Below are 107681 nucleotides of genomic sequence, written 5' to 3' on the forward strand. Positions count from 1 at the left end.
CAAGAGCCCATCAAGGACCAAGTCTTTCTTTGGAATGTGCAGGATTTGAGTTACCCATGCTCACTGGATTAACCCTTTATCCTGATGGCAGAAAATTTAACCTAATCCTATTCTCAGTTACTTCAGGTTTTGTTTCCATTTTGGTTTTGGTCATCATTTTGGATTTTAAATCCATCAATATAATATTCATTTACCTTTCTGTCTAGGGCCATTTTGAAGATCGAAGAGTTTAATAGGGCCAGGGCATATGTGGGAAAGACAGTGGATCTAGGACATCTGTTCATGATGGCATACACAGAATGTGCCTTGCTTGCATTGGTCCTTGACTGCTGAGACCGCCTTCGGTCCCTGCACAAGGCATCCTTATGCTAACAACGAGGTCACAAGTTATCCGAACCTCTCAGCTACTATGCAAGGTGCCGAAATCTTTTCCTTATTCCTCTGTAGCTATAGAAGATTAGGTAAAGGGGGCTGTCTCACATCTTCCTTGCCTAGACATGTATCATAACCTCGAAGAATACTACTCAAAAATGATTTTGTTAAAGTCTCCTGGGAGACTGGAATTTCTATTCATTACTACCATGGAAGGGGTACGCATGAGAGATCCTCACTGGCCTCAAATATTCACGCTCTCCTTGCAGAGCCCTTTCTCTTCTAGCAGAGACAGATATTACCCCCCTCTCTCAGAGGGATGGTAGGGGTGGTGTTGGTGCAGTTTAGAAAATCGCAAGCCATCCAGTTAGGCTGGAGCTTAGAGTAGATATGGGCCAGCTGTAGGAGCAGGCCGGGAGATCAGGTAGGGCTGAAATTATGGAGAGCCTTGGATGAAGAAGGGAGTCAGAGCCATTATAGAACAAGAGTGGGAGATAGATGAGAGCGATAATTAAGGAAGAATCATCTGTCATAGTGTGGATCCCTGTGAAATGTTTTTGCAACGCACTTGGGAAGACAATACCTAGGTAAGAAAAGCACACGATAAAAACAGTTAAAACAATAAATCCCTTTTCTCGAATTAGAAAGACCAGAAACCATATATAGTTGAACAAAGTGAAACATGTGATGGTTTTAACTACATGAGACTAGGAAGCCTAAGAATATGGAAAATAATTTTCTCTAAAACTGATTATCCATGATGATTTAAGAAACTAAACTAGGGGGTTGTTATCAAATTGTGTGGAATTCTCCAAAAACAAACTTCCACAATTTACCCTCATTTTTTCCTTCTGCACCACCATCACCAAAGGGAATAAAAGGCACTTGTCTTTAGTCTGCTTGAATCCTGTATACCATCTCTATAATGAACTATTAGCATATTAAATCATTAATTTATAAAGCAGAATCTGCTTTCCTAGGATATAAAGATTTGCAAGGTGCACCTACAAAAAGATGGGGTACAGAATGAGTACTGGGGAAAGAATGATGAACTTCATCTGGGGTGGTTTAGGGAGACAATTGGTAAGTCTGATTTTTAGGGAAAAGCATTCCAAAACAAAGGGAACAGCATGTGCAAAGCAGGGAGGTATTAAAATTGCTGTTATGCCCAAGTTTTCTCGTCTGAGAGACCACCAAGGAGCCAACACCGATGTAATCACACGAGGGTTTATTTGACAAGCTTAAGCTTGGGCCCAAGTATACCCGACACAGCGGAGTAGGGACTTGGACCCCGAGGTGACATGCTTAAGCTTGGGCCCAAGTATACCCGATGCAGCGGAGTAGGGACTTGGACCCCAAGCTTAGTTAAGGCAGGGGTATTTATGGGTTCCTGTTACTAAAGCAGGGTGGGGCTTCCTAGAACCAAAGCAGGGTGGGGGGGTCTCTGGAACCAAAGCAGGGTGGGGATCTCTGGAACCAAAGCAAGGTGGGGCTTACTAAAGCAAGGTGGGGGAAAGTTCAGCCCTTGGGCACAGGGATCTGAGATGGCTGCCAGAGCTAAGATGGCTGTACCTACGCTAAGGCTAAACCTTGATTTTGATGGCCTTGATTTTTCTCAGCCTCCACAGCTGGTGCATAAAGTATGAGAGTAGAGGGAGTTTCAACTTGAGAGGTATAGGATGGAAGAGGGATGAAATCATAGAGGGATGATAGGTGGGTTAAGAAATTTGAGATGGCCCCTATTTTCCTAAGGGTGGTCCTGGACCAACCAGATCATAGTCACCAGATGCTTCTAAAATTGGAATATGGGGGGGGGGGCGCCTGGGTGGCTCAGTGGGTTAAAGCCTCTGCCTTCCTGGGATTGAGCCCCACATCGGGCTCTCTGCTCAGCGGGGAGCCTGCTTCCTCTTCTCTCTCTGCCTGCTTCTCTGCCTACTTGTGATCTCTGCCTGTTAAATAAATAAATAAATAAAAATCTTAAAAAAAATAAAATTGGAATATGGGGATGAGCCGAAGAACCTGCTTTTAAGTAAGCTTGCCAGGTGATTCGTATGCAAACTAAGGTTTAAGTAACTACCACCATACAAAATAAATAGAAAGCCCTTGAAGGTCATTAAGAAGAACTTCACTCTTGGAGGCCTATGGTGATTGGATTTAGGATTTGTTTGGGAAAGAGGCTAGTGGAAAAGGTTAAGGAGAGTCAAGTTGCTCACCCTCATGCGATTTTTTTCTCCCAGGTTCCTTCCAACTTTAACAAGATCTTCTGACCCTATCCCACTTTCCTCAATGATCCAGCACTATTTCATTTGTACTTAAAATGGCACTCACATACAATTTTTTTACATGTGTGTACAAAAGTTTGTCCCCCCCGTCCTTTTCTATACTTCAAGCTCCGTAAAAAATAATTTTTTTTTTTAGTCTCCACTCCCAGTATGGGGCTTGAACTTACAACCTTAAGATCAAGAGTCCCATGTTCTACTGACGGAGCCAGACTGGCACCCCAAATTTGGCCACTTTTTGAGTGAAAATGTGTGTCCCTTCTGTGTAAGTCTGTGTTTTGGGGGGCCGGATGAAAAAATTTTGAAGGAATTACTTGGACTTCAGTACTGAGATTTATTTTTATTTCTCCAATTGATGCCACATTCATATAATAAAGACAGTTTCAAACAATCTTTATATATTTGTTTCTTGGAGAAAGAACCATTTTTATTCATTTGAAAAGCAAATCACTGACTTTAAAAATTAATTTCACCCTTTTCACTGGGGGGAATCCTTTAAAAATTTCCGAGTTTGCAAGAGAACCTCCACCCTTATTCCTCATGTTCCCTCATTTCATAATGGAGAAGAGTGAATTCAGGTGGCACATCCATGCTGCCACCACAGCATCTTTCTCACACAACATTTCTCCATTTATAAAATTCTTCCCTTGTTTGCTCTTCACAATCTCTACTTCGTCATCCTTTAACCCTCCCACCATATTTACTCTTCCTACAGGACCCGGGTCTTTCGGCAGTAAAACGAGACTTTTCGGAGCAGTTACTTAATTAACCGCGTTGAGTGCGCACGGTGGAGCTCCGCCCCATAGGAGGGGCTAACACTGGCGGACCGAATTAGTCGGTCTGTCATTAACAAATGATCCCTTAATCTTTTCAGAGGAGCGAAACACACACAAAGGCCCAATCAGAAGCCGCGGCTCTAGGAGTTCGGTGAGGGCGGGGCTGGGCAAGCGCCTTCCCACCTCCCAGCCTCCCGCCGCGGCCGTCGGAGCCTCGCGGGCTCGGGCAGGCCCCGCCCCCTGGCCAGGCGCGGCGGCTATTGGGCGGCGCGTTCCCTGCCGTCGCCTCAGTTGCTGGGAGAGGGTGGGTGGGGGCGGGGCTTGAGGTGGGCCGGGGGCCCAGGGAGAAAGGCGGGGAGACGAGGGCGGGCTGGGCGGGTTCGACGAGCGCCGCGGCGGTTGGCGAAGCGGACGGGGCGCAGCCTTCCCGGTGCGAGGAACGGTTCCCGCTGACAGATCCTCTTCTTCCGGCCGCGCCACCCGGGAGGCGGATCCCCGGGGCCTGAGGAGGCTTCCTCGGCCCGGCCCGCCCTCCCTCCCTCTCCCGCGGGTCACCCAAGCGGCCTGTGAGGAGGAGGCGGAGGAGGTCGTCGGGGGCGGCGGCAGGCGGAGACCGCGCTCCCCCTTTCCCGGCGGCGGCGGGGGCAGGACAATGGAGGTGGCTGTGGAGAAGGCGGCGACGGCGGCCGCGGCGGCTTCGGCGGCGGCCGCCGGGGGGCCCTCGGCGGCGCCAAGCGGGGAGAACGAGGCCGAGAGTCGGCAGGGCCCCGACTCGGAGCGCGGAGGCGAGGCGGCCCGGCTCAACCTGTTGGACACTTGCGCCGTGTGCCACCAGAACATCCAGAGCCGGGCGCCCAAGCTGCTGCCCTGCCTGCACTCGTTCTGCCAGCGCTGCCTGCCCGCGCCCCAGCGCTACCTCATGCTGCCCGCGCCCATGCTGGGCTCGGCCGAGACCCCGCCGCCCGTCCCCGCCCCCGGCTCGCCGGTCAGCGGCTCCTCGCCGTTCGCCACCCAAGGTGAGAGCCGGCCGTGGGCGCGGGGGAGCCCGGGGAGGGGTTCGGGGAGGCGAGCGCCCTTGTGCGGCGCGACCCGCTGTCATGTCGCCGCCGCCCGGGGTGCGCGGCGGGGGAGGGGCGAGGAGGAGGGTCTGTGTTGGCGGCGGTGACATGGAGGGCCCGCGCGCTCTGCGGCGTGCCGCGCGCCCCGCGAGCAACTTCCACGGGTGCTGAGGACTTGGCGGCGCCGCTGCCGCTCCTTCTGCTGCTCGGCGTTCTCCTCCAGGGTTGGGTGGCCCGGGCGACCCGCACTTTTGAAAACCTCTGTTGGAGTGGGCTCTAGTGGGTATCTCGGATTCTTTGCCGATTGCATCTTGTTAACTGCTACCCTCTGCCTCCCCAAAGCTTTGTCCGGGTCCATATGATCCTAATCATCTCGTGTATACCCACGTTATTTGAGCTGGAGGGGGGAAGGGAGGGATGAAGATGAAGTGATGGTGACTTTCTTCGGTGATTGATTACAGATCGGATGCCGTCTGTTTACGATCTTGCCTGTTTCAGGTTCTTTACCTTAACGAGTCAACGAGTCCCCGATTTTACTCCCTTCTGCTAGGGACAAAGGAACCAAAAGAAACGGCATTTTGTTGTCTTTTCTCATTGGAAGATTTTCTTTTGAAACGGTAAAGGGTAAAGAGAAATAGAACAAAGTGACTTGGGGTGCAGGCTTTTCTTGTATTTCGTAGAGGACAGCTAGAAATGTTGAAGTTACTGTTCTCTTTGTGGTATTTGTTACTGTATAATGAGAGTTTTGACAGGTAGTTCCCTTTGCTAACGTTAACAGGTTTGAAACATTTAAAGTTAGTCGAAGTAAGTACAGTAGTTATTCTGGAAGAATGCTTGAGGATTTTAAATTGTAATAGTGCAAATATTGGAGCACCTCTTTTTTAAAAATAGAAAGTAACTGGAAAAGGGGGAATATTCATTTTTAATACATACTTTCTGTTAGAGGGTCTAGTTGATTCGAGATAAAACGCTAAATAATTGAAGCTGGGTCAAGGGGTATATATAAAATTGATGCATAAATAGTGGTTTTAGACTCTTCATTTGATTATATGTTACAAACAGTACCTAGTTGAGGGAGCCAATTTTCCATGGGTCGCTCAGTTTCTGCAGGTCGTGCCAGGGAGGTACTGACTGCCCTTTGTTTCTATTTTTAGAAGATGTTTCTATAAGGATCAGCCTTGGAAAATAGAGATAGTGTCTTCCACCAGAGCAAAGATCAGGCATGCACATGGTCCAGTTAATGTCTACTGGAGTGAAAGGCCGGCATGCTTACTGCCCATGATAAAAGATTGGGCTTCTCTAAGCTTAGGTTTCCTCCTGTGTAACACAGCCCACTCCTGTGCAGGTGTCAGCTGGCCCTTTTCACCTTGTCTGGTGGGAAATGGAATTCTGGAAACCAGCGCAAAAATGTTGATGCTTTGGCTTATGTTATTGTGAGTAACTAATAAACCGCCCCTTGTCTCATCCCTGAGTCTTTGTATCTTGTACCAAATGGTAAGCTAGCTTGCAAGTAGGCTGAAGGCTCAGATCTTTCACAGTGTTTTCTCAGATGTGGCCCACCTGTGGAAATTTAGTATAAGTGAAACTTCAATCTTAGTTCTTAATTTTTAGACACATTTTAAGGTTTCTTTTATTTATATTTTAATTGGTCAAGCAGGCTGGTAGCCAATTAGGATCTGGGTTTTGCATAATTCTAGAATTAAGATTTATCATGTTCCTGGCCATGATGCTTAGACCTGAATGAATGAGAACATGGATAATAAAAACTCTGAAACTAAACTCTGAAGACATGTTTTCAATTTCAGATTTCTCAAAATGTTCTGTGTAATTCTAGTCTCTCAATGTATTTTATCTTGGTGTTTGTATTATCAGCAAGAGTTCCAAGAAAGCATTTAAATTAGAAGGTAATGTTTTTGTTTTTATACTAAGAAAGACAAAGTCTCTAACAATGATATTTTAAATACAGTACAAGAAAAGTTAGGGTTATGTTAAAAAAATTAAAGATACTATCTATCCTGAATCTTACCGACTTGAATATATTCTCCCTTCTCTCCTTGCAAACTTATTTTAATACTAGCTGAAGTAAAACTTGAGCCAGTACATTTCATAAATATATAGGGTTCATTTGATCACCTGTACTGCATTCTCCTAATGAAACTGTGGATAGTCATTGTGGGTCAGACTTTAATAGCTGCAGGAGCTATTAGGAATGAGGGGGGAGGGAAAGGGAGAGGAAGCAAACTAAGCTCCAGCAGGTTGTCATGCAAGTCGTGCAAGAGAGGGGAGGACCAGTATTAAAGGATATATATATATATATATATATATATGTATATAATTTCTCTTAATGAGAAGTCTGAAGCCCGGATTTCTGTGAGAGCTTTCTCTAGTATTAGATATTGGCAAGTAAATAAAAAAAAATAAACATGCACACAGGCCCATTCTATAGGTCAAACAAAACAAGTTTTGTGGAGGTCACAATCATGTTGTAGTTACAATCTTCCCTTTTAGATTTAGATAGTGGTTTTCAAATTTATAGCTGTACTAGAGTCACTGGTATGTTTATTAAAAATTTAGATTTCTAGATGTGCCTGGGTGGCTCAATTGGTTAAGTGTCTCCCTTCAGGCCAGGTCATGATCTCAGGATCCTGGGATCCTAGCCCTTACCGGGTAGTGGACTCTGCTCAGCAGTGAGCCTGCATCTGCCTCTTCCTCTGCCCCTCCTCCCTGCTTTTTCACACATACTCTCTCTCTGAAATAAATAAAAATCTTTAAAAATTTTAGATTTCTAGGCCCACCCTCCAGAGAGCCCTGCTTGGTGTATTTTTAGAATTCTAGAATATAGTATTAAACCCTAGTGTTTCTTTAGTTCAAGCAGTATTATATTCCAAAATAAAATTGATCATAAGGGGATTCTTTAGAAAATTAAGACCAAAATTCAAGGTATAGAATAATAGTTTTCAGCACTATCAAGCCAAATTTTTCTATTTAGTAATTTTTGGTGCTCCCTTTAATCCTAAATGAAATTCATAGAAAATAAATCCTTCTAAAATATTTTTTTGTGAAAAAGAAATAAGGCTAACTTGTAATAACAAAAAGATATATATTATAATTTATAAATGCTCAGACACAATTACGCTAGTTCCCAACACTTCATTGAGAACATGGGTTGGAACTGTCCTTTGTAGGGCTGCCAGTTGGAAGGAATGAGGTTGAGCGACCACATGCTAAAGTTGGATGACTACCTCAGGTGTGACTGTCATTTTCTTAGTGTGAGGTTATATCCAGGAAAGAGGGAAGAGCTTAGAAAATAGATTTTCTTTAGGTACATTATAGGTACCTGAAGTCAGAAGACGAACTGATTTTAAAGAAGTGTTACAACATTGTGCAATATTTTGTGGCGTTCATGTAGTGTTCAGTAAGAGTTGCAAGCTCTAAGCTATTTTTTTCTTTTTAATTTTTTGTTTATATTAAATTAGCCAACATATAGTACATCATTAGTTTCAGATGTAGTGTTCAATAATTTATCGGTTGCCTATTACTCCCAGTGGTCATCACATCATGTGCCCTCCTTAATGCCCATCACCCAGTTACCCCATTCCCTCACGCTAAGCTATTTTTACAAGAATACTGGACATACTCTTGAAAAGGGTCACATTATTTGTCCAGGGAGAGTAAAAAATAAGAATCCATCAGGGGTTTTTGTTTTGTTTTGTTTTTAAGATTTTATTTATTTATTTGACAGAGATCACAAGCAGGCAGAGGCAGGCAGAGAGAGAGGAGGAAGCAGGCTCCCCGCAGAGCAGAGAGCCAATGCAGGGCTCCATCCCAGGACCCTGGGATCATGACCTGAGCCGAAAGCAGAGGCTTTAATCCACTGAGCCACCCAGGTGCCCCGGAATCCATCAGTTTTCTTACACTTCTTTACTAACTGGTAGTCTATAACATGTAACTGTCAATTCTGGGATATAATTTCTTTGGGTTCTTGGTGAGAAGTATAAATCACCTTGTGAGTACAAGATACAGTGTCAGAGAAATAATAGTATTTAAGACAGATCCATATTGCCTGCCAGTTTTGTACATAAACAGTTCTATATATGGTATTCACCTGTTAATGGAAATTATACTATTGTTTTGAATTGGGGGCTATTATGAATAAAACTGTTACAAATATTTGTAGACAAGTCTTTATGTGGTTGTTTTCATTTCCTTGAGTCAATACTTAGAATTGGAATTTCTTGTTTGCATCATAAATGTGTATTTACACTGGTTGTACTGTTTTGCATTCCTTCCAGCAACGTATGAGAGTTCCAGTTGGTTCATATCCTCGCCAGTTTGGGTGTTAGTCTTTAATTTTACTCATTCTAGTATGTGCAAAGGGGGGAGTCTCATGGTTTTAATTTTCATTTCCCTGATGAATAATGATGAGCATCTTTTCCTGTGCTTATTAGTTATTACAGCTTTTTGGTAGAATTTCAGTTTGTCTTTTGCAGAATTTTAAAATTATGTAATTGGTTACATTATTGAAAAGTAAATATTCTTGATATACATTCTGTATCCTGGTCCTTTGTTAGACACATGTATTGCACATATATACTCCTGTAGCTTGCCTGTTCACTTTCTTAATAGTGTCTTTTGAAGAGCTGAAGTTTTAAATTTTACTTAAATCTGATTTGTCATTTTTTTTCTTTTATAGTTAATTCTTTGCCTACTCTAAGTTTACTAAGACTTTGTCCTTTCAGCACTTTTATAGTTTTGGTTTTTATATTTAGATGTATCCTCTATTTTGAGCAATTTTTATATGAGGCATAAGAGTTGAGGTTCATGTTTTCAACAATATGTTAAAGTACCATTTATTGAAAAGGGTACTTTTCCCATTGTATCACTTTGGAATTTTTGTTAAAAATCAGTTGAACATATATGTATGGTTCTATTTTTATACACTTTTCTGTTCTTTTGAGCTATCCAGTCAATAATAAGTGGGTTGTTTTTTTTTTTTTAATTGCTGTAGCTTCTTCTTTCTTTCTTTCTTTTTTTTTTAAGATTTTATTTATTTATATGAGAGCACCAGAGAGCACACGGGAGCATGAGCAGAGGGAGGGGCAGATGGAGAGGGAGAAGCAGAAATAGACTTCCTGCTGGGCGGGGAGCTTGGTGTGTGGCTCCAGCCCAGGACCCTCGGATGGTGATCTAAGCCGAAGGCAGCTGCTTAACCGACTGAGCCACCCAGAGGCCCCTGTTGCCATAGCTTTTAAAGTAAATTCTCAGTTGGACAATTTTGTTCTTTTTCAAAAATTGTTTTGTTCTTTGAAGTCATTTACATTTCTTCATAAATTTTAGAATCATCTTGTTAATTTCTACACAGAAGCCTGCTACGATTTTGATTAGAATTGCATTAAATCCAGATACTACTTTGGGAGAATGATCTAACAACATTGAGTATTCCTATCTATAAACATGTTTTATCTCCTATTTAGATCTTTAATTGCTTTCAACACTATTTTATCATAGTAGTCTTTCACGGTATTTTAGTTTATTCCAAAAATATTTTATGATGTTGCTTAATGATATTGGTATTTTTAGGAAATACCATTTCCAATTGTTGATAGCTAAAATACAATTTACTTTTGTATATTGATTGTATCCCATTATCTTTCTAAATTCGATGATTAAAGCTTAGTAGTTTTTATTTTAAAAATCATAGTTTTTTTTTTGTCTATTAAGATTTTCTTCTTAGACTATCCTGTTGCTCACAGGTAGATAGTTTTACTTCTTTCTTTCCTAGTTTCTGTTATCTTCTTCCCTTATTGCACTAAATAGGACCTCCAGTTCAATATTGAATAGAAGTTTAATTTCATGGGGTTATGGATATTGGGGAGGGTATGTGCTATGGTGAGTGCTGTGAAGTGTGTAAACCTGGCGATTTGCAGACCTGTACCCCTGGGGATAAAAATATATGTTTATAAAAAATAAAATTAAAAAAAAAAAGAAGTTTAATTTCACTGTTAAATGAGAGGTGACATCCTTGCCTTATTCCTCATCTTAGGAGGATAACGTTAGTTGTTCATCATTAATATGTTAGAACTATTAGCTTTTTACAGTTGCCTATTATCAAAATTAAGAAGCTCCCTTCTGTTCATAGTGTGCTGCGGATTTTAATTGTGTTGGATGATGAATTTTGTTAAATGCAATTTCTGCATCTGTTAAAATGATCTGGATTTTCACCTTTTTTCTGTTAATGTGGTGAAGATGTTAAACCTATCTTGCATTCTTGGGATATGCTGTGCTTGGTCACCATGTATTATCCCGTTTGTGTACTTCTGGATTTGATTTGTTAATATTTTAAGGACTTTTTTTATGTTCTTGGGGAATATTGGTGATAGAGTTTTCTTGTACCTTTATCTGATTTTGGTATCAGGGTAGTAACTGGCCTCAAAAAGTATATAAAGTGTTCCATGTCTAGTTTTCTGAATAAGGTTTTATAAAATTACTAGTAATTCTTTAAATATTTGACAGAAATCATTGAATCCATTTGGGTTTAGAGTTTTGTTTATGAGAAAGTTTTTGATGAGGAATTCAGTGTCTTGATAAAGGGCTGTTCAGATGTTTTATTTCTTCACGAATCCATTTAGATAAATTGAAAATTTTCTGTTTCATCTAATTGGTACATTTTTAGCATATATTTGTTCACACATTCCCTTTCCCTTTTAATGTTTTCAGGGCATGAACAATGTCCCTGACCTCCTTTGTTTCTATTTGTAGTGTTTGCTCTTTTTCTTGCTTGCTATTCCTAAGGGCTTATCAACTAACTTTTGGCTTTGTTAATTTTTTGTCTCTGCTTTAAAGGTAGAGTTTTCTCTCTAAGCACACACGTTCACCACCTCAAACAAATTTTGTGTTTTTAACATTCTATTAAAATATTTAAAATTTTTTCTTGTGATTTCTTCTGTGACTGATGGATTGCTCAGAAATGTGTTAAAGTTATTTGGAGGCAGGGCGGGGGTGTGGGTTGCACCTGGGTGGCTCAGTGGGTTAAAGCCCCTGCCTTCAGCTCAGGTCATGATCCCAGAGTCCTGGGATTGAGCCCCTGCATGGGGCTCTCTGCTCAGCGGGGAGCCTGCTTCTTCCTCTCTCTCTGCCTGCCTCTCTGCCTACTTGTGATCTCTGTCTGTCAAATAAATAAATAGATAGATAGATAGATAGATAGATAAATAAATAAAATCTTAAGAAGAATTTAAAGTTATTTGGGGATTTTCTGTATCACTTATTCCATTGTAGCAAGAAAAAAATACTCTATTTTTTTGTTAAGTCTGTAAGACTTAACTCTTTTGAAGTTATTGAGACATTTGATTTCCTAATATATTCTCTTTCTTGGTGAATGGTCTCTGTATTTGAAAAGAATTTAAATTATATCCACAGTTATTTGGTGTAGTTCTATAAATGTCAGTTAGGTCAAGTTGTTTGATAGTGTTGTGAAAATCTTTGTTTTGGTTTGGTTTTCTTTTTGGGGGGGTTCTAATTGTTCTATCTGTAATGGAGAGAAGAATGTTAAAATCTCATGGTTGTTGACCTTTTATTCCTTTAATCCTGATTTTTGCTGCAAGTATTTTGAAGCTTTATCTGATTGATTGTCTGCCTTTTGAACACTATGAAATGTTCTTTCTCTCATACTACTTTTTCATGAAGTCTCCATTGTCTTAGGTTAATAAAACTATACCAGTTTTCTACCTCTGTTTGAATGGTGTATTTTTCCATTCTTTTACTTTTAACCTTTCTATTTAAAGTAGGTCTCTTGTACATAGTGAATAGTAGTGTCTTGCTTTTTTAATCCAACTTATAAATTTTTGCTTTTAATTGTTTAACCATTTACATTTTAAGTAATTATTAGTATAGTCAAGTTTAAGACTACTTTTTAAGAATTTGTTTTCTCTTTGTTCCTCCTGGGCCTCTCTAGTATCTTTGTTTTTCTCAATCCCTTAGCTACCGTTCTCGCGTAAGCTTCGCAAAGTCTTGCTGTGCACATGCATGGTATCCTTCAGCCAAGGACTTGGAGAACCCTGGAGAGACAGCGGGCACCCTCACTCTTTGGGGCTCTCCTCTCTTTGGTGTTTAATTTGTTTCAAGCCCCAGATCTTTCTCAGGCTTCTTAAGCTATGTTCTACTTAGGCTTTTGCTGCCTACATTATGGTTGGGAAATAGTTCCCAGGCAGAGAATCAGGACATCTTAGAGTTCACCTCCTGAATTTCCCCTTTTTCAGGGATCACAGTCCTCATTGCCTATTGTCCAATGCCGGAAGACAGTCGCCTCATGTATTCTTCCCAGTTACATACAGTTGTTTATGGTAGGCAAACTTGTCTTGTTACTGGTTACGCTGTTCTGGTGGAAAGTTGATGTCAAAATACCATTTTTAGATTGCATTGCTCCTTTTTAATATACTTACATGTGGGTAATTTGGTTCTTGTGTCTCCAGGTCTCACCAAGTTAAACTATCATCCTAAATGCATGAGCCCTACATTTCTTCTTATAACCTTGACCCCTTTCTCAAATTTACATCTGCATTTTCAAGTACATACCAGACCAGTAGTCTCCAGAATGGGATGTGTGTCACACATTATGAGGTAACATAATTCATTGAGTTGAAGGAAAACATTAGAACTTTTTTAAGTTAAGCTTTAAAGTACTTGATAAGTGGAATGTCGTGGTCACATGAATAAGCATGTCCTATGGCTACATTTCGCCTATAGCATACAGAGTATTCTAAGGGGGAGGAATGAGGGCTGCTGCAAGTCCAAAAGGTATCTTTGACAGAGTTGGGAATACGTGTCCTCTTGGCATATGTAGCACCAACAACTACATGGCATAGGAAGTGGAATGCATATTAATCTTCATTTGCCCTCTTTAATTAACTAGTCCCTTGTGCTGTACAACCAAACTATACACAGCTGCTCTGGAGGTAGTAGGATTTCTATACTGCAGACCTTATTGTGATCCCCACTCCACCCCTAGCACACACAGACATGTATTGTAACACAATTTACATGTTCTTGGATAAGTTGGCTTATGGGTTGTGGCCTCTGTTTTTAACTAAAATGACTGACAAAAATTGAAGATCATGATAGGCCCTTACCAGGACCTTGACATGAAAAACCCTGTAATCTCAGTTTCTGGGAAATTCCTATATGGAGGCCACTTTAAAAAGCCCCTCAGTTTCAGCAACCTGGAGAATCCCTAAGTTGTAGGATGTAGGGCACATGTGTAATGGCAATAAAAACTATCCCCAACTTCAATTAATAGGACAGAGAGATACATTTAAGTCTGTCATCAAGGTTGGATGCTGCTAACTTGGCTCCTCTCCAGTTTAGGAAAATACAGAAAGCTGCTCAGGGCTTCCCATATTTGATGACTTCTTTAGTGTTATGTACAGGGATATAGGTATTTGTCATTTCCTGGCACCTGAATATGGAGTCAGTGGTGGTTTAGCCAGCAAGGAAATCTGTGTTCTATAGAAAGCTGTAATTGTTGCTGCTCCATTTTGTTTTTCATTTTATCAGGTGTATAGACTTGATGGGAGTCGTGATTTTCCAGCAGCCCTAAATTATCTGAATCTTTGAAGTCTCATTTTCAGCTATGATAAAGATAATACTAATTTGTAAGTATGAAAGCATTGCAGTGGAAGAACTGATAACTTCATAGGTTCTTTATCAGTCTTACTGTGAGGTTAACAGAAGTGATTTTCTAACCATCTAATAATTGGGCCTAAAAGTTTCGGGAATTATTGCGAAGACTCTTTGAAAATAACTGACATCCTCTATATTAATGGCAAACTGTGCCTAAGTGTGTGTTGTATCTTGGACCATTAGAAAATAGTGGTATGAAGCTATCATGATTAGCAAGGTATTTAAAAATATTTAACCCGATTTTAGTCTTTCAAAATGTCTTGTTTGTGTGATATATTATATATGGGATATACTAGTTCTGTAGTATATATACATTATATATATATATATATATAGGTGCATGTTCAAATACTTGTTTTTTTGTTTTTTTTTTGTTTTTTTTAAGATTTTTATTTATTTATTTGACAGAGAGAGATCACAAGTAGATGGAGAGGCAGGCAGAGAGAGAGAGGGAAGCAGGCTCCCTGCTGAGCAGAGAGCCCGATGCGGGCCTCGATGCCAGGACCCTGAGATCATGACCTGAGCCGAAGGCAGCGGCTTAACCCACTGAGCCACCCAGGCGCCCCAAATACTTGTTTTTAAGACAACATGTGAATATAGCTATCAGCTGAATTGCCTCAGTGTTTTTCTCTGTTTACCTCATCTTTAAAAATGGTTTTCAGATCCTCTTCTAAGTTGTAAAAATAGAGGATTCCTAAGAAAACTTTGTTCTGATTTCTTCTAAAATAACATAGTCCATAGGTACTCTTGTCATGATACAATAAATTTAAAAGAAAACTGTCATTTATAGTAATTGGGAATCCTAACTACCAGACGGTCTCTATTTTTACCTTGATTATGAATAAATAGTCTTTCTGGGATCTCTTGACTGTCTATATTCAGCATTAAGGATAACCAGGAGGAGAGCCTCTAGCACATGACAATCCTAGTATCTGTCTCTTTGTACTGGTACATGTTGATCTCTGTTTCTTCTGGTCCTCATCAGTCTTCTATACTTGACTTGTGTGTTGTGTGCAAGTTAGCTTTTACTAATTTTCTCAGCTCACTTTCTCACCTATCTTTTGGTATTAAGATTTCCTCCCACTTCTTCGACCCTTCGTTTTTGGTCTTCTTTTGTCCTCTGTTCCTTTCCCTTCTTCTCTGGAGATTAGAGTGAGGAGATTACCTAGGACAAGACTTTAGGAAATCAAACATGTAATGGGTATGTAGGATGGAAACCTAGAAAGGAGACTGAGAAGAGGTACAAGAAAACCAGGAAGATACAGTGTCATGGAAGGCAAGGAAGGAAAGGTAGTGGTGCTTCACAGTGTAGTGTTCCTGAAAGGTCAAGTAAGAGAGGCCAAAAACATTTTGAGTGTTAGAAACATGGCAGTCATGCAAAAGCATATTTTGGTGGAGAAGTAGAAGGGGATACTCTAATGGGTAGGTTATATAATGGGTGGGCAGTTAAGACAATTCTGGAGAAATTTAAAAGGATAAGGAAATATGGGGGGGGGGGAGAAAAATGGGAGATAAGGAGGGTTTCTTGTTTATTGCCTAAATAGGAAAGGCTTAATCATGTTTATGTGAAAGTGGAAAAGTTCAGTCAAGTGAGCTATTGAACATATCAAAGAAGGGATTTGTAAGTGAGTGTGTGAGGGTTCTGAGAAGGCAGGATAGGAATGATCTAAGGCATAGGTGGAGAGGTTGGTGACTTTAGATAGGAGAGAGATTTTGTTACCAACAGGAGAGAAGGCAAGAATAGGTGTATATATAGAAGGTTTGTCTGTGTGTTCAGAGTGGAATGCATTTCCCAGTAAAATGTAGCATGATTGCAGATCTCGTTGAGGCCCACTTGCTTCTAGAGATCATACATTTATAGTGATACCTATCTGCCTTCTTCTAGAGCTACCCAGCACCTCTCTAAAAAAGCAGAGTATTTTAGGGCAGTGCTATTCAAAGTGTGGTCCACAAACTGCTAATAGGGTCTGAAATGAGAGACCGTTTGCTGCCCAAAAGTACAAGGGAGGCCAGGACAGCCTGGTTCCTGAGATGAGATTCTTAGAAATATTCAAAGAACAGAGCCCCACACTGAGAAGAAACTGCTGCAAATAAACAAAAGTTGATGAGAGTAGGAATTTAGAGGCAAAGAAGAGAAAAGGCTCAGATACCTGTGGCAAGGGGGCATGGAGGAGGCAGATCTTAGAAAATCTTAGGGAAGTAGTTACACTAAAGTACCATAGATTTGAATGCTTTGTGGTAACAGCATAAGAGGAAACCTTACAAACTCAATCTAGGAAAGCTAGATTTACAGATCATGTATAGGAAAACCCCTTCTACTTTAATATGATTTATAGAGAGTACTATAATTTAATTGGAAGATAGTATAAGAAAAAAAATGAAAGTCCTCTGAATAACAGATCTGAGGAAATGAAGGTAGCAGGATACTTTGGTCTCAAAGCAGAGATATAATGAAACCGATTTCTAAAAAATGAGCTGGGAAAATTAAACAGTATGGTAGGAAAAAAATATAAATTGAATTAGAAAGTTTAGAAATAAGCTCCTATGCTATAGAAGGTCATGAAAAGAAAAAGTGACAGACGTAGTTGTAATTAGAAATTTTTCAGAAATGAAGATGAATCAGAAAAGTTCTTGAATGAGTAGACTCTCTAGAAAGTACCATAAAAGAAAGAAATGATGGAGAAGAACAGGTGAAAACAAATCAAGTAAAGAGATAAAAGAAATTCATGAAGTGACAAGAAGATCTTATATGCATATGCACGTATATATATGGACATTAATAATCGCACCTGGAGACTGTTTGGAAAAAAACAAGAAAATGTTAAAAGATGAACATCTGTATTATAAGGGTTCACTGTGTGCTTAGAATAAGCTGAAACAACAGCCACCACTGAAACATGTTCCAGGGCTTTAAAATTTTAAAAAAAGTAATACTTTGGGCATATACACAAAAAGACTACATTAGTTAGTTGGAAAGAATGCCAAATTATCTAGATTCTCCAACATTAGTACTTGAATCTGGAAGACGGTGGAGTAAAGGTTTTTAAAATTTTCACAGAAAAAAAATGTGAATTGAGACACATACCCAGCCAACTGATGTTTAAGCATAAAGAACATATGTAAGAACTTCGAAACTACTGTTCCTGTGAGCCCTTTCTAAGGATACTAGATTTTGCTGCATTTTATGTATTTCTCACTTCAGTATACTTGGTGTTATTTTTTTCTGATTTATATGGGAGCAGGTTGTAGACATGAACCTTGAGCCCCAAATATCTCAATGTATCTCTGAAGTACAGATTCTGTTTTTTAAAAGTTTTGTGTTGTTGTGTTTTTTGTGTTTTTTTTGGTTTTTTTTTTTTTTTTTAGCTTTACTGAGAAAAGATTAACATACAGTGAGCTGCACGTATTTAAAATGTACAAGTTGGGGCACCTGGGTGACTCAGTGGGTTAAAGCCTCTGCTTTCGGCTCAGGTCATGATCCCAGGGTCCTGTGATAGAGCCCCGCATCCGGCTCTCTGCTCAGCGGGGAGCCTGCTTCCTCCTCTCTCTCTACCTGCTTCTCTGCTTACTTGTGATCTCTGTCAAATAAATAAATAAAATCTTTAAAAGAAAATAAATAAAATGTACAAGTTCATGAGTTTTTAGATATGCAAGGATAATCCTCCTAACCACAGTAGAATTACCAAATTCAGATTATTTGACAGTAATACAATGCTATTATCTAATAAATAATCTATATTCAAATTTTGCCAGTCGTCACAATAATGTCCTCACAGCCTCCTTTCTTCCCCTGTTGATAGTGGGAGAAATCCAGGACACAGATTGCCAGCATGTACCATAGCATAGATTTGTGGACAAGTTCCAGAGGGTGAATTCCTGCAAATCCCAGGGATACAGCACCAAAGTGTGGACGATGGGTGTTATCTTTTCTAACAAGGTCTCTTACCAGCTCTGAAGGGAAAGTTCTTCCTTGGGCACTGTGTTCTAGCCTTAGAGGTGGTGGCTATTATATATCATATTTATGATATCGGCTATTGTACTTAACATTCTTGAGCATTGTCTCCACTTCTTACTAGCCAGTCTTTGTTATCCCAGTTCCTTGATGTAGTTAATAATTATTTATGTCAAACGTTTTTTCAAACCTAATGTTTGTTTTCTCTCCTTATTGTACCTAGCCTGATTCATCATTTTTGGCAAAAGTAATGTGTCCCCTCAGGTGCTTTACATTAGGAAACCATGATGTCATTCTGTCCCATTGTTGGTGTTTGGCTTCGATCGCTAGTTTGAATAGCTAGATTTCTCCACTTTACAGATATTTTTCCCCCTTTGTAATTAATAAGTAACCTCTTGCAAGATACTTTGGGGCCTGTGTGACTGTTCTGTTTCCAAAAACCATAGCTAGTATCCACTGTTGATTCTTCCCCTTTATCATTTATTATCGTGTTGTTGCAAAAATGGTGATTTTTCCACCATTATTTTTCCACTTATTAGTTGATATTCTACTGTATGGATAAGATTTTCCTTTTCCATTTACTTATTATAAACCATTCCTTTCATTATTTATTTTGATAACCACATTGTTCCAGTTTGGGCAATAGAAATCCCTTCAAGTTGAAATCTTAATCCTTTGACATGCCCCTGTTGACTTTTGAGTACTTCTTTCTTTCTGCCAAACCAGAGAGGTTCTAGGTTCATCTTTTACTTTTCTGTACCAGCCTTGGTTGTTTTTCCAAGGAGCTCCAATTCCTTATTTTAGTGAAGTCCAATTTATCTTTTATGAATTTTTCTTTTGTTTGGTATCTAAGAAATCTTTATCTAACATAAATGTTTTCTCCTTGGGCTTATAGTTTTAAGTTTAGATCTGTGATCCATTTTGAGTTAATTTTTATATGAGATATGAGGTATGAATCCAAGTTCAGTTTACATGGAGATACTTAATTTTTTCACCACTGCTAGTGAAAAAGCCATCCTTTCTCCTACTGCATTGTCTTTGTCAGTTATCAGTTGCTCATGTGTGTCTGGGTTTATTTTTCAGCTCTCTGTTCTGTGGATCAGTTTGTTTTTATACTGATAACCATGCTGTTGAGTCTTTATATTAATGCCAAGAGATCTTTTAGTAGGAAAACAATAGACAAGATGTTCAGAGAATTTTTTTTAAGTTTTTAATTCCAGTATAGTTAATATACCATGTTATATTAATTTCAAGGTATACAATATAGTGATTATTTCTGTACATTGTACAGTGCTCATCATGGTAAGTATACTCTTTGATCTCCATCACCTATTTCACCCATCCCCCTACCCAGTTCTCTGTTGGTAACCATTAGTTCTCTTTAGTTAAGAGTGTATTTTTTAGATTGTCTCCTTTTTTCTTTGCTCATTTGTTTACTTAATTTTCACATATGAGTGAAATCATATGGTATTTGTCTTCCTCTGACTAACTTCTTTCACTTAGTGTTATACCCTCCAGATTCATCCATGTTATTGCAGATGGCAAGATTTCATTCTTTTTTATGGCTGAGTAATTTTCCAGTGTGTGTATGTGTGTGTACCTTTTCTTTATCCATTTATCCATTGATGGAAACTGGGGCTGCTTCTGTAATTTGGCTATTGTAAATAGTGCTGCAGTAAACATAGGGTTTGATGTATCTTTTCAAATTAGTGTTTTTGTATTGTGTGGGTAAACACTGAGTAGTAGAATTACTGAATCATAGGGTAATTCTGTTTTTAAATTTTCAGAGACAGTCCATACTGTGTTCCACAGTGGCTGTACCAATTTACATTACCACCAACAGAACACAAATGTTCCTTTCGCTCTACATCCTTGCCAACACTTGTGTTTTTTATTTTAGCCATTCTGACAGGCATGAAGTGATATCTTATTGTGGTTTTGATTTGCATTTCCCCAATGATGAGTGATGTTGAGCATCTTTTCATGTGTCTGTTGGTCATCTGTATGTCTTCTTCAGAGAAATGTCTGTTCATCTCTTCTGCCCATTTTTTGAATATTGGGTTTTCTAAGTTCTTTTATTTTGGATACTAACCCTCTATCAGTTATGTTGTTTACAAATACCTTCTCCCATTCTGTATGTTGCCTTTTGGTTTTGTTGATTGTTTGCTTTGCTCTACAGAAGCTTTTTATTTTGATTAGTCCCAACAATTTATTTTTGCTTTTGTTTTCATTGCCTCAGGAGACATAATCTAAGAAAAATGTTGATATGGCTGATGTCAGAGAAATTACTGCCTGAGCTCTCTTCTAGGATTTTTATGGTTTCTAGTCTCACATTTAGGTCTTTCATCCATTTTGAGTTTATTTTTGTATATGGTGTAAAAAGTGGGCCAGTTTCATTCTTTTACATGAAGCAGTCTAGTTTTCCCAGCACTCTGTGCGAGGAGTGTTAATTATGAGGCATCTTATGAGCGGAACGTCAGTGAGGCTTATTTTACGATGACGTGTTACTATGATGAATATTCTGATGCACCTGTTTATGTGCCCTTTTTCCAAAACCAAGCAGTGGTGAAGAGAGAACATGCAAAGCAGTTCAGAGTAAAATCTGCCTTCCGGTGACTAAGAGCCCTGACGTAGAGTATTGGGGAACTGACCTGCCAGCTATCGAGCTGAAGAGCTTGGCTTCTAAGAATACTGAAACTGATCTCTTAGAATTCCTGAAAAAGTTCTTGAGTAAACAGAAAAGTAACATAAGGTATCTGCAATACCAGCATAGCTATTAGGAGGAATTAGGAAGGCCAACTGGGAAGGAAGGCACACCTGAACGGTTTGTGGAAACATGGGGCTAAGAGGCTTCATCATCTGCAGGCTACACAGCAAGTCTTCCATTGCAGTAGTTCTTGAAGGCAGCTACTTAAGAATCTTTTTTTTTTTTTTTTTTTTTTTTTTTAGAGAGAGATTACAAGTAGACGGAGAGGCAGGCAGAGAGAGAGGGAAGCAGGCTCCCCGCTGAGCAGAGAGCCCGATGCGGGACTCGATCCCAGTACCCTGAGATCATGACCTGAGCCGAAGGCAGCTGCTTAACCCACTGAGCCACCCAGGCGCCCCTATTTAAGAATCTTGATCTCTGTTTGACAGAAGACTGCTTTCCTTTTTTTCTAGTATCCCAATCTTCGCTGTTATGCATGGAAATAAATTTGATTTTGCATTACCAAAAAAGAAAAGACAGTTGTTGAAGAGACAGTCTTTTTGCTCCAGATATTCTTTCTTGCTTTGTTGAACATTAACCATGTCGTTGTAGGTTTATTTCTGGGTTTTCTATTCTGTTCCATTGATCTTTGTGTCTATTTTTGTGCCAGTACCATACTTGGTTGTTTACTACAGCTTTGTAGTGCTACCTCCAATTTTGCTTTTCATTTTCAAGATGGCTTTGGCTATTTGGGGTCTTTTGTGGTTCCATACAAGTTTTAGGATTTCTTGTTCTAGCTTTGTGGAAAATACTGGTATTTTTGGTATTTTGGTAGGGATTGCATTAAATCTGTAGATTGCTTTTGGTAGTGTAGACATTTAACAGTATTTGTTTTTCCAGCCCATGAGCATAGAATGCCTTTCCATTTCTTTGTGTTATCTTTGATTTCTTTCATCAGTGTTTTGTAGTTTCCAGAGTGCAGATGTTTCACCTCTTCAATTAAATTTATGCCCAGGTATTGTTTTTAGTGCAATTGTAAATGGGATTGTTTTTGTAATTTCACTTTCTCTGCTGTTTCATTTTTACTGTATAGAAATGCAGCAGATTTCTGTACACTGATTTTGTGTCCCATGACCTTACTGAATTCAGTTCTCATAGTTTTTTGGTGGAATCTTTAGGGTTTTCTATATATAGTATCATGTCATCTGCAAATAGTGAAAGTTTGACTTCTCCCTCACCAGTTTGGATGCCTTTTATTTCTTTCTGTTGTCTGATTGCTGTGGCTAGGACTTCCAGTACTATGTTGAATAAAAATAGTTAGAGCGGACATCATGGTCTTGTTTCCAACTTTAGCGGAAAAGCTTTCAGTTTCTCCCCCATTGAGTATGATATTCTCTGTGGGTTTTTCATTTAAGGCCTTTTATTATGGTGAAGTAAGTTCCCTCTAGACATAATTTGTTGAGGGTTTTTATGGAGAATGGATTTTATACTTTGTAAAGTGCTTTTTCTGAATCTGTTGAAATGATCAGATGGTTTTTATCCTTTCTCTTAGTGATGTGATGTATCACATTGATTGATGTATCATGTTGCGAATATTGAATATTACTGGTTGCATCCCAGGAATAAGTCCCACTTGATTGAGGTGAATGATTTTTTTAAGTATTGTTGGATTCAGCGTGCTAATACTTTGTGGAGGATTTTTGCATCTAGTTCATCAGAGATACTGGCCTGTACTTCTCTTTTATTTTGTGGTATCTTTATCTGGTTTTACTCTCGGTAATACTGGCCTCATAGAATGAATTTGAAAGGTTTCCTTCCTCTTCTATTTTTTGGACTAGTTTGAGAAGAATAAGTGCTAACTTTTTATTTATTTATTTGTTTGTCTGTAAAAAAGAAACAAACAGAGACCACAAGTAGGCAGAGAGGCAGGCTCCGGGCTGAGCAGCTCAATCCCAGGACCCTGGGTTCATGACCTGAGCCAACTGCAGAGGCTTTAACCCACTAAGCCACCAGGCGCCCCAAGTGTTAACTCTTTCAGTGATTGCTAGAATTCACCTGTGACGCCATCTCTTCCTAGACTTTTGTTGGTTGGGGGTTTTCTGATTACTGAGTTAATTTCATTGCTATTTATTAGTCTGTTCATTTTCTTTTTATTTTTTTTTTTTCTATTTAGTTTTGGTAATTTCTGTTCCTAGGAATTGATCAACTCCTTCCAGTTTATCCAATTTGTTGGCATATAACGTCTTATAATGTTCTCCTATAATTGTATTTTTGTGATGTTGGTTGTTATTTCTCCTCTCTCATTTGTGATCTTATTTATTTGGGTTCTTTCTCTTTTTGATAAGTCTGGCTAGAGGTTGATCGATTGTATTAATTTTTTCAAAGAACCAGCTCCTGGTTTTATTGATTATTTGCTGTTTAGCTGTCCTGTCCATTGATGTAAGTGGGATGTTAAAGTCCCCTACTATTATTGTATTATTATCAGTGAGTTCCTTTATGTTTGTTGTTTTATATATTTGGGTGCTCTTGTGTTCAATGCATAAATATTTGTGATGGTTTCATCTTCTTGTTGGATTATTCCCTTTATTATTATATAGTGCTCTTCTTTGTCTCTTGTTACAGTCTTTGTTTTGTTTTGTTTTTAAAGATTTTATTCATTTATTTGATAGACAGAGATCACAAATAGGCTGAGAGACAGGCAGAGAGAGAGAGGAGGAAGCAGGCTCCCTGCTGAGCAGAGAGCCCGATTCGGGGCTCAATCCCAGGAGCCTGGGATCATGACCTGAGCCGAAGGCAGAGGCTTTAACCCACTGAGCCACCCAGGCACCCCAGAGTCTTTGTTTTAAAGTCTAGTTTGCCCCATATAAGTATTGCTGCTACTGCTTTCTTTTGATATCATTTACATGGTAAATGTTTCTACATCTCCTCACTTTCAATCTGCAGGTGTCTTTACGTCTTAAAGAGTTTCTTGTAGGCAGCATGTAGATGGGTCTTGTTTTTTTTAAATCCATTCTGTCACTCTGTGTCTTTTTAAAGATTTCTTTATTTGGGAGGGAGGCAGGAATGGAGTACAGGAAGAGGGAGAGAGGAGCTCAAGGAGACTGTGTGCTAAGCATGGAGCCCAACATGAGGCTCAGTCTCACAACCCATGAGATCATGAATTGAGCCGAAACCAGGATTCACTCACATAATCAACCATCTGTGCCACCAAGTTGCCCCACCCTATGTCTTTTGATTGGAGTGTTTACTCCATTTACATTCAAAGTAATTATTGACAGATGTACATTTAGTGCCATTTTATTACTTGTTTTGTAGTTTCTGGAGATTTTCTTGGATTCTTTCTTGTCTTTCTTCCTTGTGTTGCAGATTTTCTTTAGTGATATATTTGGAATTCTTTTTATTCTCTACATGTTTATTAATTAATATTAATATGAGTGCCATTAGGTCTATATATATAGCATCTTCTAAACACAGCAATCTATATTAAATTGGTGGTTGTTCCAGTTTTAACCCATTCTTCTCTCCACCCCATGTTTTAAGTATATGTTATATTTTATATCCTTTTTTTGGGTGAATTCCTTGACTGATTTTTACAGAAATATTCATTGTTACTGGTTTTGTGTTTCCTGCCCTTATACTGTTACTTTTGGTCTTTCCTTTCCACTGGCAGAATCCCCTTCAATTATTTCTTGCAGTGCTGAGTTACGGTCACAAACTGCTTTAAGTTTGTTTGTCTAGGAAACGCTTTATCTCTCCTATTTTGAATGATTTCCTTGCTGGATAGAGAATATTCTTGGCTACAGATTATTCCCACTCAGCACTTGGAATATATCATGCCACTCTCTTCAGGCTTGCCAAGTTTCTGTTGAGAAATCTCCAGCTAGCCTTATGGGTCTTCCCTTGTAAGTTAAGGACTTCTTTGGTCTTGCTGCTTTTGAGATTTTTTTTTTCTTTGTCACTGTATTTTGCAGTTTCAATTTCAGTATGTCTTGGTGTTGGCCTGATGGAACTTTCTTTTTTTTTTTTTTTTTTTAATTTATTTATTTGACAGACAGAGATTACAAGTAGGCAGAGAGGCAGGCAGAGGGAGAGAGAGGAGAAAGCAGGCTCCCTGCTGAGCAGAGAGCCCAATGCGGGGCTCGATCCCAGGACCCTGGGATCATGACCTGAGCCGAAGGCAGAGGCTTTAACCCACTGAGCCACCCAGGCGCCCCCTGATGGAACTTTCGATGGAAGTTCTCTGTGCTTCTAGAATCTGGATGTCTATTTCCTTCTTCAGATTAGGGAAGTTTTCAGCTCTTATTTCTTCAGATTAATTTTCTGCCCCCTTTTCTCTCTCTTCCTCTTCTAGGATTCCTATAATACGAATATTATTAACCTTCAATGGAGTCATTGAGCTCCCTCACTCTGTTCTCATGTTCCATATTTCTTTCTCTTTTGTTCAGCTTGATTAATTTCCATTACTTTGTCTTCTAGGTCATTCATTCATTCCTCTGCTTCTTACAGCCTGCTGTTCATTGCATTAAGCATGTTTCTTCTGACCTTGCTTATTGCCGTCTGTCTGATTGATTCTTTTTTAACTCTTTTATCTCTGTGGCAAAGTTCTCACTGATGTCTTCCATTCTTTTTTCAAGCTCAGTGAGTATCTTTATGATCACTAATTTAAATCCTTTATCAGGCATGTTACTTTTATCTATTTCGCTCTGATCTCAGGGCCTGGCCTTATCTTATTCTCTTACTTGGGATAAATTCCTCTGTTCTCTGTGCCCTTCTCTGTGTTAGAAAAGCCAGTTATTTCTCCTGCTTCTGAAAGTAATGGCCTTATGAGGAAGGTAGCATGTAGTACCCAGGGCCTGGTGCTGCAGAAAGTGTCTCTGGTGTGTGCTGCATGTGCTCTGCTATTGTCTTCTGGCTGCTCTACCCATCAGATGCATTGTCTGTAGAGGCTCTCTTTGCCTGCTATGGGCAGTATTTGGTTCCTGGCCTGAGTGTGCCGAGGTTTAACTAGGTGTACTTTGGTCTGCTTGTGAAATGAGTCCTGTTACCACCTCCACCAGAATGGAAGTCCTGCAAAACTCTCTTGTCAGGAGGGGTGGCACGGGCTGGGGTTTGTGCTGGTCTTCTGAGGGAGGGGCCAGCCATGCTGGGACTGAGGCAATTGTGACTGAGAAGAGCACTTCCACCAGGGGTTGATGCTTGGTCTAAGCAACTTAGGCAACCAGTGTTGGCACTTTGTTGCTTTCCCACATGTGACTGTGTTTATTTGGGGGTGGAGCAGGGTGGGAGGAAGGAAATGAAACCAGTCACTCCTTTGTTATTTGAGAGATGTCTCTGTGAACTCTGCCTCTCAGGGACCCTCTCTGAGAGAGAGGAACAAATAGACTTCCCCTCCTGTGTGCCCTAGGTGCTCTTACGATTGATCACTTTTTCCACACTGTGTGCTCCTGGGTAGTTTGCCTGCCTTCTCTCTGGGAGCAGCACAGTGCCCCCTGGGGCTCTATCATAGCAAGCCACTGACCTTTAAAACTCCAAGTTTTAGGCCCCACTGGTTACAAAAACTCATGAAATTCAGCCCTTGTTTTCTAAGCCATTGGCTTGGTGGAAATGTTCTCTCTGTATATTCCCTGTGTGTGTTCCACTCTCTCTCCCTCTGCTTCTCCCTCTCCCTCTCTAATTCTCTCATCCTTCTCTGTCACCATGGCTCCCTCCCCTCTGCAGCAGCCATAATGTTTCTCCTCTAAATCACATCTCCACACTTCTGCCTGCCTTCTTCATTGTGGCCTCTTCTCTCCCTTTAGTTGTGGAGTTTGTTCTGTCAGTGTAAAAGTCATATGCTGGGGTATTTAGGATGATTTGGTAGTTAACAAGTTGTGTTCATGGTACAAGGTGAGCCTTGGGTCCTCCTACTACACTGCCATCTTCTCCTTTTCTGTGATTTTCCTTTTTTATACTACTCTGATGAGCTTTTTTTGTAGAGTTATATGAGCTTCATAAAAATGAATTGAAGAGTGCTAGTTTTTCAGTTCTCTGAAAGAGTTTGTGTAAGGTTGGAATTATTTCTTTCTTGAATATATAACAGCATTCAGGGCTTGTGTTTTTCTTTGTGGGAAGATTTTTTACTGGATTCAGGTTTATAAGACTCTTCAAGTTTTGTTTCACTTGAGAAACTGGTAGTTAACTGATTTTCTTGTCATTTACTTGGGTTTACTATACTATGCCTTACCAATTCTTCAAGTATTTCTCTTATTGTGGCAAAATATACATAATGTAAAGTTTACCATGTTAACTTTGTTGTTGTTGTTGTTGTTTAGAGAGAGAGAGAGAGAGCGAGCAAGCGCATGGGGTGGAAAGGGAGAAGGAAAATCTTAAACAGGCTCCATCCCCAGCTTGGAGTCTGACTCAGGGCTTAATCTCACAACCCTGAGATCATGACCTGAACTAAAATCAAGAGTCACACATATAAGCTACTGAGCCATCCAGGTGCCCCCCATTTTAATCATTTTCAAGCCTGTAATTTCATGGCATTAGGTACAATTATTATGTTGTGTAACCATCACCACCATTCCCAGAACATTTTTCATCATCCTAAGTAGAAATTCTGTACTTATTAAGCAATAACTCATTTCACCCTCCCTGTCCTTGGTAACCTCTGTTTCACTTTCTGTCTTTCTGAATTTGCCTGTTGTAGATACCTCATATAAGTAGAATTATGTATCATTTCCCCTTGTTTGCCTGGTTTATTTTATTTAGTATTTTAAAGGATTATCAGTGTTGTGGCATATATCAGAATTTCATTTCTTTTAATGGTCAGATAATACTCTATTTTACAGATAAAAAACATTTTGTTTATTCCTTCATCTGTGATGGACGCAGCCACCACTCCACTGTTGTGAATAATGCTGATGTGGACAGTGGTGTACAAATACATGTTTGAGTCCTGTTTTCAGTTCTTTTGGGCATATACCTAGGACTGGAATTTCTAGATCATATAATTATTCTATGTTTAACTCTTTGAGAACTGCCAAACTCTTTTTTGCTATGGCAGAATTTTATCTGCTGTATGCCACCTGCAATGTATGAGGGTCTGGTTTCTCCACATCCTCCATCCTCTGCAACACTTACGTTCCTTTTTTGTGTAATAGTCATTCTTGTGGTGTGAAGTGGTATCTTGTTGTGGTTTTGAGGTACATTTCCCTAATAACTAATGATGAGAATCATTTCATATGCTTACTTGTCGTTTGTGTATCTTTTCTGAAGATGTGTCTATTCCAAATCCTTTGCCTGGTATGGAATTTTTGTTGTTGAGGTGTGGGGTTTCTTTATATATTGTGGATATTAAAGTCTTATTAAATATGTGATTTGCAAATGTTTTTCTCCTGTGTATTGTCTTTTCACCCTCTAGATAGTGCTGTTTGATGTACAATAGTTTTAAATTCTAATTAAGTCAAAGTGCCATCATGCATAATAACACAGTAGGACTTCGTAGGGGTCGTTCTTTTCAATGAAACAACCAATAAACTGGAGAAAATGACTAGAGTCAACTATTTTAAACTCTGGACCTTGGTCAGACTCTTAAAGGAATCAGGAGAGAGTTTGGTTGAAGGGAGGGGGTGTTGCTCTTTGGTGGAGGGCTCCAAAAACTTGGGGTTGTGTGTTTTTTTTTTTTTTTTTAAAGATTTTATTTATTTATTTGTCAGAGAGAGAGAGGGAGAGAGAGCAAGCACAGGCAGACAGAATGGCAGGCAGAGGCAGAGGGAGAAGCAGGCTCCCCGATGAGCAAGGAGCCCGATGTGGGACTCGATCCCAGGACGCTGGGATCATGACCTGAGCCGAAGGCAGCTGCTTAACCAACTAAGCCACCCAGGCGTCCCAAGGGGTTGTGTGTTTTGATTGGTCTAACAGATTCCTGAGGACTGAACATTGATGTTTGCTGGAATTTAAAATGTCAGTACCTTCTTTACCTTTTGGAGCTAGATATTTAAGGAAATCTCTGTCAGGTTACTGGCTGGCCACCAGACAGCATTGAACAGAAACTTCAGTGACTACATTCAACAAGGAATATATACATACTTTGCAAAATAGTTTGGAAAAGTCACAAATGAACTATTTCCTCCATCAACAAGGAAAAATCAGCAATCCATGAAGAGTGGGACCATCAGAGTTCCCCCCCACTCAACTTCCCTGCTTCTTAGATTCTTTAATGTCTTTCATTACATTTAGGAGGTTTTCATCCATTATTTTTTCAGATTATCCCCACAGATCCCTCAGGTTCTGTTCAACTTTCTTCATCATTATTTTCATTCTACTCTTCATACTAGATTGCTGATTATTTCTTCTACCTGTTCATACCTGCCATTTCTGTCAAATTCTTGTTTCCTATGAGTGAATTATATTTCTTGGTTTCTTTAAATGCTTTCTAATTTGCCGAAAAGTGGACTTTTCAAGTAGCATGTTGTGGTAACTCTGGAAACCAGGTTCTCTTCAGGAATTGATTTTGTTGCTTGTTGAGGTCTTCAGTTGTCTGTTTGTATAGTGACTTTTCTAAACTGTTTTTGTAAAGCCTTCCTTGTGCTTATTACTAACCTGTTACCTTGGCACTCAGCCTGTGACATCTCAGAGGTTTTTTGTTTTTTGTGTGTCTGTCTGTGTCTGTGTGTCTCTGTGTGTGTGTGTGTTTTAAGTGTTTATGCCTCTCTAGGTGTTCCAGTAGATGCCACCAAAGAAGCTGCTGTTTCCTGGGGATGCTAAATAAAGCCAGGCATCCTAGCTGACCCTCAAGGAACGTTATACTACCCAAACCACACAACTCTAGAATTTTAGAGTACAGGATCTTTACTGTCCACCATGAAACCAGCCAGCCACTTGAGGAATGCAGGCTGCTGTCCCTTACATTGCAGCAAGATTAAGAAAAGATGCATGGTCATTGGTTTACCCAAGCAGCTCTTTTACCAAAAGTTAGTAGCCTCTGTCCATTAAGCATTTCTCTCAATTTCTATAAATGTCTGAGTAAGCTCCAGAGTTCTGAAGTAGTGCAGATAGTGTTTTTCCAGCTTAATGTTTGTTTTAGTGGACAGACCAACCCCAGAAGATGCCATGTTTTGGACATCCTTTGCCATTTTTACTGCTGTTTTTAATTTTATATATATATATATATTTGAGAGAGAGAGAGAGAGAGAGAGCATGAGCAGGGAGAGTGAGAGATGGAGAAGCAGGCTCACTAAGCAGGGAGCCCAATGTGAGGCTCTATCCCAGGACCCTGAGATCATAACCTGAGCTGAAAGCAGATGCTTAACTGACTGAGCCACTTAGGTGCCCCATTTTTACTGCTATTTAAAAGTAAATCACAGATTTCATTTGGCATTTCATCCTTAAATACCTTCACTTGAATTTCCCAAAATAAGAACAATCACCCGGATAATCCCATTCATTATCATGGGTAACTAAAATAGCTATTATTTCTAATATTCTAAGACAAGTGGGATTTCACGTTTGCCTTCTTGTACTCAAAATGCCCTTTCTGGCTATTTTGTTCAAACCAGAATGCACTCAAGGATTGACCACATTTAGTTACTATGTTTCTTTCTCTTTTTTTTTAAGATTGTTTATTTATTTGACAGATCACAAGTAGGCAGGCAGAGAGAAAGGGAGAAGCAGGCTCCCCACTGAGCAGAGAGCCTACTATGGAGCTCGATCTCAGAACCCTGAGATCATGACCTGAGCCAAAGACAGATGCGTAACCTACTGAGCCACCCAGATACCCCAGTCATTGTGTTTCTTAAGTCTTTCTTGATATAGAAGAGTTCCTTCTCCTATCCCTGTTTCTATTATTTGGACTTGGTGGAAAAAACAGGTCAGTTGGAGTGATAAAATACTTTGCATTCTGGGTTTCTGTGGTGTTTCTTTATATGCTCTTTAAGTTATTCCTCTCAACTAAAAGTTTAGGTGATTAATATTCCATAGAAGATGCTATATTCTTCATATTGCATCACATCAGGAAGCACAGAATGTCAGTAAAGATTTGCTAGTAGGATAGTATTGAGGTTGATTGGCCAAATTATATATTATAAAGTTATTTATCTCTCATGTAGTGCATCATAATTGATCTTTAAAGATATTTCTGCTGGGTTTAGAGGTCTGGCGAGGCAATTACTTTTGTATTTAACACTTGGAAAGATGTCTTTCTACTGTCTTCTGATTTCCATTGTTGCTGATGAGAATTAGGTGATTAGTCTTACTTTCATCCTGTTTGATGATAATCCATTTTTTTTCTTTGCTTTTAAGATTTTTTCTCTCGGTGGGATTTATCGCATCTACAAAATTCTTAGCTGTATTTGTTCGAAGTCCTTTCTGAGATGAGTAAATACTTGTTTTATATTCTATATGTATATGTCTATTTCTGGAGTCCATTCTGTTCCATTGTTTGTATTTCTGTTCTTAGATAAATACCATCCTGTCTTGATTACTGTAGCTCTATAGTAAGTCCTGAAATCAGATCACATAAGTCCTCCAAATTTGTTACTTTTCGAATTGTTTTTGCTATTCTCGGTCCTTCTGCATGTTCATATAAATTTTAGCATCAGTTTGTCAGTTTCTACAAAAAGCCTGCTAGGATTTTAATTGGGATTGCACTGAATCTTTAGCTCAGTTTGGAGAGAAGGAGCATCCTACCCATATTGAATGTTCCAATCTAGGGACAAGTTTAATGTCTCTTTTAAGGGTGATCATTAATTTTTGTTTCTTAGTTTTCATTATACAAGTCTTCATATAGTTTGTTAAAAGTATATCTAAGTATTTCATGTGTTGTTTTGTTTTGTTTTGTTTTTATGTGTGTATGCTTTACAATTTTTTACATAGATGATTATGTTTCCTGTAACTTAAAACAATTTTACTTCTCCCTTCCAACCTGTTTATCCTCTATTTCTTTGTCTTGATTTATTTTGTACTAACTAAAACAGCTTGGAATAGAAATTGTGAGTGGAAGTCATTTGCTTTCTTCTGAGTCACACAGTAAAGCATTTACTGTTTCATCATTAAATATGTTTAAGAGTTTCATACATTACTTTTGTCAGGTTGAGGAAGTTTCCTTCTGTTTCTAGTGTGCTTAAAGTTTTTATGTTATATGGATGCTCAATTTTTCAAGGATAATCATTTAACTTTTTCTCCTTTATTTTGTTAATATAATGAATTAGTTTAATTAATTTGAATGCTCAACCAGCCTTGTATTTCTGTAATAAACTTAACCCCATGGTGTGTTATCCTTTTTATATATTTCTGAACTTGGTATTCTGATATTCTGTTAATGATTTTTGTTCATCTTTGTTCATGAGACATACTGATCTCTACTTTTCTGTCCTAGTATTGACTGCAACTGATTTTAGTATCAGGGCATTAGAGGCCTTATAAAATGAGATGAGAAGTGTGTTCTTTCTCTGTTTTCTAAGAGTTGTGTAGAGTTGATATTCTCTTCATTAAATGTTTGTTGAATTTACCAGTGGATCCTTCTAGAGATAGGCTTTTTTCTGTGGAAAGTTTTTAAGTACAAAATCAGTTTCTTTGATACAGGGCAATTCCATTTTTCTGTATTTTTAAGATTTTAGATAATTGTGTCTTTCAGAAAATTAATACATTTAATCAAGTTGATCACAATAATCCTGTACTACTTTTTTAAGGTCCACACTATCTGTACAGTGACCTCTATTTTTCTTATTATTTTTTTGATCAGTCTAGCTAGAATATTAATTTTAACAACCCTCTCTCCCTCCCGACCTGACTTCAGTTTCATTGCCTTGTTTTCCTTTATTCCCATTTTCTTTTCTTCTCCCCCCACCCCAGTAGTTTCTACTCATTATTTGCTTCATTCTACTTTCTTTGGGATTAATTCGCAATTCTTTTTCTAAATTCTTGACATGGAAGCTTCCTAGATCATTGATTTTTTTTTTTTTAAATGCCTTTCTTCATTAACATGATAATCAGTTGTTTAGTTTCCACAGATTTGGGGATTTTCCAGTTCTGTTTCTAATTTCCAAGTTTATCTCATTGTGGTCATGGAATGGATTGTGTGTATATTTAGTTCTTTTAATTTATTCATATTTGTTTTGTTGCCCAGCATATGGTATATCTTGGTAAATATTCCAATCACACTTGAAGGATATATATTCTGCTAATGTTGGGTATTCTTTAAACATCAATTATATCAAGTTATTTGATTCTTTTGTTCAGGTCTTTTATATCTTTCTAAGTCTGTGTCTTACTGATTTCTCAGAGGAAAGTTGAAACCTCTATCATGTGGATTTGTCTGTTTTTCTTTTCAGCTGTATCAGTTTTTACATTGTGTTATGAACCTCTGTTAATTAAATGCCTGTGCATTTAGGATTTATACTGTCTTTGTAAGGAATTGACCTGTGTATTATTACACATTGTCCCCAGATTATATCTGTTAATGGTTCTTGTTCTGTTGTGTACTCTGATATTATTATAAAGTCCTCCAGATTTTATAGGCTTATTGTTGAATGTGTATCTGTTTCTGTCCTCTGATTTTTTTTTTAAAATTATGTATGTATTTAATTGGGTTTCTTGTAGGTAGTATTTAATAAGGACTTTTGTTATATACATGTGTATGTAGGCTTAAGTAGGAAGCCATCGGTGGTATTGATAGCACCATGGACAGAGCATTATTTTGTACTGTATAGATCCTCTACTTTTTTTTTTTTTTTTTTATAGATTTTTATTTAGGGGCACCTGGGTGGCTTAGTGGGTTGGGCCTCTGCCTTCGGCTCAGGTCATGATCCCAGGGTCCTGGGATTGAGCTCCGCATCGGGCTCTCTGCTCAGCGGGGAGCCTGCTTCTTCCCTTCCTCTCTCTCTGCCTGCCTCTCTGCCTACTTGTGATCTGTGTCTGTCAAATAAATAAATAAAATCTTAAAAAAAAAAGTTTAAAAAAATAGATTTTTATTTATTCGTCAGGGAGAGAGAGAGAGCACAAGCGGGCAAAGTGGCAAGAAGAGGCAGAGAGAGAAGCACGCTCCTCACTGAGTAAGGAGCCGGATATGGGACTCGATCTCAGGACCCTGGCATCATGACCTGAGCCGAAGGCAGCGGCTTAACTGACTGAGCCACCCAGGCGTCCCTAATCCTCTACTTTTTAGAACTCCAGTGGATGTTGAACTATAGATTCCTGATTGGTGGTGATCCATTGCATGGTCCTAGCATTCAACTCACTTTTGTCTCTGATCCACAGTGTTTAATAAGAGACTTTAAATCCACATATGTCTCTTTTGTGGAGATGAGTAGTCAGAGTTGCCAATCATTCTTGGTACTTAATGTCAAAACAGAAACTCTGCATTATGCTTAGGTTTAGAAACTAAAACTTCACAAAAAGGAGATAGCAGATAATACTCATATCTCAGAACCCAAAAGCTGTAAACATTTAATTTGTAGAAAAAAGAATAAGACCATTAGGTTCATTTTAATTCTACGTGCTTTTATAAGTGTATAATTCTACGTGCTTTTATAAGTGTATAATTTCATAAGTGTATAATCCTGTGACTCCTGTTTTATAACCTTATCCATGTTTCATGATTTCATTTAGCAAACATAGAAATTTACATTTAGACAGATAATGAACATATAACTCCAATAGTCCTTTTCCTTTAAAATGCAGAAAAATATAATACTGAAGTATCATTTCAATAAATAGATGATTTCCTTGTTTAGCTTCTTCCCAGGACATTCTCCATATTCTTACTTTTAGTATCAGTTAAGAGAAGCAATTTATAGCATTTATGAGATCCATTTGTTTTACTCTTTCTTTTAATTATAAAGTTGACTTCCTGCTTGTCTTTTGGATTTCAACTTTTCCCATTCCAAAAATGGGAGTTGAATTGTTTTCACATTATTCCCAGTCTTCCCAGAATAGTGTGTCAAAGGAATCACTTCCTTCATATAGGTGTCAGCTGTTTACTGTATGATATGCAATGTCTGGTTTTTCTTATTCTCATAAATCGTGAGCTTAAAATGAAGTTTGGGTAGAGACACAAATTTAAGATACACTTGACATTTAGTCCCCATTGTTACTTTTATTCATGTATTTGTTTTCCTGTTGTTACTTTTAGGTAGAGGTGCATTTATGGCTCTGAAATCATATATAGCATTAGTAGAGCATAGTTTGAGGGAATCAGACAAATTAGGTCATACTGATCCTTTCAGAAGGTATCCCTTAGTACCTGATTTTAGTTGGAAGGTACAAAGTTTGTAATGCACAGGTTTATCAGCCTGACATCAGTAGGCCCTTTTAATACATTTATTCATATAATCCTTATTACAGTCCTGCCTCATATTTGTTCTAATGAGTGTGAAGCATTTAGCACAGTAACTGGAACACAGCAGACTCTCAATATGGTCACCATTATCATTTACTGTTGTTTTACAGAAGAGGAAATAGAAGCTCAAAAGGATTTAAGGGTTATAGAGCAATCAATAAAAGGAACAACCTTGTTCTATATTGTTTTAAACTCCATATTCTCTCTCTTTTTATTTAAATGAGTTCCTTGTAGAATGTGTACAAGATGTGTCATTAGGCAGGATTCAAATCCCACATTTGCCACTTAGTAGTTTTATGACCCTGGGCAAGTGATGGTGGCCAGTTTTCTGATCTGTAAGATGGAGATAATATTTATTGATTTGCTAGAACTGGTTTGCTCTGAGGATTACTAGACATCTAGTAACTAGTCTAGAGTTAGAAGAGAGCTCTGACAAAAGCCAGCAGGTCTTTCACTGGGCCTCTGGTCTCATTTGCACCCATTCATCTCCCCTTGCTTTTAGGCCTTGGAAAACAGTTTAGTTCAGGAACAATGGATGGTTTGAAGTCAGTACTGGAGAGGAGCTGCTGCTGCTTTCCTCTTTCCTCTAGCCACTCTCCAACTTGTGTGCTAATCATTCCCTTGGCTTTTCTTTATAGTTAATTATCTATGTATGCTTTCCTATTTAATATTTTATTTGGATTGTATTTGGATTTTTGAACTTAAATGGTCAATATTCTTCTAGCACTCCCTTTCTTCACTCAACATAATATTTTTTGGGACTCAGTCATGTCGATATCTGTAGGTTAAGTGGATTGATTTCATTGCTGTAAAGTATTGTATTATTCAAATATATCACAGTATTTTGTTTCTACTGTTGATGGACATTTGGATTGTTTCCAGTTGTGAGCTTTTATAAGAAATGCTGTGATGAACATTCTTGAACATACCTTCTCATGCTGAAGTATAAGAGTTTCTCAGTGTTGGAATTGTGAATCATATGGTATGTGTATTATTAAAGGAGTTTATCACTTACCAAATACTTACTGAGCACTATGCCAGGGATTAATTCATGGACTAATATCCTATCTATCAAAATGACATGATCTTTTAACCCGTGGTTTTCTAAACGTATTTCTAACGTGTAGCAGTACAGAGCCTGCACTTGGGTCAGTCAGCCAAGGGTTCAAATCATAATTCCAATACTGTGTGACCTTGATCAGATTACCTGGAGTTTCTGATCTGTTTCCTCATCTTTATGAGGATAATGCAGTGCATATAGGGAGAACACTGAAGAAATGTTAGTTCATTTTAGGGTGTTTTGTTCTGTTTTTTTTTACTTTATATTTTGAAATAAATAAAAATAGATTGATGGGAATTTACAGAGAGATCTAAGATACCCAGTTTTTCCCAATGATTACATCTTCTGTATCTAGTACAAATCAAAACAAGAAAATTAGCACTGATAAAATAGTGCCTATAGTTCTTTGCCATTTTATCACATGTGTAGATTCATATATCCATCATCACAATCAAGACACTAGCGTTCTTGTTTTATTCCTTCATTACCAAAGCTCTCTTTGTAGTCATATCTACCCTTTCCTTTCCCCATACTCCATCCCTAAATTCAGGCAAAGCACTAATTATTTTCCATCTCTACAATCTTATTTTGAGAATGTTATGTAAATGGAATCATTCATAAGTGGCCTTTTGAAATTAGCTTTTTTACTCAGAATGATAATCTTCATGTGTTTTGCCCATTTTCTAATGGATGTCTGTTGTTTTCATTGTTGAGGTTTGAGGGTTCTTTATATATGGTGAATCATTTCTCAGATCTGTGCTCTTCTAGTTCCTTTCCTTTTCCACATAAATATTGGAATAACATTGTCTATACTTAAAAAGTGTATACTTACTTGCTTAGGATTTTGATAGGAATATACTGGTCTGTAGGTCAGTTTGGAGAGAATTGACATCTTTACTGCAGTGAATCTTCCAATCCATGAACACAGTATATCTCTCATCAGCATTTTGTACTTTGAGTGCTAAGATGCTTTTACACATCTGTCAAAAATGAATTGGCCCTACTTGTGTGGATCTATTTCAGTTGTCCTGTTTTATTCATCTTTGTCTATCTCTTGATCAGTAACAGACATTCTTGATTATAGGAGCTATGTAATATCTTGAAATTAGATAGAATAGTTCCTCTTTCTTGTTTTCAGTATTGACTTAGCTACTATTATACATTTGCTTTTCTATATAAATTTAAAAATCTTGTCTATATCTACAAAAAAATGTTGCTGGGATATTAGGAATTGTGTAAAAACCACAGCTCACATTAAGGAGAATTGGCATCTTTACTACACTAATTACCCCTATCCATGAATGCTGTGTGTCTCTCCATTTATTTAGATGATTTTTGTTTGTTCTCATCAGCATTTTATAGTTTTCGGCATATAAGTTCAATACATGTTTTGCCAGGTTTCACCGAAGTGTTTCAGTTTGTTCAGAGCCAATTTCCAAATGGCTTTTCAAATTCTTTCATCCTGGGTAAATCATGGTAGTTTGTATTTTTGAGTAATTTGTTTTACTTACATTGTTAAATTTCTGTGACTAGTGTTAGTATTCCTCTATTATCCTTTTGATACCTGCATCATCTGTAGTGCTATTCCCTTTTTTTATTCTTTGGTAAATTGTGTCTTCTCCTTTGCCATCTTCAGTCTTGCTAAAGGTGTGTTAACTTTATTGGCCTTTTCAAATAACCAGCTTTTTGTTTGATTGACTTTAGTTATCAATTCCATTAGTCTCTGCTCTTATATTTATTATTTTCTGTCTTCTGTAAGATTGAAATTGAATAGTCCATGTTTCTTATGCTGCCTCCCTTAACATCTGGAAGAGGAGGGCCTCCTCCTTACTACTGGTGGATGGGGTTGAAGTCTCTTGTTACATTTTGATACCTCTCTTGGTAATGGGGGGGGGCATGGGTGTCTGTTCAACACTTCCCATTGTTCTTCATTGACCTATGTAAGGAGTGGGGACAGAAGTTACTGGTAGGCAGTAGTAAAAGTTCTGAGTATCCACTAGTCTTTTTCTAACGCCAACCCAGCACAGAGGTAGAGGAGTACCGCATTACTGTCCTGGAGGGGCAAAATTCAGGCTTTCCCCATGATCTCCACTAATACTGCAGGGGGCCAAATTAGCGCCCAGTAAGGATGAAAGCCACAGCTCCCTACCAGTCTTCTCTGACAGATACAGCAGTGTGTGGTTGGGGGTACTTGGTTTCTACTTGGCCAGGGTGGAAGTCTAGGCTTCCCACTGGACCTTTGCTGGTGGGAAAAAGAGCACAATTTTATCTGTTGTGTTTGGCTGGAGTAGAGCAGTTATTGTCTAAAAGTTTTGTCTTGGTGAGCTGCCCATTTCCTGGTCCTTTGGATAAAGAGAGCAGGTTTCTGTGGGATTTTTTTGTTTGTTTATACCTGTTGATGTACATAGGATGGTGATTTCATGACTGCCTACTTTGGAATATATGAGGCTAAAAGAAAATCCAGTGAACTCATTACTGTGTGGCCCCTCGGGTCCTGAGGACTCTAGCTAGTCTGCTGCCTTCCCTCTCTCTTTCAGTCTTCTTATGATTGTTTTGTATAGAACACCTAGAGGTTTTAGCTGTATTATTCTAGAGGAATAAGGAAAAATATGTTTATTCAATCTTACTCTTTCGTGAAATGCTTTGTCACATACTTTGCAGATTGTTGTTATTAATTCATTGTTAGTAGCACATATTAGGTATATCTTTCCCAGGTTGGGCATTGTCTTGTCACTTTCTTCATGGTAATCTTTTGACTAGCTGTAGTTCTGATCGTAAATGAAATCAAATTCATTAATCTTGCCCTTAATCTCTTGGTTTCTGTTTCTTTAGAAATTTATTCCCGCTCTAAGGTTACACAGATGTTCTCTTATATTTCTTTGGAAAGTTACAATGTTCTTAATCTTTTGAAAGAACTGTTGTTTTTAATTGGGTAACGATCTAATTCATCCCCCTCCCACGTTGGAGAACTATAGCACCCTGAAAAGTTCATCCCTTTTCGCATTGATCCCTAGTGCCACATCTATCCTGTATAAAATGTACTTAAATATGAGCCTATTTCTGGTATTGTGTATGTGTATTCTGTTCTACTTTTTTTATCCTTACATAAATTTTACACCATTTTAATTACCATAGCTTTAGAATAAGTCCTTCACTTGGTAGGCATATCCCCCAGCTTGTTGAAATTCCTGTTAGGATAATTAAAATTGCATTGAATCTGTAGATGCATTTGGGGAGAATTGGTATCTTTTACCATCGTGAACATGGTTTTTCTTTACTTAGATATATTTTAATATTTCTAAATACAACTTTTTCTCCACAGTGACCTTATATATTTAAAACAATTATTTCCGAGTACTTGGTATATTTTTGTTATTGTTGTAAAATGGGTTCTTTAATTTAAAAAATTTGTTTTTTGCTTGTATATACAAATGAAATTGACCTTTGGATTACTTTATATTCATTCTTATGCATTTCATTTTACAAAAAAATGTACCTGGGCACTTTATCACAGTCTCCTTGGTAGAAATTATAGCATCGAGTGAATATTAGATTTTTAAAATTTTAATCAATTTAGATTTTAATTCATTAATTAGTTTTTACTTACTGTTTTACCAAGCACTATGAAAGATTATTCTCCCCACCCCAAGACACATATTTGCCCTTGTTAAAGGAAACACAATAGTGTTTCTTAATCTCACATGGAGATTTTAGGCAAAACAAGTAGGTTTGTACTCCCCTTTCAGAAATCCTAATTCTGTAGGTCCAAAGAAAACTGGAAGTCCCTTTTTAAAAACTCCACACAAGATTTTGAAAACCACTGCCAAGGGGAGTTGCTAACTGATAAAAGAGCAGCCCATGGGGTTATTAGAGAGGCAACTCATTTAAAATAATGAACTTTTATTCATTATTAAATAAACTAGGTGTGGGATATATCTGTATGTGTACATACATGCATACATATAATCCACGTATATATATAAACTGGATTGCTTGGTGTTAGGTAATAATAGAAAGGACTTTGAAAAAAGTGGGCATTGTAAAAAAAACCCAGTTACAGTTTGAATGAGATGTGCTTGTTTGGTGTTTAGCGTATTTGTATTAAAACTTGGGATGAGAGCTCATGGATATAGAGAACAAATTGGTGGTTGCCTGAGGTGTAAAGGGTCATGGGGGGTGAAAGAATGAAGAGGGTCAAAAGGTACAGATTTCCAGTTATAAAATGAGTAAATCATTGGGTTGTAATGCACAGCCTGGTCACTGTACTTTATGCTGTATTGCATATTTGAAAGTAACTAGAAGAGTGGATCTTGAAAATTCTTACCACAAGAAGAAAACTTTTGTAACTGTGCATGGTGACAGATGTTAACGAAACTTAGTGTGGTGGTCATGTTGCAGTTATATACAATCAATCAAATCATTATGCTACGCAAACCAAAAAAACTTAGAACGCAATTTTGTTTTCCCCAGTTGGAGTCATTCGATGTCCAGTTTGCAGCCAAGAATGTGCAGAGAGACACATCATAGATAATTTTTTTGTGAAGGACACTACTGAGGTTCCCAGCAGTACAGTAGAAAAGTCTAATCAGGTAAGTGTACTAATTAAGTCTTAAACATTTTGCTTCCTCTTAATGAGGTGGCCTGGATTGTTGAAGGACTCTAAAATAAAAGGTGTCTGACATTGACCATTATGTCTGTCAAATTATGTAATATTTTAAAAGGGAATAGAGTAATGAATAATTCATCTTAATGAATAAAACAGTGCCAATTCAGAAGCCTTGTGTGTACCCCCACCTTCCCTATCCCTTCAGAGAGAAAACTATTATTCTATATTTGACAATATCTTTTTTTTGTAACTTTACTGTGTATTGACAGTTAGATTTTTTTTATTTCAAGCCCCACCTTTTTCATTTTTTTCTGTTTTAATGATGAACTCTATAATGATACATATGAAAAATTCCATGTCTGTGATCAGTATGGTTTCTACATTTTAAGAATGTCTTCTTTTCTGCGTGGTATTTCTTTGAAAGGCTCATTTGGTAATATTGTCCAGGGTGTTGGATTTAGAGGCTCAATGGTGCCCACCCTGCCCCGGCATTTCCATAACCCACATGTAGAACATTTCTATTGCCCTTTAAATCTAAATGTCCAGTCACTGGTGGGTGAATTATAGTACTCTGGTGGAGGTGAGCTATGATTTAATTCTGTAGTGTAAACTAAAGTGTAGTGTATTAGTGTACTTTTGAATCATGATTCATTGATGATTTTTCTAGGCATTTCCTTAAAGTTGGAACATAGTATCTGTGAAGGAACAGAATCTGACAATGGAAAAAAATGTTTATTAACCTAACATGTAAAAATCAAAAAGGTAATGTTTAGGACACTTCAGGAATCACATAGCTAAGTTTCTGTACTTTTCATTTTCAACTTTTTGTTTCATGAGGGAAATGAGGGATTTAGGGTTCCCTTAAAATGAATATAGCCATTACTAACTAAAATATCCCTTTTGGGGGGCACCTTGGTAGCTCAGCTGGTTAGGCAGCCATCTCTTTCTTATGACTTGGGTCATGATCTCAGGGTTGTATGATTGAGGCCAGTCTGGGCAGGGAGGCTGCTTGGGATTCTCTCTCTTTCCCTCTCCATCTGCCCTTACCCCCTTCCATTATGCACACATGGGTTTGCTTGCTCTCTCCCTCAAAAAAAAAAAAAATTTTTTTTAAATACTGCTTTTGTTTCAAAAATATCCATAGTTCATCAGAGGTCAAAACAGGGTTTGGTGCAGGGAATAAACTTTCTAGTTGTGAAACTGGTTTTAAAGCATGAAAATGTAATTATTTATGTGAGCTACAGTGTCAAGTACTTAATACCTCTGAAAGTTCCCCTGTGAATACCAGTGATTTTTTTTTGTCTTCTAGAGTGTCAGGTCACTTTGCTTCATATGTGATTATATTTATACTAGATATACTTTGTTAGTCATATCACTCACTCATTATGCTTCATCAGATGAACTCTAGCAGTGCATCTGAATGCTCAATCCAGAAAATTCAAAAGCAAAGCAACATAAATCATTAACAGGATGGAGTTAAAATCCTATATGAATTGATGGTGATAAGAGATGAGTATTGAAGGGATTCTAAGCTAAAGGACAAATTTAAGAGGCTGCTTTATGCCTCTGCATAATCAGTTTTGGTAAGTTTACTCAGTTTTTTCCACAAAACAATAGGAAGAAGTTATAAATTAAACTAGAGATAGTCCAAATTGACATCTTCATTTTAGGTAAGTGAGGATAGTAAGGTTGTTAAACATGGTTCAGGAATAGGGTACTTGGAGGTATATTTGGGAATGAAGACAAGAGAGGTGATAATGGGGGATGAAGGAAGCACTAGGCAAGAGGTAATGAGAGGGGCGCCTGGGTAGCTCAGTGGGTTAAGCCTCTGCCTTCTTCTCGGGTCATGATCTCAAGGTCTTAGGATCGAGCCCCGGCTCTCTGTTCGGCAGAGAGCCTGTTTCCCTCTCTCTCTCTGCCTGCCTACTCTCTGCCTAACTCTCTCTCTCTCTGTCAGATAAATAGATAAAATCTTTAAAAAAAAAAAAAAAGAGAGAGAGAGACACGTACTGAGAGTTGAGTTGAACTAGCCTGGTAGCAATAAGGAGAGGGGAGGGTTTGATATACGTGCTTGGGTGTGGAGGTGAGAGGGACCTCACTAACAGGATGTTGGTGCTTTTCACAGAGAGAAAGGAGGTAGCAAAGTAGATAGAGAATTGGTTTTGAATATGATTGAGTTTACCTATAAGATTAAAGTAATGTCACCTATATTCAAACTGGAACTCAGGATAGTTTATAGCTGAAGATAAAGTTTTAAAAACTTCTCATTACAGATAAGTTTAAGCATTACAAGAGAAGGGATGGTTTCACATAATGGACTCCCATATACGTTACCTCGCTTAATAGTCGTAAACTCGTTTTATGTTTAACCTGACACTCCCTTCCCCCCGACAGACACACACTATATTAAGTTGAAGTTATTCCCAGGCATTATATCATCTAATCCATAAATCTTTCAGTACTTCTATAGGAAAATATTTTTTAATAAACATAACCACCGTATTTTCATATGTAAAAGAAATTCACAGTAATTCCTTAATATCATCAAACATCCAGTGATAATGCTCTAATTATGGTTTCTTTTTTTAAAACAGTGGTTTGTTTTTGTAAGGATCCAGTAAGGCCTACACAGTGCATTTGGTTGATTTGTCTCAACCCTGTCTTTTTTTTTTTTTTTCTTTTTAAAAGATTTTTTTTATTTATTAATTTGACAGACAGAGATCACAAGTAGGCAGAGAGGCAGGCAGCGAGAGAGAGAGAGGGGGAAGCAGGCTCCCCGCTGAGCAGAGAGCCCGATGCGGGGCTAGATCCAAGGACCCTGGGATCATGACCTGAGCCGAAGGCAGAGGCTTAACCCACTGAGCCACCCAGGTGCCCCTCAACCCTGTCTTTTAATTAATCTCAAATTATCCCTTTACTTCACTGGCTTTCTTTTTCCTCCCTTTTCAACATAATTGATAGATAAACTGGGTGTTAATCCTATACAGTTAGCCTTATTCTGCCTTTTGCAGGATATCTTCGTAAAGTCATTTAACATACTTCTCTGTCTCCTGTATTTTGTGTACATTGGCAGTAAAAATGTAGAGGCTGGTTTAGTTTCAGGTTCCATTGCGCGAGAGAATACTTTGATCCATATGTCTGTGTGGAGGCATAGGAGTTTGGTTGTCTTTCTTTTTTCTGATGTCAGTGGCCATTAATGGCCATTGCCATGCTCCCATATTACATTACAGCCTTGGAAAATTATGACAGTCTCATTCTGTCATGCCCCTATATTTCTTAACTGGAAGAGAAACAGAAGGCTTCCTTCATTATTCTTTGTTATAAAGGAAAGGTAGGTTAAACACTTGATTCTTTTCCTTTAGTTGCTAATTTTTAGAGTAGTAACTTAGTTTCTTAGCATTCTTCCAAGGTTGACTAATGAGTGGTGTGTGTGTCATGAATTCATGGATTTTTTTTTTTTTTTTGGCAGAGAGGCAGGCAGAGAGAGAGGAGGAAGCAGGCTCCCTGCCGAGCAGAGAGCCTGATGCGGGGCTCGAGCCCTGAGATCATATCCTGAGCTAAAGGCAGAGGCTTAACCCACTGAGCCACCGAGGCGCCCCAAATTCATGGATTTTTAACATAAAATGTGTTATAGTAATTGTTGTTATTGATGCTCCACTTGTGCCATCTTGGCAACAGGAGCCTCACATTGATTCCCGAGTCATTCTGATACAATCGCAATCATCACTGCTGTTCCCCTGCTTTCTGTTTTGACGTATTGTTAGATGCTTTGGTTCCTTTTGGTCGGATATGATATCTGGAGACTGCAGTATACGTGTGGGGATACTTATCACCATTGGGCTGGTCATTTTTCTAGGCCTTGCAGGAGAATGATTTAGCAAACACTTTTTATTGATAAAAGAGAGTGACTATACTTACTGTGTTGAACACTGCGTGATATATAGAATTTTCAAATCCTAAAATTATACACCTGAAACTAATATAACACTATGTTAATTACACTCGAATAAAAAAGAATAAACAAGTCCATCTGTCTTGATCTTGAATTTAGGCCACATAGTATCTCTTGGGGCTCAGGCAAGATTCCTCTCTAAGGCATCTTTTTATTAAGAAGCTCATCAGCCAGGTGTCTGGGTGGCTCAGTTGGTTAAGCAACTGCCTTCAGCTCAGGTCATGATCCCAGAGTCTTGGGATCGAGTCCTATATTGGGCTACCCCTATTCTGCGGGGACCCTGCATTTCCCTCTCCCTCTGCCTGCCACTCCCTCTGCTTGAGCACGCTCTCTCTGTCTTTCTCTCTCTTTGTGTCAAATAAGTAAAATCTTTAAAAAAAAAAAAAAAGAAGCAGCTCATCAACCTCAAACACGTGGAATTATTATTATAATAGAATCTCTGGAATCTTTATTAAGTGTCAGGGAAAAGGATAAACAGAATACAAGGTGATAGAAAACTATTAACCTTAGTAAGGAAACTAGTGTTTTTAAGAAGGCTAGGATTTTAGAAAAGTAATGGGTGCAGATTTTTAACAGAAAAGCAACCTAGTTTAGTATTAATGGTCAAAATGTATTTACCAAGTGAACAAATTTCTGGAGCAAAAAATGTAAGAAATGATCCCAAAAGCTCAGGCAGCAAATGGCTATTCTCTACACCAAAAAACCCTGAAACTGCATCCCCCTAGTGCCAGAACCACCAGATGATAGCGTAAAAATTCAGTGTATAGATATTTGTTCTATATGATACCAAATGTCTGTCATGTTTTGTTCCTGTTATATTTCCACCAAACAGATAATAATTTGACCTGGTATGCTACAGAGTATGTGAGAAATTAGGGTTGTAGCCATGCCTTCTGGGCCATCCCATAAGATGACCAGGATCATCTCCAGTGCAGCAAGTCTTTGAGGCTCTATCTTGACCCTGCTGAGGATCACAGAAGGCTCCCCTTTTCCCTTCCCTTCCCTTCCCTGACTGTCATTTGAACAGCACCGAAGAAGACTGATAACCCGCTCAGTTATCAGGAGAGTTGTGGATCTGCTGAAAATTCAAATTCAGCAGAGGGGATCAAATCTGTGATTACTAAATATGGATGTGTTCCCACCCCTAAGCAAACTGAAAGCCTGACTGGATGCTCATGAGAAGTTACTGAGGGAGGATATAACATCTATTTCTAAGATTCCAGTAGCTAGAAGACCTTAAGAAGAGAAATAGATTTCATTTGGCTCAATAGTGCACTCTTCAAAGTTAAAATATGCTTCTGTATGAGGTAATGGGTGCCTAATTGTTGATAATATACAAGCAGCAACTGTCTAGGAAGGAAAAAGCAAATACACCACAAGTATATATTGATATTTATAAGTCCAATTTAGATTTGTAGATCTTACTTTTTTAATTTGATGTTTATCTCACTTGTCTGACATTGGAAATCTTAGTTCTCAATTACATTGACATAATTATTTATTTTCTTCAAATATATATAATTACGTTATAGGGTATATCATCAGTTTTGGTATAATCAGGAGCCCTCTTAATTCTTAAGAATTAACTAGATATAAACTTGTTCACTGAAAGGATAAGTAAAAAAATAAAGTATCATATGGCAACTATAAAGATGCAGCTCAGAGAACAAAGAGAAAAGGTTGAAATTAGGCAAAGTTAGAGGAAGGGTCTTGTGGAACATCAGCTCAAACATCTGAAGAGAGGCAGTGCTGTTTGTCCCATATTGGTGTCTGAGTGTTTGGCCTTGGGATCGCAGACCTCAGAGGAGCAGGAGTAGGCCTGTGGTGTCATTATCTCCAAAGCTGATTCCATGAGGATTGGAAAAACTGCAAAGTAGAGCTAAGTGCTGCTCCCAGGGTGAAGTAGCATTGATTGGCATGATGTTCACAGAAAATGCAAGCAGATAGCAAGACAACTAAGATGAACTACCTTCTTCCCTCTGGCATTGCAGTCTCCCTCCAGCACCATCTGTTGTTAGAATCTAATGTTGAACCAGATCATAAAGCATAAATACGGTTTGCAGAGTAAGAGTAAGGAAGAATAGAGTTGGGACTGAAAGTAGAAATTATAGTGCTGTTTCTGTCAAAAATAGAAAGCAAGGAAGACAGCAATCACTGCATGTATGCACTGGAGATAGTCAATCAAATCATAATTTTTTCCAAGTTTTTATTTAAATTCCAGTTAGTTAATATGCACTGTAATATTTCGAAGTTACTTGAAATAAATAATTCTTTGAAGTTAAGCCACCCACTTGATAGGCAGATTCATTTGCTTCATTTGCTTTTGGTTTTTAGGGATTTAACTTTTTAAATTTAAATTTGTAGGACTACATATAAAACATTCCTATAGTTCTAAAGTAAAATCCATAAAACACAGTGTGTTGAGAGAACCCGAACTTCTATCACTGTTTAATCTACCCATATACCTTATTTCTTCTCTACCCTATAGGTAACCATTTATTTTCCTTTATTCTTTCATTTAAAATATTTTATGTATAATTTTAAGTAATTTTATATTATTTAAGAAATATTAGCAAATGTTATTTCACCCATCTCCATCTTTCTTAGAAGAGCAGTAGCATGATATGCTTGTCCACTTTTCCTTTTTCATTTTACCTCATATACTATAGGTACTTTATTCTTTCTTGTAGCATAGTGTGGAGATTAAATTTTAGGTGATATCCTTAAAGACAAGATGGTTGAAGCTAAGGGAATATGGACGAGACAATCCCCAGATCTAACAAAAATGTACAGAATTGGAGGAGGAAGGTGGGGGGTGGGTTCCAGAGGGCAATCAGGGAGATAAGAGGATCTGGAGGTATCAAGGAATCTGAAGTAGGAAGTAGGAGTCAATAATGTTAGAAACGTTCTCTGATAAGAGCTGAGAAAAGGCAGTGTTTGAATTAATGAAAATGTTATCTAGGTATTTGGAATTTGGCTACCATAAAGGGCTAACTGAGGGGGATTTTTTTTTTTCCGCCAGCTACCGAAGATAACATGAGGACTGCTTACATGTAACTTTAATATCTTTTCTCAGAGAAGAGTGCCACCCTCTGCACAGTTACACAAACTGGCAACAGAGGAGCTGTCCCTCCTTCACCTCCCATGTCCAGGGAGGGCATCCTCTGAACCAGTTTTACCATCAGTCTTCCTCATTCATTCCCACTTCCACCTAAACCACTGGAAAAAACCTCTTGTCTCTGCAGAAAGTACTTGCCCCTTTTATAATCTGTTCTCTATATTACAGTGACAGTGATTGTTAAAACTGCAAGTCTGGCCATGTCACTTACTAAAAAGCTTTTAGAAGACTTCTTCAGTCAAGGACCCAGATGGCCATGTGATCATGCTTGATCCGGCCCTCTGCCTGCCTTGTCCCTAGCTGCTTCTCTTGCCAGTCTCCCCTTGATCTCTACACTGCAGTCATACTTTCTGTCAGTTCTTTGAACCTGCTGTACTTTCTTGCCAGAGGCTTTTGTACATGGTGTTCTCTCTGCCTAGAAGTCTTTTCATCAGGAATTGATGACTCAACTTTCGTATCTTAGTATTAATATGATCTCCTTAGAGAAAGCCTTGCCTGGGTAATCTCTGCTTTCTCCAACACTCCAGCCCCATTAAAATGAGATCATTTTCCCCTATCATGTGCTTTTATAGCTTCTCATACCTTTCCTTTATAGCACTTCTCAGTTTGTAATTACATATTGGTGTAATTCTTCCACTAATGTTTGTGTGCCTCACATTTCATCTCAGCACGACTCAACAAAATCTGTTACTAACCGCACTTTAAAGATGAGCATTCTAAGTAACCCGCCCAAGACTACCTAGCTAGTAAGTGTGGAATGGGGATATGAACCCACACTCCCCATCTGTGAGACTCATGGTATCATAAGAGCAGGAACCACGTTTGCTTTTCCACATTGTTAATCCTCAGCACTTAGCATTGTGCCTGGAGTATTTGATCTATTGAGTGAAGGACAATACCATATTTCCATTTCATATGCTTATAATTTAAACATGTCAGTTTAAATTTATACACACTGTTAAGATAACTGTGAGAGAGCAAGTATGATTTGTCTATCATTTTTATATGACTAATTGTTTGAACACCTTTTCCTTTTTCTTAAAACTTAATGTGACTTGTTTCTCTTACTAGGTGTGTACAAGCTGTGAGGACAATGCAGAAGCTAATGGGTTTTGTGTAGAATGTGTTGAGTGGCTCTGCAAGACCTGCATCAGAGCTCATCAGAGAGTGAAGTTCACGAAAGACCACACTGTGAGACAGAAGGAGGAGGTATCTCCAGGTACTAAATTGGTTTTAATCTCTTTTTGTCTCTTTCCATCCCACTCTTCTTTTTCTTCCTGTACTTGACTTTGTTTTGATACAATTGTAAGCATTAAATACACTCTTGTTTTTAGTAAAGGAGGTCTATATTGTAACTGAACTTTGGAGACTTAAAAATGTTGTTAAATATGAATAGATAGAGAGTCTTTCTGCCTTATATTCATACTCCCAACCCCCTCTTCTGGAAATACTTGAATTTGGTGTAAATGTATAGCAAATGAAAAAAGAAATGCTTTTTAAACTTCACTTCTCTTACTCTTAAGGTGACAAGAGGTGGGCTTAATAAAAGTTTTATAACTCTTTCCCCTCTGATATTGTTGTGGTAAACCTGGTTCATGATATTTGATATGTAGATAACTAAAGAAGCTCTGCTTTTTATGTAATATACGGTTTTTGTTTTTATTGTATTGCTTATAATGTGAAGTTTACTAATGTATTCTTTTATTGTAGTAAAATATTGTAGTAAAATGCAAGCAACTTAAAAACTTGCCATTTAAACCATTTTTAAGTGTACCATTCATTAAGGTGCATTAATGGCATTCACAGTGCTATGCAGCCATCACCACTGTGTGTTTTCAAAGCTTTTTCATTATCACAGAAAGAAACAGTACCTAATAAGTAATAATGCTTATTCCCCTCTTTCCTCTGCCCCTGTGAACTTCTAATCTACCATGTGTCTTTATGACTTTGCTCATTTTTGCAAGTGGAATCATATGGCTTTGTCCTTTAGTGTCTGGCTTGTTTCACTTACCACAGTATTGTCAGGGTTTATTCATGTTGTAATATTTATCAGACTTCCATTTGTTTTTATGGCTTATTAATATATTTTTGTTTAAAAATTACTTTATTGGTTTTAATTCAGGTCAACCAGTGTTTGTATATCTATTCAATATTCCAGGAACTTTGCCAAGCATTGGAGATGTAAAGTGAATCAAACAGATACTTCTGCCCCACAGAAGCTATAAGTATGATGAAGGCTACAAACAAATTAGCAATCATAGTTTGGCCTCATAAGTTCTACGGGAGCAAATGAAAGAAGCACCAAACTCAGAGTTGGAGATTTAGGTTGGAGGCCAAATCTGGGGCTTGAAGGAGGAAAAGAAGTTCATCACAGGAAGGAGAAGGGTGGGGAAAACTGAAATACATGCCCAAATTTCCAGAAGGAGACAGTTGAATGTAGCTAGAGAGTAAGATTCAGGAGGAGGAGGAATAAGATGAGGCTAGGAGTCTAGTGACACAGGAAAAGGGGATATAATTTCTGAGGACACTAATGAGGAAAAGACAAAAAAGAAGATACCAGGTAGAGATTCAGATAAATTGAATAGATAGTGCTAGAAAGAATTCTTTTTTGTGAATTCAGTCATCTGTTGAAAAGTAAAGCAGAGGAAATAGGATGAAAAGGTCAGGAATGTGTGGGATACTTGAAATAACTCTGGTGAAAGAGAGCTCCAGCGTCAGAAACAGATTGTTTGGTAGCATCCAGGTTACATTTGATGTATAGGCCTTAAAACTTCTTCCATCCTGGGTGGACTGAGCACCTGGGTGGCTCAGTCAGTTCAGCATCTGCTGTTTGTTCAAGTTGTGATTCCCAGGGCCCTGGGATCAAGTCCCGCATCTGACTTCCTGCTTCGTGGGGAGCCTGCTTCTCCCTCTGCCTCTTTCTCTGTTTGACAGGAATAGGTAAATAAAAACTTTAAAAAAAATAAATAAAAAGAAAACTTTCTCCATTGGGCTTCAGCAGTGTGCATGTGGGTATAGAGAAGAATTTAACTTACTTAGGGTTTGGGTTTAGCTGCATACATACACCTTGCAGAAGTTCAGTAGAGTAAGAGGTACAAACAATGCTATTTACTAAAATGAAGGATCTTTTTTTTTAACTGTATAAAGGAAATGAAGTTGACAGTGTCAGTTGATAGAGTGAAAGAAATTATTAGGAACCTAGAGATCCTTGAGTTACAGTGAGAGTAGTTAAGAATTGGAAGGTTAGGAAGTAGAAGTTACTAGAGTGGATGTTTGAATTTTTGATTATAGAAATGGAATAGTTACAGACAATCAAAACTCTAGGGTGGGACCATGATGTGAGGAGCTAAAATGGAGTCTAGGTCTCTGGAGATGAGAAAGTCTGAGAGCCTTGTTTTTATGTGGTAATCTGTGTGGATTTCTGAATCATCCAGAGAGATGGTGACACTGAAGACTAGGAAGATGACTGAGTTAGGATCTAAATTCTTTGATAAGTCAACGAAGCCCTTAAAGGGGGCTTATGATGTTCTAATTCCCTAAACCAAAAGCTCTATAGTTACTGTTGAAGAGTAGACACAAACCCAGAATGTCCTAAGCCAACTAAAGATGTATGGTCACTCTATCTACCATGATGCCCAGATGACATGCACACCAAGGAGAGGGGTACAGGGGAGCTGTGAGGATATTCACATTACTGATACTGAGCCATTTTTGCATTGCTAGGATTAATTGCATTTGGTCTTGATGTGTTGTGCTTTTAATAATCTTTTACCATATTGCTAATTTTCTCTAATTATTTTCCTTCTTTCATAAGAGTTTTAAGCATTTTTGCCTGGATTTTGATGGGACTAGATAGTAGGTTATCCTCTTGTTTTTATCCACAGAAGCAGCTTTGAAATTTATCTGAATATCCTTTATATATTTTTAGTTCGTTATTTTTAATTCTCCCAGCTTACCCTAATTTTATTTTAAAGTTCTATTACTAACTTCTTTGACATAAATACTTGATATTTATTTTTATCTTTTGTAGAGTTGTGTTTAAAGCTTAATATAATCTGCCACTTAGATTTACTATTTTTTAAATATTCTGTGTGTAGGGGGGCACCTGTCTGGTTCAGTGGGTAGAGCATGCAGCTCTTGATCTCAGGATGGTGAGTTCAAGCCCCACATTGGGTGTGGAACCTACTTAATTAAAAAAAAAACAAAAACTAAGTATTCTGCATTTATGATTACCATGCTGTTGAAGATTTATGAATTTTTGCATTTGTTATTTTCCACTTTGGTAGGTTATAAATATAATGATATAGAAAGAAGGCCATGATGTATATTAAATGCAGAAAGCCAAGTTGCTTAACAGTGTGGTTATTATGAACCCAAGAATTCATTGAAAGGAAAAAGAAAATGTTCCCATTGCTTGGATATTTTTGTTTCCTGTTTGAACTTTGTAGTTTTATTATCAGAAAATGTGAGTCTGTGAACTCATTCTACGTGCCGACACACATGTAAGGTTTTGTAAATATTGATAGTACAACTGATCTTGAACAACATGAGACTTAGGGGTGCTGACCCCTGGGCAGTTGAAAATCCACATAAACCTTTGACTCCCCAAAACTTAACTACTACTAGTAGCCTACTATTGACTATAAACCTTACTGATAACAGTCAATTAATACATTTCTTTAAAAATTTTTACTGATTTGTTTGGGAGGGGGAGTGTGAGTACGCATACACATGCATGCGTGCACACGTGTGAAGACGCAGAGAGGCCAGCGGACTCTCCGCTCAGCGGGGAGCTTAACTCAGGTCTGCATCCCAGGACACTGAGATCGTGATCTGATTTGAAGTCAGATGCTTAATCAACTGAGCCATTCAGTTACCCCAAAACACATTTTATAAGAAGTGTGTGTGGGTGGGTGTGTGTGTGTGTGTATGTATTGCATACAGTGTTCTTACAAAGTAAGCTAGAGAAAAGAAAATGTTAAGAAAGCCATAAAGAAGAGAAAATACATTTACAGTAACCATACTGTGTTCGTCAAGAAGAATCCATGTATAAGTGTACCCATGCACTTAAAACCCGTGTTGTTCAAGGTCAACTGTATATGAAATGTCAGATAAATATAAAATTTATATTTTAAAAAAAAACATAAAATTTCACTATAAGAGAAAAAAAGTTAACACTTATAATTAGGAAGAAGCCTTTCTAGAAGCAGTTCTCTAAAACTAAAAGATTAGTTTTTCTATAAAATGTTTTAAGGATCTACTTGGAAAAATGCCATAAACCAAGTCAGATTGGAGAAAATATTTGTAAAATCTTTGGCAAGCAATATATCAAATGTGTCTACAAATTGGTAAGAGAGACAATTGGATAGAAAAGTTGTAGAGTTGTGGACAGACCATTTTTTTTTTTTTTAAGATTTTATTTACTTATTTGACAGAGACAGACACAGTGAGAGAGGGAACACAGCAGAGGGAGTGGGAGACGGAGAAGTAGGCTCCTCGCAAAGCAGGGAGCCCGATGCGGGGCTTGATCCCAGGACCCTGGGATCATGACCTGAGCTGAAGGCAGATGTTTAACAGCTGAGCCACCCAGGGGCCACATGAACAGACCATTCTTAAAAGAAATACAAATGATTAATGAATGTGAAAAGTTGTTCTATCTCAGTTATTAAAGAAATATGTCCAAAGATAGTGAATTTTTTTTTCCCTACGAGATTGGTGAAGATTAAAAATACTGACAAAACACTGTTAGTAAAGTAGGTAACAGCCACTCTACACTGGTAAGAGTATGAATTGGTATAATTTTTTGGAAGATAATGTACTTATGTTTGTATAAATCACTTTTTGACCCAACAGTTCTATTTGGAATTTATCTGTGTAAACATTCAGTGACTTATACATTTCATATGTTTATTTTAGCATTATCATACAAGATTGAAAAATGAGATATACTCAAATGTCCACAGCAGAGGTTGTATTCATTTGATGAAATACTATGCAGTTAAATAAGTTGATCTATTTACTCACTAAAAGGTTTCTAAGAGGAGTGCCTGGGTGGCTCATTCAGTGAAGCATCCGACTCTTGATTTGGGGGCTCAGGTCATGATCTCAGAGTCATGAGATTGAGCCCCATGTCTGGCTCCACACTCAGCGTGGAGTGGCCTTGAGATTCTCTCTTTCTCTCTGCCATTCCCCCTGCTCGTATATGTGAACCCTCACACCAGTGCTCTCTCTCAGACTGAAATAAAATAAGAAAGGTATTTAAGAATTAAGTGAATAGATCTTACAAGACACTGTGTGTAATAGCATTTTTTAAAATTTTGTGAAACAAAGTACCTACTAATGTATGTAGTTATATATGTAGAAAAACAACCAGAAGAAAACATACCAGGTTATTAACAGTGGTTATTGCTGGAATGTGGAATTATTTCTGAAATGTTTGGGTTTTACCTTTGATTTAGTGAAATAACTGATATTTACTGTTGAAGCAATCATTTATATTCTGATTTTTTAAAATTTAACATTATAACATAAGCGTTCCTCAGTTTTACTGTCACTCAGGGTAACCATTAAGAAGTTAGTTAAATGGCTGAGGTGGCTGGGTGTCTTAGTTAGTTAAGCATGGACTCTTGATTTCTGCTTGGGTTGTGGTCTCAGTGTTGTGAGACTCAGCCCCCTGTCCTCCATGTTGGGCATGGAGCCTGCTTGAGATTCTTTCTCTCCCTCTCTTCCCACCACCACTTGTGTGCTCTCTCTTGAGAAAGAAAGAAAATTAAAAAGAAGTTACATGGAGGACTATAGTACATAGTATAAACTGATTATTTATGTGTTAATGGGTACCCTCTGTAAGGATTTTTACAAAAGTGGGAAAATAACTTTTTCATCACAGTTTATACATTTTATTAGATTCTCTGAGTTCCATTTAAAACCATTTCCTCCCATATTTGGAGTAGAAAACATCCACTTGGTTCGCACTCACTAACCTGGGCTATTTTCTTAAAGACTTAAATTCCATTAAGCATATTTTTAACTACATACTTTGTTTTTCTCTTGAGTTAATTTGGATTTCTGGAAAGAAAAGCATATTTATTTTTTCCTTCTAAAATGCTGGGAATAATTAATATTTTATTCTTTCTTTTCTTAATTGAAGTATAGTTGACACAATGTTACATAAGTTTCAGGTGTACAACATAGTGATGTGACAAGTCTGTATAATATATTGTGCTCACCACAGGCGTAGCTGCCATCTGTCACCAGACAATGCTATTTTAATATACATAAAGACTAGTAGTAGTGATGGTGTCAGAAACTGTTTATGGCTCTTTTGTATTTTTTTTTTTTTAAGATTTTATTTATTTATTTATTTGACAGAGAGAGAGAGGGATCACAAGTAGGCAGAGAGGCAGGTAGAGAGAGAGACATTAGCAGGCTCCCCGCTGAGCACAGAGCCTGATGCGGGGCTTGATTCCAGGACCCTGAGATCATGACCTGGGCCGAAGGCAGAGGCTTAACCCACTGAGCCACCCAGGTGCCCTCTTTTATATCTTAATGGGTTCAAATTTAAATGAATAATCTAATAATTACATAGTATTCAATTACATTAATTTTCATCCCATTGTTTCTACAGAGGCAGTTGGAGTGACCAGTCAGCGACCAGTGTTTTGTCCTTTTCATAAGAAGGAGCAGCTGAAGCTTTACTGTGAAACATGTGATAAACTGACATGCCGGGACTGCCAGTTATTAGAGCATAAAGAGCATAGGTACTGGCATCTTTAATTATATACTTACATATGTAATTAACTTTATGAGGGATAGAGGACTGCTGGCACCCCAGCCAAGTGACAGCAGAGTTTTGTTTGGCCGGCCGTATGTTGGCTTGTTCCAGGATTTTTCAACTTGGGCACTATTAATAGTTGTTGTGGGGGCATTTCTGCTGCATTGTATGGTGTTTGGCTGCATCTTTGACCTGTATTCACTAGATCCCAGTAATATCCTCCCCGTGTAACAACCAAAATGTCTCCAGATGTTGCCAGATGCCTTACAGAACAAAATCACCCTGAGTTGAGAACCACTGGCCTACACGCTATATGAAAATAAATGGAATTTGTTGCCAAATTGTTGTTTGTAAAATGAGGAGATTTTACATTAAGAAAAAAAAATTTAGATCTTTGGGTTTTTGAGAAAATGGAACCTGTTATGGCTGTGGGCCCCTTGCATGTCAGCATTCAGATGGAATTCATTTTCATGTTCTGTAGAATGAGGCATGCCTTTCCCAATTCATCATAATTCCTACTGAAGCTTATTTTTAAATCTGACCTCCCATAGGCAATTGAGTTAGCAACCACTGATTTATTTAAAATAGTAGGATTCTGATTGATACAAATAAAATTGCTTAAAATGGTCTAGTCTCACAAACTGATGGTTATCAGAGGAGAGTGGGTGGAGGGATGGATTAAATAGGTGGTGGGGATTAAGGTGGGCACTTGTGATGAGCACTGGGTGTTGTATGTAAGTGTTGAATCACTAAATTGTACACCTGAAACTAATACTATTTTACTGTATAGTAACTAACTGGAATTTAAATAAAAACTGAAAAAAAAAAAGAAAAAAAATTCACCTAGAGTTCCAATAATGGCAGACTAGGCAATTTAGACCAAACAATATCAGTGAGGATAACTAGAAAACCTGGAAAAACTATAGGAGTCATTAATAAAAATTTTAGATCTTATTAGTAAAGAATTACTAGATGAAGTTGGAGTGGGGACAGAGTTATGATAGGAGTTTTTTTCCCCATTGAGGCATTTACCATATTGGGGAAAACTTCTGCTAGGCCACAGGGCTGGGAAGATAGAAATTGGAGTTCAGGGGTTATGGTGGTTGAAGGCTTCACCTTGCCTTGATTTGGAATCCTGAACATCTACCCTATTACAGTAAAGACGAACTAGCTACAAATAGTTCCTGAGTGGGACTGAAGCCTTAGCATCAAATTTTTTCAGTACCCAAAGACAAAGTAAATGGAAATCATACTGCTGGTGCCCCAAGGCATAAATCCTTCCTGAAGAGAGAAAACATCATCTTCTGCCTTAAATTTATTCAGTAATGAATTTTGCAAAATGGTCCAACACATAATTAGAAGTAATCAAGTATTCTAGAAGATTAAACAGTATGAACAAAACCTAGCAGATACAACAAATAATATAAAAAGACACTTAGGGCCACATCTTTACATATTAAAGATAAGAGACAAAATAGAAAATTTGAGTGAGAACTGAAAACTATAAAAAAGAATGAGAACTGAAAATTACTGTAACTGGAATTAATTCATTAGTGGCTATAACAGATTTGGCTTAGTGGGAAATGAGAATTAATGGACTAAAAGAAAAGTAAGAAAATAGCCAGAATGAAGCCTGGTAAACAGAAGGATGGAAAGTAGAAGAAGTAATACAAGGTGTAACTGGGGCCCAAGAAGGAGAGAAGAGAGAGGGAATGGGAAGGAAGCAACATTTAAGGACAGAATATAATGGCTTAAAATATGGTAATACTGAAGAAAGATGTCTAGCCCATATTTAGGAAGCCCCATAAATCCCCAGCAGGATCAAAAGAAATATTTTTAAAGCACAAAAAGAAAATAATTTATACTCAGTGAAAAATTTTTAAAATGAAGATTAATGAAAGACGTTTTCAGACAAAATAAACTAGAATAATATATCCCCAGTAAACCCTCACTAAAATATACCTTAGGCAAAAGAGAAATGGTTGTTAATGCATGGTGGAAAGAAGAGCAGTTAAAAAGGTACATATGAGTAAATCTAAGTAAATGTTGACTTAGGAAACAAATATGTCTCATTGGTGTGTGTCATGTGTGTGTATTATACAACAGACATGTTTAGGATATGGAGTTCGTGTTCTAAGATTCAAGAGGGTAAAAAAGTACAAATTAATATTAGATGGTAAGTCCAGAGCTATATTTTGTTATGTTTAGAGTAATCACTAAAAGAATAGTGAAAGTGTCTGTGATTATCAGAGTTAACAGAGAGGGGAAGTGGAATAATTAATCCATCTAAACACAGCCCAAAAAAGACAATGGATGGGCTTGAATAAGGCCTTGGTAAGTTGGTAAATCTATAAGTGTATTTGTAACTATAATAAGTGTAAATGGATAAAATGTTCCAAATTAAAAGATTTCACCCTGGATAAGAAAGAGAATAGAAAATCTGCTATTTGCTTTTTATAAGAAGAACAACTAAAACCTAAGTATATGGAAAGAATAATGGGAAAAGATGTGCTACACAAACACTAACCAGAGGCATGCTGTTATATCACAGTGCCTTGTTTGAGATAAAGAGGGACACGTTATACAATAGAAGGCTCTCTTCATTTAAAAGATATAACAGTTCTAGGGGCGCCTGGGTGGCTCAGTGGGTTAAGCCGCTGCCTTCGGCTCGGGTCATGATCTTGGAGTCCTGGGATCGAGTCCCGCATCGGGTTCTCTGCTCAGCAGGGAGCCTGCTTCCTCCTGTCTCTCTGCCTGCCTCTCTGCCTGCTTGTTATCTCTCTCTGTCAAATAAATAAATAAAATCTTTAAAACAATAAAAAATAATAAATAAAAGATATAATAGTTCTAAATATATATGTGCCCTTAGGCTTAAAATGTATAACAAAAATGACAGAACTTTAAAAAGACAAATCCATATAATGGGAAATTTTAACATACTTTTTTCAGTAATTGACAAAACAAACAGATTAAAAATCAGGATATTTCAGTAAGATTCAAATAACCTAATTAGCAAAGACTGAACATTAGGAGCACTGCACCTAATAATACATATTCTTTTCAAAGCGCAAAAGAAAAAAATCTAATTGACTATATGTCAAGGCAGTCTTAAATTTCAGAGGGTTAAAGTCGTATAAAGTCTTGCATAAACTCAATACAGTTAAATCTAGAAGATAAGAATAGATGAGAAAATTCTCCAAAAACTTGAAAATGAAGAAATGAAATTCTTATGAAAGCTAAATGTAGCAATGAGTGATCCCATACTGCAACCTAGACTAGAAGGGGAAAAGTGATTGAGAGAACATGACTGAAACAAATGATGTAACTAGAATATGATGTGTATAGTAGGTGAGAGTATTATCTCAGTGTCCATTTTCTTTATTATACTGTGATTGAATAATAATACTCTGTGTTTAGGAAATGCATACTGATTATTAAGGTGTTAAAGAGCTATGATGAGTCAATATTTGAAAAACCAAGCTATGTAAAGGTATAGGTCTCCGTACCATTGCAGATTTAACTTGGAAATTATTTCAAAATAGGCAGTTAGAAATAAATCTAAATAAAGCAGCAAAGAAGAAATCCCAGTGGATATCAGAAAGTATTTTTATCTGAATGATAATGGAAATAATATCCTAAATATATTGTTAAGGCCATGATGAAAGGTAAATATGTATCATGAAATATATATAGTAGATAGTAAGGATAAAAAGTAAATGCACTAAACATTTATCTCAAATTAGAAAAATGAGTATATTAAACCTAAAGTAAGTGGAGAAAAGGGCATAATAAGGATAAGGGCAGGCATTAATGAAGTAAAGTAAAAAATCAGATCATTCTGAAGACTAGTAAATGGACAAATTCCTTTACAAGTGACTGAGAACAGACCCACCTGATGGGTGCCAGGAGAAAAAGGGGGCATCAACACATCTCTAAAGGCATTTAAAATTATGAAAAGGAGGGGCGCCTGGGTGGCTCAGTGGGTTAAAGCCTCTGCTCGGCAGGGAGCCTGCTTCCTCCTCTCTCTGCCTGCCTCTCTGCCTACTTGTGATCTCTGTCTGTCAAATAAATAAAATCTTTAAAAAAAAATTATGAAAAGGATATCTGTCAATAGATATGAAAATTTTAACTTGAAAGAGGATAATTCTTAGAAAATACAACTTACCAAACTAGCACACGATAAGCTAGAAAATCAGAATAGCCCTTTAATGTAAATCCGTAATTTGTAACTTTCTCACAAAACTACAGACCCAAATGACTTAGTTGATGAATCAGCAACATAGGTGTGGTAAAAAATAACACCTTTAAATGCATACAGCCTTGCAGAGAATGATGAAAGAATGAATTCTCTCAGACTTGTTTTATGGGGAATAAAAATAGAAAATTGACAGATTAGTCTCACCCATGAAATGAATGTGAAAATTCTAAGAAATGAAGTAGGAAACCAAATCCAGTAATACTGTGAGTTTCGGGCAATATAACTGCAACCAAGTTGGCTTTGTTCTAGGTGTACAGTTCATTTAACATTTGAAAATCTTTCATGTAATTCATATCAAGAGAATAAAGGGAAAACTACATGATGATTTCAGGAGACAGAAGAAACATTCTGTAAATACACACACACACACCCATGATAGAAGATCTTAGCAAATGAGGAATAAAGGAAATTTCCTAAATCTGGTAAAAATGATCTACTAAAGAACTGGAATATTAGAAATTTTTAGATTGAATTTAGGAACAAGTTAACAATTACCATTTTGACCATTTCATTTAACGTTACACTGACCAGGGTCCCAAAGAGTGCATTATGTACGAAGGAAATCCAACAATTATTAACTGTGTTCCCCTTTTTTTCTAATGCTGGCAACACTGTTTATAATACTGACTGATTTAAGTGTGCTTGCACTTTTAAATCGTACTATGTAAAATACTGTATTTTATGCATTTTATGAAAAATTAGTAATACTGGTAATCTTCTATATTACTGTTTCCCTGGAGCTACTCTTGAGTTATCTGCATAGTTTGTCGGAGGTTATCATGTCGACTTCCAAAGTTAAATTTTTTAAAGTGCTGTATTGTATGTTGGTTAAAGCATTATTGCATACAAGGCATAACATCAAGAGTTTTTTTTTCTTCCATTTTTCCCAAAGACATATATTTGTGCCCTCTGGGGCACAACTACCTAATGTTTAAAAGTGATCTTTAAAATGTATGTTTATAGCATCAAACTCTTATGATTGTGAAAATGCAAAATAGTAAATAAATCTACTTAAATATCTGTGATTACTTTTTGCCAGCCCAGCCAACTATGAATGGTAGATGTGTATCTTCTCCAAGTTTCCAAAATAATTTAAGAGTATCCATGAATAATATCTGTAACAACTCCCTTTTTCTTAGGGAAAACTTTGAAAACATGAAAAACCTCCCTTCTAGGGACATTTTAGAGGTTTGTGGGTTTTTTTGTTTTTGTTTTTTTTTTTAAAGATTATTGTTACTATGTCTTTTATAATCTTAAATAGTTTCTATGTGGTAGCTTTTCCTCATTTTAGATATATTAGCTTGAAATAATTGGCTTGTTTACTTGTCTTTCCAGATATCAATTTATAGAAGAAGCTTTTCAGAATCAGAAAGTGATCATAGATACACTAATCACCAAATTGATGGAAAAAACAAAATACATAAAATTCACAGGAAATCAGATCCAAAACAGGTAAATTTACATTTGTGGTGTTATTAAAAGAATCATCTTTATATTAAGTATATTCACTTTGAGAACAGACATTTTACTTAGCTCATGGTGAAGTAGGTCCAAGTAAGCTTGTTAGATGGCTCTAATAACACATAGCTTAGAAGACTTCTCCAGAAACTTTGGGTTTCTGGAAACTGGGCTGGAAAGCATTCTTTTCAGCCATGAAATTTCAAAACTGTTACTGTAATAAACTACATTGAGTAATGGCTCATTTATCTGGCAGATGTTGATAATTTATAATTATCTAGTGTTTCAAATTTTGAAGAAATGCCAGGATTTAAAAACAAAATCAGCTGCTTTTGCCAGTATTGTAAAATACTTTAATACTTGATTTTATATATATATATCAAATAGCTTTTTTAAGTGTTGGCAAACTTTGAGAGCCTTCTCTGGGGTGTCAACTTTTAACTGCAATAAAGTGGAGATCTTAGGACACCAGGAAACAGGGATCATTGAACAGTTTCACATACCTTTTGTTCCTTATCAGATACAATACTGACATAGTTTCTACATATTAGCCGTTACACTTTTTGGAGTCCTCCTCTTCAACTGTCCAGAGGCTCATATCTCACAATTCGGTGATTAGGGGACTAAACCACTAACCACATGGAAGAGGGAGTTGGTCTAGCCTCTGCATTTTTTTGTCCCATTTGGAACCCACACTGACAGATTTACAACCTTTACAACACCTGTGAAATCCTGTATCTCCCTTCTTTTGTTGTTCTACATATAAAAGAAACCTATCATTACCTAAATAAATCAAGAAATGCTTTTTAGGAAGAGCCCGAATAAGAGAGTCCTCACAGGGGATTTGAATGTTACTCACAGAGAAAAAGTCTTTTGTGGCTCATCTTCCTTAAGACCAATCATCATAATCTTTTATACTTATCATTTTGGATCATGGTTATGGTGGAAATTTTTTCCAAGGATTTCCCTGGTTTAATTCTTTTAAAGATATTCTTAAATTTACCCTCTTCTTGTTGCTTCAGTATTATACCCATTTTTATTTATTGTGATAATAACAGTTCTATTGTGTATCATTTGTTTTTATTATTCTTATCAGTTCTCATTTCATTTTACCTTTCTTTTTCACATAACTGTGTTAACCAAATACTGTTTCATTTACCATATTCTAATCATAATACTATTTTTGCCAAATAGAGTAAGTGGTGGGTTTAAAGGTTTTCTGAGTAGTTGAAAATTTGTAAAGGAATTCATGGAATGTTGAAGAGAGTGAGTTCTGGGTGTTTCTAAATGGCAAATGGTAGCAAGTGTAAAATAACTAATTTTGTGTAAAAGATCCACCCTTGACAGAATGTATTCTTGACTTTTATCTTATTCTCTCATGTACATGGTGTGAGCTATAAGCCAAAGTTCACTTTTTTGTAACATACAGATGTTCATTTGTTCCTACACTTCGTTTATTTTGTTATTATTGCCTTGATTCCTTTGTAGAAAATCAGTTGACAACATATGTATAAGGTTACTTCTGAGCTCTGTTCTGTTCCCTTGTGTTTTTCTTTTTTGCCAGTACCCCCACTTTCTTCATGACTATAGCTTTTTATAGTAAGTCTTCAAACCAGGTAGTGTGAATTCTCCACATCTGTTTTTTTGCCTTTCTGTTAGTGGCTTATGCTGTTTTTACGAAGTCATACATTATTGAATGGAAGGATTTTGGTTTTTGAATTGTGCTAAGACTTAAAGAATCCTTGGGTTAGGTGCTAATTGCGCATATCTGTATAGATTACCTGATTATAAAAGGGTTCCATTTACTGGGTTGGCTTACTTTGGTATTAATTCATTTTTATGCATGTGCAAACACAGCATTGCTTGTCCTTTTTTCATCATGTTCAGCCATCATGAGGATTTAAATTAGTTTTTTGGGGTTTGTTTTGTTTCAGGGGATTGTTCACTTCCCAGATCTGAGTTTCTTAATCTTATAGCCAATGTTGGTGCTAGTTAACTACCTAAAGAATTTGCAAAAGAATAAAATCTGTGCCCTATTGGTTTTAAATTTCAGTGGGTAACTATTAGAGAAGCATACTGGAGAAATGAAACTTAATTTATCTCAAAATGTTTAGTGGGTGTCCCATTATTCTCTTCTGTTTCTATAAGATAGTCTGGTATGATGCATTTTCTTTCTATCTCAATCTCCATGAAAACAGCTTTCCATTTTCTCTAATCAAAGGAGAAACTGTACATGGTAGTTGATGAAACATAAAGTAGTATTTAGCTGCTTATTTTAAGACAAATGTGTTATTAAAAGTAGCAAACTACTGTTCTCTTTGCCTCTGTGCAGGTATAATGAGTGCGTAGCCGTTCAGATGACTAGGGGTGACCCCTTTACACTTTCCTATTTCTTAGTTATAGTGGATATAATCGAACACTTTCAGAGTCATGGTTTTCTTGTTTATAAATCATTTTTTTGTCTGACCTTTTAGGCCAAGTATTGATTTGCTTGGATGATTTTCATCATGATCTTTCCAAACCATATTTTCTTAAAATGTGTTCATTCTCGCAATTTTATACATTTTGGTTTTAAGATTGAATTAAGTGACTGTGTCTTTCAGAAGAATTACATTTCTGCTATGTCATCTTCAAGAAAGTCAATTTAAACTGCAGGACCCTTAGAAACAGCTGAGCTTTTAAGAGTTGAAAACATTTTGGTCTAAATTACACATTAAAAAATCAATTTTAAATACTGTAAAACAATGTTCTGCCTTAGATTTTAGATTTTTCCCCCTTTCATTTAATTTTCAGGATAATTGAAGTAAATCAAAATCAAAAGCAGGTGGAACAGGATATTAAAGTTGCTATATTTACATTGATGGTAGAAATAAATAAAAAAGGAAAAGCTCTACTGCACCAGCTTGAGGTAAGTTACTGTTAATGGGACAGTATGTTATAGCAATTTAATATAGTATTTTCTCATGTATTTGTGAATTTGGAATCCCCGCCTTTTTCATGTAATTGTTTCCATTTATGACTCAATAATACTTCTTCATTCCCGAGTTTTCTTTTGCCGGATTCTGCATTATAGCTCAGAGTTTATGGCTTAGTGTGTACTTGGTAACACAAAGCACAATGCTTTGCTTGAAGAAGGAGCTCTCTAAATGTTGAAGGGATTAATCATTTTAGATTCATTGAAATGACAATTTTGGGTCCCTGAAGCAGTACAATTCAGCAAAATTTTTTAGAAAGATAACAAGGCTGTATTTCATTTTGAAACATAAGCATTTAACCTGATGAGAAATTAGATAAAAGGACGTGTCTCCTGCTTTCAAGACGTTTTACAGTCTTGACTGTGAAAGCAGTATGTAGTGAGGGATGCTCAAGGCACTTAAGATAGTTGTTTCTCATGATGGGAAGAAAGATATTATGGTTTTCATGGGCTTTATTACACTAATGAAGGTCAGGATCCAAAGTCAGTGTTTGACTCCAAATAATATGAGGTTACAACTTCTCCATGGAATATTAACATAATATTAATTGCATGGTATTTTAGTATTCTTTAGTATATTGGTGCAGAAAGAATTCATAGTAAAGCAAGCAATTTACAGTGAGAAGAGAATTAGAATTCTCATATTTGAAGATGGGGGAAAAAAACCACTCCTAGAAATAATTTAGTTCAAACTTTTTATTTTGTAGTTGACAAAATTATAAGGTCTTTGTCCCACGGAGTCCTATCCCTCCTGGGAAAGCATGATCATTCCCATGGCTTATCAAATATACAGGAAACAAAGACTAAAATAATTCTCTGTCCTTTTGAAAACAGATACTTATTTAGTGAAGAAGTGTTCTGTCCAGACAGCCTTATTTACAGGAACTATTTTTGCAAGGTTCTGTGATTATTTTTTTCTTTAAAGAATCATTTTAAACAAGGTTTTCCAAGTTCCGCTTAAAATCAGACCTCACTTAGATTTGCTTTCTCAGAGATTAGCAGTGCATGCATTGCTGTGGCTCTTTCCAGACTTCTCCGTAAATCAGAATCACTTGAAGATAACAAAAGATGACCAGATCCCAAATCTCTAGGAATGAAGAACCTAGTCATCAATATTATTTATAATCAACTTTATTGACTTACAGTTTTTATAGCACCTTTTAAATATGCTTCTGGTCCTCGTCTCCATTCTTCTGGTTCACAGAATCCATCTTAAACAAATGCAGCCACTTTTATCTAGGAATCCAGAAATTGGCTCAAATAGTTGTTACCATAGAAGACCCAAGTAACTAAGGCTTCTTATTGTCAATGTACAACCTCTCCCAAAGTCAACAAAACTTACATTCTTTCTGGTATGTCTCTAAAGAAACATTTAGGCTATTTCTGACCACTGTAAAAAGTAATCTCTAAACTTAAATTAGATGTAACAAAGCCATTGACTGTCACTGCAGTTTTTCCCTTAATTCACTTCAGCACCTGTGTATTTTCCAAATTTGAAATTGACTAGGGTCAGGATCTAGGTTCATTTTTTTTAAATGAGAATATAAATCCATATTGGAGTATAGCAATTTTATTTTTAAACTTCAGGATCAGTACAGAACTCTATCATTTTCCCTTTCCTTAAAAGACTTTTGCATAGAGAATTTTAAAATAACCCAGGTTCAGTACTCTCTCTTTTTTGTTTTTAAGATTTTATTTATTTATTTTAGAACATACACATATGAACAGGCAAAGGGCAGTGGGAGAGACAAAATCCCAGGCAGACTCCCCGCTAAACACAGAGTTGGATGCAGGGTTCTATCCCAGGATCCTGAGATCATGACCTATGCTGATACCGCCAGTCGGACGCTTAACCAACTGAGCCACCCAGGCACCCCCAGTGCTCTCTACTTTTGATTAATCTGTGTTCTTGCTTGTGTGCTTCCTTAGAGATACTCTGTACTCTGCTTTTATGTAGTTTTTCTGAGAATGCTTTGGCACCTCTAGTCGTTTTATCAATTGGCTCCCAAGGTAATTCTCAATGGACAAAAAAACATATCCCTTTCTAACCACATACAAAGTATAAATATTGTCTACCATATGGCATGACTGGCCACAAAGTGGTTGCAGTCAAGACTAGAATGCCTGAAAAGGTGAAATCCTGTGATTGCACAAATCGTGTGATCTGGTAATTTTATTAGATTGCTGGATGATACATCTATTTTATTTGTGAGTATTGAATTTAACAGGCGTTTACTATATCATAGGTAATCCATGACTTTTGTCCCTTTTTGGATATTGGAAGTTACATGAACAGAGACCTAAATTTGCAGAATATGTCAAACTACTAGACCAAGGGTCTGGGGTGGGGGTGCAGAGGCAGTGATGGCAGTGGTGATGGTGGCAGCAGCAGAAGCTCCGCAGTGTTTGGGGCACAGGTTTTTGGGGCAATGAGAGCGATCCTTCATACTGAGGGAGAAAACCACTAAGCGTATTTTAAGTTTCTATCATTTGAGTTCTCAGAGGTGGCAGTGACTCTAATTTGGTAATTTGAAAATGACAATTAAGATATGTTATGTGCAAGACAAATGTTGAAATTTTCTTCTTTTCAGAGCCTTGCAAAGGACCATCGCATGAAACTTATGCAACAACAACAGGAAGTGGCTGGGCTTTCTAAACAGTTGGAGCATGTCATGCATTTCTCTAAATGGGCAGTTTCCAGTGGCAGCAGTACAGCATTACTTTATAGCAAGCGACTGGTAAGATAGACTGAATAATGCATTTCACATACCATCAAAACACAGAGAAACAGTGGCAGTATTAGAATATTTAACATTCAGAAATGTTCGTTAGTCTATTTGTACTTCATTGCCTTTCACCTAGTTCTATATTTTTTACCTATTTCTAATTTTAATCAAAATATTTTGGTTTTAAAAAATATATTAACTGCCATGGTTTAGGTGTAACTTCAGTTTAATCTAACATTGTCATTCCGGTCTTATTCTTTTCCAGGTTTTCTCTCAGTGGCTATTACACTTAATACCAAAAACAATGATAATAGTAAATATTTCTTGATCACCTATAGTGTGTCAGACACTAATTCCAAGCATTTCTCATGTAATATTTCACTTAAACTTACGCATCATTTTGGTGGGGGGGGTGTTGTTTGTTTGTTTGAAGTTTTTATTTAAATTCTAGTTAATTAACATATAGTGTAATACTGGTTTCAGGAGTAGAATTTAGTGATTCATCAGTTACATGTAACACCCGGTGCTCATCAGGACAAGGGTCCTCCTTAATCTGCATCACCCATTTAGCCCATTCCCTGCCCCCCCCATCCACCCTCAATTTGTTGTAATTGGGAAATCTTTGCTTATTTGACAGGGAAAACAGTAGTATTTTAGGGGCACCTGGGTGGCTTAATGGGTTAAGCCTCTGCTCAGGTCATGATCTCAAGATCCTGGGATGGAGCCCTTGGAGCCCTGCACAGGGCTCTCTGCTCAGCAGGGAGCCTGCTTTCCTCACTTTCTCTGCCTGCCTCTCTGCCTACTTGTGATCTCTGTCAAATAAATAAAATATTTAAAAAAAAAACAAAAAACTGATTAGTAACTATTTCTGAAACTATTCCTAATCATGCATTGTATTCACTCTTAGAATTTTTTCTTTCATAATATTCAATGATAGAATCTTTCTTGAGTCTTTTCTTTTTTAAAGTGCTTTACTGATGTAATGAAAAACAGCTTCTATATAGATATCTATCTTCTGTTTTCCTGAATATTTTTCTGAAAATGTAACAGAAAAAGAAAAGTAGAAAATGAGAGAATTCTTTTTTCAATTATGATGAAAAATTAGGATTATTGAATATTGTTACTATATATGTGTAAGACATTCATATAGATATTCAATCTCTTCTGTTTAAAAATTTCTCTAATTTTATGCTATGATTTTGTTTACAATTATAATAGAAAACAATAAAATAGAAGATTGATTAGTTATGTTAATGATTTCTTGACATAGGAGAGAAGGAAATTGTTTTATTTTATATATAGGAGAAAATGGGCTCAGCAAATTATAAGGAATCAGTTATAAGGAACCAATACCTAATTGACTAAATCATTTTTTTCCTAATTTTTTAAAAGCCTATGGAACCCAAGTGGGCCTCAAAGCATTACCAGTAGCCAGTGTGGTTAATAAAATAATTTGCCTGTAATGCCTACAGAGCTAAGGCTCATGATTATCTGTAAACACTGACAAGGGTTTCCAACCTCGAAAGCTTTGAAAATTGCTACATTCTACAGTGGTTTTCATCATTCTTAGGCTTGTTACCTGTAGCCACGTTTACTCAGGTTATCCTTTAAATGATGGCTTTTATGTGCTTAAAAAAAGAAGAAATCCCTTGCAGGTCTGAAATTTCAAGCTTGACTTGCAATTCTCAGTTCATCTTTTTGCTATAGGAATTATGGCCAATAAACAAAACCCAATGCAACAGTGGAATCTTTTCAGAAGTCCAGTTTTACATATATTGAAACATTTTCATAGTATTTCCTCAGGATTCTTCTGTCAGCATGTTAACACTGGATTTATTCTTACGTAATTTAGAAGGAGGGCAAGAAATATTGACAGGAGAAAGACCAGGAGAGTAAAGCACTATCATCCTTTTTACTAGCAGTAAATATTTCTATAATAATAGCAATTAGGAGACTATTAAGTTAGAAAAGAAATTTTACAATCTCTTCTTTTTCCTCTGCTCCCATCTAACTACTCTTTGAAGACCTTCTTTATATTTTCCTGGAGGTGTCATTGGCAGCACCTTGCCTCTGTTCCTTGGGGCTCAGAGTATATGACGCTTCTTGCCCGGGTACTGGTACCTTTCCTAGAATGCCTCTTCTTTCCGGAGTAACTGATGTTCATCTTTTTTAAAGACTCTGCCGGCTTCCGTTTAGGTTTTGTCTTCCCTTCCTCTTGGCAGCCATTCGTGACCAAACCTGGGTTGAAATTCTGTTCTCTGTGTTTGTAAGTCCTTTGTGCATATGTTCATCGTATGATTACTGACTTTTATCTACTGTTGTATTTGCATGTTTTTAGGACTCTCGTTAGACTTTATACTTCTTAAAGGTAGGAATTTTGTGTTACTCACTGCTTGATGTAGAGGAATGAAACAAAAGATCGATGGTGAAAAATGGCAGATAAAACATCTTCTGTCAGAAATTCAAAATATAAACAAAACTGCATGTTAATTTTTACAGGATTGGAAATTCAAATACGAAATTTCTTCTTTAAGTTTAACTTGAATAGAAAGGAGGCAGTATACAGTATTACTATCTTGAAAGCTGTTTTCATACCTTTATATCTTAAAAAACTTTTTTCATCTTTTGCTTTTTGAAGTTTTCAGTGTGAAACCGGAGTATATTTAAGTTCAGATACATCTGAAAGGATTAACAAGTCTACTTCAGGAACCACTGGGGCGCCTGGGTGGCTCAGTCAGTTAAGTGTCTTTCTTTGGCTGAGGTCTTGATCCCCAGGTCCTTGCTCAGTGGGGAGCTTGCTTCGCCCTCTCCCTCCACTGATCTCCCTGCTTGTGCACTCTCTTTCTCTCTCTCAGAAAAAAAAAAAATGAATAAAATCTTAAAAAAAAAAAAAAGTATATTTAATGAACCATTATCTTCTACACTAGCCAGGCTTTATGACCTTTCAAAATGATCTAAAACATGTATCAGGAGTTTTGACAAGGTTTACATTTTAGATGGGTTGTAAAATAATTTGACGGAGAGCTCTTACATCTTGACAGCATAGTACATCATTACTTAATGAATAGAGTTTGCCCAAGTTTGATAATATTTTTAGACCTTTGCACAACTTAATTAGCAAATAGATACTATCTGAGTTGTAATTAAATTGTGTCTTTTAGCTTTTCAATAGCAAAAGAAGGGATTTACAGCATAGTGCCTGAAGAGGGGAAAGGTATATCCCAGGGGTTTACGTCATAGTTCCCTTTATTTAACACAGCTGATTTTCTTTTAAGAAAGTGCTCACATTTCTGATTTTAATCATTTTTTCTACAGCAATGATAAAGAAGGGAAAAGTTTATTTCACAATGTAAATCAATAAATGTAAAAAGAATGATAAGCAGTTACTATCGTAGAGGTAATTAAGGAGTCATCAGAGTACACTCACCTAGTGAATAGAGAATTGATGGAAAAGGATTTCAGTGTAATCCTAGAATACCTCTTTGCAAAATACTAACCAGTTACAAAAGGGGAAATCCAGTGAATTTAAGGTGGAGAAACTGGGCAGCAGAATTGCCAGGTGATGAGGATTTGTATCAGCAGTTACGGGACAGATTGACATCCTGAGCTTCCTGATCTGATTTGCTAAGAAATGCACATTATCTTTGTGTGGGATTCCTGACAAAGATGCTTTACTAAGTCTGATCAGGAGGAACTACACTCAGACCTATGTTGTCATCTTGCGGAATATAAGCCCCAAACTCTTCAAAGCTATCAAGGACATAAATGACAGGGAAAGACGAAGGAACTGGAGAGATGTGGCAACTAAACCCAACCTGTGTTCCTTGATAGCATTCTGGGAAGTGACCCTGTTGCAAGACTTGCCATTTGAATGAGGTCTCTGGATTGGAATGTAGTGTTGTGACAAACCTGCTTTTGGAATTTGGAACTTGCCACTTATGTTAGAGGATCTCTGTTTTAAGATACACTCAGTGGAGTGCTTGGGGTAGACAGAACCTCATGTCTTCAACCTGCTGTCAAGAGGTTCAGAAAAAGATAAGTAATAGTGTGTGTGTGCAGAAGCAGTTGGGCAGGCACTGGAACAAACCTGCTAATACATTAACCATTGCAAAATCTGGGTAAAGAGTTCTTTTCCGTTTTCTGCAATTTTAAAATTATTTCAAAATGATCAAATTTGGGAAATGATTAAACATGAGTGTATTAATGAGGGAAAATTCTTGGAATAATTACTTTGGTTAGCATTCTTACAGTGAGAACTGTTACAGGATGTAAAAAATTAGAGGGAGAAAAACTTAGGGAGAAGAACACTGTATTGAGTGCTGTTTGCTACACACTGTGCCATGTGTTCCGCATAGTCCCAAAATAAGTTCAAGGTTTTTGACTCAGAACTTATAGCTGTTGGAAATAATTTAGCACCTGAAGCAAATTCATTTACTCAACGCTTACTTATTGAACACCTCCTATATATTAGGCAGCATTCTAAGCACGGGGGAAACAGTTTTCCCAGCCCAAGGAGTTAGGTTTTAGTGGAGAGCGTACAGAAATAAGTAAAATATGTATACTGTTACATGGTGTTAAGTGCTCTAGAGAAAAGTAAATTAAGGAAAGGAGTCTGGGATCATTGGGGTAGGGATTATAGTTTTAGATACATAAATCTATCTAAAAAGGGTGATATTTGAGCAGATATTGAAGGAAGTGAGGAAGCAAGCCCTGTTGGAAGTAAATACTCAACGGAAAGAAATTTTGGCAGAGAACACAGCAAGTGCAAAGGTAGAGGTGGAAGTTTTTGTGGTATGGGTCAAGGAAGCCTGAGGGGCCAGAAGGGTGAAGGAGCAGAAAGTGGTATGAGTAAGAGAAGTAATGCAAAGTCAAACAGCACAAGCATTGTAGTTCATTATGAAGACTTTGGTTTTTAATCTGAGTAAGATGGGGACCCATTTGAGAGGGACTTGAGAAAAAGAACAGAATATGATTTATATTTTAACAATCACTGTGGCTATTGAGAGCACAGAAGAAATAAAGGAGACCAGTTAGAATCTTACTGCAATAAGGTGGTTTTTTCAAGGTAGTAGTAGGAGAATTAATAGAGTTGATAGGAAAACTGGTAGGGTTATCCATGTCTTTTAAGGATAGAAGCAGTAGGATTTGCTGACAGATTGAATTTAGGGCTTGAGAAAAAGAGAGGAACCAAGGACTGACAAAGTGGTGGAAAAGTAGTGCTGCCAATAATGGAGATGGAGAAGATTCTAAGACAAGTAGACTTGAAGAGAAAGATCAGAAGTTCTCTTTTAGACATATTAAATTTGAGGTGCCTGTCAGACAAGCAGGTGGAGATGTTGACTTAGCAGTTGGAGATGCAGATTCAAAAGAGAGATCCAGACTTGAGCTACAGATTAAAGAGTAATTTAAACTATGAGACTATATGAGATCACTAAAACTATGTAGGGATAGGAGAGTAGACGGCAGTGGCAAGACTGGAAGAACAAACACTGGAGACTGGGATGGTGCATTAGACCTGAAACCTATTCTCAGTGGCCCCGAAAAATAGCAGCCTGTAAAATAAAGGCAAAACTGTGAGAGTATAGTATGCTGAAAGCCAAGTGAAAGAAATGGTTTCAGAAAAGAATGGGAGGAGGGGAACAGGGAGCGGTAAAAATAGATGAGTTTTTTAAAGAGTTTTCTGTAAAAAGAAGAGCAGGAAAATGGAGCAGTGGGTGTTAGAGGAGAAAAGGAGCCAAGAGTTTTGTTTTCAGCTGGGAAAAGTTAAGACATATTTATATGTTGATAAGAGTGATCCAGTAAAATGGAAGCCTAGGTGATACAGGAGAGCGAAGAAAATTGCTGAGCAGTGTCTGTGAGTAGACAAGAAGGGTTGGGTACTGTTGCACAAGTGGGAGGACTGGCTTTAGAAGTATGGCCATTTAGGGGCACCTGGGTGGCTCAGTCTTTTAAGCTTATGACTCTTCATTTCAGCTCATTTCAGGTCATGATCTCAGGGTCCTAGAATCAAACCCCACATCAGTCTCCAGGCTCCATGGGGGAGTTTGCTTGATATTCTCTACATCCTCCCTCTGGCTCCAGGTTTATGCTCTCTTGCTTATTCTCTGTCTCTCTCAAATAAACTCTTAAAAAAAAAAAAATGGCCATTTAATCCATTGTAATAAGAGGGAACACTTATACTGACAAGTGGTGAGAGTTTATAGAAGGTCCCTAATTGTTCCTTGCTTTCTCAGTAGAATTATAAGCAAAATCATCAGCTGAGATTGAGAATGGAAAAAGGAAGGAGGTGCTAGAGATTTGAGAAGAAAATTTGAGTAGTTATTTAGGAGGGTAGGGAAGTAAATTACCAGAAAAATGTCAGGATAGCCAGTCAAATTTAGGGGCCTACCTGAAATAAATTGTCATGTGTTTATTAGTCCATTTATATCTGGGCAAAAGTTGGATATAAAGCCAGGGTTGTTTTGTTTTGTTTGGGGAAAAGTTGAGAGGGAAAGAGGTGCATGTGCTAGAGCATGTGAGAGAAAGAGATATAAGGGCATATGCAAGGTGATTATGGTGATTGACCCTGGGCTTTCAGTTGGGTAAGGTTAATGGTGAGGTGAGCTCAAAGGACAGGGGAAAATTATAAGAGCAAACACTGATAGGACCCTTAAGGTTTATAGCATTATTGGTACCTGGGACTAGAGGAAGCTGGAAAGAAGGATCAGCTGGTTGGATATTAAAATCACCAAGAAGTAATGACAAGAGTAATGTTAGAGATGGTGATAATGAGCTAGGAACTAAATTATTCAAGGACTGAGGGAAAATGACCAACTATTCACTGAGAACTACAATGTGGAAGGAGGTGGGGGATATGGTGTGATGACGCGATATCCCAAACATAGAAGCAAGGAGAACAATCCCTAGCTGAGATTAATTTGTACTTCCCATAACTCATTAGCCCCCTAATATAAATGTTAAATCCTTCTTTAAATGAGTAAGTAAAATAAAAGAGCAAAATGTGTTAGGATTTATTTTACAGATACTTAATTGGTGCTTCTCTGAGGTTTTATTAATTCAAAAAACTGACTTTAACCTATCACTTTAAGATACTTTTCAGTTTTGTATTCAGTAGTATAGCTAATTGAATTATATCTCAAAACTTTTAACATGTTAAAAAAAAAAAAACCTGCTTATCCACATTTATAACTTAGATAGGATTACTTATTTTGTGTTAGCATACATACCAGAGATCATTTTTGTGTATTTACTGGGAACTTAATAAAATATTTGCCTGATTAAAGATGCCAATGTTTAGTTGTCTCTCCTTTCTTCTAGATTACATACCGGTTACGGCACCTTCTTCGAGCGAGGTGTGATGCTTCCCCAGTGACCAACAATACCATCCAGTTTCACTGTGATCCTAGTTTCTGGGCTCAAAATATTATTAATTTAGGTATGCTCTTCTGTCCATTTTCTCACAGTGCCATTTGTTTCTGGAATTCTTAATGATTATGATATGTTACTGAAAATGTATTCCCTTCTACCCCCAAAGAGTTTTTGGAATGTTGCCAGTTTTTTATTAATGTTATGAGTCTGCATGACACATGCATGAATACAAATACACATGTAAATAAATGGATGATATGAACATCCTTTATATTGACTCACAGAGTAGACTTCAGATTTAGAAGTTCTTTTTTCCATACAACCTTGTTTGTACTATAGTTAATAAAACATTTGACTCGTGACTGCCATCAGTACAGGATTTTTTTACATTTGGAATGTTTTTTGATGAAATAGTATGTCTCCTATTGGCTTACTTATTCTTAATACCCAGTTATGACATGCCTAAAGGTTCATTTGCTTGATCTTGCTAGGGAAGACTTCTCATTTTTTTTTTCTGTCTTTTATGTAATAACTATATATTTTTAAACTTCCTAATTAGAGTGTAACATTCACACAGAAAAGTGCCCCAGTTTTAAGTATTAGAGCCCACTGAATAATCACAAAGGGAAACTATCATTTTTGGTCAGTTCACATATCTTCGCAGGCAGTTCAGCAGGAAGTTATTACTTTAATTTCCCTATATTATTTGCTAGTAGAGAAAGTCTTCACTTCTTTGCTTCTTAATTTCTCACAGGGAATCTATAGAAGTAGAAATTTAAGAATTCCCTATACATTCTTCATTCAACCACCAATGTATTCCCTTTGATGACAGTTTTTGGTCTCATTGACTATGTTTCGAAGACATCAAAGATAGTTACCCTTTCATTCCCTAGGCTAGATTCTGGGTAGGAAAGGAAGAAGTGGCTAGAAAGAGAGACAGTGCTGTCATACCAAGAAAGGAAGCAATAAGCTTACACAGATCTCATCCATACAACGGAAGAACAAAAAGGATGATGATAAGATGACCCCTGAGGCTTAGTTTCAAAGTGCATGCAACAGTGTATTTATTATTGGTGGGTGACAGGCAACTGGAATCACACACAATCTCACCTATATTACTAAAAAGAAGCATCTTAATACAAAGTGTGTTTATAAGTAACTATCTGTTATCCTACCCCACCAAACCACCACACCTTTAGCTCTACAGAGAACCTATCCCCATAAGTAGTCATATACAGAAATATGTGTACTTACAAACATATTGCTTACACTATAAACCACATGATGTAGAGGTAGGTAAAATTAAGAGTATGTGTGTAACTATACACACATTAGTGGATATAATTTTAGATGAATCTGTATCAGCAAAAACAAAAACAGCATCCCTATATGTGAAGTTTGTGCAAATCCTGTAAAAAACAGTATCGTTTACTGTAAGACTTCTCAGAGCTATCATTTACAGTTGTATAAATTGTCATTTACAATGAGGTTTGCGTCTTAAATACTCTAACAAAGAGACAAGCTTTCCTAAACTTGTTTATCCATGGCTTCTGAGAAATAGAAGAGTACAAGGGAAAAATAATTGATCTAGATGAATGTTCAGTTAATGTCTTGGTGAGTTTGGGTAAGTTGTTAAATCTCTCTGAACCCTTAGATCCCTTGTCCAAAGAAAGGACTTAAACAAGGATATACATAGACTTACTATCATATTGCCTGCATACAGTGAGTATTTAATGAATGATAACCACATTTTTTAGGATATTTATGCTTAGTAAATCAGAAACATTTGATTCTGTACTGTTGAAGAACTCAAGCTTTGGCCTTGTGCTTTAATCAGACCCAGTTAGAGGCACCTTTGAATTCTAAAAGTGTAACTAAGCCAGAGTATTGTCTCTCAGAGGACTGATGTAGTGTGTACTGTGAAGATAAAAGGAACTTGAAAGGTTACAAATTGCTCATACTAGAGAATCAGAAATATATAGTGGGAATTTTAGAACCAGTGTCAGGTTTGCTTGTTTTGTTTTGATAAACAACAGCAGTTCTCAAGATACAGTATGAGGCTGTTTTAGGAGACCACAAGGACTCCCTTTTCCAACTACATGTCTGTCTGTGGCCAGTTTTCTTCAGATATTTCAACCCAAAGTATTTAATGACAGATAACGCAAAAACAGAAGAGTTCAACTTTTAGGCGAAACACGTAGAGAGATTTTTAAAAATAATAAGACAATGACACTCCACTTATTTTTTTGAAAAATTATTTTTCATAAAAATATTATAGGTTTGTTATTTTTAAATGAATTGATAAGTAAAAAATGCTTTTAATGGTTTCTAATATGGTAAAATTTGATTAGAACTTACATAAACAAAAGCTCTTTGGGGCCTTCTATTTTTAAGAGTCTAAAGTGTTTCTGAGACCAAAAAATTTCTTGGCAATTTGAAGTTCAGCAAAAATAGCCTTATTTCACTATCAGAAAAACTTTGCAACTTAACTTTTTCTCTTTGATTAGGTTCTTTAGTAATTGAAGATAAAGAGAGTCAGCCACAAATGCCTAAGCAGAATCCTGTTGTGGAACAGAATTCACAGCCACCAGGTGGTTTATCTTCAAACCAGTTATCCAAGTTTCCAACACAGATCAGCCTAGCTCAATTACGACTCCAGCATATGCAGCAACAGGTAATGGCTCAGAGGCAACAGGTGCAACGGAGGCCAGCACCTGTGGGTTTACCAAACCCTAGAATGCAGGGGCCCATCCAGCAACCTTCCATCTCTCATCAGGTAAATTTGGAAGCAGGCCTGTCCTAACTTAGATAATTATAGTAAAATTGTATTCAGCATCTTTTAAAATAACCAAGACATCTATCATCTATGATATAAATCTATGAATTTATAAAAATTTATCAGAGTATCCCTGATTTTACTCCTAGTTTTTAGTCTTTCTCAAAAAGGAATTAATGGTTTATTTAGCCGGTACAACTATTTTCATCTACTCTTTGTTGTCTTCAGTTATAACCGAGGATAAATGATTGCATTCCTAAACAATGCATGCCTATGGTTGACGATAAAGTTGTGTATCTGTAACTCATCATTCCCGTATTAGTGCTTCAGAATGATTTCTACTTCAGTTATCTGGTCTTTATGGGGATGCAGTGTTTAGGAAAACTGCAGCACGTTTTAGAAATTAGGTTAAAACAAAAGAGAAAAAGGTTGGGGAGTGGTGCACTAGAAATCTCCCTTCTTCAGACTCTGAGCAGGTATTCCATGAACATTCTTATTTTTACTAGCTACGAAGTATTCCATTTACTTTTAATCTATTTTTGAAGATAAGTTTATGTGCTCTGTTAAAGAGTTTTACCATCCTGCTCAGGTGAGATCTGGGTATGCTTAATAGTTTACTCAAGAATATAAAGTCTGATTAATCCATACAAATTGTTATTTCAGTTACATTTATTTATTTGTACTCTTCTATTTGTAAGAAGGATTTGAAGTAGTATACTTTAAATGGATTGGCACAAATGAATGAAATGGAACAAGGCTTAATAAGAATCAAAAGTGTGCAGAACTAGGTTAAGAATTCTTTTGAGAACAAGATTTAGATGAGAATTTTTTCACAACCAAAGAAAACAAGAAACAGATGTAATATCTATTATTTGGTAAAAAGGAAACATGCCAGTTAACTAGGAAAGAACCTTTTAACTAGTATTTTTCTAGTGCTAAGAGGAATGTATAATGCGGTTCTTTATGAAAAAGTAATTAAGAATGGCATAATAATATTTTTTGTAGCAATTTTACAAAATAGGGAATTTGTCTTCATAGGGCTCTTACTTACCCTGAATAAAGTTATGGACATGTATAGATCCTGATTTTGTTAAGTTGCTTCTGTGAAGACCTAAAGCAATTTATTTCAGGCTTATGGCTTTCTAGTAATTCAATTAAGAAGGCATGTCAAATCCAGGGGAATATTAATATACCCAGTAGATTATTCCTCTAGAACTTTGTTTTAACTCATGTTTCACAGGAAGTAATTAACAAAGAATTTAAGACGTCTTTGGTGGGTGTTCCATGGGAAAAGACTTTGTACACTTTAGATACCAGGAGCACAACTGACAGAGTTGAAATTTTAAGAAAATTGAGGAATAATTTTGTCAGTACCTCTGCAGACTGATACAGTGCAGGTAGACCTTAAAAAGTACCAAAATATTTATAAAGATAAATCCTAAGAGAAGAGAGAGTTCAGTGCCTAGTGCTAAGCATTTTCATGATTACTATTTATGTTAAGTGTCTGGGAGATTGAAAAGTGATTTTTATTTAAGTTTATTAACATGAAAAAAGATAAGTTCATTATTTTTGTTAATTGCCTTTTCACTAAGAAGTAAGGAACTGAGGCATTTAGTAGATACTATGTGGCTTGGTCCCTCTATCATTGTTATTCACAAGGAGTCACAAAGAAAATGATGTCTCAGCCTTCGGCCTACTTATCAGAAATTTGCTTTTGATCTTATTTTTTTCCTCTCTAGGATTTATTGCTGTATAATCTATATAATACACAATCTCTATTCTGAAACCTAGTTTTTCCTCTTAGAAATAAAGTAATTTTCACATCTTTTGGTTGTTCCCTCACACAGTATTGTTTTTCTACTATTCTCAGTGACTCCTAAATCTTCTTTCACACTCATCTCTCATTTTTATGTGTTCTCTGCCAAATACTCATACATTTTTACAGTGCTCTGCCCAGCTATATACTTAGTTTTCTACCAGTTTATTTACATATAAGTGTGGGAAGGTATCTGTCTATAAGGAGGTTGTGTGTGCCTCTGGCTTTGTGGGTATGTTCAAATCTCAATCTACATCTGTCCATAGGACACAGTTAAGTTTAAAGGACTACTTATAAAAATTGCTTGCTTGAGAGTTCCTTATTTCTTATTCCTTTGAATATTAATCAGGTAATCTGCATGGTTAAAGAGTTGTATGGTGCAGAGGTAGGACAGAACTAAATGTTACAAACCTGGTAGACAGTGCATCTGTTTATTCAGCAATAGGCAGTCTATTTCAGTGGACAGATCACACCTTGTTAGAGAGCACTGTCACCTATTATTTTATACACACTTCACAGCAATGCTTCTCACTCCTGAATCACATTTATTGCTGTGGAGATACTCTTGCTCATGTGTATACATTAATTTTCCTGAACAGTGAATAGATGTTAGAAGGACATCTGCTATCCTTCATGGTTATTACGCACAGTTGGGAACTACTGACCTAGAATACAGTCAAAACCTATAATCATAAAGATACTTATAGTGAGGGTGAGGATAATGGTGTTTATATGTCAGTTTGCTTAAGTGCTCAGCTATTTCTCTTTTTTCTTTCTGTATCTTCCTTGCAAATTAGTTGATTCCATTTAATTAAAGTAGCACTGGTTTTGGTTTTTCTCTTATGTGCATAACTAGTTCCTAGTCTTATTCTTCCAAGTTGCCTCCCCTGTCTAACACAATCAACTATAACAGTTTAGGAGAGGGAAGAACACCTGACGTCTTACCAAACTGTGAGCTCCTTGATGGCAGGGTTGACATCCATCCTGACACCGATTGCTCAGACTACGTTACTCTAGTGCCAAGTGTCGTTCCTTGACTGTATCAATGTGTAAATCTGAGTGGGGCTGTGAGAGTGGGGTAGCAAAGGACTAATGGAAGTTCCTTCACTGTCTCCTAAGGACCGTTTTGGATGATTTCCCACTTTTTAAAAAGTTATCTCTTAGATAAATTCAGAACTTTTTCACTATTTCCACTGTAATTCCCCAGTTGTTTTCTGTTACGTTTCTCTGCTACAAAACCCTTCAAGCCACAACACTTTAAAAATCAAAGAGAATGGCTATGGCTTCAGGCTTATGCATCTGTACAGTTATGACATTTTCTCTAATACTTTTCTCTTCTTCACCCACAGAATTTCCCTTGTATTGAAACAGTATCTAAATCTATTTTTGAGTCCGTAATTGCTGGCCACTCTTGAGAGTTGTTACCCAGTGCCAACTGATTTGTAAGAGTGGGGGGAAAGAAGTATTTACCCAGGAAAAGAGAGTAAATTCCACAAATGAGAAAGGAAAAGTAAAAATAGAGGGCAAAAATAGAGCTATCTTTTATAGCTGTCTCCATCGGAGGACCGAAAGTTAAAGTTCTGTTACTTCAGTCCTGCCCATTTCACATTTGTCCCCTTGTGAATATGGAGGTTAATACTTCCCCTTCTGAGAAGTTCTAATCACATACAGTTGAGAGAGCTAAAAATAAGTACTTGCTTTACAACAAATTGCCAACCATAGAATTGGTTCACCATGAGACTGCGACTGGCATATAAGGTTACCTTTTTCTAGAACACTGGTCTAAATTTCCAGGGCTAGCATTTATGCACAAAGTAGGCTTGCCTTCCCAGCCCTTGCCCTATCGTATAACCCACCATTGTTGTCCTTGAAGGGTTTCCATTTGAAATTTATTTTCCTTTAGGGAAATTCATCCTCTCAGCTCTAATTAGTACCTTAATCCACCCCCAGCTACACACCAGCAGGTGTTTTGGTAATGACATAGCGTAGTAGATTTGGATGAAAGCTCTAGTCATGTGACCTTTTTCAAGTTCTCTAAGCTTTCTAATGTTTAGTGTCCTCATTTGTAAAATGAGTGGAAGGTAATAATGAGGTAACACATGTAAAATGCTAATCATAATGCTTGACATATGGTTTGACCTCAGTGAGATCTAAAACTCAATTTTTAAATGTTATTAATAACATCTGTTTTCATAATTCATGATTTATTGGTTAGGAGTACAGACCTTGGAGCCAGAGTGCCTGAGTTCAAGTTCCAGCTTCATCTTTAATTATCTTCATTAATCTGGGGCAGATTATTTAACTTCTCTATACCTCGGTTTCCTTTTCTCAAAAATGAAGAGAATTCCTATCTCATAGTATTGTTGGGAAGATTAAATGAGTTAACTCACGTAAAGCCCTTAAAGCAGTACCTGGCATGTAACAGCTGCTCAGTAAATGCTAGCAATTACTATTCTACCATCACATTACTTTAGGAGATCTGAAGAGGGCAGTTCTTTGCAAAATGTAATCATCAGAGACTGCGAAGGATACCAAACACAAATTTTCCCTACTTCCTAACATGGCCTATGTCCAGTCCTTTTGTAACCTGCTTAAAGTTGGAAACATTCCCCCAAGGCTCTTTCCTAATAAAACTTCACGTAGTCATACACACTCTAGAAGGCTGCCTCTTTCCCCCATACCCGTGTTATAGTGTTAATAAGTTATTCATCTGTGACAGAGGTGCTGTCTTTCTGTGAAAGATTTGTCTTTCAAGGGATGATTGTTACTAAATTGGTTTAATTTCTTTTTTCCAGCAACCCCCTCCACGTTTGATAAATTTTCAGAATCACAGCCCCAAACCCAATGGACCAGTTCTTCCTCCACATCCTCAACAGCTGAGATATCCACCAAACCAGAACATACCACGACAAGCAATAAAGCCCAACCCACTACAGATGGCTTTTTTGGCTCAACAAGCTATAAAACAGGTAGCCGTCTTTGCTTTCCTCAGCTTCTTGTTCTGCTTCTCTATTTTTAGATCACATTAAATTTATAGATAAAGCAATGAAGAGCAAGAGCGAGCTCCCCCCCCCCCAGGATTGATTGATTTGAGAGAGAGAAAGTGCATGAGTGGTGGGGAGGAACAGAGGTAGGAGGGAGAATCCTCAGGCAGACTCCCTGATGAGTATGGATCCTGATGTGGGGCTCAATCCCCGGACCCTGAGATTATGACCTGAGCTGAAACCAAGGGGTTGGATACTTAACTGACTGAGCCACCCAGGCATCCTCCCCCCTTTTTTTTAAATAAATGTGAGTTACCAAGTTTATTATACACAGACTAATAGAGACAAAGCTAAGAGAAAAGGTCTTGATTTGTAATTAACAAGAAAAATCAAGCCACTTATATTGATACTGGAATGAAGTCCCAGAATAATCAATGAGTCATAGTATGAATTTTGGCAATACTGATAGGTGTAGCTTTAAGCTGAGTCCATTAAGACAGAAATATTCTAACACAGGTTATATTTCTGCAAAAGAGAACATAAATGAATCTTTAATTGTTATAAGGAGACTTCTTAAAAACAAACTGAAAGTTTTAATATGAGGTACATAAATATCTGATTAAGCTTAATATTTACAGTTATATATTAAGTCCAATGAAGTTTAATATTTATATTCTTAATGTCTTTGGGTAAAATTATTTTTTAGATAAGACATTACTTTTTTTTTTTTTTTTAAGATTTTATTTATTTATTTGACAGAGATCACAAGTAGACGGAGAGGCAGGCAGAGAGAGAGAGAGAGAGGGAAGCAGGCTCCCTGCTGAGCAGAGAGCCTGATGCGGGCCTCGATCCCAGGACCCTGAGATCATGACCTGAGCCGAAGGCAGCGGCTTAACCCACTGAGCCACCCAGGCGCCTAAGATATTACTTTTTAATAAGCAAAAGTTCTCTTTGTCTTCTCTAAGAACTTGTGTCAGTAGTCTTTCCAGCTTAACACTTATAGATTGATTTCAGTTTTCAGGTTTTTTTTTTGCCAAGACCAAATTAAGGAATATGCTATTTTCATAATTCTGTGATACTCGTTTAATCAAATGATCTGAAAATTCTGTTGTAAGAAGTACACACACACTGTGTGTGTGTGTGTGTGTGTGTGTATAATTAATTAGGCTTTATTGTAATATCAGCAGATTTTCTTAAATAATGTTTAACAAAAATACTATTATTTAAAAGTCATACCTCTATTTCATCAGTAAAGGGAGATGCAGAGGGCCCAAACTACAGTTTAGCCTTAAACTTTCCTAATAATTTTGTGACCTTGTGCAAGTTTAATCTTTTAAATGTCATTTGCCCCAACTATGCATTGAGTACCTTGTAGAGTTGTGCTGAAAGTGAGTGCTAACATATACAGAAACATCTAGCACATTCTCTGTACACAAATGTGTACTTTCCCTCTTCCCCATTTATTATTTTTAATGGGTAGACACACACTCTAAGAATGTTTTTTAAAATGTTTCCTGGTCAAAATGTAAACATGAACGAATAAATGAACAAACTAAGAAAATATAGTGGGGAATTGGTTTTCAATTGGTTAATTTAATAAACTGTAGCATACTTGCACAGTGAGAATACTTTAACCTATTGAGAAAATGCGGTAATCTATATGTGATTATGTTCTATGGGAAAAACCACGTTCTAGAATTTTTGTGGGGCATTACCTCATTTTCCTGGTTGTATATCTGTTTTATCATATGTATGACATATATGATTTATATTTACATCATATGTATATGACATATATGTATGATATGTATATATACATGATATATAAAAACCTGGAAAAATAGACATTATCTATAACTGTGATTATTCTGTGGGAGGGGAGGAGGATTAGGGTCCAGAGAAAAAGAAAAAGATGGAGGATGGATGGATGGATGGATGGATATATATGATGGGTAGGTGGTGAAGAGAAGACGTTCACAGGTTTCTTTACACAATATTTTCAGTAAAGAATATAAATTAGCTTTTTCAAAATTGGAATGCTTCTGACACTATCAGTGTTTATAGTGTAGTCTATGCATAAACCTTGTGTTTGGAGATTTGTTTTTTTCCCTTGCATAGTCTTGAGATGCCTCTCAGTTGATTTCCTTTTATTTTATGTTTCATTATGTTTTATTATGAAAATTTTCAAACACAGCAAGTTGAAAGAGTTGTATAGGAGACATATTGTTCTATTCGCCTTCTCATTTATTATTCCATATACCTATCTATTCATCCATCTACCAATCAGGTGTTTTTATTTTTTGACAGGTTTTGAAGTACTTTGTAGAGAGCATCATGGTTCATCTCTACTTCTCATTCCTAGTAGTCTTTGAATTAATGTATTTGTCTCAGCTTTAACTGAGATTTAACATAAATAACAAAGAGTTTCTTCCAGTGTTTGTTGAGGTTTGATTATCTGTTCATATTTAAGAAGTGGGTTAAAAAAAAAAAATCCTAAAAGCCTTGGTCTAGAGCTAACGTTTGATGATTGAGATTTCATGCTAGATTTAAGGCTATGAGGCAGATTTATTGGGAGAATTCCGAGTGTTGCCATTTTTAAGTCTTAGGCTGGCCCAGTTCCCAGAGGATCTTCCTGTCCTCCACCTAAAATGCAGGGCCTGGCTGCTCCTTGAAGCCACATGGGTAAGAAGAATGGTAGGGGCCAGTGGCAGAGTGTGAGGGAAGCTCAGCATTCAGTGTGAGTATGGGTTCTTAATCTTCGTTTTCAGCACAGTACTTTTCTGCCTTCTGCTGAACCTGGTGCCTTTCAGTCAAATGACACTGTTTTACCTGTTTTAGACAATAGATTTCCAGCCTTCATCTGTGGAGATGGAGGAAGTCCACATTATCTTGGGGTAACTGCAGGTAAAGAAGGAAAGGAACATGGGCTTTAGTGTTTCTTAAACAGACTCTCAGCAGATTGTCCTGTTTTCAGCCCCAGATTCACCTTTCGTGCTTCTAATTCCCAAGCCCGTGAAGGTTCTGCAGTACATACTGACTTGCTGCTCTGTTTTCCACGCTGCCAGCTTAGGTTTCAGCTTTAGCAAATTGACTAAGTGATTTGCTTGTTCGTCCATCTTCTTTACAGCTTCCAAAATGGAATTTCTGTCTTCTTTCCTATGTTCTTTGAGTCAAAAGCCTTTTTAAAAAATTCCCCATAACTGTTACTTTAGTTTCAGATGTCTCAGGTAGGGACAGAAGTAAATGTATGTTTAGCCCTCCATCTTGACCTCAAAGTTCCCGTCTATGTATGTATTTCTTTTCCAATATATATAAGCTTTCCAAGATGGGCTATTATGGTTTCTGGTTTAAAAAATCAGTGCTTTTTATATTTTTGTTTTTGGACAGGATTAATGAAAATTATATATATATCTGTCCATCTCTTCCCCTTCCCCCCACCTTTCAATTCAAATTATAGTTGAATTCAAATAGCAGAATGTATCTTCTACTTTGTTTTGTAACAGAGGAACAGGGATTAGTTGGACATTTTATGTTTTGGCCTGCTGATAGACCACCTTTCTCCTCTCTTGCTACTGTAGTGGCAGATCAGCAGTGGGCAGGCTGCCGCATCAACTGCCAACAGCACATCCTCTACTCCTTCTAGTCCTACCATTACTAGTGCAGCAGGATATGATGCAAAGGCTTTCGGTTCACCTATGATTGATTTGAGCTCACCAGTGGGAGGTTCTTATAATCTTCCTTCTCTTCCAGATGTAAGTATACACAAAATTTATACTAAGAATTTTTTGAGAATTTTTAAGTGAACTTAGATCTGGTAAAAAGCCTTGAGTTAGTCAGATTATAGGTTGTGTGTTTGGTTTTAGAAGTTATTTTTATTCTTTAGAAATATAACAGCAGGAAAAATAAAAAGATGCTAACCATTTAAACATACTGTGGAATATATTTCATGGCACTGCAGTTAAAGGTGTCTGTGAAAGAATGATTATAGTGATGGACTAGGGAAAGCAGGGAAGTAAGGATCTGGGAAGAGGTACTGGCAAGTTGAATTGTTGGAATGTGCTCTTTAGAGTAAGGTTGGCATAGGAGACTAGAATTGAAGACATCAGAAGAGGAGGAGACAAGTTTAACAATGGAAATGAAAACATTTCCTCCCAGATCATACTGGCCAGTGCAGAATTACCTCTGATTTATTTTATATTTAAATTAAATACATGTACTTGCTATTTTTGTCAATATGACTTTTTAAAAAATCTCCAAAGGCAGAAAATGCAACATTCTATAGACAGATCTCCAAGTATAAGTTGATACCTATTTTACCTTATCTTAACCCTGTAAGGTTAGAAAATTGTGACAGAAACATTAAAAACTTATAAGAAATATCTTGTCAGATTGTAAAATAATTTTTTAATTTTCATTTAGTTGGTTTTTCAAGTTATTGAGATCAACTAATACTTCAGTGTTAATCTTACCAGTTTCTTAATTTTTAAAATGATGGTGTATACTTTAAATGGGTGAAGTACATGTATTTTTCATACTTTCATACTTCCTATGTGGTACATAGGAAAGCTTCTTTTGTCTCATTCCTATAATTTTATTTTAGCTTTTAGGATTACCTTGCAATGTAAATAACTTTTCTTACATTAAGAACCAATAGATCCAGTCACATTCCAGTATGTTTTACACTCTGAAAAGTATTGGCCAAGGTATTGCCCAAGAAATATTGAACATAAAGGTGTGCTTACCACCTACCCTAAAGAGGACCCACAGAAAATAGAATTGTCCTTCTGTTCTTTTCTCTGCAGTCCTCAGGTACAGGTGACACTTTGTCTTCCAGGCTTGCTCAACCGAAATTCTTTATCTGAACCATAGAATAAAGAAGCTGATTTGAGTGACTATTTTCTCAATCCTCTCAGAGATGGTTCATAACTAGCACCATTCTAGATGGAAAGTTGAAAAGTAAATTCATCACACACGATCTGTGCCCTAGGACCGTAAGACTTAATCCCCTTGTAGAATCCTGATTGAAAAGGGCTGGAACTATGTTAGAGAACTGAACTTGAACTTTAATCACAAAGACATTTTGGGGAAATAAATGGTCTATTTAAGTATAAGTATTTGCATCTAGAGAATTAAAGTCTTATTCAGTAGAAATTTATCAGTATTTTAACCAAGAAGTCAATTAAGAAAGAAGTGTTTCTTTTATACCTGTTATATTAAAGCAAGAATCTAGAGAGAATCCATTCTTCCTACCAAATAGTAGTAATGTACGTAAATGAGTTAGTGTTCTAGAAATGTGTGACATGTGGGCCTACTTGATCTATGTCGTCATACCAGAGCACCAGTTCTCAATGTGAGCCAAAGACAGTGGGGGTCAGGGACTCCACAAAATCCTTCTTTTGTAAGGCCATATTTTCTTCATATTTTTCAACCAAAACCACACAGCACAACAGATTGTGTGCAGAAGCAGATATAAGAATCTAGGTGGCTGTTAGTAAGCCAAACTAAGATGTTTGCTAACATGTAAAACTGTGCTATTTTTCTCATCACCTTTTTTTTAATCGACTACCATTTGTTATTTTTAAATAAGTTAAGAAGCATTTTTTTGTTTCAATTTTGATGGGTTTGAATGACACATGATACTCTTATCTTTGCTGATAACTTCTGAACTAGTATGTCCTCAGCGTATTTACTAAGGTGGAACGTTAAGAAGAATGAAAGCTTTTTCAAGATTGTTTATGGGAAAAATATGCATCAGAACTTCTCAAATAGGATATTTATATATTTTATTATTTGATAGTAATTATACTATTAAAGTTTTCTATTAAATTTAAAGTAGCTTTTAACTTGCAAAGTCAGGATGCCGTGAAATAAATTTCTTTTCTTATAAGATTGACTGTTCAAGTACTATTATGCTGGACAATATTGTGAGGAAAGATACTAGTATAGATCATGGCCAGCCAAGACCACCCTCAAACAGAACCGTCCAGTCACCAAATTCATCAGTGCCATCTCCAGGCCTTGCAGGTAAAGTGGGCTTCTTTTGATTTTGTGAGCGTGTCCCATTTTTTACTCTACTTGCAATGACCCCTACACCCCTTTTTGTTGGATGATTAAAATGAGTCTGAGTTTTTGGCACTATTTAAAATTAGTATACTTTCAAAGTGGGAAGCAAAGGTTAAACCTCTATACCTTTTCAATTTCAATTAAAACTTAAAGGCATTAGAGTATTCCCAAGAGGAAATTAGTATTATACATTCTCTTTTTGATAAGTTTGCCTGTGTTGTGGTCTCTTTTGGGGTGTAAGTTGCCTAGGGTCAAAATTTAGCGGTGTCATTCACTTCTTGGTGGTTTTGTTTGGTATTTAATTAATGTTTAAAAATTTTTAACATACCTGCTCATTTCCTTTAAAGCACTCTATACCTACTCCTAGAGACCTTGGCAAAATAGGTACCCTAGAACAAAATAAGGAAGGAGGAGAATTTCCCAAGTCATTCACCAGTCACGCAACAGAAATAAGGCAGTTACACAATTTAAAAGGAGATGCTTATTTAAAACATAAACTGGAGGAACGCTGTTGACAAAATATGGCAGAGAAAATGTTTAATTATAAAACAAGTTTGTACAAATAAATAAGGCAAATACTCAGTATTGCCAAAGGACATGAGTAGATAATTCCCTGAAGAGGAAATACAAATAGCCAGTAACTTGGGGGATTAAGTCTCACTAGTGGTCATTAAAAATATCAAAACAAGACATAATTTCTAACTATTGAAGTAGCAAAGACTTTAAATAGTGAAAATACTCATTGATAAGAATGTGAGAAGAGAATACTCCGATACATAGCGGGCGGAAGTGTAAGTTGATAAACATTTCTGTAAGCCATTTTACAATATTGTTAAAGCTAACATTTATCCATTGCTGACTCTGTGCTAGGCATTAGACAAAGTACCTTAAGTGCATTGCCTGGTAGAATATTTGTTTCAGTATCTCCATTAATTGGTCTCTGTGTGGCTTTCTTGGACTGCTTTCATATCAGCACCTACCACTTTTTATTGTCTTCTGTAGCTTTCACTGATGCTGGTGTCCTCACTGACATTTTACCATAGTTATTCTTACTTGGGACATTTGACAGTGTTTGGAAACATTTTTCGTTGTACCGTCCTGGGTAGGAAATACGGAGGGATACTGCTAAACATCCTACAGTGCACAGAACCCCCAAACGAAGAATTATCTGGCCTAAAATGCCAACAATAGGTTGAGACCCCTGCGAGTCTAAGGGAGTTAGACTTTGCTGGGAGTCCCAACAACTGCTTACTGTTTTTTTATTATTTAGTTGTGTTCCGGTTTCAATGTAGTATTAAGTGAGCACATTCAATAGGAATTTAATACATAATTATTAACTCATTTTATGAATGTGAATGATTTCCTCTTCTTCAGGACCTGTTACCATGACTAGTGTACACCCACCAATACGTTCACCTAGTGCCTCCAGTGTTGGGAGCCGAGGAAGGTAAACTGACTCAACCTTATTCTCTCATATATAAATCTCCAGTTAAATTTCTCTTGACAGTTGCTCCAACATGCTCTTTTTTTGAACAGCTTCCTTTACTTTTAACTTTTAAATTAAAATGTTAATAATTATTATATATTAATTTGATAAACTAGTGGATCAAGTAAATAAAGTGCAGTTTTATCTTTAAAGGTACAGAAATTGGGATGGGGGTTAATATGTTGAAAATAAGAAAATACATTTGACTTTAGCCTAATAGCAAAGAAAATTTAAATGAAGTAGGTATCACATGCTGTACTATATAGGAATGTATAAAAATACAGGCTTAGGGGGAAAAGAAACAATAACTTTATACTAACTTTGGTGTTCTGACTTTTTTTAAGGCCAAACATTAATTCTGCCTTAAAATAAATAAACTCATAATAGTTGAAATTCTATCTCAGCTTACTGCTTTGCTCCTCTACTTCTTATACTTGCAAATTTCTCCTAGATAATGAACCCAGTTCTTAACTTGCCTAATCATATGGAAGAAGCATTCTCTGAAGAGAAAAGGGTTGCTTTTAATCCCCTAGAACACAGTGGCTATCTGTAAAAGGTTTTTGTTCCACTACCCTTTTAAATAGCAGAACACCAATAACTTATGTCTCTAGTTAATTGTCTTCACACTTCGTGACAGTAAATCATTAGTGGGAGTCCAGGGTCTCTCTGTCACTGAATAGAGAAGGAAATGGGACGTGGGAATGCCTAAAAAGAAGATACTAGCTCTAAGATACTGAGCTTCACTTGTAGAGTTTCAAAATATTGAAGCCAATTTTCTTTTAATTCAGATTTTATTTAAATGTATTTAAATGTCTTTCCAGAAGTATAATGTAACTATTTAGATAGGCTAATATGTAAAACTTTTTATACATGAAGCAGTTGCATTTCCGTTATGTATCATTTATTGATAATGGAACATAGTAACCATTGCTGTGAAGATATAGCATTATTCCTGAAAGCTGTTGTTACACTTTGTCTTGAAATGTTTAAGGTGGCATTCTTTGATTTTTTTTTTTTTTTTCCCCTTTCTTTCTTACAGTTCTGGCTCTTCCAGCAAGCCAGCAGGAGCGGATTCTACACATAGAGTCCCGGTGGTCATGTTGGAGCCAATCCGAATAAAACAGGAAAATAGTGGACCTCCTGAAAATTATGATTTTCCTGTTGTTATAGTGAAACAAGAATCAGATGAAGAATCTAGGCCTCAAAATGTAATTATATTAATTTGGGGAACACTGCCTATTTGGGGGATAGGATGAAAGAAACTTTTAAATAGCAGATAGGAGATTATAATTTGTTATATTTGAAAACCAGGAAATAGTCAACCAGGGTTGGAAAATTTAAGGAAATCTCTCAGTAAATTAAAAAGATGGATAGAAAACAGGGAGAAGAGTTTGAAAAATCAGGCTCAAACAAGGAGGTGTTGGGCATTTGAGTAAAACACATGGAAGATAACTGCCCAAAAAATAATACAAGGAAGCTTACTATAACTGAAAAGCATGATCATCTGAGTTGAAAGGGCCCATCAAGTACCAGAACATTAAATGAAAAAAGGACACTAGTTACTACCATAAGTTTCAGAATACTGGGATCTCTAAAAGCCTCCACACGGAAAAAAACACCTTATACAAAGGATCAGACATCATAATGGCACCAAGTCCTCAAAATGGACACTTGAATCTGAAAGATAGTAAGGAAATATCCAAATTGTGAGGGGAAAATATTTCATAGCCAGAATTCTGTATCAATCATGCATAGAGATTAAATAAGCATTTTTTAGACCTGTATGTAGGGTCTCAGAAATTTTAATTCTCATGCATTCATTCTCAGATACTTGAGAATATGCTTCATCGAACATGGAGTGAACCAAGAAAGAAGGTATAAGATCCCAGAAATGGGATCTAACACAGAAAAGAGTAGCTCCCAGTACAACAGCTTCTCCAGTACACCATGTAGCAGAGGACAGAAGACTTCACAGGGGTGTATGTAAAGGCAGAATGTTTGGCAGTATTGAAAGGCATTTTATCGCCCTACGGGAGTTTGTGAAAATGGCTTAGAGTTAGGGACTAGAAAAGTAAGCAAATGAAAGGAAGGAAGGGAAGCAGAAACAATTGAACCATAGTAAAAACAAAAAGACAAAAGAGGAAGTATAGTCATAGTACATTGTGTAGTTATGTAATGAACAATATTTATAGTCCTAATTATATAAACAGACACCTGTATTACACAAATTTGGCTAAAAACTAGATCTAATCAGGATATAACCTGAATACACATTTAACCAAAAATTGAATTTTTCAGGATACTTAACCAGTGCAACAATAATATTGACTTGGAATAGATGTTGGCCATAAAGTTATACCGGTACCTAACAACTTAAAAACAATAAAAAAATAAATAAATTGGTCCTTAATAAAGCTTAAGAGGGTGGCATGAATGGCATGTGTGTGTAGGGAGGGGATAGAGAGGCAGGAAAGATTAGAAAAATCTAATCTTCGATACTAAGGAATATATATATATATATACATACATTTAAAACTGAGCATGACCTGAGCTGAAGGCAGATGCCTGACTGAGCCACCCAGGTGTCCCAAATTTAGATTCATCTTAGAGTTATTAATGGCTTCTGGAGAAGTGAAATTCTAAGATTTAAAGCACTGTACTTTTCTGTGAATGATAAAAATTCAACAGTAGGCATAGTTTCTGTCTGAGTATAATTTGAACTAATAGCTCAGTGTATTTACAATTCATATGGTTGACTCTCCACTCCCCACCTATTCTCCCATTTCTGTAGCTGTCAGCAAATAAAAAGAGATTTCTTATATTATCCACACTCCCTTTCTGCTGATTGTGTATTTTGATGATAGTTTTTAGTAGAGGTTCATGTCTTTATCCCTGGGGACTCCTATAACAGCAGTAAACCTGTCTCTTACATTTTCACTTCTTCATTACTTCTTTTGAAGTACCCAGGTGCCTATGAGAGAGGATTCTACAGTCTGAAATTGTAATAGTACAAATAAAGAATGTCAGTTTTGAGAAATAAGACATATTCTTCTTTCCATTGCAGGCCAACTACCCAAGAAGCATACTCACCTCCCTGCTCTTAAATAGCAGTCAGAGCTCTACCTCTGAGGAGTCTGTGCTAAGGTCAGATGCCCCTGATAGCACAGGAGATCAACCTGGACTTCACCAGGAAGGTTCCTCAAATGGAAAGTCTGACTGGCTAGATGCCTCCCAGAAGTCACCCCTTCATGTTGGAGAGACCAGGAAAGAGGATGACCCCAACGAGGACTGGTGTGCAGTTTGTCAGAATGGAGGGGAACTCCTGTGCTGTGAGAAGTGTCCCAAAGTATTTCATCTTTCTTGTCATGTGCCCACTTTGGCAAATTTTCCAAGGTAAGATGGTATTTGCTTCCCTTTCCCACATTCTTTCACTGTAAATAACAATCACTGATCATTGTAACATAAAACGTTAGAAATGTAAATAAAAGTCCACTTCACGCAAAATGCATACTCCAAAACCTTCAACATAGAGTTTTCAATACTCTGCTTCCCATTCCCTGTGCATCTCTCAAAAACCTAGACTGTTGGGATGCCTGGGTAGCTCAGTTAGTTAAGCGTCTGCCTTCGCCTCAAGTCGTGATCCCAGGGTCCTGGGATGGAGTCCCACATCGGGCTCCTGGCTCAGCAGAGAGCTTGCTTCTCCCTCCCACTCTGCCTGTTGCTCTCCCTGCTTGTACTCTCCCTCTCTGTTAAATGAATAAATAAAACCTTAAAAATTTTCTAAAAAAAAAAAAAAAGAAAAGAAACCTAGACTGTTAAGAAAGAAAAAAAAAATAGCCAGTCCTTCAAATTATTAGATTATTACCCTAAAGAACAGTGATCCTTGTGCATAATAATTGCCAAAATACTCCATCGGATCTGCCAAGCATTGAGCTGTATCATTTGCAAATATATCAAGTACATTTTCAAACCAGCCCTGTGCGATGCTACTGCTACTGCTGCTGATCATGACGACAACGATGACGACGAACAGCAGCCACTGGGTTGATCTCTTTTGATCTCTTTAGTTCTTCAAAAGCTATACTTTTTAAATTTTAATTTTACGCTTAAAGTTGCAAGAATAGTACCAAGAACATTTCTTTTTCTTGAATCATTTTAGGGACGATGCCAGCCTCACATCAGCCATAAATTAATGTGTGTGTGTGTTTGATGTGTTTATTTCGCATATGTGTTTCATGCCTCTTTGACTAGACGAATATTTACGGCTTTGACCCTCACACTGTATTCCTGCCGTAAGGCTCTCCCAGCATGGTGCTATGTACATAGTGGTTATGCATGCAGGAAACCCACGGTGATTACAGTTCATGCCAAACCAACAAATCTGTACCATAGATGGTGGGGAGGAGGTGGGAAAGGGAGATGGTGAAGAGAGAAATGACGCAGTAGGAATTCAGAAGTACTTTATCCCCCAACAGTGGAGAATGGATTTGCACTTTCTGCAGAGACTTATCTAAACCAGAGGTTGAATATGATTGTGATGTTCCCAGTCACAACTCAGAAAAAAAGAAGACTGAAAGCCTTGTTAAATTAACACCAATAGATAAAAGGGTAAGTTGTTTTTTTTTTTTTTAACATTTCTAACATACATTGTTAGTTAAACAGGTTTTTTTTTGTTGTTAGATGGGGATTATTGTAATGCCAGTGTGCCTTTCATTAAAGAAGTATATATTCAATCAAATTTTATACTGGCCTCTTTTTCTTTAGTTTTTCTATAAGAGTATAGGAATCTTGAATAATATAACTTACAACTTTTTCTGGTTAAAAATAATCACAGTACTGCCTATACATTTTCTAGAAGCTTAAAAGACTGTACTGGAGCAAGGTAAAACATGTATCCTCTATGTGGTCGAGAATTTTAGTTTACCTTTAGTAAATTTATTTCTCCTGTAAATAAATTTTCTTCCTAATTTGTTGAGAATCAGCAGGAAAGAGAAGGGCTTTTCTATTTACTCTTCCTGGAAACAGTTCCATTCCTTCACCAGATGGAACTGGGTTATACCTCAAAGCCAACTAATATAGTTAAGTGTAATTGACATTTAAAGCTACTACATCAACACTTCTTTAGTAGTTAAAGAAGGTCTTTGCTAAACTATTGAGTAAAACAATCAGTATGAAAGTTACTGTGCAAGAGGGGGCCCAAACACACACTGCCAGTGCTACACAATAGTTACTGGGATTAAACCCTCAGCAGAGAAGTAGCCAAGTGCATGGATAGCACCATGTGCATTTAGAGGCAGCCTTAGGACTGGACACACTATAGAAAAGGGTCCTTCTGTGGATCTCTTAACATACATATACCCTTCTTTATTGACTATTAATAGTCAGTATATAAATTAGAGAGATAAGTGGAAATTTGTTTTTAGAGAGCTTTAGATAGGTTTCATATGATACTGCTTTTTGTTCCTATAAGAACTTCTCTCCTATATCACACACAGCCCAAACTGTTAAACCGTAGAATTCAGTAAATGACTGAAGAGATCAGAACTCTAAGTATTGATATTTTTCTGGTATTCATCTGGTTTTAATTTTTATTGTATTTTGAGACCATGGCATTGGTATTAAAAATAAGCTGTGACTTCATTATTTTACTATATTTTTATTTTTTTGCTCAGAAGTGTGAACGCCTACTTTTATTTCTTTACTGCCATGAAATGAGCCTGGCTTTTCAAGATCCAGTTCCTCTGACTGTAAGTATTAACATCATTTTGTGCATTTTTACATAGCAGGATGGTTTTTGTTGTTGCTTTTTAGAGTGCACACTAGTGGGAGCAAGGGGGTAGTGTAGGGAGAGAGAATCCTAAGCAGACTTCATGCCTAGTGCAGGGCTCAGTTTCATGACCCTGAGATCATTACCTGAGTCGAAATCAAGAGTTGGACACTCAGCCACCCAAGCACCCCGCAGTAAGATGATTTTTCTAAACTTGATTTGTGAGAATGTGGTTTTTCTGCCATTCTTTAGTAGTTAGTTTCCTATATCTAATCCAAATCTTAAAGCTTTATTAACACAAATGGAATACTTTGATCTTGAATACACTTTGATGTTCACAAATTGGCCCCATGCTTGTATTCATTTCTCCTAAATTCTTGTGTATTTTACCCACTACTCTCTGCAATGATTTCTGTTAATCTCTTTCAAGATGCTTGGGCATATAGCCTAAGCTATTGGGGAAAAACTTACAATTTGAGATAAATTCTTTGTACATATTTTGATTTACACAGGTCCAGACTTCAAGTACTAAGTAAATTTATAACAGTAGAGGAAGGGGTGTCTGTGTGTTGGCGGGGGGTGTACCATAGGTTTGCTATATTGGTTTCTTTATCAGTGACAAAATAGTACATGGAAAAGCAGTGAGAACAATCTGAATTTTATTTTCCTGCTTGCAAAATGTATTTAGGACTGGTAGAATTTAGTCTTTTTATTATACCATCTCATTTATTTTGAAAGGTGCCTGATTATTACAGAATAATAAAAAATCCAATGGACTTGTCAACTATCAAGAAGAGACTACAAGAAGATTATTCCATGTACACAAAGCCTGAAGATTTTGTAGCTGATTTTAGATTGATCTTTCAAAACTGTGCTGAATTCAATGAGGTAAGAGGAAAAAGCAAAAAAAAGAAGAAAGAAAGAAAAAAACCACAGCAATGGGGAGGTAATATTAAACCAAACACTTTCTCAGCAAAAGAGATGAAGATCTATAATAGCATAAATTTCTAGAAGTTCAAGTTTGTTAGAGAGTGAAAGGTAATTAGGAAGACTGTGTCCACATTCCTATTATTCCTATTCAAAGGTTTATTATATGGTACGTGGAAATGCAAATTATAGCTGACAACGTGAAAACAATTTAGAAAATATTTTTATCTAGAAGCATCCTTTGTCATTCCCACCTTTATTTCTTAAAATGTGGCACTTCCAGACTAAGGTCTTCTTGATGTTGATCTTGAAATATTAAGGTTGTGGTCTAAATAGCTCTGCTATTTAAGTTTTCTCAGTTTTTGATCTGTCAGTTTATCTGAACATCTGTCAGACTTACAGACTTTTGTTGATGGTTTGTTCTCTGTATTGGTTATTTGTTCCAGAGATCCACATTTCATTTAATTTGCTTTAAAAAACACCCCTTCCGTGATTCTGTGACTATGGCATCTCTTTGATAATCTCAGCTTAGTAATACAGTCATATAGCTATCACTACCTTATAAAATAATTCAGATGTTTCCAAGCCTTTTATTTACTTATTTGACCTTCTCTAGACTTTATCTAGCCCCAGGCTGTTACTTACTTTATATCAGTGATGATACATAAACATTTTCCCAAACTTGAGTTAAAAGAGAAAATGTGAGAAATATGCTTTTTTATTGACTGTTGACTGTGTAAAATATTGGTGTTTGTTTTTAATTCATGTTTTTATTTTTATCCAACAGCCTGATTCAGAAGTAGCCAATGCTGGTATAAAACTTGAAAGCTATTTTGAAGAACTTCTAAAGAACCTTTATCCAGAAAAAAGGTTTCCTAAACTAGAATTCAGGAATGAATCAGAAGATAATAAATTTAGTGATGACTCAGATGATGACTTTGTACAGCCCCGGAAGAAACGCCTCAAAAGCATAGAGGAACGCCAGTTGCTTAAATAAGCAACACCATTGGTGTGTGCTGGTTTTTAGATTTTTTGTTTTTGTTTTTAAAAAACAGTTTGTCGGTAATTTTAACATCATTACAAAAAGAGTTTGTGACCACTCTGATCTGTAAGTTTTTGATGTTTACTAGATTTTGATTTCCTTAATAAACCATTTCTTTTAATCTTCTTATTAAGAAAGAAAAAGAAGGGAAGTAAGGAAAGGAGTAAAAGGGAGTCGGAGAAGGGAGGGAGGAAGGAAGGGAGAAAGAAGTATCAACAACAAAAAGACATTCTTCCTCCTTCTTGGATTTCAGAACTACAGTTTGAAGTGATAGCAACTATAGAAAGGAAATAGAGTACGTATGAACTCTTAATTTGAAAATTTAATGTGGTTTGGATGTGTGCATTAATCCATTTTTAGAAAATACCACTACCCATTAATTATGGCCCAACCATGAGTTTAGGTGTATGGTACTTAAGAGCAGTACTCCGTGAACATGAGTGGTAATAAGAGTTCTATCCTAGAATGCTGACTGGTACAACAAAAAAGTAGATTAGATGCTATTAAGAAGGCACCTAACAGTATATCATGTAAGATGGCAACTGTATTAAAGAAAAAGCAGGAAAACAAATGTTTGATTTTTGTTTTGTTTTTCCCTTGTCTGTAGAGGTGTTTGGTAGAGCAGGTGTGCAAAGCCATTTTTCGTACATTTCTAAATATAACTTCTTCCACTGAAGAAGTAAGTGTACACGTTCGGTTTGCCGTGTGTGTCTGTGTGGTTTGTTGTTTGCTTTTTAACTGTGCAGGTGATCCTTTTATAACAAGACTCATTGTTTGCAGTATGGCTGTTAGTGGAACTACCGAGAACATAAAATTATAGCAGTGTGTGCCATGTTTGATGTGAGGATTCTTCAACATATACCCTATTGGGCATTAAATATAAGTTCCCCTGAAAGGGACTAGTTTTGTGGTTTTCATCTTTCTTTATAATTTGGAATAAAAATCTGTTGTGGAATTTGGGAGCAGGCAGTTGGAGGAAATTACAATGAAAATTTTTAATTTTTCTTGAAGCTTCTGTTTCCTACTTTTTAAGAGTCAGTACCTGAAATTGAATCTTTTATCTTACTTGATTTTGTATTTCATTTTCATTCTCCCGATAGAGGTACAAAAGACCAATCTTCTGAGAGTAAGCACAGTGTTAATGAGCCAGACCTCGCTAGTTAAACTGACATTCATTTATTCCTTTTGCTTGTTCAGTGTCAAAGAAGGAAACTAAATTTAGAAGAAAAAAAATTGTGCCAGTCTAACATTTGACAAAATATTTACACATGAAGTTTTTCAAAGTAACCTTTATAAAACATTAATTGAGGGAATTTTTCTCTTTAGGCTGATAGAATAAAAATAAGGCTGAGGTGAAAGAACCTTAATCTTTGGATGGTTTCAGCTCCCATGAATTACACCTAGAGGACTTGCTTTTTTCCACAAGGCATTCCTTCTTAAAGTGGACAATTTGAAAATATCCTGGGGCTAATTCATTGTGTTTTCATATGTTGTTAAAGATAAAATAGAAAACTGAGGAACAATAGCTTCTTGTCGTAGACTTAGGTCTTGTCAATAATATGTCAATTACTTATTAATGGTTAAGAAGTCTTAATCACTTTTCCAAATACTGTTGTGAATATGCGTTAGACATTTATTCTCCAAAGTCTGAACAAATTTTAATACCAGTGCATATACCATTTAATTTTTTTTTCTCTCTAGCATTCTTAGCACACCAGCTGTGGAGGTTTTGCTAGTAAGTTTATTGTTGATATCTCAGAATTCTCTTCTTCTGACCATTTGTTCTTCCATACTTGTTTCCCAAGTTAAAACAGCAACACAGATAAATTTTGAGGAGGGTCACAAAGGAAAATAGCACTTAAGGGAGAAAAATATGTATATATAATTTCTTAAATGCATCTGAGCCAGAATTTCTTCTATTGTGCCCAAAACTTTCATTGTTACATTTAGTCATAATAATCTCTTAAAAACAGTATTTCACCTTTATTTTTTTTTTGCTGATTGAAAGGTAGTGTTAAGAACCATCTTTCTTATAATCACACATAATATAAATTACATTAAAACTAGTATCTCTCTCTCCAAACAACCTTTTCATAATGGTCTTTCATGTCCTTTGACCTTATTAACAAGCACCTGTGTGTTTGGGTGGATCGCAGTTTAGTAGTTCTTATGAGGTGAGCCTCACCCATAGTTCAGTGTGATTCAAACAACCTTGACCTATACTTAAAACACTCCAATGTTTACCTCTGATCAAAAACTCCAGATTTCCTTCTGGAGGAAGGAAACCACAAGATTTGGAACCACAGCCCAGTGTCATAGATGTAAGACCCTGTAATGCTAGATGTGATAACATGATGACACCTTTGGCCAGGGCTTGTGAATTGAACAGACCACGTGGGAGCTAGGATGTACCTAATTCTGGCTCATCAAAACTTTTCCATGTATCAAGCATCTGATATTTTTGGCATAAGGAAATAATGTATTCAGAATACATTTGGACATAAGCATCTGGCAATGCAGTTATTTTGTCCTTTCAATTAATAGGCCTTGCTTCTCTGCTCTGAGTGGAGGGTAAGAAGTTGGATGTGCTAAAAGGAAAAGTCCCTCTTGGTAGTTTTACTTGCTTTTCCAAGCTAAAGAACAGGCTCCACATTTTACTCCTACGCCATAGGGTAAATGCAATATAACTTAGGAATACTTCCAAAAGATTCACTCCACAATCAGAAGGGTGAGTATACAGTTGATTGCTCCATTTATGAATTTGCATTTCAAATTTCTATGTTGTTACGGTGCTTAAACTTTCAAATTTAGGTTCCATAGACTAGTTAGAAAATGAAAGGAGGAACCCTTCCTTTTGCTGAGGCCTGATCCATAAATTGTGAATCCCTAAAGTTGATACATGTGAGCAAAAGGTTTGTAAGTGTAAATAAAAGATGTGCTTATTTTCTGTTATGAATGAGAGAAATTGAGTGATCTGATTGGTTATTATGGACATGACTATGAGTTGGACCATCTAATTTCCTAGGGAAGCCCTCCTTTAAGTAAAATGTACATATTTTTAAAAGTATTTTGTAACCTCATGTAAATTAATAGTTGATATCTTTTTACATATATTACCCTTTCCTCTTGGGTGCGAATTTAGTTAAGTCATAGTTCACAAAGTGGTAGCTCATGTTCCTTAGTGAGAATAATGCTGGCCAATCAGACCACCGGTTACTTTCCCCACAAAGATTTGCTTATTGTGAAGGACCTCATAGGCAGTAGTCTTTGTTGTTTGGTCTTTGGTTTTTTATTTTGCGGGGGGGGGGGCAACTGGTGCTTTGATTTTTAATAAAAATTAGCTTTGATGGATTTTAACTGTGAATGTTTTATCACAAGGAATTTTAATGGAAAAATTACACTGTCATTCACTAGAATCTTAACTAGTTTGAGTCTCTCTTCGTTACTGCCTTTGTGTGTTCCTCTAAAGAAGTGATGCATATAGGGATGAGCTACTAGTCTGTAAATAAGAAAACTTTATTAAAAATTCTAACATGTATTTCACAAGCCCTATAAGCAAAAAATAATTTTACAAACAGGAAGGAAGGGGGTGATAACTTTAGTTGCTGATTCCCATCCCCCTCAAAGTAGGAAAACCAAAGATGTCATAAAAAAATTCTCCTTGTCTAAAACCTGTTGGGAGAGGAGGGGAAGACAGAGTAGGGACTTTTACAGGTCACTTAGAAAGTTTACGTATGTTAATTTTACCTATAAACTTTAGAAAGTTTTGATTCTCAGAAATTAGGACTTTTTTAAAACTCACTATTGATATGGCACCTGGGTGGCTCAGTAGGTTGGGCAACTGGCTCTTGGCTCTTGATTTCAGCTCAAGTCATGATCTCAGGGTCCTGGGACTGTGCTTAGTGGGGATTCTGCTTGAGAATTCTTTCTCTCCCCCATGCCCCTCTCCCTACTCACACGTGCTCCCTCTTTCTCAAATCTTTAAAACTCACTGTTGGATATTAAACATCTTACTTTGATAAGGCTGGGAATAGCCTTCTGTTTGAGTCTTGAGTTTTTAAGTAGAATAATTCTTACTTTGAATCCTAAAAATAGCGCTTACCTAAAAATTCCAAGTTAAACATTTAGCAAAATTCTCTTTCTCATATCTTCAAATGTAGATGTGGAAGAAAGTCTAGTGTCCGCTGCCGTGTATCAGGATACTTGTGTGAATTCCTTACCCATGCTCTCTAATGCCTTTAAACCTAAGACAAATGCACTAGAGAATTCAGTCCAGAATCTCTGCATACTACTGATTAAAGCCAAGTTATTTGGGGGGGGGGGGGGGCTGGGAGTTGGGGATATAACCTATAGATCAACCAGGGTAAGCACTTCTCAGCCTTGGAATGGAAATGTATGGACCTGAGAGGTACCATTTCTCCAAAAAAAATCAGGGTATTAAGAGGAAAATGGCTGGGGCGCCTGGGTGGCTCAGTGGGTTAAGCCGCTGCCTTCGGCTCAGGTCATGATCTCAGAGTCCTGGGATCGAGCCCCGCATCGGGCTCTCTGCTCAGCAGGGAGCCTGCTTCCTCCTCTCTCTCTGCCTGCCTCTCTGCCTGCTTGTGATCTCTCTGTCAAATAAATAAATAAAATCTTAAAAAAAAAAAAAAAAAAAGGAAAATGGCAACAAGACAAGAATGAGGCACCATGCTTTAACAATAAGGCTAGTTCTCTAATTGATTTTAGGGATTTATTGATGAGGGTATATGCTGAGAAAACCCAAAATACAGAAAGTCTAAAATAAAGGTTTCAGCATTCATATTACAGGATGAGTTTTTGCCATTGTAGACTATGCTTTAACGAGACTTAAATCTTGGGGCACCTGGTGGCTCAGTCTCTTAAGTATCTGCTTTCGGCTCAGGTCATGACCTCAGGGTCCTGGATTGAGCCCCTTGTCAGGCTCCCTGCTCAGCAGGAAGTCTGCTTCTCTTTCTACCCTCCCCCAACTCATGTTCTCTCAAATATCTTTAAAAAAAAATTTTTTTTAAAGGACTTAAATCAGTTTCTATATTTAAAACTGTTAGGTTCGGGGTGACTTAAAATTGACCTCCATTTCTACTAAGGACTAATACTAGTAAGGAGGGTAAACAATACACTTGAGTTTATAAAGGATTTCTTGAATTTAGTATTCAGTTAAAAATCACGTTAATAAAGTTTTCTGTAGACTAATTCAGTATCTTCCTGGGAGCCTGGGTATTAGACTGGTGGACAGCATCGCAAAGTTCCTTCAGCCCGGATGCCTCCACAGGTACCAAGAGTCCTGAAATTTTTTTTTTTTTTAAAGATTTTATTTATTTATTTGACAGAGAGGTCACAAGCAGGCAGAGAGAGAGGAGGAAGCAGGCTCCCTGCTGAGCAGAGAGCCCGATGCGGGGCTCGATCCCAGGACTCTGAGATCATGACCTGAGCCGAAGGCAGCGGCTTAACCCACTGAGCCACCCAGGCGCCCCAAGTCCTGAAATTCTTTTTTTTTTTTTTTAAAGATTTTTTATTTATTTATTTGACAGAAATCACAAGTAGGCAGAGAGGCAGGCAGAGAGAGAGGAGGAAGCAGGCTCCCTGCTGAGCAGAAAGCCCGATGTGGGGCTCGAACCCAGGACCTGGGATCATGACCTGAGCCAAAGGCAGCAGCTTAACCCACTGAGCCACCCAGGCGCCCCAAGTCCTGAAATTCTTGGGAAGGTACTTGAGCATCAGCTTTGTTCTTGTTGACTGATTGTCAACCACTACTATTCTCTGGTTTTATTACTCTTGGGTTTAATTCTAAATTGCTAACATCAGCATCTGGATTTTCAGTTAGGATTGGGGGTAGGTTGTTTGGCTAACTCTCTATGTGTAGCCTAGACATCTTTGCATCAGAAATATTTGGGCCTGGGGCGCCTGGGTGGCTCAGTGGGTTAAAGCCGCTGCCTTCGGCTCAGGTCATGATCCCAGGGTCCTGGGATGGAGTCCCGCATCAGGCTCTCTGCTCAGCAGGGAGTCTGCTCCCCCCCCCCCCCCGCCGCCTACTTGCGATCTGTCAAATGAATAAATAAAATCTTTAAAAAAAAGAAAAAGAAGGGGCGCCTGGGTGGCTCAGTGGGTTAAGCCGCTGCCTTCGGCTCAGGTCATGATCTCGGGGTCCTGGGATCGAGCCCCGCATCGGGCTTTCTGCTTGGCAGGGAGCCTGCTTCCTCCTCTCTCTCTGCCTGCCTCTCTGCCTACTTGTGATCTCTGTCAAATAAATAAAATCTTAAAAAAAAAAAATTTGGGCCTACAATTTTTAATAGCTGTGCCAAGGTGGGCTTGTAAACTTCTTTAAAAATGACTGAAGAAAAATTAGGTGATTCAAACGAACACTTTTTGAAGTAGGCAGTCTCCATTCTCAAGGGTCCAGGAAACTGCAAAACTGCAGTAGAAGGCAAGAAGCTTTCATAGGATGAAGAATGAGGAACAACTAAGTATCAGAGCCCAAAGGTGGCTTGGCACTTGGGGATTGGCTGACTGGATATATTATGTTTCTGGCCAAGTAGAACATTTATAGGGACCTGGACATGCAGTTTTGGTTTGCTGGTGGGGCACACAGCCTGAGCAGAGCAGTTCCATCTTGGACCTAGAAATTTCTTTCAGTAGCCCTCTGCCCCTACTTTTGATCATCCTTTTGCCCATTTAAGAAATTTGATCCAAAACAATGTGACTCTCAGTGTAGTATTCAGAAAAGATGTCAGGATTGTATTGTTGGGGCTTGGTAATGTTCTTGGATTCTCTTGTTAGTCAGTGGCTGCTCACATGCACTGAACACTTAACGAGAGAATACAGCACATTAGACACTAATGCTTACCAAAATAATGCCTATGGTTTGCATAGTGCTCCTGAGTCAAGGTTCCAACTGATGTGGGGTGGCAAATGAACAGTCAAGAAAGAATTCTAAAGAATTTTTTTGGTACAAAAAGGTGCTTTTATTAGAGTGCAGGGACAGGACCTGTGTGCAAAAAGAGCTGTCCTTTTGCTGGTGGTTATATGCCTGGTGCTCAAGGGGTGAGGGATGTGTACAGTATTAGGTCACAAATGTCTTTGAATTTCTATTTGTAAAATTACTTCCACAAGATTCAGCTCACTACTATCAGTGAAATGTACAGGCAATCATAAGACCCTTGAAGAGTGTAGCAAACAGTACGTATTTGATCCTTATCGAAACTATGCGGGCTGTAAGTCAGTCTTTTGGGCTAAAGGTGAACATCTTTCTGCTTCTATTCCACATCACTGTATCCCAAACCAACTAGAAATCAAGGAATGATATAGAGAGGGATGTTTCTTAAACCCCGTTGGCCTGCTTATGCATCTCATCTAATTGTCTACTTCCCTAGAAGTGTTTATACAGTGAGTTTGTTTCAGAGAAAGTGAAGCACTGGAAATTGGGGAGAAGTTTGTGACAAGTATAAAGAACCACCAAATCACCAGCCTCCCATCAGATACAGTAATTGGTTGTAGGTTGGTTACCCTCCTTTGTAATGACCTGAGATACGTATATAATAGTATCCTCCTTGCTGGCCAAGAGGAAGTAAAAGATGGACCCAAAAAATCAAAGGATGGTCAGAGGCGGGGCGGGGGCGAATGGAGGAGTAGTTCTTGGTGTGGTGTCCTACGAGGAAACACTTTGTCTTAATGTCTGCTTTTCTTCCTAGTCAATTTGATTTTGAATCTTAGGTTTACATAGGACCAGATGCCAGATGGAACCTTCCTTAGTTGTGAGATATGTACTCAAGTTTTAACACTCTGAAATTTGGTAGGGCCCTTTGTTCTCTCTCCTTATTAGAAAAAAAAATATTTTGAGATGTGCCAAGGACCCTCTAGAAAACGCCCATTAGTTCAAAGTCAAAAAGACTTTGTTTAGAATTTGAGTTGGGGGAATTTTTTTTTTTAATTTTTTTAATTTATTTATTTGACAGAGATCACAAGTAGGCGGAGAGGCAGGCAGAGAGAGAGGAGGAAGCAGGCTCCCTGCCGAGCAGAGAGCCCGATGTGGCGCTCGATCCCAGGACCCCAAGATCATGACCTGAGCCAAAGGCAGAGGCTTAACCCACTAAGCCATCCAGGTGCCCCGAGTTGGGGGAATTTTGTCAGAGGTACCCCTTTAACCAAAGTCATTCAAAGGTAACAAAGTTATATTTTTTTAAAAACTTAGTTCTTGTAATAATGAAAAGACTGGGTTAAATACTGGAAGACCTGTTAAAGATAACACAAAGCATGGTCAGTTATTTTGTTAAGATGCAAACTCTTTAATCTGCCTCGAAAGCAAAGAAACATGTTTATTTATATTATTTTAAGAGCAGACTAATAATCTAAGAAAACTACTCTGAGCAGAAAACCAAATTCTAATTTTGTACCAGTGTACTTTTTTTTTTTAAAGATTGTCTTTATTTATTTGACAGACCGCAAGAGCGGGAACACAAGCAGGAGGAGTGGAGAAGGAGAGAAGCAGGCTTCCTGCCAAGCAGGGAGCCCAGTGTGGGGCTGGATCCCAGGACCCAGGATCATAACCTGAGTCAAAGGCAGATGCTTAACAACTGAGCCACCCAGGCGCCCCTGCACCAGTGTACTTTTGATATCAAAAACTTGCTGTATTCTAGGGTTAGAGCTGTTTGTGTTTGGCTCCCCTCTTTGTATAAATTTCACTGAATCTAAGGGAGAAGGCCTAAAAAGTTCTGTTAGGCTCTGAGTGTTTCCTTGCTATTTGGCCATCTTCTGGCCATAGGGTACTATAGAGTTACTTTTTAAAAAATCCTTGCGGGGCACCTGGGTGGCTTAGCGGGTTAAAGCCTCTGCCTTCAGCTCAGGTCAAGATCCCAGGGTCCTGGGATGGAGTCCCACATCGGGCTCCCTGCTCAGCAGAGAGCCTGCTTCTGCCCCTCCCACTCTCCCTGCTTGTGTTCCCTCTCTCGCTGTGTCTGTCAAGAAAAAAAAAAAAAATCCTTGCAACTACCTTGCCAAGTTTCAGCCGGCACAAACAGTAAATACTCCTGACAATAGTGAACACCCCAAAAGGTTTTTCCCTGACAAGATCCGTAGCTTCTCCCAAAGATAACCAAAAGAAAAAAGGACCTTAGCACTTCCCTGAGAGCTAGCAACATTTGGTAGACCCCTAGCCACAAAAGGAGCAACCCACATTTTTGTACAGCCATCTTTTAGAGCCCGGACCTGACCGTTGAGCTGTCTACAGACCCAAGAACGAACAACCTACAAGCCCCAGCCGGGAGAAAGCCATGGTCTCAGGAAACAATGTGAAACAAGATCGTTCCAGCCATCCCTGGGTGAGAAAGGATCAATAACCAGTGGGGTTCCTAAAACCAAATTCCTAAGAATCTGATTTGGAAAGGAAAAGACAATGTGCAATTTCTCTTGACCAAGCATTACGGTGGTCCGGAAGAGCTGACTTTGGTAAGAATTCTCACTCTTCCCCAGCTTTTGCCAGTTTTACCAGGATCCCATCTACAGGCTTCACCGAGTGGCGTTTAAAATCGAGTGTAGCTCTCAAGATTTGATAAGGTTTTCCATTAATTTTTAATTTCCCCTTGGCAGTTTGAGGGAATAACTGGCAGTAACTTACAGGAAAATCCCTTGGAGTTCCATCAACCCTAGCCCCGTGGAGGGGGTAGAGGTCTTCTCAGAGTAGATACGGGGATACTCAAATTTGATAAAATCTTCGAGGACATTTTTTTCCAGTGTCCCAAGTTGATTGCAGTTTGTGGGCCAGTGTTGGATGATGGACCCCCTAGGACAGATGCGACAGAGGAGACAGAGCTGTTGTCTTAGGTTTCTGGCCTTGAAACTGTTGCCGTTTTAAGGCCACTAACTTACAGAACCTTTGCCTTGGAAAGACAATGCAGATAATGGAGGAGTAGACTGTGATTACTCAGGTCAAGGAAGATAGAGGGGAGTTGAAGGTGTCCAATCATCTTACAGTCTTGTTTTAGGTATCTCGAGTATCTTAAACTTTATTAGCCTTTTGCACTGAATCAAACTATCATCGGATTTTGAAATCTCTTAGAGATTTCTACATACCAATTAAAATAGGTATCCTCTCCTGGTGGTTGATTTGGGAACCCTTACTTTTAAGTGCACTTGTAGGTAGATATAGCTTCCAAGACCACAATTCTTAGACATTAAGTAGGTGTGCTGGAGATAGAGAATTCAGTTCTTTGAAAGTTGAAGATGTCTTGGGTTTCTCAGAGCCAGATTAATTCCCAAGAACATTTGGGGATTTTGTGATGTTTTCCGTGTACTCTGTTACACAGAATTTTTCTTGAGATTGCCAAGTGACTTAATGTCAGTCTACCTTGTTCTGTATTCAGTCCATGCCCACCAACTTTGTATCTTTGGCGTCCAGAACTCCCAT

General features: G+C 37.3%; 1 protein-coding gene across 4 annotated transcripts; it reads left to right on the forward strand.

Annotated features, from left to right (window-relative positions):
• Window positions 1–3744: 3744 nt before the first annotated feature.
• TRIM24 (tripartite motif containing 24) lies at window positions 3745–97955 on the forward strand. Of its 4 annotated transcripts, none has more exons than XM_047694715.1 (19): window positions 3745–4443; window positions 40646–40764; window positions 48923–49070; window positions 55476–55608; window positions 61216–61332; window positions 64132–64246; window positions 66904–67050; window positions 74356–74473; window positions 76914–77182; window positions 81797–81967; window positions 85561–85734; window positions 87871–88006; window positions 89420–89492; window positions 90571–90739; window positions 92596–92924; window positions 94007–94139; window positions 95204–95278; window positions 96037–96186; window positions 97013–97955. In XM_047694715.1, exons 1-19 carry the CDS (start codon window positions 4080–4082, stop codon window positions 97220–97222), a joined length of 3150 nt encoding a protein of 1049 aa, XP_047550671.1. In that variant the 5' UTR covers window positions 3745–4079; the 3' UTR covers window positions 97223–97955. The 4 variants fall into 4 exon arrangements, with proteins under 4 accessions (XP_047550671.1, XP_047550672.1, XP_047550673.1 ...); XM_047694716.1 differs by having other exon boundaries at window positions 76914–77080; window positions 81794–81967; XM_047694717.1 differs by having other exon boundaries at window positions 76914–77080.
• Window positions 97956–107681: the final 9726 nt, after the last annotated feature.

The sequence above is a fragment of the Lutra lutra genome, chromosome 11 (assembly GCF_902655055.1).
Source record: "Lutra lutra chromosome 11, mLutLut1.2, whole genome shotgun sequence".
In the NCBI taxonomy this organism is placed as follows: domain Eukaryota; kingdom Metazoa; phylum Chordata; class Mammalia; order Carnivora; family Mustelidae; genus Lutra; species Lutra lutra.

Excerpts from the sequence above, each read along its gene's own strand:
- TRIM24 (XM_047694714.1), top strand. The coding sequence starts at position 4,080 with ATGGAGGTGGCTGTGGAGAAGGCGGCGACGGCGGCCGCGGCGGCTTCG. Across the intron at positions 4,444-40,645 it reads CTCGCCGTTCGCCACCCAAG|TTGGAGTCATTCGATGTCCA; the intron begins GTGAGAGCCGGC and ends TGTTTTCCCCAG. Across the intron at positions 85,735-87,870 it reads ATCTTCCTTCTCTTCCAGAT|ATTGACTGTTCAAGTACTAT; the intron begins GTAAGTATACAC and ends TTTTCTTATAAG.